At 38.0% G+C, this 121,896-nt stretch overlaps 1 protein-coding gene and 1 long non-coding RNA gene across 2 annotated transcripts; one reads left to right on the forward strand and one right to left on the reverse strand.

Annotated features, from left to right (window-relative positions):
* Positions 1 to 40,080: 40,080 nt before the first annotated feature.
* TNKS2 (tankyrase 2) lies at positions 40,081 to 109,011 on the forward strand. Its single transcript, XM_082721931.1, has 27 exons — positions 40,081 to 40,634; positions 55,022 to 55,246; positions 57,370 to 57,465; positions 61,351 to 61,387; positions 61,558 to 61,633; positions 62,000 to 62,094; positions 63,722 to 63,788; positions 66,914 to 67,100; positions 68,075 to 68,196; positions 70,991 to 71,082; positions 71,177 to 71,255; positions 74,244 to 74,415; positions 76,718 to 76,797; positions 80,578 to 80,723; positions 81,623 to 81,788; positions 82,738 to 82,957; positions 85,530 to 85,639; positions 86,354 to 86,542; positions 88,496 to 88,748; positions 89,590 to 89,672; positions 91,327 to 91,447; positions 94,591 to 94,688; positions 95,549 to 95,623; positions 98,066 to 98,171; positions 101,540 to 101,726; positions 105,141 to 105,297; positions 106,531 to 109,011. The coding sequence occupies exons 1-27, from the start codon at positions 40,436 to 40,438 to the stop codon at positions 106,591 to 106,593; spliced, it is 3,501 nt and encodes a 1,166-aa protein (XP_082578057.1). The 5' UTR covers positions 40,081 to 40,435; the 3' UTR covers positions 106,594 to 109,011.
* Positions 108,749 to 112,988, reverse strand: LOC309860231. The gene is made up of 2 exons (XR_014309271.1): positions 111,554 to 112,988; positions 108,749 to 111,340 (listed from the first exon to the last, which is right to left on the reverse strand). It is a non-coding gene; the product is annotated as an uncharacterized lncRNA (long non-coding RNA).
* Positions 112,989 to 121,896: the final 8,908 nt, after the last annotated feature.

Below are 121,896 nucleotides of genomic sequence, written 5' to 3' on the forward strand. Positions count from 1 at the left end.
GGTTGGTCACACTCATCTAAAAATGTCAAACAAATTTGAAGCTCAGCTGAGAAACTCTGTCCACACACACTATATTAATCTTAGACAACATAGAATCCAATGGAAAAAATAATTTTTGAAAAAGAAAAAGGAAAATATTAGGTGGATAAAAGGGAAAATACAACCAAGAATACAGTTATGAATGATCATATACCATCTAACATAGCATCAAAATAGATAAAGCCAAAGCTGCTGGAAATACAGAGAAAGGTCTAAAACTGCAACCATAATGGGGGGCTTCAACATACCTCTCTCTTCTTAGCAGATCTAATTAAAAGAAGCAAACATGGTTAATGTATAAAAGCATTATTGAAAGCTTGAGTTAATACTATATATCACACTTTGTATCCCATAAACTTTATATTGTATCATATCCGAGTCAACAAGAAAATTTCCACACAGTCCAAAAATGAAAAGATTTTACAAGCAAATACATATATATATATATATATATATATATATATATACATATATATATTAGATATATATATTTACTTATATTTAAATATATATAACCACAATATAATTAATAAAAGGAAAAAACAAAAAATTAAATTAAATTAAATCATTTGGGATTATTAAACATCATCTTAAATAGTTTGAGCCACAAAAGAATCTAAAATTGCCGTTACAGACTCAAAGAAATAAATAGAACACTACATATCCAAACATGTGGAGAAAAGTCTTCAGAGAAAATGTGAAGCTGCAAGTATTTATATTAAACAAACAAACAATTCAAATATATTTTATTCGAGGAGTTGTAAAAAGCACCAAGAAATAAAGGAAAATATGAGGAAAGACACAATGCAGCTTACAGCAAAAATTAATCAATTCAAAGTATTAACTATTTTAAGAAATGGTTCATTTTTTAAGATCAATAAAACTTAACTCTGGAAAGCTTAATCAAGCTAGAAGAAAAAACACAAATGTACAACATAAGGAATGAGAAATGGAACACAAACAAATTTTTAAAATTTCAACTAAGTGGACAATTTTCTGGAAATATGCATATATAAATATAGATACACACATATGTGTGTGTGTATAAAATATTTGTTGATAAATATAGTAGGATAATAACCACAGGGGGAAGCTTTCTAATGTGTCAAAAAATATCCCTTCAAAGATATAAGTTAGAGTCCCATGTTGTTGCACAGATTGGTTCTTGCAAATCTTAAAGAGGAATACTTAATTTATATGCTCAAGAACACCATAAAAGAAGGAATGTTGCCCAATTCATTTTACCAGATGATATGACTTTGATACTTAAACCTGAGAAAATATGCAAAAAATATAATTATCTAACATATAGATTCAACATTCTGAATAAAGCACTGAAATTAAAGCCTAGCAGTGTATTATTGGAATAACTTAATTTAGAATTCAATTAATGTCATTCACCATGTTAACAAACTAAAAATGTAAACACCATGTGAACATCTCAATAGACATAGAGAAAACATTTGACATCCAATTCTCAGTGAACTAGAAATACAAGAGAACTTTCCCAACACATTAAAAAATACCAATGAAAAATGTACAGCTAATATCAAACTCAGTGGTGAGGGTCAAAATGTTTGCTACCTAAGATCAGGAATAAGACAAGACACTCTTAGCACTTCTAGTCACCATTGTACTGGAGCTTCTAGCCAGTATAATAGGTAAGAAAAAAGAATGAAAAGTATTCAGATTGTTAAAGAAGAAGTAAAGCTGTCATTACTCAGAGATGGCATATTTGCCTATGTAAAAGTCTGGCAGAATCTACAAAAAAAAGGACCAGAAACTAGACCAGAGTCTAACAACATTGCAGAATACAAGACCAATACAAAAAGAATCAATGGTAGGGCTCCTGGGTGGCTCAGTGGGTTAAGCTGCTGCCTTCGGCTCAGGTCATCTCAGGGTCCTGGGATCGAGTCCCACATGGGGCTCTCTGCTCAGCAGGGAGCCTGCTTCCCCCTCTCTCTTTCTCTGCCTGCCTCTCTGTCTATTTGTGATCTCTGTCTGTCAAATAAACAAATAAAATCTTAAAAAAAAAAAAGAATCAATTGTATTTATATATTGCAATGAACAATGAAAATTTTAAAATTTAAAATAATACCATTCACAGTAGCAACAAAATCATATTTTATGGGGGCACTGGGTGGCTCAGTCTGTTAGGCATCTGTGTTCAGCTCAGCTCATGATCTCAGGGTCCTGGGATCAAGCCCTGGGTTGTCGGGGTACTCAGTGGGGAGTCTGCTTCCTCTCCCTCTGCCCCTCCCTCTGCTCATGCTCCCGCTCTCTCTCAGATAAATAAATATTTTTTTTAAATTTTAAAATATTATGGATAGGGACGCCTAAGTGGCTCAGTGGGTTAAGCCACTGCCTTTGGCTCAGGTCATGATCCTAGGGACCTGTGAACAAGCCCTGCATCAGGCTCCTTGCTCAGTGAGGAGCCTGCTTCTCTCTCTGTCTCTGCCTGCCACTCTGCCTGCTTCTGCATAATCTCTCTTTCTGACAAATAAATTAAATATATATATATATAATTTAGGGGAAAATCTGACAAAAGATGTAGAGTGCCTGTATTCTGAAATCTGCAAAACATTGAGAAAAAAAATAAAAGAAGAACTAAATACATAGAGAGACATACCACATTCCTAAGTTTGAAAATTCAGTATTGTTACAATGGTGATGTTTCCCAAATTGGTCTGTAGATTCAACACAATCCCAATCAAAATTTCAGCAGTTTTTTTTTTAAAGAGGTGAACAAACTAATTCTAAAATTCACATGGAAATGCAAAGGACCTAATACTGAAAAAAGAAACAATGCTGAAAAAGAACAAAGTTGGAGGGCTAACATTGATTTGAATACCTATTAAAGAGCTATAATAAGCAAGATAATGTGGTATTGGCTTAAAGACAGATAAATTGATCAATGGAACAGAATAGAGAATTTAGAAAAAATGCTTACATTACGAACTAATTTTGGTAAGTGCAAAGGGGTGAAAAAAATTCTTCAAAGAGTAGTCTTTCCAACAAAGGATGCAGGAAAACTCAAATAACTCTATACAGAAAAACAGCAACATCTGATTCACACCTTGAACCATATACAAAGATTAACTCAAAATGGATCATAGACCCAAATTTAAGACCCAAAAGTATAAAACTTTTAGAAGAAAATATAGGATATATTTGTGACCTTGGGTTGGGCAAAGTTATCTTTTTTTTTTTTCAATTTTATTTATTTATTTGACAGACAGAGATCACAAGTAGGCAGAGAAGGAGGCAGAGAGAAAGGAGGAAGCAGGCTCCCCGCCAAGCAGAGAGCCCCATGCGGGGCTCGATCCCAGGATCCTGGGATCATGACCAGAGCCAAAGGCAGAGGCTTTAACCCACTGAGCCACCCAGGTGCCCCGGGGCAAAGTTATCTTAAATATGACAATAAAACTACAATCCATAAAAGAAAAAAATGATAAATTAGACTTCATCGAAATTAAAAATGGTTATTCTGCAAAAGACACTATTAAGAAATGAAAAAGGTAAGCGACAGACATAGAGAAAATATTTGCAAAGCATGTACCTGAGAAAAGATTTATAGCTGAAGATATAAAGAACTTTCAAAATTCAACAGAAAGAACACAAAGAACTCAGTCTTTTAAGATAGGCAAAATTTTAGGCCCTTCACCAACAAAGATATATGGATTGCAAATAAGCACATAAAAAAAATGCTCAATGTCACCAGTCATTTTAGAAATACAAATTAAAGCCACACAAGGAAATACTACTAAATACTTATTAGAATAGCTTAAATTTAAAAGACTGACCATACCAAGTGCTGGCAAGGATGTGAAGGAACTAGAACTCTCATACAATGCTGAAGGAAGTGTTCAGTGGTACCACAGTTTTGGAAAATACGCTGGCTCTTTATTTTAAGAAATTAAACACTCTTCTCAGGTTTCCCACCACAGATTCTTTTGCCTGTTTCAAATTTCATCTAAATAGAATCACACAGTATTATTATATCATTTTAGGTAAAGCTTCTTTCACTCATTATGGTACCTTTCATCTGTATTGTTGCATGTATCAGTAGTTCTTTTCTTTTCTTTTTTTTTAAGATTTTATTTATTTATTTGACAGGCAGAGATTACAAGTAGGCTGAGAGGCAGGCAGAGAGAGAGAAGGAGGAAGCAGGCTCCCTGCTGAGCAGAGAGCCCACTGTGGGGCTCAATCCCAGGACCCTGGGATCATGACCTGAGCTGAAGGGAGAGACTTTAACCCACTGAGCCACCCAGGCGCCCCTGTAGTTCTTTTCTTTTTACTGCTGAGCAGTATTCAACTGTATGAATAAACTGTAGTGTGTTTATCTATTCTCTTATCATGGACATCTGGGCTGTTTCCAACTTGGGGTTATTATGAGTAAAGCTATGAATGTTCTTGCACAAGTCTTTCTGTGGACCACATTTTCAATTCTTTTGGGTAGATGCCTAGGAATTAAATATCTGAATCATAAAGTGAGTGCATGTTTCCTTTCATAAAGTATTGCCAAAACTTTTCCCAAAGTGGTTATATTATCTTAGATCTTCACCAAAAATGTACAAAAGTTTCTATTCTGGGTAGGTGCTGACTGAGCACAATTGTGAGCAACTTTCTGGAGTTCTGGGGTGCTGGAAATGTCCTATATCTTTATATGGGTTCTGGGTGGCACATATGCATATATTTTTCAAAATTCAGCATAGGTACATTTTTGTGTACATTTCATTTCATGTAAACTTTGTATCACAAGAAAAAATTGCAAACGAATACTAAATACTAGCCAATGATTTGTTTACTGAAATATTTAGGGTGAATTGTACTGGTGTTCATAATTTACTTTGTAATGCATCCAAAAAAAAAAAAAGATTGGATAGAAGGTGGTGGACAGAGTGGTGATTGCACTGATATTTGTCTCATAAAGGAAGTACATAAAATGTTAATGACAAAATTTTATAGTGGGTAGAAAGGTCACTGTAAAAATTTTTTCAACTTCACTATATGTTTAAAGAATTCCCCAAAAAAGTCCTGAAGCTGAAAAAAGGTCCAAAAACATACACCTACCACGGGAGCCAACTATCCACTCCACTCCTGGGTATATCTACCCAAGAGAAATTAAAGCATGTGTCCATATAAGGACTTGTACACAAGTGGTCAAAGCCACGCCCCCCCCCACAAAAAAAAAGTTCATACTGTATGATTTCATTTACATAAAATTCTAAAAAATGAAAATTAATCTATGATGACAGAAAGCAGAACAGTAACTGCCTGGGGATAGGGTGTGGGATGGATTGTGGAGAAGGGCAGGGAGGGGTAGAAGGAAAGATTACAAATGAGATTGAGGAAGTATTGGGGCCTGATTGCGGTGATGGTTTCACAGTTATGAACGTGTCAAAACTTATTGGATTTTACACTTTAAATAGGCACAATTTAGGGTATATCAATTGTACCTCAATAAATCTACAGGCTTTTTGCTTATTTGTTTGTGTTTTCAAATCCTAAAGAAAATATCATAAATTTTAATCCAGCAACATGTTTTAGAATATTTTAATAAGGTAAGATTTAAGCAATGAATGCAAAGATTATATAATATTGGAAAATTATTAATTGCTAAATTATATTTTAAATTTTGCATGTTAAATATTTATTTATGTATTTATTTATTTGGGTTAGAGAGAGAGAACAAGAGAGAGCAGGAGCAAGGGAGCAGTGGGGAGGGAAAAGCAAGCCCCCCGCTGAGCAGGAAACCCACGGGTGACTCCATCCCAGGAGTCTGGGATCATGACCTGAGCCTAAGACAGAAGCATAACTGACTGAGACACCCAGGTGCACTGAAATTTTAAATTTTAATTAACATTTTAAAATTCTGTATTTTTAATCTAAGATAATTCATAAATATTTCATAAAATGATTTTTAGAAGTCTCTCAAACTGATATCCAAAATGGTATTAATGGTAAAATCCTAGATGGTTTCCCATGAAGCTAAGATGGTTTTCCATGAAGCCAAGAATGCCCACTATTGCTACTTTTATTGTTTTTCTTTAATCCAACATTTCTAGCTAGTAAAATTAAATAAGTAAATTGAATAAGAGATATAAATATTAGAAAAGTCATAAAAATGTCATTATTTGTACATGAAGTAGTTTTCTACCAAAATTTGTAAAAATAAATCAAATGGAAGAGTAGTGGAAGAAATTCTAGTAAGTGGTGATTTGTTGCAAAACATGTAAAAATAATCATTTTCACATTTACTAATAACAACAAAAATACAAAATACACCAGAATATCTTTATAATAAATATGCAGACCTGAGGTGCCTGGGTGGCTCAGTCGGTCAAGTGTCTGACTCTTGATTTTGGCTCAGGTCATGATCTTATGGTAAAGATCAAGCCCAGCATCAGGCTCTGCACTGGGCATGGAGCCCTCCTGGGATTTTTCTCTTTCCTTCTCGCTCTGTCCCACCCCCATCTAACCCCTCTACACACTCGCACTCTAGATAAATAAATAAATAAACAAACAAACAAATAAATAAATGCGCAGACTTAATATGGAAAAAAGTTGCAAGTCTTTATTGAGGGTCATGAATGGGACTTGGAAATTAAGAGAGATGTTTTGATCCTGGAATAGGAAGGTTCAGTGGTAAGATGTAAATTCTGTAGAAATTAATCCAAAACAACACTATAACAGTAAAAATGTCAACAGAATTTCTCTTCAGTTTGACATGATTCAAAATTTTATCTGTAAGAATAAACACACAAGAACAAAAAAAACCAGAACAATGTTGAGGAGGAATATCAATGCCTGTAAACCTGTCTAACAAGTTAATAAAAATATACTAAGAAAGCACAATAGCTTAAATATTAGACTGGAATTTGGATAGTCATAGATCAGTGGAACAGAGTTTAACATCCAGAAAAAGACCAGGCAAATAAACTCAACAGGTATTCTAAGCACAAACCAAAAGAAGTCAAAATATAAAGTAAAAAAACTGTCAATAAAAACTGTAAGCTTTTAACAGAAAATACCACAAACAAAAATGAAAAAGCAAATTGTGGGGAGAAAATTACAACATGTGTGACAGAAAACAAAATTAGCTATTAACATACCAAAGGAGCTCCAACAAATTAATGTGCCTTGTTAGAAAAACGTGCAAAATGCTTAACAGTGAATTTTTAAGAAATAATACTATAAATCTAAGAAATGCATATTAAAATCATGAGATAAAGATTTTCACCTGTCAAATGGGCAAAGATACAAAAGCATAATAACACTAAATATTTGCGAAAGTGACTTTTTGTTGCATTTGGCCAAAGGGAGACACCTGAAAGAGATAGGAAGCAGGGTAGAAAGACTGGAATTTTTTTTTTTAAGATTTTATTTATTTATTTGACAGATCACAAGTAGGCAGAGAGGCAGGCAGAGAGAGAAGAGGAAGCAGGCTCCCCACTGAGCAGAGAGCCTGATGCGGGGCTCGATCCCTGGAGCCTGGGATCATGACCTGAGCCGAAGGCAGAGGCTTTAACACACTGAGCCACACAGGCACCCCAAAAGGCTGGAATTTTTATTTCCCACATTAGGGCTGCTGTTTGCCATCCAGCTCCTCTACCTCTATCCGCAGTACCCATTCGATGGCCCCCAAGAAGCTACAACTCCCATTAGGTTCTAATGACAGCTCCCTCCCCATTCCTCTTCGACCTGGGGCCTCAGATAGAAAAGATTTCCTGCAATACCTGGCCCTGGGATGTTCCGCATGCTGGTTCCCCTAACCCTGTCCCACCCCTCTGTAAATGCTCCCTATATTAAACTCCCTTTAGCAAACCCCTTGAGTCTGGTTTCCTGGCAGGACCCTGACTAATACATGGCCCTACAGTATGAATTTATTGTTTAATTTGTTGTGTGTGTATGTGTCTTCATAAATGCAAATATAATTTCTATTTTCTTCTTTTAAGATTTTTTTTTAAGATTTTATTTATTTATTTGTCAGAGAGAGAGAGAGCAAGAGCGAAAACAGGCAGACAGAGTGGCAGGCAGAGTCAGAGGGAGAAGCGGGAAGAGGGAGATGTGGGACTCGATCCCAGGACTCTGGGATCATGACCTGAGCCGAAGGCAGCTGCTTAACCAACTGAGCCACCCAGACATCCCTTCTTTTAAGATTTTAATTTTTTTCACATGCAATTTTAGAATAGTCTTTGTATGTATGGTTTTAAAGATTTTGTTTTAAAGTAATCTCTACAGCCAACGTGGGGCTCAAATTCACAACCGCAAAATCAAGAGTTGCACACTTAGGGCAATTGGGTGGCTCAGTCGTTAAGCATCTGCCTTCAGTTCAGGTCATGGGTCCTGGGATCATGCCCCACATCAGGCTCCCTGCTCAGCAGGAAGCCTGCTTCTCACTCTCCTTTTCCCACTACCCCTTCTTGTGTTCTGGGAGATTTCATCACTTGCTTCCTTGTTCCCAGTGCATACTATACCTATAACTCATACGTGACAAATAGTCTCACTGAACTTCTTTTGGGTCCTTAGATAAGCCATAACTCTGTGTTGTTTCTGGGTCTTCACGTATGCTATTCCCTCTACCTGCAACACTGCTTTCTTTGCTCATTTAACCAAATAATCCTGCTCACATAGTCAGGGTCAATTAATGTTAAAGAATGAATTGTGAACCTCCTTGAACAGTCCCCCCCCCTCCCAACCAGGAAGGTAAAAGTAGATCTGCTTAGAAGATCTACTTCTTACACTAAAATTTTCGATGTGAAAACCATATTAGAAATGGGAAGTTCTAGGGGCACCTGGGTGGTTCAGTTGGTTTAGCATCTGACTCAATTTCAGCTTGGGTCATGATCTAAGGATAGTGTGATTGAGTCCCAGGTCAGGCTCTGTGCTGGGCATGGAGCCTGCCTGAGATTCTCTTCTTCATTTTCTGGCCTTCCCTGCTCCACTCTCTCTCTCAAACAAACAAACAACAAAAAAAAATTAATAAATAGGAAATTCTAAAATGACCGACTACTGTTCCCAGAGTCATACTTCGCTGCTAAAAATATTACAGACCTAACTCTATCTCCCAACAATGGAGAGGAAATAAATAAATCAGTTTTCTGAATTGGCCTCAAGAACAGTGTCAGTGAGGGGCGCCTGGGTAGCTCAGAGGGTTGGGCCTCTGCCTTCGGCTCGGGTCATGATCTCAGCATCTTGAGATTGAGCCCCACATTGGGCTCTCTGCTCAACAGGGAGCCTGCTTCCTCCTCTCTCTCTGCCTGCCTCTCTGCTTACTTGTGATCTCTGTCTATCAAATAAATAAATAAAATCCTAAAAAAAAAAAAAAAGAAAAGAACAGTGTCAGTGATATCTGTGTTAAAATTTCAGGCGAAAAAGCAATGGTTACATAAGAGGAGAGTGCCTAATTTTCTACATAGTTGATTGGCATTTTCAGAAGAACAGCCTTGAAAGTATCCAGAAATCAATTGATTGTGTAATACACACTCAGCAACCTCAAAGTTGACATAGGATGAAAACCAGGGAGACCTTAATAGGCATTGTCCAAGTAAAGATGTGCCCTGAGAACAGAGAGGGAGGATATGACAGACATGGACTAATACAGAGTCAATCAACAATGATATAGCATATGCCATTTTTTATAATAACTATGTTGTAGGTGTAGGCACCATAGGTTGGCTTACTTGGCATCCAACCCTACCTTTTGTTCCTTGGCTTCCTCTACCATAGAAGCTAGGAAAGCTAAATAATCACTCTCCCAGCCTTTCTCAAAACTAAGATGGCTAGATAAAAAGTTTTGGCTGAATAAGATATTTCCATTCTCCCATTCACTCAAATCAAAAACTTGGAGCCACACTGACTCCTCTCTCCCACACCCCACTTCTAATCCATTAGCAGATTGCTCCATTTGTGTGATATAGTCCAAGTCTGAATTTCCTTGCACTTCCACCACTACTATCTTGCTCTAAGTCAGCATTATCTGTTGCCTGGGCTATGGCAGTTGTATCTTATTTGGCCTTTCTGCTTCCATCCTGCTCCCCTACAACCTATTTTCCAAAGAACAGCTGAAGATTTTTTTTTAAATGCAAACGTCATCATATTACTGCTTTGCGTAAAGCTTTCCAATGTTTTTTAATACAATAAAATATAAACCCCTTACCATAATCTACAAGGCCTTGCATGATCTGACTTCCAGCTACCTCTGTGGTCACCACTCTGCTGCTTGCTCATTCTGTCCAGCATCACCAGCCTCCTTGCTGTTACTGAAACATGCCAAGCACATTCCTCATTGAGCCTTTCTGTTTGCTTTTCCCTCGGCCTGGAACACCCTTCCTCCAGACACTTACCCCCTCATTTATCCAGGCCTCTACTCAATTATCACCCTATCAGGGGCAACTTCCCCAAACACTGTTATCTAAAATAGCTTGCTGCCCATGGTTCTCTACCTTTTACCTTCCCTAACTTCATTGCACACGTAGTTACTTGGCTTTATATTTAATATGTACTGATTTATTTCTTTCTTATCTCTCTTACACAGACATACATACATACGTGTGTACATGCACACTATTTTATTTACCAGTATATCCCCAGCATCTAAAAAAAAAATGTTTCACATGTAGTAGGAGCTCAATAATTATATTTGTTGAGTTAATAAACTTCCTATAGACTTCTGCCCAGACTTGAGTTATACCATATCACCATTCTTTACGATTACTTTTATTTTTTTATGTTATTAATAATGGCAGACAATTGTTCATTGTCCATCCATCACTTAAACCTCATATCCTACTTCCATGACAATAAAACTTTAATCTATATGAGCAACCAAAGAGCCATTGACCTATCCCAATCCTAAATGATGAATCATGATTTTCCTAGACTAGTCACAGTTATTCTATTCCTCTTTGCCACAGATTGCTTACTACTCAATAGACATGTGACCTGATTTTGTCAAAGGGAAAGTACTAAAAGGTTTCCCTTCTCAAATAAAAGAGTCGTAGAGGTAGCTAATCTTTTGTGCATGTCTCTTCCTTTCTTCTTGGAATATGGGTGTGAAGATAAAATGTTCAGAGCTGTAGCAGTTATCTTGCAGCCATGAGATGAAATGCATAAAGACTAAAAGTCGCTCAGTGAGAACAGCAAAATGGAAAAGTAGAAAGACAATAGGTCCTTGATGACATCATTGAGCCAGTGACTAAACTTAGAACTGCCAACTTCCAAAGTTCTTAGTGAACAATAAATGTTCTTGTGGTTTAAGCTATTGTAAGTTTGCTTTTCCTTCATTAACTACCAAATGAAATCCTAACTGATTCAATTATTTAGTTTATGAATGTGTCTGTGAAAACAAATGTATTTTCCCTTTACATAGAACATTCTAGTTAAGAAAAGGGAAGGAAGAGAGGAGAGAGGAAAGGGAGAAACAAGCTCAACTAACTAACTTACGGATGACATAATCCTGGAAGTGGAGTAAATTACAGGAAGGATAAGTGTGTGTGTGTGTGTGTGTGTGTGTGTGTGTGTAAATATATGTGTGTGTGCATGTGTGTGTATATCTCTCACTCTCAGTGTATATAGATAGAGATAGAGATATATATAAATATCCCTCACTCATTAGCTAGTCTCAACCTCCTCTACTGTCTTTATCCAAACTCTCCACTGATATTGAAGGCTCATAAACTAAGCCACTGTTTTCATACATTTACCACCACACTATAAAACCTTTAATGGCTTCTCATAATTTATCAGACAATGTTCATCTAGTTAGCATTCAAAGATTCTAAAATCTAGTCACACCAATTCATTGAATTTACCTCCCACTATCTCCTAACCTAAGACTTCCTGCTCAAATAAACAAATAAAAACAAACTCCCCTTACTGAATTCTCATTCCTTATTACATCTAATTGATCGTGACATTCCTAGTTGCTGGATGACCCAGTAGACAAAGTAGGTATTTAAAACACTAGGAAAGCAGAAAGAGAGAGATGACTATAACAGACTTATCCAGAATTTTGCAACCAGAAAATATGGAATTAACCATTTTAATTTCATATCATATATGCAGGTTTTGTGCTTTACAGTGTTAGAATTGTTTATTTTGAATTACATCTGGTATACAAACATCATAAATTTTCTCCTAATGGTTAAATTAAGTGCTGACCATTTAGAACACATCTTCTCTCCTATCTAAAGCCTGCGATACTCCTTGAGTGCAAGTCGAAATCCAGTCTTCACGTAGCCTAATTGCATTTTTAGTTTTTATTTAAAATAGCTTATTAAAATAATACCTATTGAAAATATTAAAAACTGGACTCAAGTCTTCAGTTAAATATATGCACTTATTTGTATTGTAAACTGTTCTATTTGAGTTATAGCTCGTCTCTCTCATTAGACTCACGAAAACACCCTCTAGATTGCATCGTCCTTTTGTTTTACTCTCCCACATTGCAACTAGAACAGTAAGAATGCAGTGAATACCTTTTGAACCCCTGACCTGCTGGTTTACATGATCCATGTGCAAACGAACGCTTGAATAATAATATTTTATATTTCAAGAGTTATCAGCAAACTATTAGGCTAAAGATAAATCTTGGATTAAGTTGTAAAGTAGGATACTATAATGAGCATCAATAAATGAAGAACCGAATCCTCCTAAAAGGCAAGGCGAGGGCTACCCAGGAACTCATTTTGTCAGACATTAATCATCCCTTCCTAGTCCCACTCCTACCCCTCTCACTCAGCACTACTATTACAAAATATGTCTGTTTTAAATCAGAACATAGATCAGCAACCAATAGCGCCCATGCCTTATCAAAATTGATTGCCAACACATGCCCACCCCTCTGCTGCCTCTGTCTGCTACCTGCCTCACTGACAAAAATTGGCAGCCAGCATGCTTCTTCCTCCACTTCATTGTTAGTGGACTATCCTGCTCCCTCCCTGTTTGGAAATCATGTCCAAAGACGCTCCATGAGATGCCTCCAACACGCCAAAGGGAAAGGAGGAGCAACTTTGGCACCCTAATTTTAAAAGGGTGCCAGTTTATGATGTAAAAGGAGACCATTTCTTCTGCAAATGTGGACACTGCCTATTTCTGTTATTGCAGTCATTAGCTGATGTCTATGGCAGTGAGCATATCGAGTAAGTTTTTCCAGCATGGGCCTAGAGCCTTGGAAATATATCATCTAAATCAAAAAGCAAACTTCAAATTGTTTCTCAACTTGTACCCACACATTCACCAAGACACCTCATTTTAAATTAAAATTTTTTAACACAGCAAGAGCAAATTCATACTCCCTCTATCTCCATGCCAATGACAAGTCATTCTAATTTTTACTTTTCTTTTTGGCCTGTTTTCTTTCCCTTCTCAATTAAACATTTTTTGTCACCAGTAACTACTGCATTTCTGATTTGCCCATTTCTGCTCCCTGACCTCATTTTTCCTGTTCTCTACCTGAACAACAGAAATCCTGAAAAATAAACTGAATTTTGGGTACTCTATAATTGAAATTTTAAGGTCAGTGTATTAAAAACTGGATATGAATAACACTTGAGGCAATAGATCATTTATTTCCTTATAAATCTGAATACAGATGTGTTTAAGATTCCTTATAAAGTACTTCTAAAGACAAATGTAAAATTTTTCTCAGGAAACTTTTGTTTTGGAAAGTTGTGTACTCATTATGCCAATATCACATTATGATAGATAATAAAACTGAACTATTAAAAACCTCCTGCTAGATTCAATGGCATGAGTTTGATAAGCAATCCAGAGCTCCAACTTCAACTTCAATCAATGCCAGTGTCAAATATCTGATTATTATATCCCCCATTTAATGAGTAACTAGCTGGGGAGTGAGATCTCTTCGACTGCAGTATGATATGTACATAACAGACCACTGTTTTTTTCTATTTTTAACACAGTTAAAGAGTAACAAGTATGTTTTTAAAGGCCATGGAAAAACACCACATAGCTAGGAAAGTTGAAAAAAATAAATGCTTCTAAGTACAGGTTAAGTTATGCTCATTCTGGGCTTGATTTTTCCTTATAGTCTTAGAAGGGTATCATATGCTATATCAAGCCACAGAAATAATAAATAACTTCCACCAACATCCTATTATTTAAAGCTTGGTTGTCTAGTGTGAAGACTAGGTCTTCAAGCACTAACTTAAGCATATCCATAATTTTTATTAACCTTTTCCTAAGAATTAATCAAGATCTGAGTCCCAGAGGTGCCTGAGTGGCTCAGTCGGTTAGGCATCAGCCTTTGGCTTGGGTCATGATCCTGGGGTCCTAGGATCAAGCCCCACATTGAGCTCCCTGCTCAGCAGAGAGCCTGCTTCTCCCTCTCCCTCTGCCTGCTGCTCTGCCTACTTGTGTCCTCTCTCAACCTCTCTAATAAATAAAACAGATTAATCTTTTTTAAAAATATATCTGAGTCCTGGTTCTACCACTCAATTGCTGTGACATTAGCTTTTCTGGGTTTTGGTTTTCTTCATTTGTAAAATAGAGTTAACAACCCCTTCACAGAACTGTTGTGAGGATTAAATGAGAGAATATATATGTAATACCTAGTTCGGTGGCTAGAATCTAGTGAATTTCCTTCACACCCCTCCTCATCTTCAAACTTCCATGTTTACTATTTTCAGCCAATAGGGATGTATGTGAACATCCTTTCCACTACTCTGTAGTGATGAATTCAATGAGTATCTTTGTTTACAGGTGTTCTTGCAAAGGATACTGTTTTGTGTATGCATGTAATTTCAATTTATATAAATAGTATTATAGAATATATATCATCATATTCCTTATCCTATTTATTTTTTGGTTTAGGGCTTGGAGGAGTTGTTTTTTATTATTGTAGCTTGAGAACAATATAAGGCTGTTATGAATTAGTGCTTCATAGCTCCTTTTCAAATGCAAGACTTTCTAAATCAGGTATGCCCAAACTTGCTTGGAACAACTTTATCTGAAGAAATTAGATATACATGCAAAAACAGCGAATACATGATGAAAGCATGCAGGAGTATTTTTTATCTGCAGAGGTGGGAAGGTGAGGTGGATGTTCCAGGGTTGAGTTCATCATATTCTTCACTTCATAGTCCATTATCATCCTTGGTCTGTGCAAGGCCTCGCCCTTATTTAATCCTCATTCTTCATGCCTTGCTCCTTCATCCCCAATAGGCAGCCATGCCAATGAGTTGAATGGGTATCTTTTTGTGTAAGTGTATTTGCAAAATATATTGTTTTGTGAAAAGATAATTTTAATTTGTTTAAATGCTACCACTCTGTATTTTATTAATTTCTTATTTTTGTCACTCTGCACTATGCTTTTAAGTTCATCTCTAGTGCCATGTATAGATCTAAAATCTACTTAGCCATTTCTAATTCTTGCTTTGTTCCCATGGTGTGCAACCACCATATTTTGCCTAACCACTTTTGCAGCAATGGACACTCAAGAAAGCATCCAACCCACCACCATAAATAATGCTGAAATGAAAAATTTTATATGAGTTCTTACATTTACCTGTGTGACATTTCTTTGACATATATCCCAAGAATAGAACTACCTTATACTAGCAGTATAACTATATGCTATGTACTAGTATACAAGTATAGTATAATATACTTGCTACAAACCTCTGATTTTACCAAGTACCTGGGAGTTCATGTAACATCAAACCTGGCATGAATAGCTTTCTAATAAATGAAAACTGATATCTCATTGTTTTAACTTGAATTTCTCAATTATTGATACATTTCTTCATGTGCTTGCTGGAGTTTCCTATAGTGTAAATCAGGTAATTAGCACTCATATCCTTTGCACATTTTCCTATTTGAATTATTGTCTTTTTCTTGTGGATTTATAGGAGTTCTTTGATATATTAAATATTAATTATTTGTCAGTTTTAAAATTTTCAAAAATATTTTCATTTGTCATCTATTAATTTTGTTCATAGTATCCTTTGTAGTAATTGTTAATTTTGATGTAGTATCTGTGTTTTATGATCTGTGCTTTTGGACTTTTATTAAGTCTTCCTTTGCCCCTGGGTTACAAAAAATATTCTCTTAACTTTTCTTCTATTAGCTTTATAACTTACCTTCCTCATTCTGGTCTTTCAGCCATCTAGAATCCAACTTTGTATGTGAGCTTAGGTAGGAATCCAGTTTTATTTTTCTTCATGTACTGAGCCAATTTTCCCAACACCACTGATAACAAAATCCATTTTTTCACATTGATTTATGGTGTCACCTCCATTACATATTAAATTATCAGTATACGTGGGTCTATGATCTCTGTTATGTTCTTTATGATCTTTTCATCTGTTTATTCTTGTGCCAATACTACACTGTTATTATTATAGTTTGTAATGTGTCTTTATATCTCAAAGGGAGAGCCCATTTTTTATTCTCCTTTTTTATTCTTGTCTTAGCTATTTATGGATCTTTATTCTCCCATATAACTTCAAACATTTATCAAATTCCTCCGAATATACAAACTTGGAATTTTTATTGGGATTACATTGAATTTATGTATCAAGTTTTAGATTATTTCATCATTATAATATTACATCATTATAATATTATAAATCATCCAGTCAAGGAAACATATCCAGGATGACTTTACCTAAAGAAAATAATAGATGCCCATAGGAAGCAAATAGTCAAAGAAAAGGAGTAAAAGTAAAGTCTTTTTTTTTAATCCCAGTTTTCTCTAAAAGTTGAAAAAACATTTCCTGATTTTTAAAAGAAAAAAAAAAGACACTGTAGAAATGTTATATAGGACTATGAGCTCTTATTTAGTTTCTACCTCAACAGAGAAGCTAAGAGAGCTAGTCTTTGAGAATGAGACCAATCTAAAAAAATTCCTTTATAGTTGCAAAAAAGAGTAGTTAGGTTGATGTATAGTACAGGCAAAGAGTTTTAAGGAAAGACATGTATATACAGGGACCATGATATGAGACTGCTGATACAACCATGAGCAAACATTAAGATTCTAGAGTAGCGAGGTAATTGAACCAGTTAGGGAAATAAGCCTATATGGATCATAATAAATTTGTTTCTTTATTTGTTTTAAGAACAGAAATGTAAAGATTTTAAATATTACTTTAAAAAAACACTTGTCTGCATCATAATAAAATGATGTTTAGGAAGAATTCCACTTACCTGTTTTAATAAAATTATCTGGCTTCTTTAAGCAAAAACTACTACTACATTAAAAGCTAGCTTTAGGGGGTATCTGGGTGGCTCAGTGGGTTAAGCCTTTGCCTTCAGCTCAAGTCATGATCTCAGGGTCCTGGGATCAAGGCCTGCCTGCATTAGGGTCTCTGCTCAGCGGGAAGCCTGCTTCCCCTTCTCTCTCTCTGCCTTTTTCTCTGCCTGCTTGTGATCTTTGTCAAATAAATAAATAAAATCTTTATCAAAAAAAAAAAAAGCAAATGAAAATAAGAGAAATCATGTGCTATTAAAAATAACTTCCTGGGGCGTCTGGGTGGCTCAGTGGGTTGAGCCGCTGCCTTCGGCTCGGGTCATGATCTCAGGGTCCTGGGATCAAGCCCCGCATCGGGCTCTCTGCTCAGTGGGGAGCCTGCTTCCTTCTCTCTCTCTCTCTCTCTCTCTCTGCCTACTTGTGATCTCTCTCTGTCAAATAAATAAATAAAATCTTTAAAAAAAAATAAAAATAAAAATAAAAATAACTTCCTTGTGGGATGCCTGGGTGGCTCAGTTTGTTGAGCCTCTGCCTTCAGCTCAGGTCATGGTCCCAGGATCCTGGGATCAAGTCCCACATTGGGCTTCTTGCTCAGTGGGGGGCCTAATTCTCAAGAACCTCTGCTTGTACTCTTGCTCTCTCTCTCTCTCTCTCTCTGGCAAGTAAATAAATAAAATCTTAAAAAATAATAACAATACCTTCCTTGCAATCTGGTAGGGCCATTGTGGAAAACAGTATGGAGGTTCCTCAAAAAGTTAAAAATAGAGCTACCCTATGATCCAGCAATTGCATTACTAGGTATTTACCTAAAGAATACAAAAATGCTAATTTAAAGGGATATATGTGTCCTGATGTTTATAGCAGCATTATCTACAATAGCTAAACTATGGAAATAGCCATAGTGTCTATCAATTGACAAAAGTGTCTATCAACTGACAAACGGGTAAGGAATGGAATATTAACCATAAAAAAGAATGAAATCTTGCCATTTGCAATGACATGGATGGAGCTAGAGTGTATTATGCTAAGTGAAATAAGTCAGTCAGAGAAAGGCAAATATCACATGATTTCTCTTATACATAGAATTTTAGAAACAAAGCAAATGAGCAAAGGGGGGAAAAAGGAGAGAGAGAAAGGCAAACCAAGAAACAAACTCTGAACTATAGAGAACAAACTGATGGTTACCAGAAGGGAGGTGGGAGAAGGGTGGGTTAAATAGGTGATGGGGATTAAGGAGTGCACTTGTTGCAATGAGCACTGGGTGATTTATGGAAGTTTTGCTTCAATATATTGTACACCTGAAACTACTATCACACTGTATGTTAACTAACTAGAATTTAAATAAAAACTTTTAAAAAAGAATTATTAAAAAAAAAAAAGAATTATGCCACAAGTCTACAGTGTGAATAGAACTAGATTTGGGTCAGAGACATCTCTGAGTATGATTATTCCATATAAGAACTGCAAAAGAATATCACAACTAAGTATGATTGGTGTCTGAATATGAGATTTTTGAAAACTGACAGTCACTTGCTTTTCATCTCCAGAGCAGTATCTGTTATGGAAATTTGACAAATAGTTCATGCCATTGAAACATTAGGGTTATCTTCAATTAAATCACCCAGATTTCTGCATTAAGCCAATGCTTCCCAGTCTTGAAATGAGGAATTTTGGTTGCTAAAGGCAAAAAAAAAAGGCTAACATTACAAAGGCATTGTTCAAAGTTTCCTTTCTTGTAGTCAAAACAGGTGTAACTTATACTGTTAGTAGGAACTTTGTAATAAGAGCCAGGATCAATAAAATTGGTGTTTTTCACTTAGAAAAAAGAAATAATAAGCTACTAGCAAAATAAGACAATTGAATTCTGAATATCTGTAATATAGTTGTGGAAGGCCATTACTATCACATATCCATGCTACTCTTGAACAACTCTGGAATTGTTCAAAACCACTGGAACTATGAATTACCTCTTAGAATTATAAACATTTTATTAGATGATTGTATACTTTATATATTTTATATATAACAGATAATGGAAATGCACTTGATGGCTTCAAGTGTTTATCACTCCAAATGCATACTACAAAGAGACTATGGTTAACAATTACTTTGTGAGTCTGTGACAGAAAATGGAAAATGTATAGTAGATATAATAATAATAGAGTAGCAGCTATATATTAGAGCAAGAGATGTGCTGCTGTGCAAATAAAGAACTAACAATATAGTATATCTTAATTAAACTGAATTTAAATGTAAAAAATGTTTAAAGATTTCAAATGGCTTCCTTAACCTACACACCTCAGAAATATACCTGCATCTTGACTAGCCAGAACCACTTATTTTAAGGTTAAAAATACCATGATGGCTTTTTTTTTATTTAAATTCAATTAGCCAACATATAGTACATCATTAGTTTCAGATGTAGAGTTCAGTAATTCATCAGTTGCATACAACACCCAGCACTCATCACATCATGTGTCCTCCTTAATGTCCATCGCTCATTTACCCTATCCCCCCCACCTAACTCCCTTCCAGCAACCCTCAGTTTATTTCCTATAGTTGAGTTTCTCATGGTTTATCTTTCTCTCTGATTTTTTCCCATTCAGTTTTCCCTCCCTTACCTATGGTCCTCTGCACTGTTTCTTATACTCCACATACCATGATGTTTATAATGCTGAAGTTAAAATACCAAGATTTCATAAGAAAAGTGAATTGTAGTGAAAATGACTCAATAGTCAAGAATTTCACTCTGCCAACCCTTGATTCTTTTTACTCTTCAAAGAAAGAAATCTATGGTATATTAATGGGCATATTTAAAAACTGCAACCAGATGCTGCAAGAAGATATTAAGAAATATTTCTTAGAACCACATAAAACCAAGGAGTGTGTTATTAGATACTCAAATGTTTGAAACACTTGAAACATTAGCATCTAAGAACCAAGTATGCTGTTCAAAGAAAAATCTCCCCACACTTTTGGATCTGTATCCAATCAAAAAATACAAAACCATCTGACAACGTCTGCAAACATTTGTTCCCACTTCTAATGACTTATAATTGTGATTTAGCATTTTCTAATTTAGAAGAAAATAAAGAGTAAGAAAACAGCTACATAAAACCTGAACTACAGTTCAAGTCATCAGTGATCAAATCTGTCAGAGAGTATTATTATTAATTTTAATATGCCTCACTTTTTAAGCGCTAATAGATTTTAAACCTAAAGTTGATAACTTATATATGCTCTAAAAATCCATTAAGTGGTCCATGGACATCAAAAGTTAGAAAAACACAGAGTGATAGTAAGTTATGATAAGGAAGTGTTTTACTCTGTGCCTCTCCAAACCTCTCATTCCCAGCTAGCATCCAAGGTTTCCAGCAGTAACTGGAAGGAGAGAGTCACTCTCTTCCTAGATACGTGTTGTTACTATACCATACTATTTTTATAAACAAGAAAACTGTAATTTGGATAAATGAAACGAGCAGAGTCATATAGATTATACACACGAGAAGCAGATCTAACTCAGGTCTTCTCACCCCCAATTCAGATTCTGCTTTGCACCATTACTTCTCAGAATTGGAGCCTTGGGTACATTTGGCATAGTACAGTGCTTTTCGATTTTATTTTTGTTTGTTTTTTCTCATTTAGTATTCTTCTTCCTCTCCTTTTACCTCTCCTCCTCTTCCCCCACCTCCTCCTCCTCTACATCCTCCTCCTTCCTCTTTAGTGTAAGTGACACACTGCTTTATCTACTTAAACCATCAGCTTAAAGGAATACTTATCCTATAACTCTAAATGATTAATGGCTACTAGCTCAATGAAGTTCCTGCATCACAACCAACTGCAAAGCACTTACTCTCTTTTTTGTACCTATTAATGCAAAGCATCAGTTTCTCTTTCTACCCCCACAACCTGCCTCCCACTTCACTTCCAGACCTGCACATAAAATACGAAAGCATGTGAATACTGTAGTTTTGTTGTTGTTTGTTTGTTTTTAATTTCTTCTTATGCCTTGAGTCAACGTTGTGGCTTGTAGATAGGCTGAAAATTCGTGTTCATTCTCTTTGCCAGTCTTTTAAAACTCAGTAGAATTATTTCCACTAGATGGCTGTCTTTACCAAGAACTGTAAGAGCTATGCCAGCTGGCGGCAATTTACAAGTTTGAAAGCCTACCTTTTTCAGAGGTAGGTATTTATGCGGCCATTTAGTAGACTTATCATAAAAAGCTTCTATCTATGATCCATTTCTTAGCCCCCACTTTGGAAAAAGCCAATAAATGTTTAAAAATGTAATGTGCTTTCTGGAACCTGAGTGGCTCAGTCACTTAAGCATCTTGATTTTGGCTCAGGTTATGATCTCAGGGTCTTGAGATTGAGCCCTATGTTAGGCTCTGTGCTCAGCCCAGAATCTGTTTAAGATTCTTTCTCTTCCGGGTGCCTGGGTGGCTCAGTGGGTTAAAGCCTCTGCCTTCAGCTCAGGTCATGATCCCAGGGTCCTGGGATCGAGTCCCACATCGGGCTCTCTGCTCAGCGGGGAGCCTGCTTCCCCCTCTCACTCTGCCTGCCTCTCTGCCTAGTTGTGATCTCTGTCTGTCAAATGAACAAATAGAATCTTAAAGAAAAAAAAAAAAAAGATTCTTTCTCTTCCTCTCTCTCTGCTTTTTCCCTGGCTCGCACACTCACTAAATAAATAAATAAATAAAGTCTTTTAAAAACATAATGTGGTTTTTAAAACATAGAAGAACAACTGTAGGGCGCCTGGGTGGCTCAGTGGGTTAAGCCGCTAAGTTCAGCTCAGGTCATGATCTCAGGGTCCTAGGATGGAGTTCCGCATCGGGCTCTCTGCTCAGCAGGGAGCCTGCTTCCCTTCCTCTCTCTCTGCCTGCCTCTCTTCCTGCTTGTGATCTCTCTCTGTCAAATAAATAAATAAAATCTTTAAAAAAAAAAAAAAAAAAAGAACAACTGTATTTCAAGATGAAATTTTTTCTTGTTTTTTTCCTTTTTTTGGCTGATATATGTTTGACATATAACTGTGTCAACTTAAGGTATCAACATGTTCATTTGCTGCAATCAGATGTTTGTAGCAACAATTAGCACCTCTATCATGTTATATAGTTACCATTTCTTTTTAGTAGAGCTAGACTAGAACTAGTAGACTAGAACTTTCTAGTCTCTTAGCAAATTTGATGATAATAAAACAATGTAGTTGTTTATATTCACTGTACTGTGCATGAGAGCTCTAGGACTTATTTACTATTCACTGCAAGTTTGTTGCCTTTATCAACATCTGAACATTTTCTTAAAGACATAAGGAGTTTCAAGATGCCTGGGTGGCTTAGTTGGTTAAGCATCTATCTGCCTTCAGCTCAGGCCATGATCCCAGAGTCCTGAGATCAAGTCCCTGCTGAGCAGGGAGCCTGCTTCTCCCTCTTCCTCTGCTGCTCCCCCTGCTTGTGCTCACTCTCTCGCTTTCTGTTAAATGAATAAGTAAAATCTTTAAAAAAGAAAGAAAGAAGGAGTTTCACCCCGAAGAAGGAATGAAAGAAATATGTAAAAAATTCTCTTATAATTGTTCATATTCTCAAATCAAAAAATACTTGTTGATTATAAAAGTTGTGTACAATATTTGGGAAAAAAGATTGACTGCTGCTAGTCGGCATTTGTTTTTCGTCTTTTCTCCAGGTGATAAAAGAATTTTTAAGTTAAACTATAATCTATTGAGGGGCACCTGGGTGGCTCAGTTGTTTAAGCATCTGACTTTTGGTTTTGGCTCAGGTCATGATTTCATGGGTTCCATGATCAAGCCCCTTGTGGAGCCACTCTCTACCACCACCCCCCAACCTGCGCATTCAATGGGGAGTCTGCTTAAAGATTCTTTCTCTCTGCCCCTCCCCACATGTGTGCTCTTGTATACATGCTCACTCTCTCTAAAATAAATAAATAAATAAATAATATATATATATAATGTATTGAGTAGAATTTATCATGTGCTACAATTTTTCCTCTGGTCATCAATGAGATTGATTCTTCCCCTCAAATGCTTTCTTATTTATTAATATTTAACAACTTGTTATTTGAATAGTAGAAAAAAATTGAACACCTTGTTTGAGGGAGGATTGGTTGGTTGGTAGCTTTTCAGTAAACTTTTTATTGAAGTATAACATAACTAAAGAAAAGTACACAAATCATAAGCATATCATTTGATTAATTTTCACAAAGTGAAATGAATGTAAATGTTTTTGTGCAATTGTAGATTTTATGTTTTTAAAATTCATTTGCTATTTGTTTGGTTACACCCAAGTGATCAGCACCTAGACCAAGAATTAGAACACTACCTGTGACCCAGAAGCCTATCTGTGCTCGTTCCTGGTCACTTCCCCTCAATGGTGACCATTACCCTGACTTTAATACCGTAGATGACTTTTGCCTCTTTCTGAAGCTTATATGAATCTTGTGTCTGTTGCTTCCCATGGTGTTTGTGAGACAATCATTTTGTTTTCACTGCTGCATATCACAACTTTTTTTCGTTCCATTATTAATGGACATTTGTGTTATTTCCAGTTTGGAACTATTATGTATACTGCTTCTATGAAGTTCATAAACATACCTTGGATCAAAGTGTTTATGCATTTCTTGGGGTGGGTATATACCTAGGATAGGTGGATTGCTGGGTTGTGGGATATGCACATTTAGCTTTGGTAAATACTGCCAGCTTTCTGAAATGATTGTAGCAATATACATTACCACCAGCAAGACATGAGTTCCTTGGTTCAATTTCCTCCCCAGTATTCGGTATTGTCAGTCCTTTCATATTATAGCCTTTCTGATGGATAAGTAGTGATATCTCACTGTGGTTTTAAATTGCATTTCCTTGAAGATGAATGAAATTGTTTATATGCTTATTAAGAATGTTCCAGTCTTTTGATCATTTTTTTATCAATTTCTATATCATTTTTTAAATCAGTTTATAGGATTTCTTTAAATATTTGAGGTTTTTTAAGTCAGTGGTCAGACACAAATATACAGTAACTATCTTTTCCCACTCTGGGGCTTGACCTTTTTTGATGAAATGGTATTTTTTATGTACAGGGTCTAATTTACCAATTTTTTTCCTTTAAGTTACCACATTCTTTGGGCCCTTTTTTGAAAACTTTGCTTATTCCAGGGGTGCCTCGGTGGCTCAGGTGGTTGAGCATCTGACTTTTGATTTCAACTCAGGTCATGATCTTGGGGTTTTGGGATCAAGCCCCACATTGGGTTCTGTGCTCAGCATGGAATCTGCTAGAGATTTTCTCTCTTCCTCTTTCTCTACCCCTAGCCCCACTCATGTGCTAAATAAATAAATAAATAAATAAATAAAATCTTAAAAAAGAAACTGCTTATTCCAGTATCATGAATGTATTACTCTATGCTTTCTTCTTAGAGCTTTATTATTTAACCATTTATATTTAAATCTGATGCATCTGCAGTTGTTTTTTGTGTAAGGTAGGAGGCAAGGGCAAAATCATGACCTGGGCTCAGGTCATGATCCCAGTGTCCTGGGATTGAGCCCTGCATCAGGTTCTCTGCTTGGCAGGAAGTCTGCTTCTTCCTCTCCCTCTCCTCCTGCCTATGTTCTATCTTGCTGTGTCCCTCTATCTTGCTCTGTCCCTCTCTGTCAAATAAATAAATAAAATCTTAAAAAACCAACACCACTTATTATAAAGACCATCATGGGGCACCTGGCTGGCTCAGTCGGTAGAGCATGTGACTCTTGATCCCAGGGTTTTAAGTTCTAGTGCCACTTTGGGAATAGAGATTACTTAAAAATAATAAAAATCTTTTTGAGTACCTGGCTGGCTCTGTTGGAGGAGTGTGCAACTCTTGATCTTAGGGTCATGAGTTCAAGTCCCATATGAAGTGTAGAGATTGCTTAAATAAATAAAAAACCTTAAGGAGAATAATAATAAGGGCTCCTGAGTGGTTCAGACGGTTCAGCATCTGTCTTTGGCTCAGGTCATGATCCCAGGGATCTGGGATGGAGCCCCATGTCAGGTTCCCTGCTCAGCAGGGAATCTGCTTCTCTCCTCCCTCTCCCTCTGTGTGTGCTCTCTCTCTCTTTGTAGTTGTTACTCTTCTCAAATAAATAAATAAAATCTTTCAAAAAAAATAATAATCGATCTAAAAAATACTTTTAAAAAACCATCATTTCACTACTGTACTGCATTTTATCTTTGTCATAAATGAGGTAAATATGTGTGTGTGTGTATTTCTTTCTGGAATTTTTGTTCTCTTCCATTGGTCTATATGTCTTTCCCTGGGTCTACATTATTTTTTTCTTCAAGATTGTATTGACTCCTTTTTTTTTTTTAAAGACTTTATTTATTTATTTGACAGAGAGAGAGATCATAAGTAGGCAGAAAAGCAGGCGGGGGGCGGGGGGGAAGCAGTCTCCCCATTGACCAGAGAGTCCAATGTGGGGCTTGATCCCAGGACCCCAAGATCATGACCTGAGCTGAAGGCAGAGGCTTAACCCACTGAGTCACCCATGTACCCCTGTAGCAACTCTTCTTGGTCCTTTGCATTTTCAGATAAATTTTAGAATCAATTTATCAATTTCTATGGGGCAATAAAAACAACTGCTAGGATTGCTATTAGAATTGAATTAAATCAGTAAGTCAATTTTGGAAAAACTAATATCTGTGGTAGCTTTACAATGTGTGGATTTAGGTAGGCAAAACTACATCTTCCAGAATTCCCTTCCCTGATGGTTTCTAGTTAGAGTGGGCCACAGGAAGGGACTGTGTGTGTGTGTGTGTGTGTGTGTGTATGATTTGAAGGGCAGAAGTAATGCAGCAGTCGTAATTTTTACATTTAGAATTCCAGAGTAGGCACGGTTATATTCGTGCACATCATCACTCATCTGCCGGCTCACCTTGTTGGTGTGGTAACAGCAGTGGGGCCTGCAATTGCTCCAACGTCCTGTGAATGTTCTTTCAGCTTCTTTGACCTCTATTAATTTGGTCATCTTTATCTCAATAATTATTTGTAGTCCTTCGATGTGATGGTCTTGCCCACCTTTTATTATTTCATTGCTAGATATTTGATGGTTTTGATGCAATTGTAGATTTTATCTTTTTAAAGATATTTGCTATTGTTTGTGGCTGGTAATAAAAATACAAATTGATCTTTATATTTTGATCACTTATCCTACAGCCTTGTTTAAATTTGGTTTTAATAGTTCACAAACTCTTTTAGATTTTCTACATACACAATGTTTTAAAAGATTTAAAATCTTTAAAAAAAAAAAAAAAAGGTAACCTTGTCCCATTGCCCATCTCAAGGGCTTGTTTTAATTTTTTTTTAAGATTTTATTTATTTATTTGACAGAGACACAGCGAGAGAACAGACACAGGGGGAGTGGAAGAGGGAGAAGCAGGCTTCCAGCCGAGCAGGGAGCCCGATGTGGGACTCCATTCCAGGACCCCAGGATCACGACCTGAGCCGAAGGCAGATGCCTAACGACTGAGCCATCCAGGTGCCCACTGAGAAAGTTTGTTTTTTTTTTTAATTACAGAATCAACTTATTTAGTAGATATGGGACTAAACAATCTATGTTGTCTATATCGTCTTTTTTTTTTTTAATGTCTATACAATCCAAAGAAATGGCCTCTTTTCATTCCTGCCTTAGAATGTTGTGCTTTCTTTCTCATTTTCCCTGACTTAACCTTGCTAGAGGTCTCTCAAATTTACTAGTCTTTCAAAAAATCCAACTTTTGGTTCTGTTGGTTTTCTCTCTTATGCATTTGTTTTCTATTTAATTAATTTCTGCTCATGTCTTTACTTCTTTCTACTTTTATAGGTGTATTTTGCAATTGTTTTTCTAAATTTTCAAGGTGACTATTTAGATTCTCAGTCTTTCTTCTTTTCCAGTATATGCATTTATTTAATTTTTTTATTATGTTCAATTAGCCAACATATAGTACATCATGACTTTCTGATGTAGTGTTCAGTGATTCATTAGTTGCATATAACACCCAGTGCTCATCACATCACGTGCCCTCCCTAATACCCATCACCCGGTTATCCCAGCCCTCTACCGCCTTCCCTTCTGTAACCCTCACTTTGTTTCCCAGAATCCAGAGTCTGTCATGGTTTGTCTCCCCCTCTGATTTCTTCCCATTCAGTTTTCCCTCCCTTCCCCTCTGGTCCTCTGCACTATTCCTTGTATTCCACATATGAGTGAAACCATATGATAATTGTCTTTCTCCCACTGACTTATTTCACTTAGCATAATCCCCTCCAGTTCCATCCATGTCGATGAAATGGAGGTATTCATCCTTTCTGATGGCTGAATAATAGTACATTATATGAACCACATCTTCTTTATTCATTCATCTGTTGAAGGACGATCTTGGCTCCTTCCCCAATATATGCATTTAAAGGTACAAATTTCCCTGTATCTTTTTGGAACATAATTTAAGCCACTACACAGCCTTAAATTAATTATTAATGTTATTACTTCCCTGAAAATGCTAGGACTTTAGAGCACTTTAGCTCCATTTACCATCTCCTGCATTTTGTATTATTAATTCTATATATTCTGTATTATACATTAATTTTATATATTTTATTTTTTTAAAGATTTTATTTATTTATTTGTCATAGAGAGAGAAGCGAGAGCAAGCACAGGCAGACAGAGTGGCAGAGGGAGAAGCAGGCTCCCTGCCAAGCAAGGAGCCTGATGCAAGACTCGATCCCAGGATGCCGAGATCATGACCCGAGCCGAAAGCAGCTGCTCAACCAACTGAGCCACCCAGGCGTCCCTAATTTTATATATTTTAAATTGTAAGGAACATTACTGCTATTTTATATAGTCAAAATCCATTTATATTTACCCATATATTTATCTTTTTCATTGCACTTCATTTGTTTTCTGCATTTTATTTTTCCATCTTGGAGCATTTGCTTTCCCTTTTGAGCTTAGTCTGCTGGGATTCGAATTACATGTATGTCATACCTGTTCCCTCTGTCCCATTTGTCTCCACTGAGATTCTCTTTTTCTTAATCTATTTTCTCTACTATCTCAAATGTCCTCATCATAGTTATATTTAAAAAATTGACTGATGTCTATAATTCTGAATTACCTGTCTGATTTTTCTCTTGTGTTCATGGTCATTTTGTCTTATTTCTTGGTATGCCTGATATTTTTGATTGACAGTCAGATATTGTATTGAGAAACTGCAGAAGCTCTGGATCGGGAGGGAATTTCCAGGGAGGTTTCATCATTTCCTCTGCTAGGTAGGCCAATCACCTTAATCTAATCAGGACTGATGATTCAAGGTTAGGCTGCGGTTTTACCAAAGGCTTTTTCTAGACTCTTCATCATTCCCACCCTAGACTAAAGCCTGGAGAGTTCCAACCAATAGCTTGGGCAGTTCCCCACAGTCACTACTTCATGACCCCCTTCATGACCTATCTTGAACTCTGATCCTTAAATCCTAGACTGAGACGATCAAAAACCTCCACTATGCTTTTCAGAAACTTGCTCCCTAGCTTCTTGCCTGCTACACTTTGTTTCTTCAGAATTCAGCAAAATGGCTTGGAATAAACCTAATCAACGGGACTCAGTTTTCTGCTCCTCCAGCTTCCAATTTGTGTCTGTTTAGAACCACAGGACTGCCAAAAGCTTTGATGGTTTCTCTGCTTTCCAACAGCAACCCTTTCCCCCCAAGACTCTTAGGGGTTTCCAGCCACATTCCTTGAGCCTATATTTGTGAAATTCCCCATGGAATTTCAGAATGCAGAATGCTAGTTCAGCTCTTCATGGTTTTTCCCCCATGCAGAAATTTGACCTCTCAATTCTAAGTTGCCTTAGCAGCATCCCAATACCCAAGATTTTTTTTTTAATCCAACTTCTCTAGCTATTCTTTTTTTTTTTTTTAAAGATTTTATTTATTTGTCAGAGAGAGAGAGGGAGAGAGAGCGAGCACAGGCAGACAGAATGGCAGGCAGAGACAGAGGGAGAAGCAGGCTCCCTGCTGAGCAGAGACCCCGATGCGGGACTCGATCCCAGACGCCGGGATCATGACCTGAGCCGAAGGCAGCTGCCCAACCAACTGAGCCACCCAGGCGTCCCTCCTCTAGCTATTCTTAAAGGGTGCATTTTTCTGCTGTTAAGTTACTCTATCATGCTAAAAGTAGTAGAAGTTCTAACCACAACATTTTAGAGCTTCCCCTTCAGTAAAGCTATTGATTATTATTTGGGAAGTTAGACTCCTGAACATGAGAGTTGTTTGTTTTTTTAAATCAGGTATATGATGAGCTCCAAATCCCAGCTGTAATCAGGTATCCTATGACAAAATGTATATTTAAATTATAGAACCTGTCGGGGCGCCTGGGTGGCTCAGTGGGTTAAGCCTCTGACTTCGGCTCAGGTCATGATCTCAGGGACCTTGGATGGAGACCCGCATCATGCTCTTTGCTCAGCGGGGAACCTACTTTCCCCCACCCCCTCTGCCTGCCTTTTTGCCTACTTGTCATCTCTCTCTGTCAAATAAATAAATAAAATCTTTTACTAAATAAATAAATAAATTATAGAACTTGTCAATGGACACTTCTGTCTGTAAATGAATTTAGAAAAATAAATATACAAAATAAAAAACAAATATTTCTCACAGTTGCTGAGTCGCTGGGGCCTGTAGACTTGTGTCCGTTGAGAACCCTCTTTTTGGTTTGCATATGGCCACCTTCTTGTTGGATCTTCACATGGTGGAAAGATCATCTTTCTTGTATTTCTTCTGAGGGCACTAATCCCATTATAAAAATTGCACCCTCATGGCCCAATTACTTCCCAAAGGCCCCACATCCAAAAACCATTACACTGGGGACTTGGACTTCAACATATGAATTTTGGTGGGGACACAAACATTCAGTCCATAGCAGCCATGAATTGTGGTATATGATGAACTCAATTTTCTGTAGCTATATGTGGTAGATGCTGAATTTGCCTCCCAGATCCCTCTCCAGAAATGGAGGACTTTTGCCCTCAGCCCCTGGGAAGTGCTTCAGAAGACAGCCCTTAGCTCTCAGCCTTCTTTGGGGATTGTTTTGCCTGAAGGAAAGTGGCCCAAGATCCTACCTCCTTCCAAGGGTAGCTCATATCCAGTGACTGATCAGTGCAGGAAGTATAAGCATCTGTTCCCCTTGCCCAAACTTGGGACAGTTCTGAAGGACTGTCTCAGATCCAGAGTTTATCATCAGGTTGGTTGATTGGGATTGCATCTCAGTTCAACTTTCTCCCTCTACTCAGTCCTGTTTCTTTTGCCTCCCTTCCCAAGACTACTCCCTAATAAACGTCCTGTACTCTAATCTCCATCTCAGAGTCAGCTTCCCAAATAACCCATGTTGTGACACAAACACTAATACAAGTACATGGTGTTAACCTTTGTTAACATTATTTTTCCCTTTTGCTGACCTCTATTTTTCAAATTTTCAACAAACAAGCATTTAGGGAAAAGAAAAAATATGAAAGGTTCTTTTTTCTGTTTTGGGGTTTTTTTTTTTCTTTCTTTTTTTTTTTTTTACAAAATAAGATGAGGATGTATTTCTATCAGCTTTAGCATTAACAAAACATGCCAAGTTTTTGTCCTGTGCATAAAATAGTTGAAAATACCACAGAAATTGAAAAGCCAAAATTTTCTGTAGGTAAATCCATATTTATCTAGAGAAATTCAAAGGAATGCACAGATGAAAAGTAAGTAGGCATATAATCAGCTCCCATTAGGTAGCAAGTTAAATACCAAGTCAAAGCTTCCTCACTAAATCATTTTGCAGTGACTGTCAAATTCCCAAGCTCCTGCAACATCACATTTGAGCAAAGATCACTTAGTAACGCTTTTTCATTCCTTCACCACTTGTTCATTTGATCCACCTGCCTAGTTTACTTTTTTTTTTTTTGAAGATTTTATTTATTTATTTGACAGACAGAGATCACAAGTAGGCAGAGAGGCAGGCAGAGAGAGAAGGGGAAGCAGGCTCCCTGCTGAGCAGAGAGCCTGATATGAGGCTCCATCCCAGGACCCTGGGATCATGACCTGAGCCAAAGGCAGAGGCTTTAACCCACTGAGCCACCCAGACACCCCCCAGTTTACTATGATCTTGTGAGCTTTCAATCCTACATATACCTATGTTTGATAAGAATTTCTTAACAACCATCGGTGGGTCAGTGTATTAATTTCCCAGGGCTGTGTACCACAAACTGGGTGGCTTGTAACAACAGAAATTTATTCTCTCATAATTGTGGAAACCAAGGTGTCAACCGGGCCATGCTTTCTCTGAAACACTCTATAGAAGATCCTCCCATGCTTCTTCTAGCTATTGGTGATTGCCAGCAATCCTCACATGACATTTTCCCTATGTGTCTGTGTTTATGTGCTCTTGTCTTTCTTATAAGGACTCCAGTGGTTGTATTTAGGGTCCATCTTAATCCAATATAACCTCAACTTAATTACATTAGCAAAGACCCTATTTCCAAATAAGATCACATACTGAGGTTCAAATTGGACATGATTTTAGAAGAGATACCATTCAATTCAGTATAGTCTGCTCTCTGGCTCTCCTAAGCCCACATCCATCACATGTGCAAAATACATTTTACCCCATTTCAAAATCCTCCCAAATCTTTTTTTAAATTATTTTATTAACATATAATGTATTATTTGCCCCAGGGGTACAGGTCTGTGAATCATCAGGCTTACACATTTCACAGCACTCACCATAGCACATACCCTCCCCAATGTCCCTAATCCAGGCACCCTATCCCTAAACCCCAACCCCACCCCCCAGCAACCCTCACTTTGTTTTGTGAAATTAAGAGTCTCTTTTGGGGGACACCTGGGTGGCTCAGTTGGTTAGGCAGCTGCCTTCGGCTCAGGTCATGATCCCAGTGTCCTGGGATCGAGTCCCACATCGGGCTCCTTGCTTGGCAGGGAGCCTGCTTCTCCCTCTGCCTCTGCCTGCCTCTCTGTCTGCCTATGCTCGCTCGCTCTCTCTCCTCTATCCCTGACAAATAAATAAATAAAATCTAAAAAAAAAAAAAAAAGAGTCTCTTTTGGTATATCTCCCTCCCAATCCCATCTTGTTTCATTTTTTCCTTCCCTACCCCTCACAACCCCTCACCCTACCTCTCAAATTCCTCAATCAGAGAGATCATATGATAATTGTCTTTCTCTGATTGACTTATTTCGCTCAGCATAATACCCTCTAGTTCCATCCACGTTGTTGCAAATGGCAAGATTTCATTTTTTATGGCTGCATAGTATTCCATTGTGTATATATACCACATCTTCTTTATCCATTCATCTGTGGATGGACATCTAGGTTCTTTCCATAGTTTGGCTATTGTGGACATTGCTGCTATAAACATTTGGGTGCACGTGCCCCTTTGGATCATTACATACATTACATACATACATTACATTTGTATCTTTAGGGTAAATACCCAGTAGTGCGATTGCTCAGTCATAGGGTAGCTCTATTTTCAACTTTTTGAGGAACTGCCATGCTGTTTTCCAGAGTGGCTGCACCAGCTTGCCTTCCCACCAACAGTATAGGAGGCTTCCCCTTTCTCTGCATCCTCACCAACATCTGTCATTTCCTGACTTGTTCATTTTAGCCATTTTGATTGGTATGAGGTGGTATCTCATTGTGTTTTTGATTTGTATTTCCCTGATGCCAAGTGATGTGGAACATTTTTTCATGTGTCTGTTGGCCATCTGGATGTCTTCTTTGCAGAAATGTCTGTTCATATCTTCTGCCCATTTCTTGAAAATCCCCCCAAATCTTAATCCAATACAGCATTAAATCTAAACATCATCAACAATCAATTTGATATCTATATGAGAAAAGTAAAAGATAGTAAATACCTATCTTATACCATACGTTAAAATCAAGGGCAGAAGGATTAAGGATGTAAGTGTAAGAGGCAAAAATTTTCACTTTGAGAAGAAAATAAAGAATGTGTTTTCTATCTTGGGGTAAGGGAAAACACACATGGAAACATAAAACAGATGAAAATATTCATAATTCAACTAAATTAAAGTTGAGATAGCTTTTCATTGGGAAAGTCAAGAAGCAAACCATAAATTAGTAGAGGATAGTTTCAACACTGACAAAGAATTATAGTATCCAAAATGCCCACAAGTTAATAGTAAAAGGCAAACAACCCAACAGAAATATGGGCTAAAGATATAAGCATTTTACTGCAGAGGAAATACAAATAGACCATAACCATGTGGGAAAAAACCCTCAATTTTATTTGCACTTTATATCATCGTAACCATTTTTTAAGTGTACTGTTCAGTGGTGGTAACTATATTCACACTATCCTCTCACTATTAAAACTTCTTCCTTTCAGATGAGACATGCAATGCCGCTTCAATCTTCAATATATTCATGGGTCTATTTCCGGACTGTATTTCATTCCATTGATTCACTTAAATATTCCTCTTTTATTACATCTTAACACATCCGCTAATACTATCATAATACAACTTGGTAATAAGTTTTGATATCGGGTAGGGAAAATCTCACACCTAACTCTTCCTTACTTTTTTTTAAAATTTGGTCTCCCATGTAAATTTTGGAATCAGTCCTGAGTTCCTTCAAAACCCCATTGGGAATTTAATGAAACTTGCATTGAATTTATGGGCCAATTTGGGAAGAATTGCTATGTTCAAGATATTGAGTCCTCCCATCCTTGGACATGGCATATGTGTTTACTTAGATCTTCTTTAATGAATTTCAATAAGATTTTATTGTTTCCTTCATATAGGTTTTGCACATTCTAGTTTTATTGCAGTCATAAGTGGTTTTTTTTTTTTTAAGTATAGCTTATCAAACTACTAAAAAGACATTTTTGAAGCACTTGTAGACATTTTAATATGGACTGGATAGTAGATGATACTAGGGTATTGATGTTAATTTGGTTAGGTTAATATGTTTGAATGGTATTCATTATGGAAAAAAAATAGCAAGATATTTAATTATTAGAAACTTTTACCTAAAGGGGCACCTGCGTGGCTCAGTCGTTAAGCCTCTCATGTCATGTCATGGGGTCCTGGGATCCAGCCCCACGTCAGGCTTCTTGCTCTACTACGGGAAGCCTGCTTCTCCCTCTCCCCTCCCCCGATTGTGCTCCCTCTCTCCTGCTCTCTTGTTCTCTGTTAAATAAATAAATAAATAATAAAATCTTAAAAAGAAAACAAAGGGAACTTATTCCTAAATATTTATTAGTAAAGTGATGTGATATTTTGTTTGTTTAAAAGTTAATAAAAATCATTTTAAATAGTTTGTTTTACAAATAAAGGAAGAGATAAAAGAATGGCAAAATAGTTTCCTTTGCTGTGCAAAAGCTTTTGATCTTGATGAAATCCCAATAGTTCATTTTTGCCTTTGCTTCCCTTGCCTTTGGCGTTGTTCCTAGGAAGATGTTGCTGCGGCTGAGGTTGAAGAGGTTGCTGCCTGTGTTCTCCTCAAGGATTTTGATGGATTCCTTTCGCACATTGAGGTCCTTCATCCATTTTGAGTCTATTTTTGTGTGTGGTGTAAGGAAATGGTCCAATTTCATTTTTCTGCATGTGGCTGTCCAATTTTCCCAGCACCATTTATTGAAGAGGCTGTCTTTTTTCCATTGGACATTCTTTCCTGCTTTGTCGAAGATTAGTTGACCGTAGAGTTGAGGGTCTATTTCTGGGCTCTTATTCTGTTCCATTGATCTATGTGTCTGTTTTTGTGCCAGTACCATGCTGTCTTGATGATGACAGCTTTGTAATAGAGCTTGAAGTTTGGAATTGTAATGCCACCAACGTTGGCTTTCTTTTTCAATATCCCTTTTGCTATTCGAGGTCTTTTCTGGTTCCATATAAATTTTAGAATTATTTGTTCCATTTCTTTGAAAAAGATGGATGGTACTTTGATAGGAATTGCATTAAATGTGTAGATTGCTTTAGGTAGCATAGACATTTTCACAATATTTATTCTTCCAATCCAGGAGCACGGAACATTTTTCCATTTCTTTGTGTCTTCCTCAATTTATTTCATGAGTATTTCATAGTTTTCTGAGTATAGATTCTGTGCCTCTTTGGTTAAGTTTATTCCCAGGTATCTTATGGTTTTGGCACAGCAAAGGAAACAGTTAACAAAATCAAAAGACAACTGACAGAATGGGAGAAGATATTTGCAAACGACATATCAGATAAAGGACTAGTGTCCAGAATCTATAAAGAACTTAGCAAACTCAACACCCAAAGAGCAAATAATCCAATCAAGAAATGGGCAGAGGACATGAACAGACATTTCTGCAAAGAAGACATCCAGATGGCCAACAGACACATGAAAAAGTGCTCCATATCACTCGGCATCAGGGAAATACAAATCAAAACCACAATGAGATATCACCTCACACCAGTCAGAATGGCTAAAATAAACAAGTCAGGAAATGACAGATGCTGGCGAGGATGTGGAGAAAGGGGAACCCTCCTACACTGTTGGTGGGAATGCAAGCTGGTGCAGCCACTCTGGAAAACAGCATGGCAGTTCCTCAAAATGTTGAAAATAGAACTGCCCTATGACCCAGCAATTGCACTATTGGGTATTTACCCTAAAGATACAAACGTAGTGATCCAAAGGGGCACATGCACCCGAATGTTTATAGCAGCAATGTCCACAATAGCCAAATTATGGAAAGAACCTAGATGTCCATCAACAGATGAATGGATAAAGAAGATGTGGTATATATACACAATGGAATACTATGCAGCCATCAAAAGAAATGAAATCTTGCCATTTGCGACAACATGGATGGAACTAGAGCATATCATGCTTAGCGAAATAAGTCAAGCAGAGAAAGACAACTATCATATGATCTCCCTGATATGAGGAAGTGGTGATGCAACATGGGGGCTTAAGTGGGTAGGAGAAGAATCAATGAAACAAGATGGGATTGGGAGGGAGACAAACCAAAAGTGACTCTTAATCTCACAAAACAAACTGAGGGTTGCTGGGGGGAGGGGGTTTGGGAGAAGGGGGTGGGATTATGGACATTGGGGAGGGTATGTGCTTTGGTGAGTGCTGTGAAGTGTTTAAACCTGGTGATTCACAGACCTGTACCCCTGGGGATAAAAATATATTTTTATAACAAATAAAAAATTTAAAAAAAAAGAATGGCAAAATAGTAACAATTGTTGAAGCTAGGTAATGGTTATGGGGAAGTTCATTATTCTCATTTTTGTGTTTGAAATTGTCCATAATAGACTCTAAAATTATATTTTCTACTTATCTTTTTTGCTAAAGTATAGAAATGTATACACCCATTCTGTGGTATTTTATTATGGCAGCCCTAACAAACTAATACACTTCATGTAAGTGGAATCATACAGTATTTGTCCGTTTTGCAACCAGCTTATTTCACTTAGCATAAGCTACATCACTAAGCTACATCCATGTCATAGAATATGAGAGGAATTACTTCCTTTTTTAAAAGTGGAATAATATTTTTTTAAAAAGTGGAGTAATATTTTTTTAAAATTTTATTTATTTGTGGGGTGCCTGGGTGGCTCAGTGGGTTAAATCCTCTGCCTTCGGCTCAGGTCATGATCCCAGGGTCATGGGATCGAGCCCCACATCGGGCTCTCTGATCAGCAGGGAGCCTGCTTCCTCCTCTCTCTCTGCCTGTCTCTCTGCCTACTTGTGATCTCTGTCTGTCAAATAAACAAATAAAAAATAAAAGATTTTACTTATTTGAGAGAGACTGCACATGCACAAGCACACAAGCACAAGCTGGGGGGCAGGAAGGGAGGGGGAGAACCAGGCTCCCCACTGAGCAAGGAGCCTGACTAGTGGCTAGATTCCAGGACCCCAAGACCCCAGAATCACAGTCTAAGCTTAACTGACTGAGCCACCCTGGAGTCCCTAAAAGTGGAATAATATTCTATTGTATAGGTATACCACATTTCATTTATCCATTCATCTGCTTATGGACATTTGAATTGTTTCTACCTAGCTATTGTGAATAATGCTGCTATGCACGTGGCTGTGCAAATATCTCTTAGAGATTCTGCTTTCAATTCTGCTGTATGTGTGCAACAGGGATTACTGGATCATATGATAGTCTGATTTTAAATTTCTTGAGGAAATCCCATTCTGTTTCATGGTAGTCACACCATTTTATAATTAAAACAAAAGTGTGCAAGAATTCCAGAATTTCTCCACATCCTCACCAGCACTTGTTTTCTGTTCTTTTGACTAGTCATCCTAATGGATGTGCAGTAGTATCGCACAATGTGGTTTCAATGTGCATTTTCCTAATGATCATTCGGTATTTATAAAAATGCAGACTAAGGGGCGCCTGAGTGGCTCAGTGGGTTAAGCCTCTGCCTTCAGCTCAGGTTGTGATCTCAGGGTCTTGGGATCGAGCCCTGCATCGGGCTCTCTGCTCAGCAGGGAGCCTGCTTCCTTCTCTCTCTCTCTCTGCCTGCCTCTCTGCCTACTTGTGATCTCTCCCTCTCTCTGTCAAATAAATAAATAAAATCTTTTTTAAAATAAATAAATAAATAAATAAAAATGCAGACTAAGACCTTTTTGAAATACTATTTACATCCACTATATTTACTGGACAACTTAATCTGACAATACCAAGAATTGATAAGGATAGAGAATTTTTAAAAATATATAAACCGCTAGTGGGAATGTACATCATTAACAGTCTCTGAAAAACAATTTGGCATTACCTTGTAAAGTGAATATTCATTTTCCCTAAGACTCAGCAATTCTGTTCCACCTAGTAATAGTCCATTCCCGTAGTACTTTTCAAACCCTGAGTCAACATTCATTTTTGAGTTCTGTAATCCATTTACTGAGAGTCACAATTAGCATTTCTTTTTTCTTTTTTAAGTTTTTTTTTAAAGATTTTATTTATTTATTTGACAGAGAGAGATCACAAGTAGGCAGAGAGGCAGGCAGAGAGAGAGAGAGGAGGAGGAAGTAGGCTCCTTGCCAAGCAGAGAGCCCAATGCGGGACTCGATCCCAGGACCCTGAGATCATGACCTGAGCCAAAGGCAGCGGCTTAACCCACTGAGCCACCCAGGTGCCCCTTTTTTTAAGTTTTTAAAAATTTATTTGACAGACATAAATCACAAGTAGGCAGAGAGGGAAGCAGAGAGAGAGAGGGGAAAGCAGGCTCCCCATTGAGCAGAGAGCCCGATGCGGGGCTTGATTCCGGGACCCTGGGATCATAACCTGAGCCGAAGGCAGAGGATTTAAACCACTGAGCCACCCAGGCAACACCCACTAAGCCACCCAGGTGCCCCACAATTAGCATTTCTTAAGCACTGAAGAAATGACTATTTTATTATTTTGTGAAACTTTTGTTTTATATACATGAGTGTGTTTACTGGTTGAAGACACCAATTGCATTTCTCTCTCAAAGTCTATAAAAAAAAACAAAATTATGATAGTAACAAAACTTGGAAGCAAACCAAGTGGCCAGTAAAATTGTAAATTTGTAGTGTATTCATACAAGGCAATTCTATAAAGCAATGAAAATGAATTCAGGAGACTTACAAACATCTCAAGTGAAAAAAGACCACAAAGACTGACATTTTTATAAAGCTCCTAAACAAGTAAACTGAACAATATGTTGTTGAGGGATGCACACATGGGAAAGGATTAATAAGGACAAATTAGTATACACAGAATAATAAAATTGGGAACACATTTGTCAAGTGGATGAAAAGGGAAAGAAAAGGGTAGATGCAATAGTATTGGTGCTCTAGTTCTTACATGCATCCATGGATATTCATTTTATTAACATGCAATATAATTTAAATTACTAAATATATTATCATGTATAGTTATAGAATTTCTATATGTATAAAAATATTCCTTCCTAAAAGTGTACATCCTCATCTTGCACTGTAGTGAGTCAACATTCCCAAACAGAAACTGGTTTTCCTGAAAAACAGGTTGAGAAGTTAAAGACAAGGTGGAAAATGCTTGTCAGCATGCCAAAGGTCAACATGTATCATTTCATGTAAGCATACCTTACTTTCAAGCAGTTTCCTGAGTCCAGGGCATGGAGTAGGGAAAGATAACAGCTAGATTACTACCTTAAGCGTGACAATTAACTGTGTGCTTTCCTTCCTTCCATATATGCATGTATATATACAGCAAATCATTAAACTTTGTCAGTGATGCATATATCCAATGTAGCCACACCCCAACCAAGTCAGTAAAAGGCTGATATCCTTATGGGCCTATTAGTAACTTCCACCTAACGACTATGGGAAGAGTAATTAACCCGAGCCATCCCACTCAAATTATTAAATTTAGAATTGGAACACACTTTCATCGCTTTCTTTGGGACAGCTTATCCAAACTCCTCATGAAGTGGAAAGCAACTCATTCGTTTCGAGATGTGACTCACAAGAAACAACAGAATACCATTTGAAAGGGAAAGGAAGAGACAGTAAAGAAAACGGAAAAGAAATCCCCTAGGAGAAAGGGATTGTGAAAGCTGAAAAATGGAAAATTTCCACACTAAGAATTCCAGAATAATATGCAAGATCGGGGGGGGGGGGGGCTTTCAATGGCTCTTTTCGGTGTAATAACAATAAGGAAATTCAGCTCATGAAATCCATACATTAAAAAAAGACAATAACCAAAAGCATTCGACTTCAGCAAAACCCACTGCAAAGATGGCGGCCGAACGAAGCCCCTTCTCCTCCTGCGGCCAAAGGTTCTCGCCTCACATTTCCCACAAGCCCCTCCGCAAGGCCCCACTCGCCAAAAATGGGAGGGCTGGTCTCTCAGCACTGCGCACGCGCCGCACTACGTCACGTGCCCTCCCAGGGCTCAGCGGAGCTGGCAGGAGGGGTCTTGCCAGCTTCCGCCGCCGCGTCGCTTCGGGCCTCGAACGGCGGGTTCGCGCTGCCGCCGCCGCCGAGGGGCAGCCCGGGGTCGCTGGGCCGAGCGAGGGGCGCGCGGCGGCGCGGCCATGGGACTGCGCCAACCCCGGTGACAGCAGGGAGCCGAGCGGCCCAGGCCCTGAGCGCGTCTGCTCCGGGGGGCCTCGCCCTCTTGCTTGCAGGGCCGGGGCTCCTGCTGCCGTTGCTGGCGCTGCTGCTGGCGGCGGCGGCGGCCAGGATCATGTCGGGCCGCCGCTGCGCCGGCGGGGGCGCGGCCTGCGCGGGCGCGGCGGCCGAGGCGGTGGAGCCAGCCGCTCGCGAGCTCTTCGAGGCGTGCCGCAACGGGGACGTGGAGCGAGTCAAGAGGCTAGTGACCCCCGAGAAGGTGAACAGCCGCGACACGGCAGGCAGGAAATCCACCCCACTGCACTTTGCCGCAGGTAACCCAACCGATGCCGCCTCGCTTCGCCCTACACCCCTCCTGCCCACCGTGGCTCTCAGGCCTGAAACCAAAGGCTGCGCTCCTCTGGCCCCGGCTTTTCCCCTTAGGACTTCGGTACTAGTCCTCTCGTTCTCATTGATTGGGGACCAAGGCGACGACATGGGGCTAGGGGGCGAACGTGCCGCACTCAGTGGATTTTTTTTTTTTTTTTTTTTTTTGGCTTTGTTTTGTATCAACAATACCTGTACCAACTTCCGGTTTTGCCACTCTAGGAGCCTTCCATACCCAAGAAAGGGTAGGGGACGCGGTAGACCCTGTGATTTGAAAGGCCAGTTATCTCCAAAATTTATCGTTCTTGCAAGTTCCACTAGAATTCTTATCAATCCTTTGGGTTAAGGTTCTAGAGGTCTTTGTAAAATACAAGGGTGTAATTTAGGAGGAGTAGCTTAATTGGCCATTGACACGTTAGTGTTAATGGGTTTGTCAGGGTAGCCAGTCATTAGCAAGTTTCTGGGGAGGCTAGAACTGGGAGTAATCAAGTTTGGGTGAACTGACTTTGAGGGGGATGGGGTGCGGGCGGGTCGTGGCTGCCACATACACTAGTTGGGGTGGAAAGTGGTAGGATGAGATGAAGAGATGGTGGAGGTTCTTTAGCTGGGATCTAGAATTGAAATTGGGAGGCATCTCACCTCTTTCTGAGATTTAGATCGTTTGAATTACTTTTCCTTTAATATTTACTATGTTGATTTTATGATATAAAGGTATTAAGTTTAACTGAAGAATTTAAAAGTACTAGGGGTTCTCAGTTTATTTTTGTTTCTCAGTTTATTTCCATAAATCATTTATGCCTTTCACTTGGAGAAAAGATCATGACTGTATCCTCAGGTGAGCTATGCATGATTGAAAATGGGAGTAGGTTCTCATACTTAGGATATTCTTGGTTTTTTATTTTGTGTTACATGTCTGGTTAAAATAATTTTTTAAAAAACAGTATGTAAAGGGTTCCCTTCTTTTGTAGTTGGCATGATGAGCAGAGAAAGAGTGTAAGAAAAATTCCCATGTTCACAGACATTGCTTTTACTTAAGTTATTTGCTTTAACTCGTCCCTGTTTTAAAACATAAATACTACTAGAGAATATGCTTTCTTTATCAGTTCCAACTTTGTTTGGTTCCTATTTGGAGAGCCTTTTAGGAGGAAGATTGGGTGGGAGAACTAGAAACAGCCTGTGGGCAGCAGAAAGAGAAAGGAGAAAGACATCTCAAGTCAGATCTCACTTGCTTGCCACTTTGCCTAAAATTTTAGTGATCAGTGCTATCTTTTCTCAGCTAATTTGAATTGCCCTGTTTGGCCATGTAGTCAACATTTAAGCAACTAATTTGGCAAATTGTCATAACCAACTGATAAGTAATCCAAAGGGTAGTGTTACTTAGATTCTGTTCACTTGATCTGTGGGATAAAAATAGCCAAGCAAGATCTTAGTTGCTACCTTTCAAGAATTTGGTGTATTAATGAGTTCATATCTGAAAATAGTAATATTTAGAGGTTATGGGATTAGCTTCTTATTGACCTTGTTCCTCCTCCACCATCCCACCCTCAGTTCTTTCCCAACATTTCAAAGTACTTTTTTACATAAGATTTCATATGGCTTTGACTGAAATGGAAAATTTGTTTTAGGAATCAATGTGTCTCAATATTTACCCAGGTGATCTGGTGCAGGTTATACAACTAAGAATTTAAGGTGTAAAAGAAAAGTAATAGAAGTTGCTAATGGTGTACATTAAACCGGAGCATTAAAACCCCTGCATCTAAACCCAGTCATATAAGAAACTTTTAAAAAATTAGCTTTGTAAATTCAATCTGAGTTAGTAATTAATGAGAGAACCTAGTTTAACTTTTAAATAAATGTATCCAGCTACGTTTTCTCTTACATGAGGAGAATACATTTTATAATCTCTTACAGACCTTGAGCTGTCATGTTGGTGTACATATAAACATGCCATTGGAAGCTCAGTGTAGGTGTGGGGACTGTGGAACTGCTTGAGCAAGCAGTTCTTGTGTTTGTACATTGTAGGGTAAGCCGGCTTTTTTTCTCTTTTTTAACCAATTAAAGTTTGGAGGTTTTACAGGGGGAGGGGACATGTTTTTGTCTTTGTTTTGATTTCCAAGCAATGGGAATGAGATTTATGCAGACTAAGGAAATGAATCGTGTTCGAACAGTTTAGAAAAAATTTGGATTGTCTTATTATCTAAAATATTTAGTTAAATTAAATATTTAGTTAGATAAATTAATTTAATTAAATCAATTAAATAAATAAATCAAATATTTAGTTAAATTAAGAGAGTAGTCACTTGCTCCCAATAGGCAGTTAATTCCCAGGGAGTGGAGTTCTTCTCTTAATGAAAAATAATAAACATAAATAGGAACTTTTTTTCTGGTGGGTACTTTTTACTATTAAACTAGATTGCATTTCTTCTAGATAAATTATTTAAGAAGCTGTTTATTTTTGGTCTTTTTTAAAATTTATTTATTTTAGGGGCTCCTGGGTGGCTCAGTGGGTTAAAGCCTCTGCCTTTGGCTCACGTCATGATCCCAGGGTACTGGGATCGAGCCCCGCATTGGGCTCTCTGCTCAGCAGGGAGCCTGCTTTCCTCCTCTGTCTCTGCCTACCTCTCTGCCTACTTGTGATTTCTGTCTGTCAAATAAATAAATAAAATCTTTAAAAAAAAATACTTATTTAAATGAGTGAGAGAGCTCAGTGTAGGGGGATGCAGAGGGAAAGGGAGAGAAAGAATCGCAAGCAGACTCTGTGCTGAGCTTAGATCCCAGTGTGGGGGCTCAATCTCAAGACCCTGAGATCGTGACCTGAGCCAAAATCAAAAGTTGAACACTTTAATGGACTGAGCCACCCAGGCATCTCTTCAGAAGCCATTTCTTATGAGAAAAAATTGTTTCTTCTTCAATCCCCTACCACACACAGAGGATATGAATGATTTTTTTTTTTTTAAATAAATCACAAAACTTGTTGAGGCAAGTTGATGGATAGGGAAGCTGCAAGTCTAATTTTGCCAACAGCAATACCATCTGAAATTCTTGACAGTAAAATCCCCTAGAAAACAGCAGATTACAGTAAAGGAGATTGGTTCTCTGAATTTATTTCTGAAAAACAAAGAAGAGAGACAAAACCTTTGGAAGAACGTCATGTTGTCTGTCAGAGCCAAAGTAGGAAATATATAGCATTCTCTAGAACCTTAGAATAGGATTGGGGGTGGTGATAGAATTCTGTGGCTTCAGTCTTTGTGGCGTGCAGAGAGGTATCATTCAGTGGAGAAATAGGTAAAACACTTTTTAGGTTTAAGGAATTCACATATAGAGATGATGGAAAAAGATGTGGTACATATTTATATGTTATTAGAGAATGTCCAGTTGAAAAGAGCTTGCATTATAGAGCTCTAGCTAAACAAGGTAACAGTTGTATTTATATGCTATTCAGATATCTACGTTGGACTAAGATTGATTTCCAGTTATTATATTCAGTTGTGTAAGTTGCATGTAAGAGTGGTTCGGGAGGGTTGGTGTCGTTTTTGTTTTTGTTTTATTTTTTTATTTTTTATTTTTTTTAAGATTTTATTTATTTATTTGACAGAGAGAGCTCACAAGTAGACAGAGAGGCAGCCAGAGAGAGAGGGAAGCAGGCTCCCCGCTGAGCAGAGAGCCCGATGCGGGACTCGATCCCAGGACTCTGGGATCATGACCTGAGCCGAAGGCAGCGACTTAACCCACTGAGCCACCCAGGCGCCCCTTGTTTTTGTTTTAAAGATTTATTTATTTGAGAGAGAGATGGAAAGTGTGCTTTGGGGGGAGGGGCAACGGGGGAGAGGGAGAGAATCTCAAGCAAACTCTGCACCAAGTGCGGGACTTAATCCCACGACCCTGCACTGAAATGAAGAGTCCAGCCACTCAACTGGCTAAGCCACCCAGGCCCACAGGTTTGGTATTTTATTCAGAGGAGGGAAGTGAAATTAGAACATAAGGAATTTATTATAAAAGCAACAGATAAGAAAACTAGAGTCACCGGGCGCCTGGGTGGCTCAGTGGGTTAAAGCCTCTGCCTTCAGCTCAGGTCATGATCCCAGGATCCTGGGATCGAGCCCCATGTCGGGCTCTCTGCTCCGCAGGGAGCCTGCTTCCTCCTTTCTCTCTCTCTGCCTGCCTCTCTGCCTACTTGTGATTTCTCTCTCTCTGTCAAATAAATAAAATCTTAAAAAAAAAAAAAAACTAGAGTCACCTTAGAGATGAAAGAAAACTAAGGTTATACAACGCTATTGTCTTCACATATGTAGAAGACAAGTAAAAAAGTGAAAGGGATATTGGATATGAGTTGTGTGGCTTGGGCAGTCAAAACCAAGGCCAGTAGGTGAAAGATCACAAGGAGTCAGACCTCCTTTAATAATCTGTTTGATTGTGAAATTGGCTGGAAGTGTCCAGTGGTTGGATTGGCATCTTTCAGAGATGTTGTAGAAAGAGTGGGCAGTTGGACCAAATGGTCAGAATCTGAACTAGTATAGAAAAGTGGAATGTTTACCCCAAATGAATGTTTTAACAAGTCAGCTACCAAAGATATAATAGCCTTTGTGATTGCCATTCATATCCTTTCCCAAAATGGTGCTAAGACCTCCAAAAACATCTCAATAGCTTTTCCTACTTTTGGCTGTAGGCCAGTGCTATAATTCTACGAGATGCACAAAATGGATCCATATTCCTTACCTAGGACTAGGATTATATATTATTTCCAGGATTTGTTTTTGTTGTGGGAAATGATTAAATCCTACATCAGTTAAAAAATACATATATATCAAGTAAAGACCAGTTTGTTTAAGAATTTAGAATATTTCTTAACTTACCAGATCTCCCAGTATATTACCAACACTTGAGCTACACTTCTTTCTTCAGATCTTGTGGGACTTAGAGATTTACTTCAATAATAACTAGTTTGGAGTATTTGTTTCAGTACTCTTCACTCAGATTGTCAGGATTTGATAACCCAGAGGCCATGACATTATTTTCCAGATTTCTCCTATATCTGTCCCAAGTTGCACTGAGCAAAACCTTGTTATTTATATTCCTCATTCTAAAGAAATATATACGGAGGATAACTTTCCTGAATCTTGGTAAACTAAACAGTAAATGAGAGGTTTAAAATAGCATCCCTCAGAAAAAACTGGTAAGAGTCCTGGCTATATAAGTCAAAGCTGTTCTCAATTACACATTCCCAACTCCCAGACCACCTCCTTCTCTGCCTCATAGTGTTTTGACATTTTCTGTTTCTGCGCTTTTCCTTCTGACAAAGCCCTGTGTGACACCAGCCTGGACATCACTATCATTTCATATTGGACATTTTATATCAGGGGCCTATCCCACATTTGGACTGTAAAAAAAGGGGAGGTGGTGGCCTTCAGTGAAACTCTCTGAGAGTCTAAATTGGTTTTTCTGTTGTGACTTCCCCTGCTCTTTGGAAGCCATTCAGATTAAATCCTGTTTTAGTATAGTAGCAAAATAAGATGTTAACAATAGTCATGGTTAGGGGCGCCTGGGTGGCTCAGTGGTTAAGCTGCTGCCTTCGGCTCAGGTCATGATCTCAGGGTCCTGGGATCGAGTCCCACATCGGGCTCTCTGCTCAGCAGGGAGCCTGCTTCCTCCTCTCTCTCTCTGCCTGCCTCTCTGCCTACTTGTGATTTCTCTCTGTTAAATAAATAAATAAATAAATCTTAAAAAAAAAAAAAACAATAGTCATGGTTAGCGATAGTCCTGAAACTGATGGCAACAACATAGTAGTGAAATTTGACAAAAAAATTGAATAGACTCCTTAATGGTCACATATTAGCAACTGCAAAGTCTTGTGAGGGTCATTTGATTACTCCTCCAACAATGTACTAAGCAGATGTTTATCAAGTCCTGCTATATGCCAGCTACTGGCCTTGGCCAGTGAATAGAAATGAACAGGACATAATACCTACCATTAAGTGACACAGTTTATTGATCAGCAGATTTATTTTCCAAATACACCTGTTTTGTTTTCCTGTCAGTGCTTTTTAGTGAATTCAGACTCAGTGTATGATTTCATCAAACGTAGAGCAGTATTTGAAGATGAGTTCTGTTCCATAATTATAAAATAGATCACAGTGTATGCTGAGTAGCCATGACTACTAACTTTAGGCTTCTAATACCTTTGTAAAGAGATCCTTAGGATTTAGAGATTGGCATTAATTCTAAGGCCTTCTCATGTTTTACCTGGCCAGTGAGAACATGATCAGAATATATCCTGCAAAGCTTTTTTTTTTTAAAGAGTACTTACCAGAAGACTTTGAACTGACACTAAAGAATGAGGATTTCATCAAGGATTATCCCTCAGAGTTTGAGAAACATCTTAAATCTAAAGTTTTTGGGTGCCTGGGTGGCTCACTCGGTTAAGTTTTTGCCTTCAGCTCATGTCAGGGTCCTGAGATCGGGCCCCACATTGGGCTCCTTGTTCAGCAACGAGTCTCCTTCTCCCTCTTGTGCTCTCTTTTCACTCTCTCTCTCAAATAAATAAAATCTTTTTTAAAAAATCTAAAGCTTTTGCCAAACTTCCAACAATAAAAGATTTTAAAATTTGAAATAGCTACCTGCTGACCCCCTCTAAATAATTATTTTCATGCAGAGAAGTGGCTTCAGACCTTCAAGAGCTCCGACTCTTCATCTCTTTCAGGATAGCAACATGACCTCTCCTCACATACTGTAGTCTTTTTATAGTGCAACTTTAAAAACATGCCATATTGGGCGCCTGGATGGCTGTTTGGTTAAGTGACCGCCTTCGCTCAGGTCATGATCCTGGAGTCCCAGGATTGAGTCCCACATTGGGCTCCCTGCTTAGTGGGAGTCTGCTTCTCCCTTTGACCCTCCCCCTTCTCATGCTCTCTCTCGCTCTTTCTCTCTCAAATAAATAAATAAAATAAAATAAAAGTGCCAATTTCAAGGATGCCTGGGTTGTTCAGTCTGCCTTTGGCTCAGATCGTGATCTTGGGGTTCTGAAATTGAGTCCCCTATCAGGCTCCCTGCTGAGCAGGGAGTCTGTTTCTTCCTCTGCCCCTCCCCTTGCTCGTTCTCTCTCTCTCTCTCTCTCTTTCGGTCTCTCAAATAAATAAAATCTTTAAAAAATAATAATTTGTTGGGGGGGCATGCCTGGGTGGCTCAGTGGGTTAAGCCTCTGCCTTCGGCTCGGGTCATGATCTCAGGGTCCTAGGATTGAGCCCCAAGTCGGGCTCTCTGCTCACTGGGGAGCCTGCATCCCCCTTTCTCTCTGCCTGCCTCTCTGTCTACTTGCGATCTCTGTCAAATAAGATAAAATCTTTAAAAATTTTTTTTTAATAAATTAATTAAATAATAAAAAGATACTGGTTTCTGCTGTCAGTCTTCACACAGGTTTCAGTGACCTTGATGGCTAGGAAATCCTTTTGATACAAAGTTATTGAATTAGTCAGAAAGAGTGTATAGTGAGGGATGACTGCAGTAAGTAGTGAGAAATGCAAAGAAAAAGGGAAGAGCAGTCCAAGCAGAAGGGCAGCATGTAACGTTGGCATGCTTGATAAACTGAAAGAAAGCTGGATCATATTTGGAAACTGAAGAGTAGTATGAAATGAAGTTAGAGAAGTAGATAAGAGCTAGTTCATGCAGCAGGTCTTGTAGGACACAGTAAGAGTGATTGAATTTTATTCTGTGAGTATCACTGGGAAGCCAGTGAACTATTTTAAAGAAATACTATATTATTGATAATATAATGTTAGTATATTGGTACATATTATATCATGGTTTAGCTAATGTAAATAATAATGGTTACTGTTTTTGGTGGGGGGCTTGGGGGGGGTTTTGTTTTTTGTTTGGCTTTTTTGTCTTTTATGTGGGCTCCACACCCAGCCTGGGTGCAGCCTGGGGCCTGAACTCAAATCAAGAGCTCAGCTGAGATCAAAAGTCAGACTCTTAACCAACTGAGCCACCCAGACACTCCATGATGGTTGTTTTTAAAAGGTCACTGGGGGGCCAGTGGCTCAGTGGTTAAAGCCTTTGCTTTAAGCTCAGGTCAGGATCCCAGGGTCCTGGGATCGAGCCCCACAGAGGGCTCTCTGCTCGGCGGGGAGCCTGCTTCCCCCTCTCTCCCTACCTGCCTCTGACTACTTGTGATCTCTGTCAAATAAAAAAATAAAATTTTTAAAAATACATAAAAAAGTAAATAAATGAAATAAAAATAAAAGGTCACTGGGGGGGGGCACCTGGGTGGCTCAGTGGGTTAAAACCTCTGCGTTCAGCTCAGGTCATGATCCCAGGGTCCTGGGATCGAGCCCCGCATTGGGCTCTCTGCTCAGCGGGGAACCTGCTTCCACCTCTCTCCCTATCTGCCTCTCTGCCTACTTGTGATCTCTGTCAAATAAATAAATAAAATATTTAACAAATAAATAAATAAAAGGTCACTGGGGACAAAAGTGGTGAGGCCCAATTAGATTGTTGAAATAGTTCAAGCTGGAGACAGTAGTGGTTGGGTCTAGAGCAAGGGTCATTGGAAATGAAGAAAAGTTTGGGAACATGTTGAGTTTGAGATGGCTTTGAAATATCCAGGTGGAGATATGTCTAGTAAACTGTCTGGAATTCAGGTGAAAGGTCTAGCTAGATTGGCGATTTAAATTCGGAAGCTGTATATCTAAATGGTACTTAATGCCATAGGAGTAGATGAGATCATCTAAGAAGGGAAAAATGGATAAAGAACTGAGTCCAGAGGAATGCAAACATTTAGAAATTAGGTGGAGGAGGCAAGATGGCCTTGGGTAGATAGGACTGCCCAGACTTGAACTCCTCTTCTGCCACAGACCTATTTTGTCTGCAGCCTTCCCATCTAAGCTGATGCCAGCTCCACCCCTTTACCTCAGTCCAAAAACTTTAATGTCATCCATGACTCTTCTCACGCTCACCTTTTCAGCCCTACTACCTTCAGAGTATCCAGGATCTGCCACTAGTTATTCTGACAATTGCCACCAGATTCTTGGAGTGGTCCTTGAACCTATGTATCTGGCCCTCATTATTTCTAACCTCATCTCCTACTTTGCTCCTGCTTTCTCACTCAGCTTCAGTCACTCTGGCCATACTGTTGGCAGGAAGGCTAACCACCTGTCTTTCAAGTCTTTGACCAAATGTTACCATCCCAACAACACCTGTGATGACCTCCCTATTCAACTTTATAAACCACCTCTGTACACACACCCTGATCTCTCCATCTCTCCTCGGCTCTTTATCCTGTGACCTTCTAGCTTTTTTTTTTTTTTTTTTTTTTTTTTTTTTTTTTTTTGCATTTATTGCTCATTTACCCCCATCTCCACAGCATAAAGTTCTCAAAGGCAGGGATTTGGTCTCTTGTTCACTAGCATGTCCCAGGCACCAAAAAAAGTGTCTGTCATGTAGTAGATACACTCTGATTTGTTTAATGAATGGATGAGATAGGAAAACCTGGAGTGTGTGATGAAATGGAAATTTTGGAGAGGGTGTTTCAGCAAGCAAGGAAGGGAGTACTTAGTTGCCAAATGTTGTTGAGGGGTATGATCAAATGAAGACACACATATAGCCCTTGAATTTGGCAACATAGAGATTTCAAATGACCTTGATGAAAGCAGTTACAAAGAGGCAGAAGCCAGATTGGATTTGGAAGAAGTGTGAATAGAGAGAATTGGTGACAGCCTTTAGGGATTTGATTATGCAAGGGAGCAGAGAAATGGAAATTTGAGTTTAGGGAGGATATTTTTCATAAAATAGAAGATGGAGAACACATTTACATACTATCAAGAATCATCTAGTAGAAAGGGAGAGGTTGTTGGGAGTGGGGAGGGAACAGAGACCTTGAGAAGGTAAGAAGGGACTAAAGTACAAGATGAAAAGTGATGGGTGTTTGATAGAAGTACACTTCTTTCAACAAAACGGATAGAAAACTAGTGCTTTGTAGCCAGCCTCATTTATTTTCATGCATGGCTTGAAATGTCATCCTGATGCTCATAGCTCTAGCTCCTGAGTTCAAGATCTGCAGAACCTTCTACTTGGTATTTGATCCACAAACACCTCACTAAGCATTTCCAAAACTAAATCATCTTAACTCACAAAAGCTGTTTTGTTTCTCAGAGATCTGATAGTCACCCCATTCCTTCTCTGTCCTCAAGTTAAAGAAGTCACCAGATGCTATCAGTTTTCTCTTTTTAGTTACTTCTGGCAATATTGTGTACAGTAGCAAAAAAAGTAGTAACTACCCATGAGAAAGGAACTACAGATCTTCTACTGATGATGGTTTGATTATGATTATGTGATTTTACAGTGGTATGCATTCAGATTTTGAATTTTGATCTTTTCCTGGGGTGGCACTACGCGGTACGATACTCATGAGGCTGGGCAGGGGCATTGAGCTGCAGCTCCAGTCAGCTGTGCAGTCATGAGGGTGAACAGCCAGTTCACTTAAAACCATTCTGTACAATCGTTATGTTACTCTTTTTCTGTTCAGTATCCAGTAAATTGCAGGAGATACCCAACACTATATTACAATGTAGGATTTGGGTGAAATTATTTAGCCCAATTGTAGACTAATATATAAGTGTTCTGAGCTCATTTAAAGTGGGCTAGGCTAAGCTGTGATTGATGTTTAGTAGGTCAGATGTATTAAATGTATTTTTGACTTAAGAGTATTTTAATTTTAATGGGTTTATTAGGCTATAAACCCATCAGAAGTTGAGGAAGATCTATAGTTAAATTATGATACTTCCAACAAATAAAATAGGTACTGATAGGAGTTGGTTTCTGGGATATTACTAGATTTTTTTTTTTTTTTTGTAAAGAAAGATTCAGAACAGTGTTTGTTTGTTTTTTTTAAGATTTTATGTATTTATTTGACAGACACAGATCACAAGTAGGCAGAGAGTCAGGCAGAGAGAGAGAGGGAGAAGCAGGCTCCCCACTGAGCAGAGAGCCCGATGTGGGACTCGATCCCAGGACCCTGAGATCGTGACCCGAGCCGAAGGCAGAGGCTTTAACCCACTGAGCCACCCAGGTGCCACTTTATTGTTGTTCTTAAACATTACTAGGTATTTGTTTGTCCTTCAGTAATGACTTAAAATATATAGCAGTATTTTTCATACTATTTCTAAGAGATGCCTCAGTAATACAGGGATAATTTCCTTTGGGTCTTTGTGAGGGCTTTTGAAGAAGGAGGATTCAAGCTGAATTGTGTTGTTACACTGAATTCAGTTAAGTTGCAACTCTGTGAGTGCCAGTTACATACCAGGAATTGGGTGTTTTTTCAGTGATCACTGTATATATTAGAACTTTACAAGATTTCATTAGGAATTGTTAGCTCAAAAAGATAAACACACACACCTGTTCATTGCAGTGTCATTTACAATAGTCAAGACCTAAAGCAGCCTAAGTGTCAATTGATGGATGAAGGAAAAGTGGTATATGTATATATTTATAATAGAATATTATTTAACTGTAAGAGTGAAATATTGCCATTTGTGACATGGATTGACCTTGAGTATGTTATGCTAAGTAAAAGAAAGAAGTACTGTATGATTTCACTAGTATGTGGAATCTTACTAAACAAAACAAAAGAACCCAAGTTCACAGAACAGATTGGTGGTTGCCAGAAGTAGGGGATGAGTAGAAGAAGGGAGGGAGAAGTAGGAGAAGTAGGGTGGGTACATGAGTACAGGTGGTCCAAAGATACAAGTTTCCATTACAAAAAATATATAATGTAGAGTATGGTGACTATAGTTAATCACATATATTTGAAAGTTGCTGAGAGTAGATCTTAAGAGTTCTCATCACAAGAAAATTTGTAATTAGGTGTGTCGGTGGATGTTAACTAGACTTATTGTGATCATTTGACAATGTATATAAATACTGAATTATTATATTACATGCCTGAAACTAATATGCTTTATTTAAGTTTATATCTCAAATTTTTTTAAGGACAGAAAATGTTTCATTAAAATCTCCCTGAAAACAGTTTTGAAAACACTATTCTCGGGGCGCCCAGGTGGCTCAGTTGGTTAAGCGGCTGCCTTCAGCTCGGGTCATGATTCCAGGGTCCTGGGATCGAGCCCCACATCAGGCTCCCTGCTCAGCAGTGAGCCTGCTTCTCTCTCTCCCCCTCTTCCTGATGCTCTGCTTACTTGTGCTCTCTCTCTCTGTCAAATAAAAAAATAAAATGTTTTTTTAAAAAATCACTATTCTCTATTACTCCATAGGACAAAATCCAGATGCTGCCTTAGCATGGCATATAAAAGGTTCTTCCTCACCTGGCATCTGCCTAATTGGCATTCTGTATCCTATTAGGAATGATTTGCTCTTTTATGCTTCTATGTACTTTTTGGTCTTCTATGTACTTTGGTCTCTGCTGCTTGGACTGCAGTGCTCTTCCCTTATTCTAATCCTTCCCCTCATCTTGCCTTGCCCCATTCTCCTAATGACCCCTTAATTTTTCTGTATCCCATCAGCTCAGATGTCCTTGCTGGAATCTCCTTAGGTAGTCCTTCTTATTCTCTGCTTTCCCCCAATTTGGGTATTTCTGTCTTTGGACTCTGTAGCATTTTATATGTGCCTCTGTATGGCAGTCATATTGTATTGAAATTCTTAGCTGTTTTTGTTTCTCCCTGTCTTAAATTGTGAGCTCTTTGAGAATAAGGAGAATCAGAGATACAAAGATACTCATCTTTGTGACATGGAGCCTAGCGGTATTAAAACAAAACATAGTGGGTTCCTGGGTGCCTCAGTGGGTTGAGCCTCTGCCATATCTCAGGTTCCTGGGATTGAGCCCTGCATCGGGTGATCTGCTCAGCAGGGAGTCTGCTTCTCCCTCTGTTTGCCTGCCTCTTTGCCTACATGTGATCTCCCTATGTTAAATAAATAAATAAATGAATGAATAAATAAATAAATGTCTTTTTAAATAAATAAAACAAAACATAGAATCCAGGTAATCTTTACAGCCATCTAATTCTTCCATCGGCTGCAACTTGGCCAGCCCCAGGCATACACCTTAAAAGCATTCTACTGCTGCTTTCTCATTCAGCTCACATTCTGGTCTTAGAAGAACCATATTCAGCCTTGGTGGTTTGAAGAATACTGGGGTGATTGGGGCAAATAATACATTATATGTTAATAAAAATAATTTTCAAAATATCCTCATCAAATAAAAAAAGAATATTGGGGTGAAACTTTAGATGAGTGAGAAGGGCTTTCTCTCTCTCAGCACACATGTATCTGCTTTAACATATGCCTGAAATTCTTTTCATTTCATTTTTTTAGCTGTAGAAAAGTTTTAAGTGCTTTTATGCGGGAACGAGAATGGTAAGAGATTGGAATTCATTTGGTACTAAAGCTGTAAACCAGTAAAAATGAGTTGTAGGACTTTTTCTGTTGTTTGATATGGGAGCACTTAGAGCAGAACTGTGGTACATGGTTTTCCAAAGGAGGCCTCCTACCTAGAAGGAAGTTGCTTGTGTGGTGCATGTGACAAATTAGGGGCTCCTTTGAAGACACTTTTGATGTCACACCTTTCCCAAGGATCACTTTTATCTTCACTGCATAGACACATACAAACTGTAAGCAGAATTCCTTGTTGCTATCTCTTAGTCCTCCAATTTAGTGGAACCATTTTATGAGATAGATGTAGGAAAGGGATTCTATAGCAGGAGTTACATGCTTAGGACATCTGAAAATGTATGCACTTTAAATATGCAGAACTCTGTATTTGCTATTAGAAATGCTAGTCTAGAGTGGAAAACATTTGAACATTGGGCTTTCAGTCACCTATTTCATAAACCATTCTCTGAAACATGAGGTTCTCTGAACATGAGGTTTGGGGTGTTGACCCCCTGTGCAGTCAGAAATCTGCATATAACTTCTGACTACCCAAAATTTAACCACAAACACCCTACTGTTGACCATAGAAGTCTTACTGATAACATAAACAGTCGAGTAACACATATTTTGTATATTATATGTCCTGTATACTGTATTCTTACAATAATAATGAAGAAAAAACATTTACAGTACTGTAAAAAATCTGCTTATAAGTGGATCTGTGCAGTTCACACCCATGTTGTTCGAGGATCAGCTGTATTGCCTAAACTGTTAGGCCCTTGGCTTTCTCATTAAGATTAGTTAGTGATATATTCCAGATCTTCTTTCCATCAGTTATTTTTTGAATTGTTGAATCTTTTGTTATTCTTCATCCAGAGACATTTTAGCATAGCTAGTACTTATCATTACTAAGTGATATATTTTCTTTGGCAAACTTAAATGTGGATAATTTGCTTTCTTCTAGGTTTTGGGCGGAAAGATGTAGTTGAATATTTGCTTCAGAATGGTGCAAATGTCCAAGCACGTGATGATGGAGGGCTTATTCCTCTTCATAACGCATGTTCTTTTGGTCATGCTGAAGTAGTCAGTCTCCTTTTGCGACACGGTGCAGATCCAAATGCTCGTGATAATTGGAATTATACCCCCCTCCATGAAGCTGCAATTAAAGGAAAGATTGATGTTTGCATTGGTAAGACTGTTTACTTTCTGAATCTTCCTGAAACAGTTTGTAACTATTCTGAGTCTAAATTGAATTCATTTGTTAATATGATCAAATTCTGCTAGGCTGAATTTAAATACTAAAGAACACTTTGTGATTTAACCTAACCATTATTTACTGAGTGTCTGTTTTTATATGGTATTAAACTTAAGTTCTTTAAAGAAGAGAATACAAAATTCCTGTTCTCATTTAGATTCTCCTGGGAGAATAAGACACATGAAAAACCAGGTAAAGTCATGGTAGAAGTGAACAGGAATTGTTAGAGGGAACTGAGTATTGTGACTTGGTTAGAGTCAGATTGCTCCTTCCTGGAGTCTTTCCAGGAAGTAATGGGAGAAAGATTGAAAAAGGTAGATAGACTTCTATCTTTGAATAGAGCTTTGAATTCCAGGTTAGGGAACTTGTTCTTGTTATGTAGGTAGTGTGGAATCATTGAAGACTTTTAAGGAAACAGTCTCATGAAGTGTACTTATTTTCAGAAGAATGATCTGAAGGGGGTTAGGTTGAATAGAAGGCATCAGAGAGACCAGCTGGGAAGCTGTAGAATAACCCAGATGACAAATGATGAGGGCATGAAGTAGGGTTGTTGTAGAATAAAAATGGCAGGATAAGTACAGAAACATTTGAAGGACAAATTATCAGTCATTTAGAATGCTTTAACAAATGATAGAGGATTTGCCTGACAGGCTGATCACAAAATTATCATTGAAAAGGTTGCTTATTTGAGAGTTTTCGTTAATCTGGTATTAACTTTTCTGAGCCTTCCAGTCAGGGATTTTGGACTCTGCTTACCTTAGCTCTGTTTCCTGATGCAAAACAGGGCCAGTTGAAATGTTGGAGACAGATAGAAAACCAACTCTGTGTACTAGGAAAATCCCAGGTGCTCTAAGCTGGACTGACTGTTCTCCCTTCATCACAAAGCCCCAAATCACTATTTATACTGGTTAGGTTAGTTCAAGTTAGGTCATTTATAAAGATACAAAACACATTACCCAGTAATCTCTGCCCAGTTCTCCTCTCCTGTGTGTTATCTAAGTTGCTACTCTCTCTGCTCATAGTCCTTTTCTAGTTCCTGAGTCTCAGAGATACAAATAATCAGCTTTAATAATGTAGGGTTTTCCAAATACAGTTATAGGTCTTCACTGTCCAGTATGGTAGCTGAGGACTTGTAATATGGCTGATTTGAGTTTAGATACACTTTTTACATACCAGTTTTCAGAGATTGACTTTGGAAAAACAGCAATGCAAAAGTCTCAATTTTATATTGATCACAGTATAAATAAAATACTGAAATGGTACTTTGGATATTGGGTTAAATAAAATGTGTTTAAAATAATTTAACCTGTTTCTTTTTATTTTTTTTTTTAATGTGGCTACTAGAAAATTCTAAATTACATGTGTGACTTGATTTTATTTCTATTGGCCAGCATTGTTACAGAGAGTAGTAGAGTGGAATGAATATAACTGTCAAAGAACGGGAGGTAGCTCCCCTTTCTGCATGTGTTTGCCTGTCTTTCCTCAGCACCTTACTTATAGAGTGTGCTAGAATATCTTTATATGACAAATAACAACACAGTATAGCACGAGCCTTTTTTGTGTATGTTCTAGGATGTAATGAAATGGTTTTGATTTGGGGTTTGTTAACCCTACAGAGGGCATATTTTTCTTTTTTAAAGAATTTATCCATGTGATTTTATTTTTCTTTTCTAATTCCACAGATCCCTATTCCTGGACTATACATAGCTTTAGAAATTCCATTTTGTTACGATAGGACAGTCTACCATGAGCAGTCCATTCATTTGGAATTAGAGAACAAGCTTTCAAGCAAATTAGCCTTTTATTTATACTCTTATCTGTCCTTAGTCACAAAGCAAAGGAAACCTGACATTGAGCTTAGGGGACATTTATTTAATGTATCTTATACATTAAATAATGCAATATTTTATACAGTCTTATCTTTAAAATAGAACATTTAGCATGCCGTCAGGATATGGAAGGTCTTTAAATAACTCAAAGACTTCGGACCAGAATTTTGAGAACATCTGATTGTCATGATTACCATTTTGAAAGGTAGTGTCGCTGTGTTGTTGCAGTGCTCTTACAGCATGGAGCTGAGCCAACCATCCGGAATACAGATGGAAGGACAGCATTAGATTTAGCAGACCCGTCTGCCAAAGCAGTGCTGACCGGTAAGTCTATGTACTCTCTTTGGGTATTCTGGGAAGAGTATAAAGAATTGAGCCTCCTAGGTAGATGGTCTGTTTCCTCCAGTTAATGACTTTAATTAGATTTTCAAAATACTGTCAGTTCAGTTGATAATCTTTTCTACATCTGGATAATTGGTGTTTGATTATTACCTAAGAAAAGTAAAAGCTTGTCTTTTTTCTTTTTAAATTGGTGTTTAAATTTGTGCTTCCTGTTGTATTTCGTTCCGGGGTAATAGATAATTGCGTGTTACTATCACGTATTCAGGACAGGTTTTAAATGTCCCTGACTTTTCCAAGCAAAAATAAACAATTGGGGCTACATCAAAATAAAACGCCTTTGCACAGAGAAGGAAACAGTCAACAAAACTAAAAGGCACCTTACAGAATGGGAAAAGATATTTGTAAATAACATCTCTAATAAAGGATTAATATCCAAAATATATAAAGAACTTAGAAAAATCAACACCCAAAAAGCAAATAATCCAATTAAGAATGGGCAGAAGACGTGCATAGACATTTCTCCAAAAAGATAGACAGTTGGCCAGCAGACACATGAAAAGATGCTCAATGTTGGGGCACCTGGGTGGCTCAGTCAGTTAGCCTCCAACTCCTGATTTCAGTTCAGGTTATGGTCTCAGGGTCATGAGATCAAGCCCTGCATCAGGCTCCATGCCCAGGATGGATTCTGTCTCTGTCTTTCCCTCTGCCCCTCCCCACCCCACTCCTGTGCACACAAACGCACACATTCTCTCTCTTAAAAAAAAAAAAATACTCAACATCATTTACAGCTGTCAGAATGGCTAAAAATCAACAACGTAAGAAACAATAGGTGTTGGTGGGGATGGAGAGAAAAAGGAACCCTTGTGCACTGTTGGTGGGAATGCAAATTGGTGCAGGCACTATGGAAAACAACATGGAGTTTCCTTAAAAAGTTAAAAATAGAACTACCCAAGCGATCCAGCAATTGCACTACTGGGTACTACTCAAAAAATACAGAAACACTCAGAGGGACACATGCACCCTGATGTTTATAGCAGCATTATTTACAAAAGCCAAGGTATAGAGGCAGCCCAAGTGTCCATCCATAGATAAATGGATAAAAAAGATGTGGTGTATATACAGAATGGACTATTACTCAGCCATAAAACAGAATGAATTCTTGCCATTTGCAACAACATGGATGGGGCTAGAGTATAATGCTAAGTGAAATAAGTCAGAGAAAGACAAGAAATTCTTGTAAAGAATTTAAGAAACAACAAAAAAAATAAGCAGAGAGAAAAAAAGGGGAAACCAAGAAATAGACTCTTTTTTTTTTTTAAGATTTTATTTATTTATTTGACAGAGATCACAAGTAGGCAGAGGGGCAGGCAGAGAGAAGGAAGCAGGCTCCCTACCGAGCAGAGAGCCCAACGCGGGGCTCGATCCCAGGACCCTGGGATCATGACCCGAGCCGAAGGCAGAGGCTTTAACCCACTAAGCCACCCAGGCGCCCCAAGAAATAGACTCTTAACTAGAGAAGAGACCTATGGTTACCAACGGGAAGGCGGGTGGGAGGATGGGTGGAACAGGTGATGCGGATTAAGGAGTGCACTTGTGATGAGCACCTGGTGATTAAAATAAAAACTTAAAAAAAATGAAATAGCTTAAAATATTTGAAATCTCAGAAATTAATTTTATTGACCAGTTTATAATTTTATAAACCAGGTTTATGAAACATCTCCTTTTGAAATCAGAGAATTTGTATTTGCAAGCTGGAACTGCCTAAAAATGCTACTTTTCTAGACATTGAAGTTGTTCTGATAAAAAAAAATTTGTAATGTATATGGTTTTATGATAAGATTCTATATAGGCTGTCAGTTTTTAAGAAGTAAGATATTAAAAAAAAAAAGTAAGATATTTTAAAATCTAAAAAAATTAAATAAATGTCCCTGACTTTTCCAGGTAACATGTTTTACCCCCTTTTATATGCTTTTTTTTTTAAGAAAACCTTTCAAAAAGCTCTGTTGTCTTTTCTAAAGCAGAGGATTCTGGTCATACCAATTTCAGTACCTTGAAGAATGTCAGTTACTATTTTCTCTTAACATATTCATGTCTTTGGAACCTGTTAACATGTATAAGGCTTAGTCTCTAGGTTCATTTTATTCTATTTTCTTTTAAATATTTTACTTATTTATTTGACAGAGACACAGAGGGGGAACACAAGCAGGGGGAGTGGGAGAAGGAGAAGCAGGCTTCCGGCCTAGCAGGGAGCCCAATATGGGACCTAATCCTAGGATGCTGGAATCATGATCTGAGCTGAAGGCAGATGCTTAACTGATCTACCCAGGCACCCTAGGTTCATTTTAAACTGTCAAGCTTTTTTGAGTGGTAGTATCCATTTCACATGGATACTTCATCAGAGTGTTTCCTCTTGAAAAACTCTGCCATATTATTTTCTGGATTCTTAACCTGTGTGAGCACCATTAGAATCACATCTGATCTAATAGTCAAGAGCCTGAGGGGTTCTGCTATGAGCTCGTGTGCTTGGACTTTGTGATACTTCTTCCGGTATTACCAGCAAAATTTAGTCCAGTACCCCAAAGAGGCTCTAGAAAAGCAAGCTGTTACTGTAACGATCACTTCTATTTCCCCCTTCACTTTTCCATGCTATTGCCTGCTTTTCTCTTTTTAAAAAATCTTGGGGCTCCAAGAATCCTTGCATTAGCAGTCAGTATATATTTTTATTGTGAACATCAGTTTGTATTTTATTTCAGCAAATCAATACACTTCCGTTATATTAAATTATGTTAATTTAAGTTGTATTTATTTTAGAGTTTTGTTTGTATGCATTTGTAAGTAGGGAAGCTATAGGCATAAAGAATTTATATTTGAGGGGCCTGGGTGGCTCAGTGGGTTAAAGCCTCTGCATTCAGCTCAGGTCATGGACCTTGGGTTCTGGCATAGAGCCTCGCATCAGGCCCTCTGCTCAGCAGGGAGCCTGCTTCCCCCTCTCTCTCTGCCTGCCTCTCTGCCTACTTGTCATCTCTGTCAAGTAATAAATAAAATCTTAAAAAAAAAAGTTTATATTTAATCCTGTTTTTGTATATATTTAAAGTAGTACTATAATATAGTTTTAGTGTTGGAAAAGCTTCTGCCTTCATAAAATTATTAATGATTATGTCCAGTTGGTAATCCATAGATTATCTTATGTTATCTCTATGATGTTGGCATATTGGATTTTGTTTTGTGTTACTTTGGAATGAAGTTGTGGGTGCATTTTGTCCATTGCACAAATAACATACCAGTTTTAGAAATTTTGAGGAGTAAAAAGAAAAGAAAAAGCTCACCAGTAACCTACTACCTAAGACAAACTTTGTTGAAATTTTGGTAAATTTTCTTCTTGGCTTTCCTTTTTGGAACATACTATTTTCACGTAGCTTCATGATGTAATACTAGAGTTTTCTTTTTTTTTTTTTTTTTTTTTTTTCCTTTAAAGATTTTATTTATTTATTTGACAGAGAGCGAGAGATCACAAGTAGGCAGAGAGGCAGGCAGGGAGAAGGGGAAGCAGGGTCCATGCCTCGGGACTCGATGATCCCAAGATCCTGACACCATGACCTGAGCCGGAGGCAGAGGCTTAACCCACTGAACCACCCAAGCACCCACCCCCCTCACTTTATTTTTTTTACTTCCATAACAAATATATTCCATGTTGTTGATATAAATATTTTTAAACTGCATGGTATTCTGTTTCAGTTTCTGTTCACTGGAAATTTATTTCCAGATTTATCTACTTTAAATATAGTTCATGAGGAGCTTTATGCATGAAGCTGTTAATGCTTTTGTGATTAATTTTTTTTTTTTTTCATTTTTCCCCCGAATTCACAGGTGAATATAAGAAAGATGAACTTTTGGAAAGTGCCAGGTGTGTACTAGTATTATAAATAAGTATCACGAATAACTTTATCATTAATTTTTTTAAGTAACAAGCAAAACTTTTAAGAGAGAATGAATTTTTGTTTGATCTCATATTATGTCTCCAGATAGGATCTGATGAAGAATATAAATTACTAACACTTTTTTTGTGTGTGCTAGGAGTGGCAATGAAGAAAAAATGATGGCTCTACTGACACCATTAAATGTCAACTGCCATGCAAGTGATGGCAGAAAGGTACTTTTGCAACTAAGCTTGTGTTCATCCTCCTGGTAACATGAAAATATATTTGTCTTACTAAAAACTAAAATATTTTTATGAGAATGCTAATACTTTCATATAAGCAGTAATTTGGATTAATTCTTAAACTTAAGTAAAACTTTATTGGTAATAAACATTTAGTTTGCTTCCTATTTATAGTAATGAACCTAAAAACTTCTATACTGTGCCTTCATCATAAATATGTTGGATTTTGTAAAACCAGTTGATAAGTATGCAGATGTAACGGGTTGTTTGTTTGTTTGTTTGTTTAATTTCTGGTATTATATGGGTTTTTTTAAGCTGTTATTGTAATTTCATTCATTTGTCTGATTAATATTTCAGTCAACTCCATTGCATTTGGCAGCAGGATACAACAGAGTAAAAATTGTACAGCTATTACTTCAACATGGAGCTGATGTCCATGCTAAAGATAAAGGGTAAGTAAGCATTGGAAACAAATGAGGATATCTTAAATATTACAGTCTTTATAATCATCTCTGTAACCTTACAAAAAGCCTCTTGCTAAGCAGCATAAACATTATGGAGCTTTTACAATATGCAGATTGTTCTGAGGACACAGAGAATTAAAATTGTGTTCTGAGGACACAAAGAATTTAAAACCTTAAAGCCACAACTCATAGGGCTTAAACTACACTTTAGGAAGTGTGAAAAGATACCTAACAATATAAGTTCTCTACTAAATATGAGGTGATAATAGAGATAGTAGGGTAGGAGTTCCCAGGAGGAAACTCTCAGTGATGGCTGTACTGGTAGAAAATCCTTCAGGAGGAGGTGATACTTGACCTGGACTCAGCTCAGGAAAGCAGAGAGTTTAGGAAACATCATGGAAGAGAAGTTGTGTGAGGGGATGTGCTAAAGCAGGTATTACAGCATATTTAAGAAACAATGACGAGACCAGTGTGGCTGAAGCAGACAGTTTACACAGGAGGAATGAAGGTTAGGATTGGAGAAGTAGGTAAGAACCAGGTTTTAGAAGACTTGGTATTCTAGTCTGAGGGATTCACAGTATGAGCCACAGTAGCTATTGAAAGATCTTAAGCAGGAGAAAGTTTTTTTTTTTTTTAAGAGGAGTGCTAGGAAACACATTCTGGCAGCAGTGTGTAAGGTAGTTTGGAGAGAGGGAGCAGAGATCAAAGAGCAGTGAGAGTAATCACTGTAGGGGTTCAGGCTTAATGAAGATATATAATGTTGCAGAGGAATGGAAATGAAGACACAGGTGTAAAAGATATTATAGTGTAAGAATGGTAAGATTTGTTGACTGGATGTGAGGAGAGAAAGAGGAATAAAAAGATAACTACATTTCAGTTTCTGAAGCTGATTGACTGATACCTAGTGAGTTACGAAGAGATTGTAGAAGCAAGCCAGGAGGGAGGGAAATCTGTATGCCCAGAGGCATAGGAGCTACATGTGGTTGAGCATACCATTATTGAAGAGTAAGGCTCCAGAGGGTCATACCATTGCATGCCAAGCTAAGCAGTTGGAACCAGTTTTCAGAAGCAAGAAAGAATCAGTGAAGGACATTAAAACAAGGAGTAACTACAATAGGGGCACCTGGGTGGTTCAGTCGGTTAAGTGTCCAACTCTTGATTTTGGCTCACACTCGTGGGATCAAGCCCCACATGGGGCTCTTCACTAGGCATTGGAGTCTGCTTGAGATTTTTTTCCTGCCCCTCACCCTCTGTCTGTCTCCCCCTCTTAAAAAAAAAAAAAAATTCTACATCAGATTTACTTTTAGAAAAATCTGGCTACAGTTTGGAAGAGAAATTGAAATAGGGGTTGTTTGAATAGTACAGGAAGAAATAATAAAGGCATGGCATTAGCCTTGGAGAAAAAAAAGGTGGATGTGGAAGAGATGTGGAAGTTAGAATTTTTAGAACTGTTAAATTTTGTGCATTTCTACTAGAGGATCACAAAAGCCACTTATTATTTAAATCTCAGTGTAAATTTAAAGTTAATTAAAATTAAATGAACTAAACCTGTAGGGAATCTATAATAATGTAAGCTTCTTCTCACCTCCTCCCCACCCCCTCCCTCATATTGTAGTGATCTGGTACCCTTACACAATGCCTGTTCTTATGGTCATTATGAAGTAACTGAGCTTCTGGTCAAGGTTAGTTCTCTTCTATTTTTCTCAGAATTATATAAAATCTCTTGAAATATATTGAAATATATCATAGGCCTATTGACTGTTTTTAATGCTTGGAGGGTATAGAGGAGAATGTATAATCGTTCTAAGATGTAGGTGATTGATGGGTCAACATTCAACTGCTTTGAGATTTTTAAGATACCTTAAGATTTTACGTATAAAAATAGCACTGTCATCTTGTGAATACCACCTTAAATGAATCTGTAATTTGTGGCTAACAGTGAAGTTTTAAAATTCTTGAAAATATCAGGAAGCAATTTGTAGTGATTCAGATATTAGGTTGCAGCAGGCTCATTTGGTCAGCTGCACTTCCCCCAGGATGCTGGGAGGCTCTTGTTTAACCAGCAACTTCCCAGGACTGAAAACAAACTTTTTTTTGCTCCCTGTTAGTTAAAAATAGAAGATACATATTCTTCAAAGGAGATAGAAGGATGTTACCCATAGCTATTTCCTTTTGTCCCCCAGTCCCTATACATGTATTTGACCACATTCCTTAGGCACCTCTTACTCTGTACCATTCTGCCCCTTTTAATACTTGTCCTCATTCTAGCAGCAGCCATCATGGTAGGATATTTGTTCTCAATGCCTCCATGCTTGATTTTGGCATGTACTACCACAGGATACTTCCCCACAGAAACAACTTTAAAGATTAGATACTCTGAGTATCCCGTAGGCCTTCTTAAATGTATAGGCTGCAACATTACACATCTGCAGCAGTAATGCTTTTCTTACTGTAAAACCGATTCTTGAATTCAACAGAACATTTGGAATATTAGTGTAGGTAAAAGTGAAATATGAGGCAGATTGCATTGGGACCTATAGACAATAATGTTTTCCTAAGACCTGATGTTCCATAAATAAGACTGGCAGGCTGACTAGAGGTCATATGTAAAGAGGTTAGCTAAGGTGAAGTTACAGTTACCAGAGCACTGAAGCTCAGAGGAGTGTCTAGATTAGCCAAGTAGATAGAGACAGAATACAGGCAGAAGGTGTAGGGAACACTAAGTCACTTGGCAACCCTTGCTAAACAGTTGGCTAGCAGAAGCTGGCATTTAACTGCAAACATTCTCTTAACTGCTTTTCATGACCTGGACACTGTAGAAATTGTGATGTGCTTGCTTAGAAAGCTAACATGATTTTATGCTAGTAGTAGAAGTATAGTGTCAAAAGCAAATGTAACAACAGATACAGTATATTTTTCTCAGTCAGACTACATCGAGACTGTTATTCTAGGCACTCAATAATTTCTTTAATGGAGCTTTGAAGCTGAAGTATATTTAGCTGAGGGCCATGAGGGTAAAAGGAAATCTAGAAACCATCTGATGAAAAAAATGAGTGAAGGAGCTGAAGGTGTTAAAACTCAAAAAGAAAAACATAAGAGTTGCTTTTAAGTATTGCCAAGAATATTGATCTCTTTTGCTCCAAAGAAGAGCAGTAGATCGAAGTTTAAAATACATATTTAGGGGCACCTGGGTGGCTCAGTGGGTTAAGCCTCTGCCTTCCCCTCAGGCCATGATCTCAGAGTCCTGGGACCAAGCCCCGCATCAGGCGCTCTGCTCAGCAGAGAGCCTGCTTCCCCTCGCCCCGCCTGCCTCTCTGCCTACTTGTGATCTCTGTCAAATAAATAAATAAAATATTTTTTAAATATATATTTAACTTAATGTAGAAGAGAATTCATAATAAGACAAGTTAATCTAGTAATTATGAAAAGTCATGTTAGTTGAGAATTAGTTTCCCGTCATTGAAAGTACTGAAAGATTGAGTAGCTCATTTCCCATCTGCAGGAATGCTTTGGGAAGGGATTATGAGAGATGAGAGATTAAATTAGAATGACTTTTGTGGTCTAACCTCCAGTACCTGGAAATGGCTAAAATTAAAAAGACTGACAATACCAAGTATTAACAAGGATGGGAGAACAGTAGAACTCAAATATTGCTGATGGCAGTGCAAAAATAATAGAGCCACTTTTTAAAAATAATAATAATAAAGCCACTTTAGAAGACTATTTGTCGGGGCACCTGGGTGGCTCAGTGGGTTAAGCCTCTGCCTTCAGCTCAGGTCATGATCTCAGGGTCCTAGGATCGAGCCCCACGCCGGGCTCTCTGCTCAGCAGAGAGCCTGCTTCCCACTCTCTCTCTGCTGCCTGCCTCTCTGCCTGCTTATGATCTTTCTCTGTCAAATAAATAAATAAAATCTTAAAAAAAAAAAAGACTATTTGTCAGTTTCTAATAAAAAAGTAAACCTGTATCATCCATCCAGCAATTCCATTCCTAGGGACATAGCATGTATCCATAAAGAGACTTATGGATGAATGTTCATAACACCTTATTAGTAAATAGTAAAATAGTAAATGATAGTAAATAGAATAGTAAAAAATTAGCAATAGTCCAAATGCCCATCAAGAGGATGGTGGATAAGTTAAGTTATGGTCCGTCAATACAATGGAATGCTACTCAGCAATAAAAAGTATTGATACAACAACATGAATGGAAACTCAGAAACATTGTATGTGAATGAAGGTAGACACAAAAGTACATACTGAGTTATTCTATTTTTGTAAAGTTCAAGAGCATATAAATCTAATAAATGGTGCTAACAGTCAGAGTGGGGGCATGGATTATCTATAAAAGGAGCATGAGGGAACATTCTAGGGTAATGAAAGTGTACTCTATCTTGAATTGGGTGATGGTATCATGGAGATACAGATAGATAAAGATATATATTTGTCACAACTCTTCAAACTATTCACTTTGAAGAACTGTTTTACTATATGTAAATTATACATCAAAAAAGGGGAAAAACTTAAAAATTAGAAAAGATGCAAGTTAAATCTAAAGCTTCATTCTTAAGCTATTTTTAACAATAAAAGAGTTAAGTAAAGGCCTTATTACATAAGCCTAGCAACCAGCTACTGGTTTTCCATGGGAAAAAAATATATTTCTGAAATAATAGGTTTAAAAAGTGGACTTTGAGGATATAGCCTGGTTAAGCTTGCATGATGTGAAATTACACAGTACTAATAACTGAATTCTCTTAAAAAATTGAACACTAACTATATGCTTTACCCCCCCCCCTCCACAACCCCTCAGCATGGTGCCTGTGTAAATGCAATGGACTTGTGGCAATTCACTCCTCTTCATGAGGCAGCTTCAAAAAACAGGGTTGAAGTATGTTCTCTTCTCCTAAGTTACGGTGCAGATCCAACACTGCTGAATTGTCATAATAAAAGTGCTATAGACTTGGCTCCCACACCGCAGTTAAAAGAAAGATTATCATGTGAGTATAAAAATGATGAATGTTCAACTAGGATATTAAGATAGCAACAAACTAAAAATTTGTTCTCATTTTTTTTTTAGAAATTTTTAAGTAATGGAAAATTTTCCTTACACATGGGTATCTATTGTTGTTCTTACTAGCATATTTAGTCATCTGGAGGTTTCTACTCATTCTACTTTTAAGATGCTATGAAAAGAAAATATATTTGTACTTGATTTTTCAAGTGAAGTTCAGTGAGATTGTACGCTTTTGAAAAGAGTGAATTTCAGGGTTTTGTTCCTGTATTTGGTGTGAGTTTCTTGTAATCTGCCTTGTCATTTGTAGGATTGCTGTCTTTTAAACATGGACCCCAGATCCTAACCATCTAATATTCTTTGATATTTGGCAGTTCTATGGTTTTCTGTCTATAACTGAAGTAAATGTAGTGAGAAACAGCCACCTAGTTCAGATGTAATATTGCTGTACATAAATAGGAAACTTGTATTAAATTTGTGTTAACTCGGGAACAGTAAAGGAAAATGGGTGGTTCCACAAATCTGATGAATTAAAGAGAAATCTTGAGAAGATACTCTTTCATTTGTTCATCAGTAGTAGGTGGCTCTTGGAAATACTCAGTTTTTGGTTCATCTACCACCATGATGTTAGAGCACGAACCATCTCAGAGCTCTCTGGTCTGGTAATAGATTGCAGTACTACTCCAGATTCCTACAGACCAAAATAGACCCTGAGTTGGCCATGGGCTAAATCTATGTATACATTTAGGGATGAATTATGTCATAACTGAGGGGGAAACTGGTATAGCACTGTCTGTCTTCTGGGGGGTTATATTTGGAGAGTATCTTTAGAGCTTCTATCTAAATATTTTAGTAGGTAATTTTGAAAATAATTTCAAAAACACTAAGTATCTTTTATTAGGTAAGTCCCATCAATTTGATAATTCTCATGCAGATGTATATGCTTTTTTTTTCATCTAGATGAGTTTAAAGGTCACTCACTGCTGCAGGCTGCACGGGAAGCTGACGTAACACGAATCAAAAAACATCTCTCTCTGGAAATGGTGAATTTTAAGCATCCTCAAACACATGAAACTGCATTGGTAATGTTTCAGATTAAAGTTTTAAAGATGCAGTAACCAAAAACATGTTGAGCTAATCATAACATCCTACTTCTATTGATGATACACAGTAACATAATGTCCTACTAGTAATAGAATTGTTTTTAAAAATCTATTTTTTAAAAAATTAATGCCTGAACATACATTTTTTTTAAAAAGGCCAAACAGTACAGAAAAATAGACAACCTCACCCCCCCCAAAAGACAATACTGTTACTCATTTGAGTGTCCTTCCAGAAAAAAAAAAAACTTTATTCATATACTGGTGTATGTTATGTGTAGCTTTTTTATTATTGTAATAGTACATATTATTTCCTTATAAAAATTATAAATGCTTGTGATTGAGAATTTCAAACCCACTGAAAGTAATGAAAAATAATCCTGTCATACATCTAAAAACAGCTTGGTTTTCCTTCCAGTATTGTAATTTTTTTCAAAATTAGTCTGAAGTCTGTATATATACCCTCTGTACTGTGTAAATAAAGTTTCTGTGTGATTTGAGGCTACTTCTCCATTAGAGGTAATAACACTTCTGTTATGTTACTGTAACAAAGCTGTAACAAAGTAGATGAAAATTGGATAGTCTATGGAAAAGCAGTGAGAAAAGAATGGGCGCTAATAGGGATAAAGTGATGGAAGGTAGGAAGGCAATGGTGTAATCGGAGACTACATTAGAAACATCAATTTTTAGAAAGATTTTTATTTATTTATGAAACAGAGAAAGCACGTGAGCATGAGGGATAGGGAGTGGGGGGAGAGGTAGGCTTCCCACTGAGCAGGGAACCCAATGCAGGGCTCAGTCTCAGGATCCCGGGATCATGACCTGAACCAAAGGCAACACTTAACCAGTTGAGCCATGCAGGTGCCCCAAATAGCAGTTTAAAGGGAACAAAATCAGTTCTGCTGTATGAATTGCAAAATGTGCTTTGGATGAGGGAAGAGGACCCTAAATAAACCAGTGTGTTTCAGGGCAAATTTAACTCACAGTCTTAGTTACCTAGTATTTTGTAGGTAATTCATTTTCTTGGTTATTGGTTAATTTTCTTTCTTATGCCAGGATGTGAACTGTGTGAAGGTTATGTCAAAACTATCTATAAAACATACCAAGCCTTTTTGCTAATTGAAGTTGTAAAAAAAAATCCAAGTAAAAAAAGAAAAGCAAAGCTTCAGACTAATAAGAAATGCTAGTGCAAATTTAAAATCATAACATTATCAAGATGGTGCAGAGAAATTAAGAAAGACTGAGAAGAAAATTTTCTGGTCTGAAAAACTAATACTGCATATTATCTCCCCTTAAATATTTTGCTATTAAACAACTTATTTTTGTTATTAATCTTAAAATATACTAGGAGTTAAGTGTTGGTGGATAGTTGTGGTGCAGGGGCAGTGTCTCTTCAGGTTTCCAGAGATGATGGGCCCTGCCCCACAATGGGGCACAGAGGAGTAAAATTGCAGTTTTGAAATGGACATGATCAAGGAATCTTGGAAATAAAACATTTCCATTCTGTGTGCTATCCTGATAGATGTCCTGGGATGATTACTCACAACATACCAAAGTAGCTATGTTTACCTGTTAGAAATGGTTTTATTGAGGGCAAAGGAATTATTTTGGTGATAGCAGCCACAGTGAAGAACGAATCTGAGGCAAAGTCATGAAGATCAGATAAGATTTATAGTTAACAACAGGTTAAAATAAGAACAGGTTTCATATGTACTGTGTATTTAGATGTATAGAACAACTTAGTTTGGCAGTTATCCAGAACTTTTATCCCATGAATTCTCAGGCTTTCGATTTAACTTCATATTTTTACATTGATCTAGTCATTCATGCATCCAGACATTTATTGAACACCTGTTGTAATTATCATCCTCAATATTGGGGAGCAAAGATTTGGGACATGATCATGAGATACATTCTAGGGTTATAACTAGCAAATCCCTACCTTCTGTCTCCTTTCCTCTTTGATATATCATAGATATAGATGCAGCAAACTCCAACTTAGAGTGTATCATCTTCTCCCATTGATTTTGACAAACAAGTAATCCAAGCTCCTTACTTTGTTTGAGCAACTCGTTGAGAAAGAAGTAAATACTAATCTTGTCAGCTGTTTGACCTGTGCTGTAACCAGGCAGCATCCAGAGCTGATGAATGTCTTACTACTTGATGTAAAGAAACTCCAACCTTGGGCACCTGGGTGGCTCAGTGGGTTAAGCTGCTGCTTTCGGCTCAGGTCATGATCTCGGGGTCCTGGGATTGAGTCCCACATCGGGCTCTCTGCTCAGCAGGGAGCTTGCTTCCCTCTGTCTCCCTCTCTGCCTGCCTCTCTGTCTGCTTGTGATCTCTCTCTGTCAAATGGATAAATAAAATCTTTAAAAAAAAAAAACAAAAAACTCCAACCTTAGGAGTGTTTTATTAATTAAAGTTTTAAAAAGAACATAGAAACCATGCTATGTGGGAATAGCATTTAAAGGAGTGTTCATGATGTTAATTTAAATTTTCATTACATCAGTAGTGGCTTTTTCAAAGATACAGGGTAACTATAAAACTTGATCAGAATATTTAGTTAACATATCTGATAAATAGGATTTGCAGGCTGGGCCAGAATTTGGTAATTGTTGTACATTCTATCCAGTAGAAAGTCTTTGAGTAGCAAAGTCAGGTCAAAAAAACAAAGAGGTTAAATAACTTCTTAGTTCTTGATTAGAAACACAATTGTTCTTAAGTAAAAATTAGTTATGTATAGTCTTTGATTAATGCTGCAATTTAAATTATCTAGCATTGTGCTGCCGCATCTCCATACCCCAAAAGAAAGCAAATATGTGAACTGTTGCTAAGAAAAGGAGCAAACATCAATGAAAAGACTAAAGAGTAAGTCTAGTTTTAGTAATTAAAAATTGACACTTTTTTTTTTTTTTTTTTGGAAAATACATTGTTGGCTGATTTATTACGTTTTCTTTTTAAGATTCTTGACTCCTCTCCACGTGGCATCTGAGAAAGCTCATAATGACGTTGTTGAAGTAGTGGTGAAACATGAAGCAAAGGTATACTTCCTTTTTGGTAATCTTTGGTAATCCGATGAGTTATTTTCTGTTCAGCAAATGAAACTCCTGGCTTCCTAAACTGCTTACTCTCATAAGTATTACTTTTTTCCTCTTAACTTATACTTTAAAATAGTCTAGCAGATACTTTTCTTTATCTGATTTTTTGCTAGAAAGCCTAAGGAAGGATTTACTCCAAAAAAAAAAATACATGCTTCCTATATATCCTTCCTTCTCTGTTCCTTTTACCCACACCCCACCAGTCGGGTTATCCTTAAGTTCTTTTTCTAACAGAATACTCTTCAGAATATCCTCAGCTAGAGACCCACTTTTTATGACCAGTCATCTTCAGTCTTTTCTCGCTCATATCTTCTGTTCCTTGGCTACCATGGTAACTCTTGTTGTTTACCTTTGGCCACAGTCTGTCTTACTCTCTTATTTCTATGACTAAACCGAAGGACTTGGAACAGAAGGAAATAAATTATTTAAATAATTTGACTGAAAACAATTCCCCATACTGTGAAGTCCGTATTCTTTAGTTGGCATTTGTATACAAATCATTTTATTCTTGGAATAATTATGTTTTGTTTTGTTTTTTAAGATTTTTATTTATTTGACAGACAGAGATCACAAGTAGGCAGAGAGATAGGCAGAGAGGAAGGGAAGCAGGCTCCCTGCCGAACAGAGCGCCTGATGCAGGGCTTGATCCCAGGACCTTGGGATCATGACCTGACCCGAAGGCAGAGGCTTTAACCCACTGAGCCACCGAGCAGCCCCGAATTGTGTTTTCATCAGGCTAGAAATCATCATTTCTTACCCAGGAACTTTGAAAACTACCACTCAGTAAAAAATACACATGGCATCCCACATTGGAAGAGATGACAGTCACCAAATGCAACAGGTCTTACAGTTTTTAGCCAAGGATTCTTGCCTTTTCCAAACAAAATCTTTAGTAGAAATTCATTACGTAACAAGGAATGGAACTGCTGTGAATGAAGGGAAAAGAAAGGAGTAAGACCCTTAGCCCTTGGGTGACACCCAAGTCTCTTCCCTAAATGTGCTTTGCAGAATAGTTTTCTGATTTGTCCTTCCTTGGTATCCCACTCAAGGAAGCACTTAGAATTCTTTCTACAGCTTTTTCTTTGTGTTTCCTCTCAGTGTCCTCATTTCTTTTTGATACGGGGGGGATTTCTTGATAATGTGTAATCTCAATCTTTCCTATTGTAAATTATTGAATAAAATAAAGTTGATTCTGCTCGACTGCTTGGCCTATCTTGTCTGTCTGTTCTATAACTTTTCATTGATTGCTTTTTTCATACATGTGGTACATTACTAGAATATCTGAATACATACTAAATGTGAGTCGTGAAACTCCCTCAGACAGTCCTGACTAGTGAGGCCAACCATCCAGGTTTGTCCAGGAACAGAGGGACTTGCAGAAACACAGGACTATTAGTACTGAAACCAAGAAAGTCCCAAGCAAACCAGAAGAAGTTTGTCACCCTGATCTTAACACAAAGTGGTACCCAAATAAAGTTTTCAAGTTGATGTATTTCACATTTCAGTGAGTTTTGGCATGTGAATAAGTAGATTAATTGTCCTCATCGTTTTAGATCAGTTTTCAAGTTACGTAAGCATGGAGATAAGCAATTTATAATCCAGTTTTGGTTTCTCTGAGAAAGTCTTACTACATTGCTGTTCACATATTCTTCAGTTCCATGAATATGAATTGGACTATGTCTCAGATTACACTGGTGGGGAAGGGTGCGGGTGAAGATGAGATGGGGGAGTTAACATTTTACTTTATTTTTTTTTTTTAAGATTTTATTTATTTATTTGAGAGAGAGACATTCAGACAGACAGATGGTGAGAGAGCATGAGGGGGGAGGTCAGAGGGAGAAACAGACTTTCCATGGAGTGGAGAGCCTGATGTGGGGCTTGATCCCAGGACTCCCGGATCATGACCTGAGCTGAAGGCAATCACTTAGCCAACTGAGCTACCCAGGGACCCTTCTTTTTACTGTATTTTATTACATATCCATCAGTTTCTCCTTTATCAACCCATAAATGTATACATACATGTTATACATTTCAAAGTATTTGCAAATTGCTATACACTTCTCCCTAAATATTTCCATATAAGCATCATCTAGAGGTCAGAATTTATTTACAGGTTTTTGGGGAGTGCAGAACTTACATGCAGTGAAATGCTCAAATCTTAAATGTACATCTCCTGAAGTTTGACTAATGTATACACGTGTGTTACCAAAACTCATCAAGGTATAGAAGTTACAGAAGGAGCCCATCCAAGGCAATCGCCACCCCTAGATGCAACAGCCATTTAATTTATTTCCTGTGTAGATTAATTTGCCTGTTCTAGGCCTTCATGTCTATGAAATTGTACAATGCATACTCTTCTATAAGGCTCTCTCCTCTGTATATTTTGGAGATTCATCCATATACCAATCATTTGTTCCTTTTTATTGCTCAAAAGTATTTTGTTGTGTGTATAGACCATGATGTATTTATCTATAGGGATTATATTTTACATGATAAAAATCGAAGATTAAGCCAGTAGGAATAAATGTTTTAATGCTAATTTAGTCTCCGGCTTTGTTACTGTTGCCTGTCTTGGGGTTAGTCTCCACATTTCTGGACTTTAGAGATCCATAAAAACATATGGATTAAGCTTTCTTATGCAATGTCTACCTCTAAATGCAGTAAATTATACTAATACTATAATGTCAAACACAACTATTACTCAGATTTCCTGCTTTTAATTCAAGAAAGGATCTCTTCTGATACCAGATTTCATGAGCTTGTGAATTTATGTTCTAGATTGAAGCAAAAACACTTGTTTTGGCACTGGAAAATAGACTTCATGAGAAAATAATTGGGATTTTTAAATTAGTAGCAAGCGTTAAATACATGATTAGATGGTTTTACATTTTGAGGCTTCAGGCTAATTTTAGCTTTTTCTGCATTGTTAAGGTGAATGCTCTGGATAACCTCGGTCAGACTTCTCTGCACAGAGCTGCACACTGTGGTCATCTGCAAACCTGCCGCCTACTCCTGAGCTATGGGTGCGATCCCAGCATCATATCCCTTCAGGGCTTTACTGCCTTACAGATGGGAAATGAAAATGTGCAGCAGCTTCTTCAAGGTAGTCCATGCTTTCATGAAGTCCGCTTTTCAAAATTATCCTTTCGGTTTTTTCACACAGGGGTGCCTGGCTGGCTCAGTCAGAATAGCATGCAACTCTTGATTTCATGGTTGTGAGTTTGAGCCCCACTTCAGGTGTAGAGATGCTTAAATACATAAAACTTTAAAAATAAAAATAAATTTTGTCACATACTATGTAGAAGTTGGTAATAAAAAGAAAATGTGGAGTATTTGGCTATTACTTCTTAATTCATTATACTCAGTGTTCCAGATGTCTTTAAGTCTTACTGTGATTTTGTTCCAGAAGCATTATCTGCTCAATTTCTCTTAATAGTTGACTCTTAAGTTTGTATCTAGAAAGTGTTTAAGATGTAATAGTTGCTTTTTTTTAAAGACAGGAAAACACAAAAAGGTAGCTCAGTTGAGCATCCATAATGATAAGTAATACTCGATAAAGACTGGCCTTGCCTCTTCACGGTTTCTTTAGGTCCTTTATATTATGAGGCATGTAGAGTTTTTGTACAAGGTAATCCATTATGTGACTTACTAAAACATTTAACTATTGAATATGAGCATATTTATTATATTTTTAAATATTTTAGATCAAGTATCTATACATTTTGCATAGGTTATACATTTCACCCTAGAAATCTGGTCTAATTTTAAAGTGACTTTGGTACCTGAAAACTCAAATGAGAAGAAATATAACAGATCAAGCCTCCTGTATCTTTAACAGTCATCTTTGATGGTCATTATGCCTATGATCTAGAAACTACCTTTTGAGAAAAACACTGAATAGGTGAAGGCAGGTTGACAAAACAACCTGGGAACTGCCAAAACTGAACTAAACTACAAGACTTTCAGGATTCCCTTTAGTTCCTCATGTACTGCACATTTGTTTCAGTGTCAGTTTTGGGGTGTCAGTGTTAATCCTATTCAGTTGCCTTGTGATGAACATTTACTAGTTTGTGCTAAGTGTGATTTCTTAACCTTTCCTGCTAGTGTTAGAGCACAAGCAGGGGGAGCAGCAGAGGGAGAGGAAGAAGCAGGCTCTCCGCTGAGCAGAGAGCCCAAAACAGAACTTGATCCCAGGATTGTGGGATTGTGATCTGAGCTGAAGGCAGGCTCTTAACTGACTGAGCTACCCAAGCATCCCCTCCACCTAGTTTCTTAGAGTAAATTGTTGAAGTAGAATTTCCACGTCAACGGATTAACATGTAATTGTTAAATCATCTTTTAGAAAGGTGGTTAAGTACCATTTTATACTCCTGCTAACAGCATATGACAAGACCTGTTTGTCAGAACTGGGTATTCTGATTTCTTAATCTTTGCGTTGGTGAATGTGTGTGTATGAACTTGAGAAGTAATAGATCCTTTTTTTTTTTTTTAAACATGAAGTATAGAAATACTGTCCGTGTAGCTCCCCCATTTCCTCTTTGACCACTAATGGATGCAAAAGAAAAACCCAGGATCTCGTTATTTTAATTTGCATTTTTAAGATACATATTGCAGTATTTGTCCCATTTTTTATTTGCCTTATTACTTTGTTTAATGTTATATTATTGCTTGACATATTGTTCCAAATCAATATTGGTTCTGCCTTCAGTGTAGTTACTCTGAGATGCTTTTTTATTCCAAGTATATAAAAATATTCACTTACATTTTCTTTTAGTATTTTTAAATTTTAATTTTTTTACCCTTAAGTCTTTAATCCATTGGAGTTTGTTTTGTTCTAAGATACAAAGGTACATGTTTGCTTCCTTTCCTGTGAAATTTTAAATGAGCTATGAAACAGAATTTCAGACCTGAAAATGACTTGAGTTATCTTCTAGTCCATCTTTTCTCTTTTTAGAACTGAAAAAATCTGAGGCCCCTTGAGCCAGTTCACATAGCTAGTTAAGGGCAGAACCATGGTTAGGTCTCTGGCTATTGGTCTCCTAATTTAAAACTTTTCCACCACCCGGCGGCGTTGGTTGTAGAACATGCCAATTTGATAAGTAATGGATCCTTTTTTTTTTTCTTTCATCTGTTTTATATTTCATTATATTGTTTTAATCATTTATTATTCACATTTCCATACATTTTGCTTACTTATATGTATATACATGAAATGTTTCCTCCCAGAAAAACTTCTTTTTGTCTCACAAAAATTTTTAAGTCTTTCTGGTTTTCCTCTACTACCATGGAGATTTAGTATATAACCTACCAAACTATAAGAGAACTTTAAGATAAATGCCTCTCTTAAAGCTTAGTCCTGCCTTCTCTGTGGGAGTTTTAATCACTCTTTCCTTCTCTCTTTTTAGAAGGCATCCCATTAGGTAATTCAGAAGCAGACAGACAATTGCTGGAAGCTGCAAAGGCTGGCGATGTAGAAACTGTAAAAGTAAGATATGATCTTGCGTTTTTGTTAATTTTAGATTTTTATTTGCAGTGTTTAATAATCTGTATTGTTGTAATGAAGAGCCTAGTTACTTATATGTGCCTTGTTTTAAAAGGTTAATAATGATACTCTAGTTCTCCACAAGTGAGAATCTTTGTTAGCAAAGAAACTTTTCATATGCATCTCAGTAAATACCTGACAATCACAGATTTAAATAAAGGGCATGTTTATGGAAATAAATTTCATTTAAAGAACCGATTTGTCCCTTTAAAAGAATAAGATATCAAATTATTGTCATTTATTTACATATGACACATACAACAGGAAGGGACCAAGAACTACTAAACAGTGTGTCACTGTGTCAGTGTATTTCTTCTGGTTTCATTTCTTTGCCCTCTCTACCACTGTGTTGCCATTTTTCAGAGCCACTGTCTCCTAATAATCTTCAGTTCATCTAGCCAACTTCAGCTCTTACATGGCCCATCTCCCATGGTTGTCCTCCATAGAATAACCCTTCCTCAGATTTTCCTTTACTTTTTACCATAGAGTCATATGTAGTGTCTTAATGCCTGTACCAGATATTTCTGTTACCTACAGAAGTTGTATATCCCAGTAAATAACTCAGAAGCTTTACATTTTGAAAGAGCAAGACTACTTTTCCATTAAACTAATATAGATAAAAAAAATTAACATGTTTTATGAATGAAATAATTCTTGAGTAATGCACTGGGGTTTTGGGGTTTGGGGGTTTTTTCCTACTTTATTCTAATGTTACTTTTAATTCCCAAAGCTATCAGGGAGAAAAAATCTTTGTTATATTCCCCCCAACCCTGCCCCCCTTACTCCTAGACTTTTTCAAAAACAGTGCTCATCCTATTTAAGGGAACAATGACATGCAATAAGTTTTATAAAAATCTGAATTTATAAATTTGTGACGGAAGTAGCTACATGAAGAAGTTTCACTGTTATTTTTGTTTGGTGTCCTCAGTCCTGAACAGACAAATGACATAAAGTCAATTTTAGATTCTCAGAGAACGAAATACGTTGGTCTCATCTGAACTTGAGCTTTGAGGAAACACATCACTATCCTTTTAAATAAAGAGATTTCAGGAAGTTGATTTAAAAATCAGTGTGATCTTTTCTGTTTTATCTCTGTAGATAGTACAGTCATCTCCAAGTAATTTAAGATTTTATTTTTTAATAATTTCATTTTTCAAAAAAAAACCATTATAATGGAATCTTATTGTTTGACATGTTTTATATTTATATTTTCATTCCCTTAAGTGGAAGGTTAATAAGATACTAGAAAGAGAATTTGGTTTCTATTACCAAGTATTACTGACTTGTGGAAAAACAAGTCACTTAAGTTAAAAGAAATGAGTTGATTTTTTTTTTTTCCTGGAAAATTGATTTAAAAATTAAAGGCAATTAGTTAAAGGTCAACTAGCTGATTTTTTGTTGAGGGGGTAAAATTTTCAAATGTTCATGTGCTTACATATGTTAAAGAGCATAAAGCTGTATTCAGTATATATAATATTGGCAAGACTTTGTTTTCATAAAGATAAAAGGAGTCCAGGGGTGCCTGCGAGGCTCAGTGGGTTAAAGCCTTTGCCTTTGGCTCAGGTCATGTCGAGCCCACTTCAGGTTCTCTACTCAACAGGGAGCCTGCTTCTCTTCCTCTCTCTCTGCCTGCCTCTCTGCCTACTGTGATCTTTGTCTGTCAAATAAATAAATAGAATCTTTAAAAAAAAAAAAAAAAAAAAGAGTCTAGAGGAAGAAATAGATAAAGAGAAGAGCTGGGGGCAGGAATTGGGACTTACAGAACAAAATAATGCCCAGTAATGGATTGAAGAAGCCCATCCTTTCTCTCTTCATTCTCTGTGTAAGTATCTGGCCATCTTCACTTACCCCTACTTTTAAAATCACTTGGTGGCGGGGCACCTGGCTGGCCCAGTTGGTGGGGCAGATGACTCTTGATTTCAGGGTTGTGGTTTCAAGCCCCACCTTGGGTGTGATTGCCCAAAAATAAAATCTTAAAAAAAAAAATTTCACTTGATAGTAGTTTATCTTCACAACCTTTGTAGCTGTTACCTATCTATAGACAGGAGGCTTGGTGTGAATTACTGGGACAGTAACATCTGCGTATTACCCAGTGAACACTTAATTATGTGATGTTTAGTGGAGATCCATCAGGCTAGATACTTCTTACTAAGTATTAGAAAACTTGTCTCTGAGTACACAGAACTAAACTGAGAAGTGGGGAGTAAAGTGAGTAGTGAAAACTACCCAACCTAGTAGCTCTTGGCACATGTATGAAAAATATTCATTCCTTGGGCGCCTGGGTGGCTGAGTAGGTTAAGTGACTGCCTTCAGCTCAGGTCATGATCCTTGAGTCTGGTGATCAGATCAAGTGAGTCCCAGATTGGCCTCCCTGCTCAGCATGGAGTCTGCTGCTCCTTCTGACCCTCTCCCCTTTCATGTGCACACGTGCTCTCTCTCATTCTTTCTCTCAAATAAATAAAATCTTTAAAAAAAAAAAAAAACCTCATTCCTACCTAGAGCCCTTCTTCAAAGCCATAAAATACTGTCTGAAATGGGACCTTGAGTCCATATACCTAACAGCCTCTTGTTTGGGAAGCATAAGAAAGCTTTATCAGTCCAGTAATTAAAACCCTTGAGGTTAAACCCACAGATCTCTTCCTCCATTGATTTATTATGCTTAGGGTATCCCTAAGGGATAGGGTATGATAGAATAGTAAAAAGTCTTTTTTTTTTTTTCTAAGATTTTATTTGTTTATTTGACAGACAGAGATCAAAAGTAGGCAGAGACACAGGCAGAGAGGAGGCAGAGAGGAGGAAGCAGGCCCCCTGCTGAGCAGAGATCCTGATGCGGGCTCGATCCCAGGACCCTGAGATCATGACCTGAGCCAAAGGCAGAGGCTTAACCCACTGAACCACCCAGGCGCCCCGTAAAAAGTCTTTCTAATATGGATAGTCCTTAAACTTTTTTTGAGCACCATGATTTATTATTTATGTTTCTTTCTTTCCCCAAACATTTGTATTTTTCATACAAGCATGAATAAAAGTGTTACTCTTAAAGCTTTTCTCAGCCAGTCTTCCTCATCTAGACCACAGAACACAAAGAAGTATTTTACTATTTTTTTAGTTTTCCCAAGGATCATAAGTCTAGTTCTTGATTATGAGCATTACCTAGGAACTTGTTAGAAATGCAGATTTTCAAAAAAAAAAAAAAAGAAATGCAAGTTCTCAGGCCCCGCCCCAGACACACTAAATTGGAAAATCTGGAGGCAGGACCCAGTGCACAGGAACATTTGAGAACTGCTGATGTAGAGCAGAACTTTTTAAACTTTAAGGTGCTTACAGATCATCTAGGAACCTTGTTAAAATGCAGATTCTGACTCAGTAGATGGGGTTCTGAGATTCTGCATTCTTAACAAACCCCAGGACCAGCTTACCTCTACTTGTATTTGTCACAAAATGGAAGTTAGGATTGCCAATAATTGGTGCTTTAGATTACCTTTACGTAAATAGTAGAGGTAGTAATGGTAAAATTTACCCACTAGCTTTAGCAAAAGGTGATACATAGATAAGAGGACCACAGGGATTCCCAATAAACGACAGGGTGAACTTAGAATAAGTAATTTCTAAGAATACTGTTTTAATGAGACAAGAAATTCAGTCAGACGTTTGAAATTTCTACTAAATGAATGAAAACCTATCAGAATATATAGTGTCACATGTATACTGTGTTCCATCCTGCAGAAACTGTGTACTGTCCAGAGTGTCAACTGCAGAGACATTGAAGGGCGTCAGTCTACGCCGCTACATTTCGCAGCTGGCTACAACAGGGTGTCTGTGGTGGAGTACCTGCTGCAGCACGGAGCCGACGTGCATGCCAAAGACAAAGGGCAAGTACCAGTGATTGCCATGGCCCCTTTTTCTTCATCTGACCTTCTTAGGAAAATCTGGGGAACATTTTTTTTAATAATTTTATGGTAGTTGTGGCTCTTTTGTTTTCGGGCAGGTCTGTTACCTAACACTGGCTTAAATGTCGCTTCTTGGTTTCAGTTAACACTTTATGATGATTAGCCTTTATATAGACTTAGTGCATCATGCCTTATAATCTTATAATAACTAAGGAGATTAGTGTGATTGATTTTCAATATAATAAATTTTTTCAGTTTGCACTGAGGAGATTTGAATTCTTCCAGTTTATCTTAAAATTATTTTTCTTTAAAGATAGACAATTCTTGGAGTCCCTGGGTGGCTTAGTTGGTTAAGCAGCTGATTCTTGGTTTCAGCTCAGGTCATGATCTGGGGGTTGGGGAATTAAGCTCCACTCAGAGTCTGCTTGAGATTTTTCTCTCTCCCTACAACCTCCCTCTCTAACACCCCTACCCCACCACCCCTCCGGCTCCCGTATGTGCTTGCTCTCTAAATAAATACATAAATAAAATCTTTAAAATATACCTCAATTCTAGATCGAGTCTATAGGTGTTTGTTATGTTCTCTACAATTTAAAATATCTTTCAGGCAGCCCTCTCAGGTCCCCTCCCTCTTCCGGAGCTTTGTACTATCATTTTACTATTGCTCCCACCAAAAAGAAAAAGAGAAAAATGTTTATATTTTTAAAATTTCCTCTCCACACCCTCCAAAAATAATTCCATTTCTGTTTCAGTAAATTTAGGTTCTATAAAATACAAGCAGTGTGATTTCTTACGCAGCTGAAGAAATTTGTCAGCTATATGCAGTTATCTAAATTGAACATATCTTTGTGGTGCATTGCTTATGTAATTTTTCATTTCAGAGGACTTGTACCTTTGCACAATGCATGTTCTTACGGACATTATGAAGTTGCAGAACTTCTTGTTAAGCATGGAGCAGTAGTTAATGTAGCTGATTTATGGAAATTTACACCTTTACATGAAGCTGCAGCAAAAGGAAAATACGAAATTTGCAAACTCCTGCTCCAGGTATATTTATGTACTTACTGTGGACCTGATTTATTACTAGATGTTTATTATATTTCTAATAATTTTCAATATAAACTTAAACTGGTAAAGGGGTATGAAGCAAAGCTATATAATTCTCAATCTAGATTTCAGAATAAATGCCATGAACACTTTATTTTACTCTATGGGGATGTTTACCACACATAGATTTATTATTGTATAAAGCCAGCTATCATCAAGTAACAGTTACCTGATTATTATCCTAATTTTTCCTATATACTTCTTTAACCTCAAAATATTTGATAGATTATGTAATTTATAAGCCAGATTTAATTTGGCACCGATAAAATTGATAGTACTGGTTTAATTCAGGTATCCATGTAGATATTTTACAGTAAAAACAAAAGTTAGAGTACTTGGCTCACTTAGTCAGTAGTTCATGCAACTCTTGATCTTGGGGTCATGAGTGCAAGCCAACATTGGGCATAGTGCTTTCTTAATAAGAAATACATTAAATTTTTTTTAAAAAAGAAATAGCTAAATTTATACTTTATCTCAGGGATTATGAAAATAAGTTGTTCATGAAATTCTGCCTTATTTTGAATGTAGTTTAAATTTTTACTGAATTGCATTATAGGGGCTCCTGGCTGGCTCAGTGGGTAGAACATGCAATGCTTGATCTCAGGATCATGAGTTCAAGGCCCACACTGGGAATGGAGCCTACTTTAAGATAGAAGAATAATAATGATAATAAATAAGTTGCATTATAAAAGCCCAGTAATGTTTAACTGCCTCTGTATTCTTTTTATTATAATTTTCTGTGTACTATATTAAATACAACAAACATGTTAACCTTTAAGGTAGCATCTCCCAGTATAAAATAGGGTTGTTTGCTATAGTTCCATTAACTATTTTCTCATAGACTAAGGGCAATCTTAAGCCAGTTCCTCTTTGTTTTTCGCATACTCAGCATGGTGCAGACCCTACAAAGAAAAACAGGGATGGAAATACCCCTTTGGATCTTGTTAAAGATGGAGATACGGATATCCAAGATCTACTTAGGGGAGATGCAGCTTTGTTAGATGCTGCCAAGAAGGGTTGTTTGGCCAGAGTAAAGAAGTTGTCTTCTCCTGATAATGTAAATTGCCGTGATACCCAAGGCCGACATTCAACCCCTTTACATTTAGCAGGTAAGTGATCGAAGTTTCACAGGTTTAAGCTCAACATCTGAGGTTCATTTTACCAGAGTAAAATATTTCCTGAAAGTAAACTGAGAAGATGCAGTTCAAATATTTCCTAATGCTACCATTACACCTGAGTGTGTTCGTAGAGGCCAGCTATGTTTCGTGTTCACTTTAGTACTGGTGCATTGCCACAGTAAGAACAATGGAAGGAGAATCTGCCAGTCACTGTAGTGCTTTAGAATCTCTATTCCAGTCACCATAGTTTTAAATCCTTTTTCCTTGAGTGAGTTTTGGCTATAGAAACTTGAAAAATCAGCGTGCTTCGGCGAGCCTTCCTCATGGAAAGTTAAAGCTTTCCATTCTTCTGATGACAGCCATTCATTAATTAAAGCAGAAAAAAAATCTAAAGGCTTTCAAAGGTCACATAAACCTGTTGCCAGAATTGTTAATATTAATTCATTAGGTCTGCTGTAACAAGGTACCACAGACCGGGTGACTTAACAGAAGATTCTTTTCTCCCAGTTGTTGGAGATAAAGGCATTGGCAGCATTGGTTTCTCCTGATGCCTCTCTTCTCGGCCTGCAGATTGCCACCTTCTAACTGTATCGTGACTTGGCCTTTTGTCAAAGTTGTATGCACGTGTTTCGTGTCTCTCACTGTTCGTCCTAATCTTTTATAAGGGCACCAGTCAGATGCGATTAGGACCTTCACTAACAGTCTCATTTTAACTTTATTACCTCTTTAAAGATTTTATCTCCTATTACAAAGTCACATGCTAAAATACTGACAGCCAATATAAGAATTTGGGAAACAATTGAGTACATAACATTTTTATAAGTTTCACTCGTGAAATTGACACAGTGCACCTTTTTTTTTTTTTTTCCAGTGCAAATGCACAGCATTTCAGTTCAGTTTCTTTAGCTGCATTGAAAATGCTAGGGAGTGGGCCATTAAAATCACTGAGCTTACAGCTAATACTTCAGTGGTGTTACATTGTAGACATAATTTGACTCATACAAGTTTATCTAAATACATACAGTTTAAAAAGAAAAAAAGTAATGCAGGTGTTTCTGCCACTTTGTGTAATATGGGAGATGGAAGTCTACCCTTCTCTTTTTTTTCCTGTTTATTTTAGTCTTAGTGTGAATAACTGTGTTCCTAATATTTAAAAGATAATTTTGGTGATGTGTGATTTGTATTTTTAAATTTTCACCCACTGTCCAAGGAAAAGAATTACTCTATGTCTTTTAGAGAATTTTGAAAGTGGTAACCACACATTAACATGGTAAAAAAAGGCTTTTAGTTCCACTGGCAATCAGGAGTTTCTCATCTATGCAGACAGGATGTGACCTGTGTATATTTGAATTATGCTGGGTATATTTATTTACAGTAGCTTTTCTGTATCTTTATGGTAGCTTCTCTAGAAAGTTTAATAATTACTATTTAAACCCATGTTGTCAGGTGCCTGGGTGGCTCAGTTGGTTAAGCGTCTGTCTTCAGCCCAGGGTCCTGGGATCGAGCCCCATGTTGGACTCCATGCTCAACGTGGAGCCTCCTTCTCCCTCCCTCTGCTTCCTCTCTATCCTGCTCTCTCTTCCTCTCAAATAAAAACCTTGAAAAATACATGTGTATAAATCCATGTTGTCTTTGTAAGTGGTAAATAGGTTGTATGTAGAAAAATTTCTGCCCACTTGTGCAGTATTATACCTTGAGACCTGGAAGGACTTTGGGATTCATTGTAATACTTAGCTAATGGTAGTTCTTTGGTTTTGTTTTCCCTCCTTGATCTTACTGAATTTTTTGGCTTTAAATCCTTAAACATAAGAATAAAAACTACAAGAAAATAAATGTGAAAAATATTTTGAACTGTTTTAAAGTTTCACGTGGTAGCTTGTTTTATGTTGACAAAGTTAAGTTCTAGATTTGCTCTCAATCTGTGATGATGCATCAGATAAAATACACTTTTATCATAAGACTGTACTGAGATAGCTGACAATTCCCAAGATGACAGCTAAGAGGTTATGGCACATTTATAATATACCAAGTTTTATTTCATGGCTTTAACATTAGATTTTGCTGCCATACTTGCAGAGATGTATATCCCTAAGATCTCTCTCTACAAAAAGCATGTCTTTGTGTCCTTCTGGGAAAATGCTGGTGTGCGGCCTCCTACTCTGCCGGCCACTTGTGTTCCTAGCTTGGTTTTTATATATTTGAATGCCTTTTACTTGTAGTCCTTGAGACCACGTACCTGAGTTTAGGAAGTTGCATATAACAACAATAAAGCCAGGGACTTTGGTAGAAGACTTTAGAAGGAAAGGTACAAGCAAATCCATCAGTTTTAACTTTTGAGAGTTTCTGAAGTGAGTGAGTGGCATCACTGAAAGCTCCAACTTGAGACCAGTGGACAGTTTTTTCCTTAAGCTAAATTTTTAATAGACTCTGTTGGGGAATAATCAGATTTCTACAAAATCTCTCTTTCTTTTTTTTAAGAATATATGTACTTTTTATACAGATATATAGATGTCATTGTCTATAAATAACAAGTGAAAGTAATTTTACTTCTTTTCTAAATTAGCTGGTTATAATAATTTAGAGGTTGCAGAGTATTTGTTGCAACATGGAGCTGATGTGAATGCCCAGGACAAAGGAGGACTTATTCCTTTACATAATGCGGCATCTTACGGGGTAAGTTCTTTCACATTACCTTTTAAAATCTCTGAAATTTTTTAAGTGGAAATCAGTATTGAAGTTCAAAGGGCATTTAGTTGGACTTTCTCATTTTATAGAGGAGAAAATATGAGGACTAAAGAGATTAAATAATGTCCAAGTCTCAATTCTGAATCTGTTGTAAGCGAGTTGTGTGACATGCAGCACATCTGTCATTCACTGTATTACCTTCTTTAGCACCTCCTGTTTTCAGTGAGATGTTGATGGTTTTGTTTCTTTGTTGGTGCCAGGAAACCACTAGCACTTCCAGGAGTCTCTGTAGAGATTCAGATGCATTGTTCCTGAGTTTGTAACAGCCCTGAATGTTACAATCAGTATTGACCATATTCAGTAGTATAGTTGGAATAACTGAGAAAGGTTGTTGGTTTATAAACTGATGTTCAGCAGTTATAACACTTGAATAAAGGAGAAATTGTTTAAGTTGTATTTATTTATTTAGTTCCCGTCCTATGTAGAATTCTTAAATATTTAATAATTTCTCATGTTTATTAAATGCCTACTGTAAGTTTTAATCAAGTATCCATAAGTTATGATGTTGAGGAGAAACACGATTTTTCTTCTCCTTTCCAGAGTAGGTTTGAAAATACGGAAAACAGATATATAGCTAGTTTCTTTTTAGGAACTAAAATGTGATGATATTTTAGATTGTAACAGGAGTATTTTCTTTTACAGCATGTAGATGTAGCAGCTTTACTAATAAAGTATAACGCATGTGTCAATGCCACGGACAAATGGGCTTTCACACCTTTGCATGAAGCAGCACAAAAGGGACGAACACAGCTTTGTGCTTTATTGTTGGCCCATGGAGCTGACCCTACTCTTAAAAATCAGGAAGGACAAACGCCTTTAGATTTAGTTTCAGTAAGTGATGGACTTTTGAAAAATCTCAGTGCTTTTCTGACTTTTTAAAGTTCACTTGGTATGTATAAAATTTCTTCCTTGGGGCGTGTGGGCGGCGCAGTGGTTTAAGCCTCTGCCTTCGGCTCAGGTCATGATCCCAGAGTCCTGGGATCAAGCCCTGCATCAGGCTCTGTGCTCAGCAGGGAGCCTGCTTCCCCTCTCTCTCTTTGCCTGCCTCTCTGCCTACTTGTGATCTCTTTCTCTCTGTCAAATAAATAAATAAAATCTTTTTTTAAAAAGTCTTCTTGGTGAATGGGGCTAAATCTGTTTTTTTAGCCCAATTTAAACTTAGGACTTCTTTAGTGTTAAAATATAATATGTAAATAATAGGATTATCAATCAGTTATTGTATCCCGAGTGCTTTTGAAAATAGGAAAAAAGGTCCCATTTGGGGGGTAGAGATTACCTAAAAATAAAATCTTTAGGAAAAAAGTACATGGTATAGCTGCTTAAATTAGTTGTTGGGAAACAAAACAGGTGCAGGCCCTCAGTGAAGACTGTTAACGGTGCATACTGTGCACAGTCATATAGGACATAGAGGTCTTGATGAACTTTCCCAGCCAGAGACATTGCCCTCAGGATGTAGCCACAAAGCTTCTAGTAGGGATTCCCTTCCCTCCCACATGGCCTCTTCCCAAAGTTCCTGTTTGCTTACCTTACCAGTAGTATTCATAAAACAAGCTTATTCCTCCAATTTTCTATGAAGTTTTTGTTCATTTAGTTTGGTTTTGGTTTTTTTCCTTCCATCTCCCAAGGGAACTCATATAGACATTTCCATTGTAGCCTCGACCTCTGCTTTGGCCACTGTGACGCAGGTGCCTCTCTCACCTTGATCACTGAGGAAATTGACCAGGGCCATGGAGGGAAAAGAAGAAGAAATTCTAATTGAGATGGAAAGGCAGTCTTCCCTACAGATTGCTTTCTACTGAGAGAGATTCCACTGTTACAAGTTCCCCTTAGAAGCTGATTTAGTTCTGCTTTTGGGGACTTAAATAGATTTTTCTCAGCAGGCTAACCGCCCAACAGTGTTTGCAATATTTCTTCAGGGAAATGTCTTTCTACTTCCAAACTACCCTAAGAGTGCACTTTTCTAGTTCATTCCATCCATTTGTTAGTCCACCAGACATAAGTGATATGAAATAAAGTGCTCTAGAGGACAGGTGTGGACTTCAGAGTCAAATGGGCCTGCTATAGAATTCCAGCTCTACCACTTAGAGTTGTACAGCTTTCACCTTGTGTGATCTCTAAGCATCAGTCATGTCATCTATAAATGGGGGCAAAATATTTCTGGTTAAGGGACACCTGCTGGCTCAGAAGAGCATACTATTCTTGATCTTGGGCTTCTGAGTTTGGGCTCCACGTGGGATGTAAAGAGTACTTAAAAATAAGATCTTTGAGGGTGCCTGGGTGGCTCAGTCTAAGTGTTTGCCTTCGGTTCAGGTTGTGATCCTGGGGTCCTGGGATCAAGCCCTGCATCAGGCTCCCTGCTCAACAGGGAGTCTGCTTCTCCCTCTGCCCCTCACCCCTGCTCATTTTCTCTCTCTCTTTCTCTGTCTCAAATAAATAAAATCTTTAAAATAAATAAATAAAATTGATACTACTATAACTCATTTTGGTGTTTTTCAGAAAATCAAAGTATCAAAGTTAGATTTTTTTTTTTTATGTTCTGCCACTTGAACAGTTGTTTTTTTTTTTTTTTAATTTTCTGTGTCTTGAAACATGTTCTGAATTGTTTTCTATTTAATAACAGTTTGGCGATATCACTTGTCTTACTTTTAATTGTTTTTATATAATATGCAATTCTCTTTCACATCTGCTGAGTATTTGTCATATTTTTAAATGTATTCTGTTGGTGTAGGAGAATTTTAAAACTTACTTACCACAGATTTAATCTCTCTCTGACATACACCCTAGGCAGATGATGTTAGCGCTCTCCTGACGGCAGCCATGCCCCCTTCTGCTCTGCCTTCATGTTACAAACCTCAAGTGCTCAATGGCATGAGAAGCTCAGGAGCTACCGGAGATTCTCTGTCTTCAGGTCCATCCAGCCCATCAAGTCTTTCTGCAGCCAGCAGTCTTGACAACTTATCTGGGAGTTTTTCTGAGCTGTCTTCAGTAGTTAGTTCAAGTGGAACAGAGGGTGCCTCTAGTTTGGAGAAAAAGGATGGTGAGACATTCTGTAAAAATAATTTTCTATCTTGTAATGTATCCACATGTTTGTCGTCTAGAATGCTAACAAGTCATTTTTCAAACTTAAATACAACTGTTAGTATCAGATTAATTAACACAGCCTTTACATTTTATTTTTTTCTTGTTTTCTTTAAATGTTAGTAGAATTCCTCATGACACTTCTCCTTCGGAGTTGAGGCTTAATAAGTCTTACGCTGCTGACCTATTCTTTAGATGTAAATATGCTTTTTGAAAGGTTTAGAAGTCTTATGGTTGAGTAGGTATGCCTTGATATACCTCTTCCAGTGTATTACAGCTATGAAATACCTTTACTCCATGTCAAACGACCCAGTTGTGAAGATCATCTTTTTTAAGAGAAAGAAAAAGACGCACATACTTAGTCTATAAAACTGTTCTCTTTATCTTTTACTTCTTCTCACCTTATGCAGCTTGGTAGAATTTGTTTAACTTTTTTGTGAAGTCACTTACATGCTCAAAGATAAGGATTTTTTTTTTTTAATTAAAATTAACATATTAGCTTCAGTATGGAAACTTACTTTAAAGATACAGTTAAAAATAATTTTTTTTATGAAAAGATTTTTTTTTTTAATCTGTGTGCCCCACTGGTTGTTTCTTCTAATGATGTTGAAATTTTGTAGCTTTCTCTTTTTGCAATTTTTAATGCTATGTTCAGATACTCAGTATTATATCCCAAATGCCAATGAGTATTTCCTTCATCTTTACATTTTTCATGTGCATAGTAATACCACAAAACTCTGATGTTATAATGTTGATATACATTACTTTGTTCATTTGTTCTGGTTTTTTTTATTTTCCAGTTCCAGCAGTAGATTTTAGCATAACTCAGTTTGTAAGAAATCTTGGACTTGAGCACCTGATGGATATATTTGAGAGAGAACAGGTGAGTAGATGAATTGTTTTGCTTGGTTTGATTTTCTGTAAGACCTCAAGGAAAAATTAGGACATACTTGAAATGCCTTGGACCATTCAACCTGTTTGTAGGAAGAGGAGAATGGTTTTTTAAGAGACTGGAAATCAGTCCTTCTTCTAATTTAGCTATCTTGGAATTTCTGTTTAGTTTATTAACACAAAAAGATGGACTCTGATGAAATTTTTTTTAAAAATACATGGAAACACATTAAAGTATATATTCTTTTTAAGTGCATATGAGACATTCTCCAGAATAGATCACATACTAAATCACAGATCAGACCTCAACAAATACAAAAATTGAGATCATACCATATTTTCTGACCACAATGCTATGAAATTTGAAATTTGAAGTCAACCACAGGAAAAAGTTTGGAAAGACCATAAATACATGGAGGTTATACAGCTTGCTATTAAACAATGAATGGATCATTGTTTAATAGCAATTAAATGATAGCAATAGCAATGATTCTTTCTTAAAACAAGAATCAAAGAAGAAATTTAAAAATACATGGAATAATGGACTCTCAGGTAGTAATAGTAAAGTAGCTTTCTCTAATGGAAAGCATCACTTATTTAGCCCCAACGTAGGTTATCTTTGAGCTCCGTTTGGTCAGTTCAGTTGTGTCAGTCACTATGTACTCTTAAGTCTGACACTTCACTAGCCACTATGGGAAGGTAATAGGAATGCTGGGTATATATCTGGGCTTTTCTAGAACAGTCCTATTTTAAAGTACACTGTCAGAATATATTTACTGATTTTTTTTGGTACGGAAAATATGGTAGTTACAGACTTACATCCCTAAGGAATTTTTGATCTACTTAATGGAACTCTAACAGTGTATGAAGAAATAAGTTTTGGCATAGATTTTAGAAATTCAAAGAAAAGTTACTGCACTCTGGACTATTCAGGGAAAGCTTCATGGAAGATATATAAGTAAAACAGGATTTCTGAATGTCTTCGGTTTCATAAAGTGGGAATAATATATTTGAGGGAAAAGGAATAGTTTGAACCCTGAGGCAGAAGTACCAGTTAGTGTAGTCCAGAGTCTGGAGGAAGCAGTAAAGGCATTGTATAAATGGGTTAGTTGTAGAGTGATGGTGGATATGTGCATTTTTGTTTTGCAATTTAAGTCATCTCAGGTTCTTATGCTAAATGAAAACAACTTTATATTTAAAATAGTTACGTTTTGGGACGCCTGGGTGGCTCAGTGGGTTAAGCCACTGTCTTCGGCTCAGGTCATGATCCCAGGGTCCTGGGATCAAGCCCCAAATCAGGCTCTCTGCTCAGCAGGGAGCCTGCTTCCTCCTCTCTCTCTGCCTGCCTCTCTGCCTGCTTGTCATCTCTCTCTGTCAAATAAATAAATAAAATCTTTAAAAAAAAAAAAAAGTTACATTTTAAATAATGACTGTAGTTATATTCATTGAGATATTTTTGGTAGTTCATATCTGAAATTTAATTAGCTGTAACTTTTCAGGTTCAGTTTAATAAGTGGTTTGCTTTCATTTCTAAGCTGTTCACAAAAGCCAAAGTAAATGTATAAATCTAATACATTAAAAGAACACCGATATATGAATGTCCACTAAATATAAGTCTTCTAAACAATTTCATCCTCTTTTGTCAGATCACTTTGGATGTATTAGTAGAGATGGGGCACAAAGAGCTGAAGGAGATTGGAATCAACGCTTATGGACACAGGCACAAACTAATTAAAGGAGTTGAGAGACTTATCTCTGGACAACAAGGTATTTCATTTTAAATTAATGCTGTCATCAGTTTAACAGTTGGCATAAGACAATCCTCAGCTTACTAAATGATAATTAATAAATCCTGTGAGAGCGAGTCCATTTAACAGGAAGAACACTAGAATTTGAGAAACTGTTATCAAATCATAACACTGCTACTGTTAACGTTCCCTGAGCTTCTGCCGGTAATTATGTGAAACTAAGTAAGATTTCTGGGCCATTCAGAAGTTTGGGGATTGCCTTTGCTCTGAAATTATTCTAGCTCTTAAAATTTTATGATTCTAAAAGATCAGAAACTTGAATATCTCCTTTCTTATGGTAATATAATAGGCAATGCCTAGACATTCAGGTCTGCCCATAAAATAATGTAAATCTCTTTTGTTGTAAAAGGCTAAATTCTAAACACCTGTAGTGGAAGTACTGGGAAAACTTGTTTTCCTGTTGTAATGAGGAAATCTGAGAAAACAGCATTGAGTAATATCTTTAATTCTTCTGAATGTTGGTACTTTTAAAAAATGCAGATTGCATTTGTTACGTTAACATTTCCTGTGTACCAGGTCCTGGGTAAAAAGGTGAAGTGTTCTAAGTATCAAGACCCATAGTTAAACTGAGGGCATGATTTACTGTCTCTGGGATTAGATACTTCCTGTCATTGAAGTCCTGGCTATACAACTAGAGTCTAAGAAAAACTTAGACTAACAAAAATGAAGACATTTTCAGGGGAGGATGTATGATAGGCAGGATAGGGTCCATCTCTTGAAAAAATACCTCTAAAAGTTAGGTGATTGAAGTTAAGGAATACTTTAAACTAGAATTCTGGAATAGGACCAATTAAAGGTAGATGCGCTTTACTTGCCTGGCAGGGTCTAAGGCAAAAATGTTTAAAATGTGAGGCAGTCTGGAATATGTCTTATAGACCACAAAATTGTATAAGATAAAAAGGAGGGAAGACCCATGGCTCCCTGGAATGTTAGTATACAATATAAAGAACACCAAAAATGAAGAGAAACTAGAACTCTCAAGTTAGTTGTGGGTGGATGGCCATCATGACTCTACTAGAATAATAGTAGGTAGATCTGATAGGACAGAAATTCCAATGGAGTACTAACTAACAAGGATCATTTAGGAAAGAGGCAGGTTAAAAAAGGAATCAGGCAGTGTTTGTTTATTAAACATACAGTGTCTGGGATACAGTTATTAAGACAGGGCCATATGTACCCCAATGTTCATAGCACCAATGGCCACAGTCACCAAACTGTGGAAAGAGCCAAGATGCCCTTCAACAGATAAATTGATAAAGAAGATGTGGTACATATGTACAACGGAATATTACACCTCCATCAGAAAGGATGAATACCCGGCTTTTATAACAACATGGACAAGACTGAAGGAGATTATGCTGAGTGAAGTCAAGCCGAGAAAGTCAATTATCATGTGGTTTCACTTACTTGTGGAGCATGATGAATAACATGAAGGACATTAGGAAAAGGAAAGGGAAAGTGAATTGGAGTAAATCAGAGGGGAGACAAGCATGAGAGACAGTGGACTCTTGAGAAACAAACTGAGGGTTTTGGAGGGGAGGGGTGAGGGGATGTGTGAACCTGGTGGTGGGTATTAAGGGGGGCACGTATTGCATGGAGCACTGGGTGTGGTGCATAAACAATGAATCTTGGACACTGAAAAAATTAAGATGTTTACAAATGTTTAAAAGACTAGATTGGAAGGCTCAGGAAACGATGGCAGAAACAGATACACTGCCTCCATGTGGCAGAGGTATGTAACTGCATGCCACCTCTGGTCTGTAGTCACTCTGATAACATCCAGCTGCAACTGCAAAGGAACATTCATTCCTACACGAAGGAGAATTTTTACGGCACAGAATAACTGTATCTGCTCTAGCAGATCAGGGTCACTTGCCTGCATAAAGTTACCACCTTTCTTGTCTTCGTTTGAAGCCATGATTCTATAAGTTTTGCAGAGTGGTACCGCAGTAGTCTGACAGTCTGTCATTTTGCTAGATTATCCCTAGCTATCCATCGGTGCATCAAGTCAATAGATGACTTGTCCTCATCTTTGAGCACTGCTGAAACATCTTAGGATGGTACACAAGTTCAAGCATGTGTCATACTCTTTATTTTGTTAAGTCTTTATTCATTGAACTATTCCCTTTTGTAAGTCTCCACACTTTGAAGATATTGTAATTCAGCTATATCTGTAAGTCTTTATCAGAGTTTAGCATGTTGATGGCAGTCTTGTTATTCAGACCAGAACAGTGCTCTAACTCTCCAGAGGCAAACTACCATGTGCTGAGCCAGCAATAATGAATTTGATCCCTACCTGGGAAAACAGCAGAGCATTCGAGATCTTGTTGTAGGGACTGAGGGAGAGGTGTGTGTTCCAGATACACCAAGGAAATTAGAAAATTCTGTTCAAGACTGCATTTAAAAAACTTAACAGTTATCTTAACAATTGACATTCAGGAAAACACAACATTCATTGCTGAATTAAAAACTGTTAGTGATTAGAATAAACATTCAGTAGTTAACTTTGTCGAGTTAATCATTCTGAGATGATTCAGAATTACCTAAGGCTAGACAAGTTTGTCATAATTCTTCCTCGTATTTACAAAAATTAAAGGCTAAGTGCTGAAGGGCTGTATAGTTAGTGAAGGAAATAAATGAAGAAAAAAAATGTGTGACAAACTTAAGAGATAAAGAAAAAAAAAGATTTTCTGAACTATTCCCAGAAAACCCATATAGCTTGTGTCAAAATTAGTAGCCTAAATGCAGTGTGGTGTTCTGGATCCTAGAACAGAAAAAGGAGGACATTACTGGGAAAAACTAGTGAAATCCAAATAAAGTCTATAATTTACTTATTTAATGTGACAGATGCACTGTGGCTATATAAAATGGTAACACTGGGGGAGCATTAATGTTCTTAATGGTAACATTAGGAAGTTTAGTGAAGGGTACACAGAACTCTCTATAGGATCTCAGCCTTCCTGAAAATCTAAATTCATCCAAAATTAAAAGTTTTTAAAAACCGGTAGTAAACATCATAAATCAAACAGCTGTTTTTGGTTGATGTTTAACTTGGGGGGGTTTTTGGCATATATCTTTTTACCTTCAAATTTCATTTGCTAGGTCTTAACCCATACTTAACTCTGAACACCTCTGGAAGTGGAACAATTCTCATAGATCTATCTCCTGATGATAAAGAGTTTCAGTCTGTGGAGGAAGAGGTATGTTCATATACCTTAAATGAATGTTGGTTCAGTAGCTAAACTTCCTAGAGGTTTCCAGATCTTAAAAATATCGTAGGGTTTTTTCATTGTCCTTAACTTCTTTACCACCTGGAAAACATTCAGATTTAGTATTTAAGGTACACTCCCTCAATAAACTTTAATTCCAGTAACTTGGTTCAGTACTACAGTTAATACTAATGCAGAATTCTGTTGGAGAAGAGTTTATTGTCGTTTGAAAAAAAAAAAATGCCAATATTCTCTCCCTTCATGAAGGCAATTACAAAGCCCAGTATCTCAGACAAAACCCAGAGTATGTGGATGCTACTTATACAGGAAACTTTTCTTCTAGATATCTTTCCACAAAACTCTTGGATCTACTGAAATCTCTGAATAGTGCCTTACACTTTTGAAGAACATGTGTGTGAGGAACACAGAGATAAAAAGTTAAGTAGGACTGAGTTCTAAAATTCAAGAAACTCCAATTCTCGATGAAGTACAAATTGTGTTTTATTAATGAGGGCGACATGAATTGGAATAAATAAATGATTGCTTTGTTTTTTAGTATATCAGGTGATTAGCTTTGTGTGTTTAACTCACCTGTGCATTAGTTTCTTTTTTTCTTCCTTTAGTTTGCATTATATAATTTTCACCTGTAAATAGTTTTCAGATTGACTAGCTAATTATCTCTAGAAAACAGTCCTTGTGAATTTATAGGACTCCTATTCCTTAAACAACAAATACATCAAAATCTCGTTTTGTATTCTCAAAAACAGAATCATAGGAGTCAAGAACCATGTTCCCCATATCAGAAAAAACAAAAGTTAATACACATGTATTTGACATATTTTTTCCACCAGATGCAAAGTACAGTCCGAGAGCACAGAGACGGAGGTCATGCAGGTGGGATCTTCAACAGATACAATATTCTCAAGGTAAGAAGTTAGTGAAAATAAAGTTTTCAGAGACCATGGTTTTTCAAAGCTTGGAATGGTAATTAACTTTCGTAAGACTATAATCTTTCTAGCCTAGTAAGTCTTTGACATAACATTGGGATATTTTGGGAAAGATGATATCCTTGGAAGGTTAAGAGTCTCAAAAATCCCTGTACTACTCTTTTGTTTTGTTGGTTGTGGTGGTGCTGTTTTCATAATGAATAATTCAGACCCTCTTGAACATACTGAAGTTTAGCATATATGCCTTATCTTGGAATAATGATAAATCCTGTAGGTTTAGGACTTTAAATATAAAAATTACTATTAAGGTACTCTTGTTATATAACAAAGCTGAATTTTTTTGTGTGGCTCAGGGGAGGTCTCCATCTTATACCATGCTTCCTTTTATTTGTCCTGAGATGACTCCAGGTTTCTCTGAGTCCCCCTACATGTCACTTCACAGTAATTTTAGTAGTACTCCTTTTATGTATTCATCTTTTCCAAAAACAGTCTTTAAAAATGTTGTGAGTCATTCACATGAGAGTCCTTTTTCTTGACTTTCTCAGGGCCTTTTCCAGCTTTGCTGTGTTTTTCTTGAACTACAGCAAGCAAAAATGCACACTCTACTTGAGATGCATAAATATTTTTGTGAGCTACGCTCATATATCTTAATAATTCTAAAGATAATTAAAATGTGGCAATGTTTTTATAATACCTAAATTTTTTTTTTTAAGGATTTTATTTATTTATTTGACAGAGAGAGACAGTGAGAGAGGGAATACAAGCAGGGGGAGGGAGAAGCAGGCTTCCCACTGAGCAGAGAGCCCAACATGGGGCTGGATACCAGGACCCTGGAATCATGACCTGAGCCGAAGGCAGATGCTTAATGACTGAGCCACCCAGACGCCCCTTACCATAATACCTGAATTTTAAACTCAAAAGTGAATAGTATCAAATCTTTAATCTGTTTTATATTACTGTTTCAGAATAATAAACTATTATGAGTATAATATTAGATGTCATATTTTAGAGTTAGTGAATACTGAAACTATTGAGATTGCTTTGTTCATACTGTTAGATAACAAAAGCACACATTATTCAGGTAAAGGAATCCTACTTCTGGAAACTCCGTTTTATTAGTTTATATCATAGGAGGACAAGAGTAACACCTTGAGATTTCTATTCATGAACATATATAATAATTTTTAATAAGACATAATTGTGCGTATAACAAGCAAATTTCAGTCAAGTCTGCCTTATCTGCATGTAGTAACAAAATGTATAGAGATTTGTTAAGGGTGAGCGCAGGAGAGAAGAGGATATGTTTTTGATTTTCAAAATAGTTAAAAGTTGAGAAAAGGTATGCTGTTTTCTTCCTCTGTAAAGATATTTTAATGCAATATTTAATGAATTTTTCAATGACAAAACTTCATTTTTGTTTTTTGGGGAGGGGTTTTTGTTTGTTTTGGGTTTTCTTTTTTTTTTTTACATAAATGAGATCTCTGTGTCAGTTGTGTTCATTGATTACATCTATGACAGTATTTTGAGTTTTTTTAGCCAAGGCTAAAACCACCACTGCCCAGATGTGCTCTGGGACCAGCAAGGGGCTGTAATACCTTTAAACACAACCAAGAAACAGCTCTAGGATTATGAATTTTAATCCTAGAAATACTCCAAATGAGGGGTGCCTAAGTGGCTCGGTGGGTTAAGCCTCTGCCTTCGGCTCAGGTCATGATCTCAGGGTCCTGGGGTCAAGCCCTGTGTCGGGCTCTCTGCTCAGTGGGGAGCCTGCTTTTCCCGCTCTCTGCCTGCTGCTCTGCCTACTTGTGATCTCTCCCTCTCTGTCAAAGAAATAAATAAAATCTTAAAAAAATAATAAAAATAAAGAAATACTCCAAATGAGACCACCTTTAGTGGTTCTCCAAACAAAACTTTTAGGAATTGGAAGGGTAGGGAAGAGTAGAGGGTATGTCTCTGTGTTTCTGTACGTGTCTTAAAAATGGTGTTTGGTATGGCTATTTCAAATATTTTTAATTAATAACAGATAAAGATGATACTTCGAGCCAGATAAAGCAGAGGGAGGTTGAAAGAAACTGTCTCTTTTTAATACTTAAAGAACTCCACATACCTGATTGGGAGATGTTTTAGTAATAATCTTCTAAATTAGAATGGAAGTATTTTAGTCAACAGTATTTCTGACCTTCACATAAGGCTATATGTAGCTTTTTTTCTCTTTGAAGTTTTTGATTTCCAAAATGTAGCTATATTTCTGTCTTTATGTTTGAGACCGAATATTTTTAGCTGACTGAAATAAAACATAATTTACATTTCAGAAAAAACTTTTGCCTCTCTACTGGCTGTGTGGACCATTTTAGTCAAGATGAACAAGTAGGTAAGTAATTATGAACTAAGATTTTGATTTTTCTGATTTCTTTTTTATAGATTCAGAAAGTTTGTAACAAGAAACTATGGGAAAGATACACTCATAGGAGAAAAGAAGTTTCTGAAGAAAACCACAACCATGCAAATGAAAGAATGCTGTTTCATGGTAAGATTCCTCTTCTCCGAGATACCTGGCTGGCTCAGTAGGGAGAGCATGCAGCTCTTCCTCTCAGAGTTGTGAGCTCAAATCTTACTTTAAAAAAAAGTGGGGGGAGGTCCTTCCCCATCCTCCTACCATCCTCTTCTACATTATTTTTTAACCATGTATGAAATAATGAGCCTATTTTTCTCATGCCGCTTTTTTTTTTAAGATTTTACTTATTTATTTGGCAGACCAAGATCACAAATAGGATCACATAAGGACAAAATAGAGAAATGGAAATGTTGACTATTCATATTTTCCTCTTCTCTTTATATCAAAACTGCATATTACGATCACTCTGAGAAGTGGTGTGTGTTATTTTTAACTCACTGATTGCCTTAAAATTAAAACAAGGTCTGAGGGGCCCCTGGGTGGCTTAGTCATTAAGCATCCGACTCTTGACTTTGGCTCAGGTCATGATCTCAGGGGGCCAAGCCCCAGTTCGGCTCTGTCTCCACTGAGTGTGGAGACTGCCTAAGAGTCTCTCTCCCTCTCCCTCCACCCCTACATACCCACCCCCAGCCGCTCAGGAGCTTGCTCTCTCGCTCTCTCTCACTCTCTCACTCTCTCACAAAAATAAAAGTAAAATGAAGCAAGGTGTGAAAATCGCCTCAGAAGACCATACACATCCTATTCTGCCTTTGATTCTAAGTATCAAAACTACAAATAAGTAAATAGAATCCTTTTTAAAAAGGGGGAGGGGTCGCTTGGGTGGCTCAGTTGTTAAGCTGCTACCTTCAGCTCAAGTCATGATCCTGGAGTCCCAGGATTGAGCCCCAAATCAGGCTCCCTGCTCAGCAGGGAGTCTGCTTCTCCCTCTACCCTTCACCCTGCTTGTGCTCTCTCAAATAAATAAGTAAAATCTTTAAAAAACAAACAAAAAAACTACATTTAACTTCATTGTGTTAAAAGAGCCATTATCAGTCAAGGGTGCCTGGCTGGCTCAGTCGATAGAGCAAGTGATTCTTAATCTTGGCTTCCTGAGTTCTAGCGCCATTTTAGGGATGGAGATTACTTTTAAAAATAAATCTTTTTTAAAAAAGCCATTTTTATCATTGAACTTAGGGAATTTTCAGAGAACTTAACGTAGAATTGAGAGCAACTTTATTTTTGAAATTTCCTGAGTTTTTTTATGTTGCAAACTAACAGATTTTGGTTGGTCTTTCTTTTTTTCTAAGCATTGTGGAGCTCAGCATGGGGCCTGAACCCACAACCCTGAGACCAAGACCCAAGCTAAGATCAAGGGTCAGACATCCAACTTACTGAGCCACCCAGGCACCCCAGTCTTTCAGATTTATAGCAAAGATGAATGTAGATAGTAATACAGTGCTTATCAAGTCTTCAAGCACATAGTAGTCCCATCTGTTTTTTATTTGGCTTTGATTGCAGAAGATTTTTTATAGACCTATAAAGTTCTATACAACACAGCATTTTAATTTCACAGTTCTTTGGAAGAGTGGCTATAGCAGACTGAATTGGTACATAATATCTAAATAACATTTCTCATTCTGAAATCCTAAAAATCATTATGATAATCCCTTACCACAGAGTATGATTTATTTATGTACTGACTTGATAAAATGAATGATTTATCTATTTTACAGTATAAATGATTTTGGTTTTTCCAAATCAATTCAAATAAGTGATTCTGTCCTTCAGTATATCTGCAGAGTGGAATTCAGCATACTTTCCCATCCCTTTATCAACAGGGACACTAATCTTGATGAATCAGTGAACTGTTATATTGGCTTTCCCCAACACCCACCCCTCACCCTACTCTCTGGCCTGCTTCCCATGATTACCTCCTTCCCTTTGGCTAAGCTCTTCTTGGCACACATGCAAGGAACAGGGAGAAAGTAGTCCGTATGCAGAGAACGAAGAACACACCACATTTGCAGATAGAATCTGGTATAACGGGATGATAGGCAGAGAAGTGGACAGATGGGAGAGAAGAGAAGAGGGGTGCCTGAGTGGAGCAATCAATTAAGCCTCCAATTCTGGGTTTTGGCTCAGGTCATAATCTCAGGGTCATGAGATCAAGCCCCATGTAGGGCTTCATGCAGAGTCTGCTGAACACTATCTCTTCCTCTCCCCATTACCCCCCTGCACACATAAACACCCGCATGCGCTCATGCTTGGTCTTTCTCTCCCTCTCAAGTAAGTAAATCCTTAAAAAAATAATAAGAAGAAGAGAATGAACATGACAAAATCACATTGGGGACGCCTGGGCAGCTCAGTCAGTTAAGTGTCTGCCTTTGGCTCAGGCCATGATCCCAGGGTACTTGGATAGAGTCCCATACTGGGCTTCTTGCTCAGCAGGGAGCCTGATTCTCCTTCTGGATGCTTTTCCCTCTGCCTGCCACTCCCCCTGCTTGTGCTTTCTCTCTCTCTCTCTCTCTCTCTCTCTGGCAAATAAATAAAATCCTTTAAAAAAAATAAAGGGGGGGACGCCTGGGTGGCTCAGTTGGTTGGGCAGCTGCCTTCGGCTCAGGTCATGATCCCGGCATCCTGGGATCGAGTCCCATATCAGGCTCCTTGCTCCACAGGGAGCCTGCTTCTCCGTCTGACTCTGCCTTCCACTCTGTCTGCCTGTGCTCGCTCTCACTCGCTTTCTCTGACAAATAAATAAAATCTTTAAAAAAAAAAAATAGATAAAAAAATAAAGGGGCACCTGGGTGGCTCAGTCAGTTAAGCATCTGCCTTCGGCTCAGGTCATGATCCCAGCGTCCTGGGACCAAGTCCCACATTGGGCTCCCTGCTTAGCAGGGAGCTGCTTCTCCCTCTCCCTCTGCCTGCCACTCCCCCTGCTTGTGCTCGCTCGCACCCTCTCTCTCTCTCTGTGTCAAATAAATAACATCTTAAAAAAAAAAAAAAAGACCACTTTGGCTACTTTTGAACCTAGAAAATGTACACAGTTGTGAGTGTCAATATAAGACTTAATTGCATTCACCACTGCTATATTAGGAAATTGTGTGAAACCCTTGGTTCTGGATTTGTATGGATTTGGGGTCTGGAATTTAATAACTTTAACATTGGTATATCAAGTAATCTTTTCTTTTACTAGTTGAATCTGTGCATGTCTTTTTTTTTTTTTTTTAACCTCTCATCCACCACCTTACTAGAAACATCAGTTGGTATTAGCAAGTCTTCTAAAATAGTTATTTCTTCTAACGGCATAAACTAGCTGACAGTTAACTTGTTATACTTGTTTTTTTATATTCTTTATTGTGGTATTCAGGTATGTCTGTTTAGGAATTTAACTTCAAAGAATGTTTCATTTTATTTTTCTTCTAAGATAATTTTAAATTGTTACTTACCTACATGTATTTTAGGATCGCCCTTTGTGAATGCAATTATCCATAAAGGCTTTGATGAAAGGCATGCCTACATAGGTGGCATGTTTGGAGCTGGGATTTATTTTGCTGAAAACTCTTCAAAAAGCAATCAGTATGTCTATGGAATTGGAGGAGGTACTGGGTGTCCAGTTCACAAAGACAGATCTTGTTATGTTTGCCACAGGTAAGAGATTACTTGTTCTCATTTTGTTTATTTAAATTCAATTAATTAAATATAATGTATCATTTGTTTCAGGGTCTGTGAATCATAAATATTATGATTTACTATAAATAGTATCATTTGTTTCAAGGTCTGTGAATCATAAATATTATGTAATACCCAGTGCTCATTACAGCACATGCCCTTCCTGGCATCCATGACCTAGTTATCCCATCCCTCGCCCCCTTCCCTTCCAGGAATCCTCAGTTTTCTTCTTCTTAGGGTTTGTCTCCCCCTCTGGTTTTATCTTGTTTCATTTTTTCCTCTCTTCCCCTGTGATCCTCTCTCTTATTTCTTAAGTTCTCAATTTATTTGGATAAGAACTGGTTTCATATTTGAGAAATTTGGAGAGAAAGGGCATCATCTTGGACAACTTTAGAAATCCAGGCTAGGCATGTTTCAGGTTGTTTTGGGCCCTCTCACCAGTTGTAATTATAGCTAGTATTTATTAAATGATCTGTGTAGGACAAGCACAGTTCTGAGCAGTTGACCTATTTAAATCATTTTATCATTGGAACACCTAGTGTTCCAATAGAACACTGGAATAGACAGTATCTTTGGACTTGAGAGATTTTATTGTGTCCTTTAAATATTATAGGAGTGTAGATTTTTTCAAAATACGTTATTCAAGGGGCACCTGGATGGCTCAGTCAGTTAAGTGTCTGACTCTTGATTCTGGCTCAAATCATGATCCTCAAGCCCCATGTTAGACTCCATTGCTGGGTATGGAGCTGCTTAAGATTCTCTCCCTCTCCCCCTGCACCTCCCACTCCCTGCCCCCATTTAAAGTTTTTTGGAGGGGGGTTTTGTTTTTTTAATAAGAGAGAGTACACGCGAGAAAGATCACATAGGGAAAGGGAAAAGCAGACCCACAACTGATGAGAGAGCCTGATGTGGAGCTCAGTCCCCAGACTCTGAGCCAAAGGCAGACTCTTAACCAACTAAGCCCCCCAGGCCCCTGCTCCTCCTGTTTAAATAGACAGAACTCAAATGCTAAAATGGCATTACTTGCCAAGCCTAATTATTTCATAGCAATGCATGAGGGAGTCTCCTTTCTGCTGTGATAGGATCCTAGAATCTTCAATTTATGATATTACAACTTGAAAAGTTATAACAAAACACATCAATCCCTTTTAAAAAGTACATTAATATCAAATAACTACTTTGTACTTTCTTTCTCCACGTTTAGTTACCCTGGTCTAATAACTCAGTTGTTAAAATCATTTAGATAACTTGCCCCTGTTAATAAACTCCTCATAGGTAAGCACAAATTATCTTTTGCCATTGGAAAAATTGAGTAAAATTAATTATTGCAGTTTATTCTATAGTTAGGGTGTTTCTTATACAAATCTAGAACGGGGCGCCTGGGTGGCTCAGTGGGTTAAAGCCTTTGCCTTCGGCTCAGGTCATGACCTCAGGGTCCTGGGATAGAGCCCCCCCCCCCCCCCCGCATTGGGCGCTCTGCTCAGCGGGGAGCCTGCTTCCCTTTCTCTCTCTCTACTTGCCTCTCTGCCTACTTGTGATCTCTGTCAAATAAATAAATAAAATCTTTAAAAAAAAAAAAAAACCTAGAACAATCTTCATCAAACATTAGCAGACATGAGAATCATTTAGAGGGCTTGCTAAAACAAGCCCTGCCTGCTCAGTTGCTGATTTAGTAGGTCTGGGATGAAGCACAAGAACTTGAATTTCTGCTGAGCTCTGGGGTGGTGATGTTTTCTGATCAGTGATGTAGAAGAAAGCCCTGGAGCACTAGTTCTCAGCCTTGGTGACACATTGGTATCACCTGGGGAGCTTTAAAAACTGCTGATGCTGATGTCCCACCCTCAGAGAATCTCTTATAATTTCTGGGCATTGGGATTTTTTTTAAAAGTCTTACCAGCTGATTGTGAAAGGTTGCCAAGTAAAGAACTGCAATCTTAGAGGAAAACAAGGTCTTTTTTTATATTACTCTTGTTTTCCCCTTAAATTTAGACTTGTGTAGGCGCCCGAAGTCAGCCCTTCTGGGCATGAACTCCCATCCTCTTCTGTTTTAGATCGTAAATTAATTGGACAGGTTAAAAGGCTTATAATTTCTTGAGAGTCTATAAATTGAACTTTGCTGTCACATTATCTGGAGTTGAAAGTTCTGAGTACTTTCTCTTTAACTCATAGTTAAAATAGTTCTGATTATAATAAGTAGGTTTTACAGTCTTACAAACTGTCTTTGGAACAGAAAGGTTGGTTCTCTACAAATCAGTTTATTAACTTAAGACTTTTGTGTTTGGGTTATCACAGGGCTGATCGTAACTATAATAGAAATCTACTAGAAATGCTAAGGCTTCCAACAAGCATATTTAGAATAATAAGTATAGGTAGCCTCTCTTCTTTGGAGAACAGAATCAACTGGCTCACCAAAATCTTTTCTCCTCTGAAAAACAAAGAAGAGAAACCATTAAGAAATTTTTTTTTAAAAAGGGTTCATTGGAAATAAGGAAGGTCAATTATCCACTTGAAGGGATTGGGAGAGTAATCTCCTCAAATTTCTGATAAGTGAAAACTAGTTGAAGAACTAACATTTCAGCTGAAACCTAAAAAAATGAGTGGTAGTCAGTTAAGAGTGGCAGAAATAGGTACCATTCTCTGTGGTAAAGGAAGTGGTGTGTATGATGCCCCTGAGGTTCAGAAAGTTGGCCTGTGTGAAGAAAGGAAATTAATGCTCCTGGTGCACAATGAACACGAAGTAAGATTTGAGAATTTAGAGCCATTGTAAGCAATTTGGGTTTTCTTCCAAGTACACTAAGTACCCTCTACAAAGTTTCAAGCAGTAAAGCGATGTGATTTGATTAATGTTTATGTGTTGGGTTGTTTTTTTGTTTTGTTCTGTTTTTTTAGATAACTGGGTGCTTGGATGGAAAATAGTTTAGCTAGGAATTAGAGGAGAAATAGAAGTTCATAGGCCATTATTCCCAGTCCAAATAAAAATTTTGGTGATTTGAATTTAACAGTAACAATAGAATTAAGAAAATGAATTTCAAATGCATTTTGAAGGTGAAATCAATTAGACTTGATTAGTTGGATAGATGTCCATCTTTGCAAGCTACTTTGTGGGAGCTCCCTAAGTCCCATCTTCCCACTTGGGCTATGGTTTGTGCTTTTCCTCTGGGTACCGATGAGAGCAGAGTTTCCATCTCTGTGAGATTGTTACATTTTCAGTTTATATAGTTAAGAATTAAAGTAGCAAATTCATTAATGAGAGTAGAAGACATTCCTGCAAAATTCTTTTAAGGATGAAATGACCAACAGCTATGTATAAATACACTAAAAAGCTTAACACACTGTACAGAAATAAAACTGCCATGTACTACCTTGTTGTCAGGGAGATCTTTCATGTTACAGGCAGCTGCTCTTTTGCCGGGTAACCTTGGGAAAGTCTTTCCTGCAGTTCAGTGCAATGAAAATGGCACATTCTCCTCCAGGACATCACTCAGTCACTGGTCGACCCAGCGTGAACGGTCTAGCATTAGCTGAATATGTTATTTACAGAGGAGAACAGGTAATTTGGTTTTATTTGTTCATCTTCAGAATGATTTAGAGCCATACTTTAATAAACTCTTTGTACTACTCTCTTAAGTTGACAAGGCATATTGCCTTAACAGCTGGGCTGGGTTTTTTTAAAAGTAGCAAAAATAATAGAGAATTCCCATATACCCTTTGCCCCGATTTTCCCAATGTTAACATTTTATCATCCTCCCTCTTTTGTATGAATACAGATTTTTCTCCTGACCTGCTTGAGAGGACATTATAGGCTTGCTGCGTAGCCTTAAATGGTTCAGTGTGTATTTCCCAAAAATAAGGACATTTTCTTTTAAAATTATCAACATTGGGAAGATACCATTGATAGAATATTATCTTACAGACTTTATTCAGATTTTGCCAATTTTGGTGGATCTTTTTTCTGTTTTATAACCTTCCATAAAATATAATTAATCAGAATCTTGTATTTAGTAGTTAACCTGTCTGTAGCAGAGAAAAGTGCAATTCTCTCCTGCTCTTAGTGACACAGATGCAGTCAGAAGCATCTCTAGAGCAGTGTTCTGAACTGAGGATATGTACCAGGATCTCCGCAATTATTAAAAACAAACATGGATACCTGGATGGCTCAGCGGGTTAAAGCCTCTGCCTTCAGCTCAGGTGTTGATCTCAGAATCCTGGGATCAAGTCCTGTATTGGGCTCTCTCTCAGCAGGGAACCTGCTTCCCCCTCTCTCTCTGCCTGCCTGTCTGCCTACTTGTGATCTGTGTCTGTCAAATAAATAAGTAATATCTTTTTTAAAAAGAAAAGAAAAGAAAAAAAATACATGCTTAGGATTCATCCTAGACCTGCTGATTTGGAACCTAAGAGGGATTGGAAGCAAGGTAAGGATGTTTTAAGAAAATGCCCAAAGAGGAGTCTGATCCACACATTAATTTAGAACCTCTTCTCTAAAAATTAGGAATTCTTATGGTAAAATCACCTTGCAAAAAATTTGTTTACCGGGACGCCTGGGTGGCTCAGTTGGTTAAGCAGCTGCCTTCGGCTCGGGTCATGATCCCAGGGTCCTGGGATCAAGTCTCACATAGGGCTCCTTGCTCGGCAGGGAGCCTGCTTCTCCCTCTGCCTCTGCCTGTCTCTTTGTCTGCCTGTGCTTGCTCGCTCTCTCTCCCTCTGTCTCTGGCAAATAAATAAATAAAATCTTAAAAAAAAAAAAACTTGTTTACCAACATTTAAATTAATCTTTCTCTTCCAGGCTTATCCTGAATATTTAATTACTTACCAGATTATGAGGCCTGAAGGTATGGTTGATGGATAAATAGCTGTTTTAGGAAGCTAAATCCACTGAACCTAGTAAAATCGTCTGAGCAGCTGGTGGCCTCTTAAGTTTTACTCCTTCGCTGAGAAATACCATCTTGTCCACAAGTCTGTGACAGAAGGATAAAAAATGTGAAAGAATTTTAACATTCTGACTTGATAAAGCTTTAATAATGTACAGTGTTTTCTAAATATTTCCTGTTTTTCAGCACTTTAACAGATGCCATTCCAGGTTAAACTGGGTTTGTCTGTACTAAATTATAAACAAAGTTAACTTGAATCTTTTATAGGTTATGCATTGATTCTAACAGAAACTGTAATCCCCTCCACAGAATTCATTTTACTAATACAGCACTGTGTTCTTTAAAACACAGCATTTACACTGAATACGATTTCATTTGTAAAACTGTAAATAAGAGCTTTTGTACTAGCCCAGTATTTATTTACATTGCTTTGTAATATAAATCTACTGTTTCAGAACTGCAGCGGTTTACACATTTTTTCATACGTACTGCACATCTGTATTTCATCTTGCATCATCATGACTGAGTGAACTTAACATCTGATTCCAGAGGCTATGGTTTGAGCTGTTAGCAAAGACTTTGTCAGTTGGGAAAGATTGATTTATCAGATTTAATTAGCTGATGGAAGCATTTATCTCTCATTAGAAATCTTTCCCATTGAAGAACTTCATGAAGACTCTGGGGATTTAATTTGTGATTACCTTTTATGTATAAGACACATTCCAAAGAGCTCTGTGAACGTCCTGATGATTAAAGACACTTCTTTACTGGCCTCAAACTCTGGGTTTCACATTGGAAAATTTTCTCATTTCATTTTGTGAAAATCAGAGCAAGTGCTTCTTTATTTCAGAGGCTGCATCCTGCCACTGAGCAATTAATCACAGGATTCTTTTTGTGGAGCATAAATAGGAAGTTACATTTCAAAGGTAGGAAGAGGAATCCTGAATAATTTTCCAATCTGTTCTAATTACCCTAAATTGAAAGGGGAAGAAAAGCAAATGAGAGGGGGACATTTTTTTTGCCCTAAGTATTTTTTTTTCTTGTTCTTCCTCCTTGGCCTCACTATTACAGTCAATCTGTACACCATAGGTAAGCTGAACCCAGAACCATGAAACAAATATAAGTGTCTCAGTTCTCTCCAGGTCATCTTCATGGGCAGATGCTGTGACACGGTGCTTCCTGGTCCTGGGTAGCCTCATTGTGACATTCAAGTCACTTGGAAATACACTGTATGTGTGCACTATTTGGTGACAGGCCTGTTGGGCAGCTGTAGAGGGAAGTGCTGTCCCATAAAATGCCATTCCTGTTTTCTAAAAGAAAACTGTGTTTTCCATGAAATCAGCTAAAGCTTCTTGGGCCAGAGACATGAATTATAGGAGTGTATTTGTGACTCTAGCTGCCTCAAGAGGCAAGGCAGGTTTTTACCAACTTAAGTCTCTACAAGTGAGAATGTTCCCCTTCACTCTCTGTACCAGTTCACTTTTGTTTTACATTTTATTCCATCACTAAATTACCTGGCTCTTTGCAGTAACTTGTACATAAAGTGCTAGAAAATCATGTTTCTTGTCCTAAGTAAGAGTTAATCAGACTAAATGCATATCTGGAGTTGTTTCTATGATGTAAATGTGATCATAATCTTGACCTTGAAGTGCTTTTATACAGCTCTCTAATAATTGCAATTATGATCCTAAAGTAATTTCTTGGAACACAAATGGAGTATGCCAAATTTTATATAATTTTTCAGATTCTGGAATCATCCAGGTTTTATAATTAGAAGATAATGAGATGAGTTAATGGAGTTTATATTTACATGACCAGATCTCCCAACATTGACCCCATAACACTCCCCCTGTAAGTGAATCTGGAATTGCTTATCATGTAAAGTCATCAAGGTCTCTGAGTTTATGACTATAGCCTGTGTTGTTTCATCTAATCCATTGCTTAATTACTGTGTTGTTTTCCTATGAATGATTACATTGTGGTTAATATGTTAGCATGGCAATATTTTCAGATAGCTTTTTGTTTGTTGGCTATTTCGGGGGGGTTGGGGGTGGTTTGGAGGATTTTTTTGGAGTTTTTGCATGAAATATCTTACTTTATAATGATGGAATTGCTTTTTCTTTTGTCTTGTGATTTTTGCTTTTGCTTTTTTTTTCTTTTTTTTTTTTTCTTTTTTTTTTTTTTGAAGTGAGATTTAACTTTTTGTAAGTAGTACTATTATATCCATCTTGGGTGTCTTACTTGTACTGTATCACATTCCATACCCTCATTTAATTCTTAATAAAGTGTTTATTTGTTTTTCTGGGTAGCATGGTAATTACTGGAATAGTATAAATGTGTTGAATGGTCTTTGAGAAAATGGATTAAGATCACAATAAACCACAATTGCAGGAAAACAATGTAGTTCTGCGTCTAACAGTGATAGAGTGCAGTTTAAAGTTTAAAATTTTGAATGTTGTGACCATAACCTATTCAGATGCTTTAAGATGGATGTAGTTAGAAGGTGCTTTCAGACATTTAATCAGTCCAATACAAGTTTTGGCAAACCTCAAAGCTTATTCCTGGGTAATCTGTCTTCTAAAAAGGAATGTATTTTTTTTGTTTGCTTGTTTTGTTTCAAGTAGGTCTTGACCCAGTGGGGTCTTGAACTCATGACTCCAAGATCAAGAGTTGCATGCTCTACTGATGAGCCAGCCAGGCACCCCTAAAAAAAAACTTCATACATTTTAAAATCTCAGAGCACTTGAGTTGCTCAGTAAACCTACTGAGTGTCTGCCTTCAGCTCAGTTCATGATCCCAGGTCCTGGGATAGAGTCCCACATTGGCTTCTTGCTCAGCAGGGAGCCTGCTTCTCCAGCTGCCTGACACTCCCCAGTGCTTGTGCACTCTCTCACTCACTCTCGCTCTATCTCAGGCATATAAAATTTTCAAAAACAATTTTTTTAAGTATTAAAGTTAGTGGTATTTATTACTCTTAAAAGAAAGTATAGTAATGTCTGTATTTTAGATTTCAGTATAAGTGTTTTTGTGTATGTGATCAGTTCTCTGCTTTCCATGATAAAATAATGGTGCAGATAACCCATGAGTCATTTGTTTTGAAAGAGTTTTTAGCAGCTCTATGTTACTGTATCAGGATACTATTAAAGTGCTTGCTAGGTCTTAAGCATCCCAGTGCCTGATACGATCCAGTTGTTTGCTGGGTGGTGAGGAAAGAAAACATGTAAATAAATTTCCATAAGCTTTTATAATTAGTATTCCTGACTGGCCCTTTATCTGCTGTCCTGCCCTGTTAGAGAACTAGAGTGACAGAGGAAGCAAGTAGTAGTACCCAATCTTCACCAGGAAAATGGTCATATTTTTATAGTTAGATCTTAATGTGACCTTCTCACTATCTGCTCAGTCTGCACCCCCCATTCTGCCACCTCTTTTTCACGCATACTCCTCAGGCAGACTGTGACCTAAAATACTTAACTGTACCCTTTTTTTTTCCATTTTTATTTCAGTTCTAGTTAGTTAACATACAGTATAGTATTGGCTTCAATTACACCCTTTTAGGGGGTTCTTAATCCCCACAGAGAAGCCACCATTGTCAGAAGTATCATTCTACTTCTTCATCCACCCACAGTTGTCCTCCCCAGAGCCCCCTCATACGATCTGCCAGTAGAGCAGTGCCACAGAGAAGTTCTGCAGGGGGAGCTGGTCTGCATACTCTTTGGTACCAACACATGGAGAGATGAAAACAAAACTGACAGGACAGTGGGACACCTGGGTGGCTCAGTTGGTTGGGCAACTGCCTTCAGCTCAGGTCATGATCTGGAGTCCCAGGATCGAGTCCCGCATTGGGCTCCCTGCTGGGCAGGGAGTCTGCTGCTCCCTCTGACCCTCCCACTTCTCTAGCTTGCTCGCTCTCTCATTCTCTCTCTCTCAAATAAATAAATAAAATCTTAAAGGGGCGCCTGGGTGGCTCAGTGGGTTAAAGCCTCTGCCTTCGGCTCGGGTCATGATCTCAGGGTCCTGGGATCGAGCCCCGCGTCAGGCTCTCTGCTCAGCAGGGAGCCTGCTTCCCTTTCTCTCTGCTTGCCTCTCTGCCTACTTGTAATCTCTGTCTGTCACATAAATAAATAAAATCTTAAAAAAAAAACATTTTTGTAACAATTTGACATTGATACAATGTTTTTAATTTCTTAAACAAAAGTACTTGGCTGCAGCAAATTGGAAGTTAGGAAGAAAAAACTGACCCTTCACAGAAAATTTGAAATAGGAAAAATATATTTCATGAACCCCATACCTATCACTTAGCACATCCTGGCACATAGTAGTTCCTTAGTAAATTTTTGTTATGTGACTAAATTAATAGTCATCAAGTGATTGGGCTCTAGGGTCGGATAGATACCCTGTCCCTCACCAACTATGCAACCTTAAATTATATAACCTTTATAGTACACTCCTCTCCTAGGATTGTTTAGAAAACTGAATGATGTTCTGTGTGCCACTAAGTTGGGTAGTTGGTAATAACTGGTTATTGTAACTAATACTACTGTTTCCTAGAATGCTCCAGGACTAGTGATTGAATGTCCTCAGTTATGCAAATATAGAACGTAGAATCTTAAAACAGCAAGAATTATTAACCATTGATCCCTTCAAGGTTCAGATAAAAATCTTTAAAAGCTCAAAATGTTAAGCATATAAATCTTCAGATGCTCGAGAATCTCAGTTTAAAAATTACTGATAGGGCGCCTGGGTGGCTCAGTGGGTTAAGCCGCTGCCTTCGGCTCAGGTCATGATCTCAGGGTCCTGGGATCGAGTCCCGCATCGGGCTCTCTGCTCAGCAGGGAGCCTGCTTCCTCCTCTCTCTCTCTCTCTGCCTGCCTCTCTGCCTACTTGTGATCTCTCTCTGTCAAATAAATAAATAAATAAATAAAAATAAATAAAAATTACTGATAAAAGCACATAGACCTTTCTGGCAACCTTGATGGGGAACCCATAGGCCAAGCCGAATCACATTCCTGCAGTACAGAAAAAAACAAATGGACTCATGGTCAAAAATCAAAAACCACCCATTGTGAGCACAAGTCAGCAGACATAGTCTTGGAGGATTAGCTCCCCCACAAACTTAAAATAGTAGAATAACTATGGAATAAAAATGGTTACAATGATTGGAGCAAGGGAGGAAAGCATAAAACCCATTAGAAAAGACACTATGAAAAAGGCAAAATACATATGAAAAGCTAAGTCTTTTGGAACCAAAAAGTATAATTAGTGAAATTAACGCAGTGGACAGATTAAGCCACACATTGGGCATACCTGGAGGGAATTGGTGAGCTAGAAGATAAATCAGGAAAATACCTGCACCGTAACAGAGGAAGAAGAGTTGGGCAATAGAAGAGGCGTAAGAGAAGGAGTGTAGAAGATCCAGCTTAAAGAGAGGTGGGAAGATATTTGAAGATTTTTCCACAATTTAAGGACTTTTTTGTTGTTGTTAAAAAAAAATATCTAGGAGGTTGAATGAAAACAATTCTACTTCTAGACAGGTAGCAGAATTGCAAAAGACCAGAGAAAAAATCTAAAAGCAACCCAAGAGAAAAGACATCACCTGCAAAGAAATAATTATACTAACAGCAAGCTTTCCAATGGCAGCAATCTAGGCCAGGAGACAATAAAATAATTAAGTGCTGAGGAAGAAAAATTGATGTTGGCTATGAATTCTACATACAGATGAATTAGTATTTAGAAGGGAGGATGGGGGTGCTCTCTTCGGCAGCACATATACTAGAAGGGAGGATGGGGGACACCTGGGTGGCTCAGTTGGTTAAGCATCTTCCTTCAGCTCCGGCCATGACCCCAAGGTCCTGGGATAGAGCCCCACACTGGGCTCCTTGCTCTGTGGGGAGTCTGCTTCTCCCTCCCTCTGCCTGCCACTCCCCCTGCTTGTGCTTTCTAAATAAATAAATAATAAAATACTTTTAAAAATAAATAAAAGGGAGGATGAAGAAAACATTTTTGGATTTTTGCTGAGAGAACATAGAATTGTTCTCTAGGAAAGAAAGCAATTGAGTCCAGAAGGAAGGAGTTCGATGCAAGCAGGGTGAGCGAAGAAGTTAGTAAACAAATACTTGTGTAAAAACAGAGTAACTGTTTTATTAATTGGTAGGGAATAATCTTCAAAACATAACATGAAAAAGGCATGGAAAGAAGAAAAAAGCAAGAGGTTGACCAATATCTATAATTTGCTACCATTTTGTAAAAGGGAAATATACAATATGTATTTGCTTCTTTATGCATAAAATACCTGCAGGATACACGTTAACTGTTGGGGAGGACATCTGAGGCACCAGGGGGACAGAGGTGTTAGACTTCACTGTATATCCTTTTTTTTTTTTTTTTTTTTAAGATTTTATTTGAGACAGAGCAAGCACGAAGCAGTGAAGGGCCCCCACGGAGAGGGAGAAGCAGGGTCACCACTGAGCAGGGCTGAGCAGGGAGCCCAACATAGGGCTGGATGCCAGGACCCTGAGGTCGTGATCTGAGCCAAAGACAGATGCTTAACTGAGCCACCCAAGCACCCTTTCACTGTATATCCTTTTATTCCTTTTGAATTGTGTATCGGAGCTATTTTATCTATTTAAATGAAACAATGTAATAAGTGTTACCTACAAAAATACTGTAGAAGTAAAAAATGATTTTTTTTTTTAAGATTTTATTTATTTGAGAGAGAGAGTGCATGAGAGGGTGGATAGTCAGAGGGAGAAGCAGACTCCCCTCCGAGCAGGAAATCTGATGCAGGACCCAATCCAGGGATTCCAGAATCATGACCTGAGCCGAAAGCAGTTGCCCAACCAACTGAGTCACCAAGGCGCCCAGATTTGATGTTTTAAAAGACAAGGTAGAGGGGCATCTGGGTGGCTCAGTAAGTTAAAGCCTATGCCTTTGGCTCCGGTCATGGTCCCAGGGTCCTGGGATCGAGCCCCACATCAGGCTCTCTGCTTGGCAGGGAGCCTGCTTCCTCCTCTCTCCCTGCCTGCCTCTCTGCCTACCTGTGATCTTTGTCTGTCAAACAAATAAATAAAATCTTTAAAAAATAAAAAAAAAAATTTAAAGACAAGGTAGAGTGTACTACTTGACCATAATATGGAAGGTGGGAGGAATTTTAAAATGATGAACTTCAGGGACACCTGGGTGGCTCAGTTGGTTAAGCAGCTGCCTTCCGCTCAGGTCATGATCCCAGCGTCCTGGGATTGAGTCCCACATCGGGCTCCTTGCTCCGCAGGGAGCCTGCTTCTCCCTCTGACTCTGCCTTCCACTCTGTCTGCCTGTGCTCGCTCTCACTCTCTCTCTCTCTTACAAATAAATAAATAAAATCTTTTAAAAATAAATAAATAAAAATAAAAAAAATAAAATGATGAACTTCAGAGTTTGCTAAGTGTGCATATTAAATTTTTAAGGATAATCACTCTAAGAGTGGAAATAAAATTATAGAGGTGAAAAAGAAAAAAAAGTGAACACTCCCATAGAAATGGAAATAACAGATAACTCTTGCACTTTTTTCCCATAAAAGAACCTAGGGTAAGTGGGAAATACCTGTAAATAGCTAAGAATAAGCTGGACACTCCTGCTGAGGGCGGGGGGTGGACCAGAGATTAAGAATAGAAGTAATGCTCTAGGAACTAAGTGTATTACTGATGCAGGAATATGCTCATTTAACCAACTGAACAGAATGTAAGCGATTGTTATATACACCAGAGATGGCATTACAGATAATGTGGAAAGGAGGACATTTTCAACAAATATTTATGGAACAACTCGTTACCCACATGAAAAAAATCTGTTTGGATGCATATACACAAAATTGTAAGTGTATTTTATGTAGTATGAAAAGCAAAATATGTTAATGTTGAGGAGAAACTATGGAAGACTTTCCGATTTGGAGAGACAAGAAAACTGTGAACTAAGCTTTAGAGAATGGTAGCCCTAAAAGAAAAAACTGATAAATTTAACTATATTAAAATTAAGAACAGCTGTTCATCTAATAAGCTCTGTAAAGGAAGTAAAGAGACAAGTCACAAAGTGGGAGAAAACATTTGCAACATAGATAAAGGGCAGACTATATTAAAAATGGCATACAATAAATAATACATATGTAGGCCAATATATATGTAGCCAAAAGCCAGCCTCCTGCTTATGGGAGAAACGTAAGAACCAGATGAGGGCTATTATCACTACTTAGCACTCTTCTAGCTAATACTGTTAGTCAAGAGAGAGAAAAGGTTGAGAGAGAAAACATTAAAAATGATAAAGGAGACAGTAAAGTTGTTTACTCACAGTTGATAGTATCTGAAAAAAGGCAAGAAAACTGAAAAATTTACAGTAAGAAAATTCAGTAAGATGAATAAGTACAAAATAAGTAGAAAGTAGTAGACTTCCTATTTACACACCAAAAGCAGTTGTGAGATGAAACGGAAGGAAAGATCCCGTTCATAATAACAAAATATACATAATACCTAAAAACTATGTAATGCTACTTACAGAAGATAAGACCGCACAAACAGAATACTGTATGTGCTATTCTTAGTAAGGGAAAGATTTTGTTTCTCTCTAGATTAATACATAAATTAACACATTTAGCCTTTTTATTAATTGAAATGTAGTTGACACGCAATGTTAACTAAATTCGTTTCAGTTGTACAGCAGTAATTCCACAAGTCTGTGTAGCTCCTGTCCATCACTGTACACACTGTCACGGTACGACTGACTGCTTTCCCGAGCTGCACCTTTGATCCTGTGACTTACTCCTCCTATCACTGGAACCTGTGCCTCCCACTCCCCTTCACCCATTTTGCCCACCCCCCACCTCCTCCTGCAACCATCAGTTTGTCCTCTGTGGACCTGTTTCTGCTTTTTGTTTGTTTGTTCACGTGTTTTTTTTAGATTCCCTGTATAAGTGAAATCATAACAGTACTTGTTTTGGTCCACGTGTCAGCCTTTTGGATGGAAGGAGTAGAATACCAAACTGACTCTAAAGCTACCTTGGAAAAATGAATATACAAGGATCTTATTAAAAATCACCTATGGGAGCCATCAAGAGAAATGTTGCCATTCGCAACGGCGTGGATGGAACTAGAGGGTATTATGCTGAGAAAGATAAGACAAATCAGAAAAAGACAATTTTCGTATGATCTCCCTGATACGAGAAATTTGAGAGGCAGAGCCTGGGGTCATGGTAGGTAGGGAAGGAAAAAATGAAACAAGATGGGATCAGGAGGGAGGCAAACCATAAGAGACTCTTAATCTCAGGAAAGAAACTGAGGACTGCTAGGAGGAGGCGGGTAGGGAGAGGGTGGTTGGATGATGGACCTTGGGGAGGGTATGTGCTATGGCGAGTGCTGTGAAGTGTGTAAACCTGACGATTCAGGGACCTGTAACCCTGGGGCAAATAATACAGTGTATGTTAATAAAAATAATTTTCGAGGCACCTGGGTGGCTCAGTGGGTTAAAGCCTCTGCCTTCGGGTCAGGTCATGATCCCAAGGTCCTGGGATCAAGCCCTGCATCAGGCTCTCTGCTCAACGGAGAGCCTGCTTCCTCCTGTCTCTCTGCCTGCCTCTCTGCCTACTTATGATCTCTGTCAAATAAATAAATAAGATCTTTTTTAAAAATAATAATTTTTTTAAAATTACCTAATGGGGCGTCTGGGTGGCTCAATGGGTTGAGCATTTGATTCCTGAATTTGGCTCAGGTCATGATTTCAGGAGATCAAGCCACCCCCAACCCCCACCCCCAACAGGCTCTGGGTGGAGTTTCCTTCTCTCTCTCCCCTCCACAAATGAATGAATGAATGAATAAATAAATAATTTTTTGCTAGTCTAAGAAAAAAGTAGTGAAGGACTACTAACCATATCATGTATTAAAAATATTTTTAAACTATTATTAAAACAGTAATCCTGGGGCTCCTGGGTGGCTCAGTCGTTAAGCGTCTGCCTCTGGCTCAGGTCATGATCCCAGGGCCCTGGGATCAACCCCCACATTGGGCTCCCTGCTTGGTGGGAAGCCTGCTTCTCCCTCTCCCAGTCCCCTGCTTGTGTTCCCTCTCTGTGTCAAATAAATTAAAATCTTAAAAAAAAAAAAAAAAAAAAAAAAAAAAAAAAAAAACAGTAATCCTGACACATGAGATCAATGAAATGGAAGAAGGAGCCCAGAAGTGGTCTCAAATCCATGGTATGTGATAAAGGTGTAGGATATTATGAAATTGTGGGAAAAATAATGGTCTTGCAACAACTGAGCATTCATCTGAGCAGCATAAGGTTGGACCCAAGCCTTATATCAGAATATTTCAGGTGAGTCAAATGTGTAATAAGAAAATGAAAAGACAGGGCGCCTGGGTGGCTCAGTGGGTTAGGCCGCTGCCTTCAGCTCAGGTCATGATCTCGGGGTCCTGGGATCGAGTCCTGCATCGGGCTCTCTGCTCAGCAGGGAGCCTGCTTCCTGCTCTCTCTCTGCCTGCCTCTCCATCTGTGATTTCTCTCTGTCAAATAAAAAAAAAAAAAAGAAAATGAAAAGACAAAATTATAAGAAAAAAGAACAATGTCACTCATCTAGACATAGTTAAGATCTTTCAGATATACCACAAAACCCAAAAGCTATGAATGAAACCCAGAAGCTATGAATGAAAGAGCGATAAATGCAACTTCAGAAAAATGTTACGTCTACAAACAAAAAGGTAAATGGCAGACTGACGAATATTTGCAACATGAACAACAGACAGGGAGTTGATTCTCTTTTATATAAAAAGCTCCTGAAAATCAAGAAGCAACACAACCCAAAAGAAAATGACTATACAGAAAAGGAATTAAAATGGCATTTAAAGAAGAGAAATGCAACCTATCCAGATACCAGGAAACCATTTTCCACCTCTGTTAGCAAAGATCAAAGAGTGGTATTCAAGATATTTAACACCCTGGTACTGGTCAATCAGAGCAGACTCTGAAGTCTCCTTCTTCTGCCTGGTGTCAATCCTTTAGTTGGTAGATTGTGAGAGAGGGTGGGGCAACTAGAGCTTCTGAGATACTGGAATGGAGCACTCGAGGCTGGGGGCAGCAGCTATTGCCAAGGCCTATGGAAGTATGCTGATACTTAACTACCAGTGCAATCCCACCAGCACAATACCAATACAGTACAGCTACCTGTCACACCTTATGGAGCAGAGTAGCTCTCTTGCATTGTTGAAAAAAGCCTCGAAAAGGAAAACAGTAGTAATTGCCCAAATTTTAAATGGGTCCTTTGAGTGAAAGGACCCATAATAAAATACATCACAGCCTTACTTGAAAAGACAAAGTTATAAGTAGTGCATCTATCTATCAATAGGAAACTGGTTAAATAAATTATAGCACATTCATGTACCGGAAAGTCTGGAGTTATGAAAAGATTGAGCCAGTGCTATGCGTACGGATCAAGACAGAGAAGGGAGTGGGGAGCAAAGCAAGATGCAGAAGTGTGTATAATGAGATAACATTGTAAAAAAAAAAAAAAAAAAAAAAGTGAGGGGAAATATCAACATACGGACTTGTCCTCCCATAGGCTATCTCTGGGGTGTGTGGAATATATGGCAAATATATGGTACAGTTATCTAAGGAGGAGCTCTGGGTGGCAGGAGACCTATAGATGGAAATGAAAGCCAAAATTTTCATTCTGTATTCATTATACTTAGAATTTTTTACTATGCCGGGCTGCCTGGGTGGCTCAGTGGTTTAAGCCTCTGCCTTCGGCTCAGGTCATGATCTCAGGGTCCTGGGATCGAGTCCTGCATTGGGCTTTCTGCTGGGCAGGGAGCCTGCTCCTTCCTCTCTCTCTCTCTACTTGTGATCTCTCTCTGTCAAATAAATAAAATCTTAAAAAAAAAAAAAAGAATTTTGTACTATGTGGATTCATGTATTTTTTTTAAGTGTTTTATTTCTTTGAGAGAGGGAGAGAGCATGGGGGTAGGAGGCAGAGGGAGAGGGAGAAGCAGACTCCCTACTGAGCAGGGAACACAACACAGGCCTCCATCCCAAGACACTGAGATCATGACCTGAGCCGAAGGCAAACGCTTAACCAACTGAGCCATTCAGATGCCCCTGTGTGGACTCATTTAAAAAAAAAAAGAAAATTTGTTTAGGGGCACCTGGTTGGTTCAGTTGATAAAGCGTGAGACTCTTGATCTCAGGGTTCTAAGGTCAAGCCCCACATTGGGTGTAGAGATTACTTTAAAATATATTTTTTAAAAGATTTTATTTATTTACTTGACGGAGAAATAGCACAAGTAAGCAGAGCGGCAGGCAGAGGGAGAGAGAGAAGCAGGCTCTCTGCTAAGTAGGGAGCCCAATGTGGGACTGGATCCCAGGACCCTGGAATCACAACCTGAGCCAAAGGCAGGAGCTCAACCAACTGAGCCACCCAGGCGCCCCTACTTTAGAATATTTAAAAAACAAAATACATACATTTTTTGGTTCTAAGATGAGATTAAGTTAGGTAATATCTAAGGGTTCTCTTAAGCTCTAAATATCCAAAAAAGGTAATCAAAACTGAACTGAGAAATCCCAAGCCCGCTCTGTCTTCAGTCTTCCTCTTCCTGGTTCATGGTCTCTCCATTCCTCCAATTGTTCCAAACAGAAACCTGGGAGTCATCATCATCTTTCCCACACGGCCCACATTCACCCTTGTCCACCACCGCCTCTCACTCCCAGATCCCATAGTCCTCCTCTTCTTCTTTTTTTAAAATTGAACTTGAGTCTACTTTCAACTCAGGAACCGGAGTAATCCTGTTGGAGCATAAGTCAAACTATGTCCCACCTCTGGCTCAGAGTTCTGCAGTGATTCCCCACTTCACTTAAAAAGATGAAGTCTTTCAAATGCATGGCTTGACATGCATGACCTGCCTGTGCCACCCCTGTGTCACCACTTCCCACCCGACCCCCGGCCACTTCAGCCTTCTGAGCAGGCACTCTTTCTTCCCCCATGCATTCCCCATGACTTACTCCCCTGCTTCAATATTGTTCAGATGTCACCTGCTCAGGAAAGCCTTTCCACAGTCACCTTGTTTTAAATTTCATTGTTTCCTCCCTCTTCCCCAACTCACTCCAATCTTCCTTAACCTGCTCTACCTTTCCTATAAAATGAAATAGGTTCTAAATTCCATATAGTGTATTTATTATATTTATTGCCCATTCCCCCCCCCCCAACTAAAAGGGTGGATTATGGTGATAGAGCCCGGTGTCTACAACAGTGCCTGGCACAGAGATGATACTCTGTCAATACTTGGTGAGTTAGTGGGCTTATCTGTTCTTCACTCAGTTCTTTTAAGGTCTACTTAACCATTATATGTAGAAAGTAATGGCTAATAGTGGCATTACCAGTAGTAACAATCATAACAACAGTCATTTCTCTAATTCACTGCCAGCATCAACGTACCACCAATACTTACAGTTATTTTTAAAGTTCACTGCCAGTAACAATAATAGCAGTAATCCCAGTCCCCATGTATTAAATCCTTACACCATGAGCCAGATAATCCCACATTAATTATCTTTCAGATAGGGAACTAGAGCCAAGAGTTAAACCTAATGCCCATGGACAAGGCTGATAAATCTTTTCAAATTCCCTTTCTTCTGTGTTCCTCAGCCTTGTAAGTGCTCTTGGCAAGCCGCTGTCTTTTCTCATGACTCCATGGGGATGCCCTTTGCTGCCTGAACCACACAGAGGTGCAGGATGGGTTAGTCTCAGAGTTTTCTGGTGCTTCCTGTCTTTAGATCATGGGTCAGGACTGCGTTTCTCTCCTGGAACCATCACTTCTCCGCTTGAGTCAGCTTGAGGATTCGGTCAGATGAGATTTACGTCCCTGAAGCAGAAAACTACTCCAACGTGCCTTCAGTGCCTCCCCTCTTCAAACCGCTGCTGGGACGGATGTTTTTAGTTAGGATCTCTAATCAACAGAATTTTAAATCGACCAATTGGAAGAACAGATGGGATTCTGGATGAAGCTGTAATCCGGGGGTTGAAACTGATTTCTGTTGGCAGTTTCAACCCTATTTGTCAGGAGGAAAGAGTGGGAACTCTTTCTGGGGGAGTGTTCTGTCCCAGAAAGAAAAGAATGTTTTCTGTTCTGACCACCGAATGAAGGGAGAATGAACCTAGGCAGAAATGATCTCGCTGAAGTTTAATCGATTTTAATATAAAAAGCCTACCAGATTCCAGTGGAAGCGAATATAGTCAATTTGTATTTATAGACAGGGATTAAATAAACTAATCCGACAGGAGTCTTTGCAGGCAATTGTTTGGGAGCAAGATAGACCCATCTGCGTGCAAAGACTCGTGAATGAATGAGGATCCACGGCTCAGTGGGCAGGCGGAGCCTAGAGGAGACCACCAGTCCGGGTAATCAGACATTCACATTTCCCACTGTTTTGTTCTATTGTATCCAAATGTGAGAAGCTGCTTTCCAGTCCCCCACATACAAAGCTCTTTATTGGACTTTATTGAGGCATGATCCCCACGGCTTTACTGAAGCTGCCAGCCTCAGAAGGAGTTTTGCTTGATGGCGTCTGGCAGCTTGGCTTTGCCCCCAAGTAGATTTATGAGCTGTGAAAGATGGTCAAATTAACACCCTAAGCATTCCTGATAGGATTAGAGGGTTGGAGACATGCCTACATTTGCATACCGCCCCGATACAGGACACATCTTTGTGCCTCCCCAGCCCTTCTGGGAGGGGTGCGGGGGGGTGGGGGGCAGGGGAGGCGCTCCCTTCTCGCAGCTGGCAACACAAAGGGTCACCAGGAGACTCCAGATGATGTTATTTGGCATTTAACATCTTCTAATGGCAGCATCTCCCAATCAAAAGGACTGAACTGAAGTGGTAAATGCACCCCCTTTCAGGGCTGGCTACCCAGCCAGGACTCCCCACGGAGAGAAAGATCCTCTCTTCTCTGGGGTGGGATTGACTCTTCCAACTGCCCAGACAAGTCCAGAGGCTGGGCCTTAAAAACACCTATTTACATCATACTAATTACCAATTGTTCTGACGGTAGCAGTAAAGCATATTCATTGTAGAAAATTTGGAAAAGGCTGAAAAATACAGCAAAGTGAAAATCATCCCAAATAGCTAACCATCACCATTTCACTTATATGTATTTACAACCTGCTTTCTATGCATGTAGGCAAGTAATTGGATGTTTTTGTTTTAACAAAGCTGGATCTTATTGTTCAACAATCTTTTCTTTTAATATTATATCCAAAGCATTTCCCCATGTTCCTAAA

The sequence above is a fragment of the Mustela nivalis genome (genome assembly GCF_964662115.1).
Source record: "Mustela nivalis genome assembly, chromosome: 2".
In the NCBI taxonomy this organism is placed as follows: Eukaryota; Metazoa; Chordata; class Mammalia; order Carnivora; family Mustelidae; genus Mustela; species Mustela nivalis.

Coding starts and splice junctions, on each gene's coding strand:
- TNKS2 (XM_082721931.1), top strand. CDS start 40,436: ATGTCGGGCCGCCGCTGCGCCGGCGGGGGCGCGGCCTGCGCGGGCGCG. Junction 76,798..80,577: donor GCGATGTAGAAACTGTAAAA/GTAAGATATGAT, acceptor TCCATCCTGCAG/AAACTGTGTACTGTCCAGAG. Junction 85,640..86,353: donor ATAATGCGGCATCTTACGGG/GTAAGTTCTTTC, acceptor TTTCTTTTACAG/CATGTAGATGTAGCAGCTTT.